We start from the raw sequence: 144,179 nt of genomic DNA, 5'->3' as shown, positions 1-144,179 counted from the left end.
GATTAGTTTATTGTTGATTAGATCACTGCCTGGTGGACGTGTAGAAGCTAAAGGTTGGTTGACGGTTAGTGTGTTAGTGGATTGGTTGGTTTGTTAGTTTGTAGATGATGTAGTTGATAGGTTAGTGAGTGACGCAGTTGATTGATTGGTTTATTTTTATTTCTGATGTGTCTTTTACCAGGTGGATGTGGAGAAGCCAGAGGAGGTGAGGCTGATAGATTTGGATGAGAGTCACAGCGGAGAACACACCGTCTTCATCATGCCACCTGAGGAACCCCAGGAACCTGATGGCTCTGAGAGTCCTGCCAACTACAGGTAAAGCGTGCGCACACACACACACACACACACATTCTTTCAGACACACATACTTGTTTGGCCCACACACAATGAAGAGTAAGAATCACACTCTTGAATTGAATTGAAGAATGAAGAGCATCTTGGGAGAGAGATCCCTCCTCTGTTGCTCTCCCTGAGGGTTCTTCCTATTTTTTCTCCCTGTTAAAGGTTTTTTTAGGGACTTGTTCCTTAGCCGATGCAAGGGTCTAAGGACAGGATGTTGTATTGCTGTAAAGCCCCTTGAGGCAAATTTGTAATTTATGATATTGGGCTGTACAAATAAAACCGACTTGACTTGACTTGACTTGACTTGACTCTGAAATGGGTAGTCACAAAAGAAGTGACTCCTGTCTTCACAAGATACTGGCTGACATAAACATTGAATAAATCAGGAATGTCTTTTAAATCACTCAGTATCTCTACTTGTTATTTAGTAATATTCTAATCCCTCAACGCTAGCATCAGTGTTATTCATATTATTACTGTTTTCTATATTGGTCACTGGAGGAATTTGCTTTTTGAAAAACTACAATTTTAGAGAATTTGATCATATTTTTTTTCTATAAAATTATGAACTTTTTGCTTCACTGAAAAACAAGATGAAAGTCAGAAATGTCATCATTTCCCTTAAGATATAGTGAGCGTTTTAACTTGAGATATCTTTTAAATTATGTTTTAGATTATTATTTTGAGATTATTTGACTGTCTTTCAGTCTCATGACTCGCATTACTGTTGTACTGTTTTCCGCACAGTTATGAGACCTTCCCTATTTTGAGGACGGAGCTCTTCGACCGGCCCCAGGATCAGCTCCGCGTCCCAGCCAAGGGAAGTGCCCCCAGTAGCCCTGCACCCCGTCGCACCAAACAGGTACCGCATAACACCCGCTGCTCCTGGGTCAGACTCCAGAGCAGAAATGGAGGCAATACTTATTCAGTTAGAACAGTGGTGTTCAAAAGGCGGGTCGTAGTGGAGGACCAGACGGGTCGTGGCATTTTGTTTTTGTGATCAGATATCTGCTTTTTATTCAGATGAAATGAAATAAAACACTCTACTTTCATACTGTTTGAATCAATACAAACAATGCAATGATTTGAGTGTGTTCCAAAGCAGCACTGAGATGATATTTAATGTTGACATGCCTCTGTTTTATTTGATCAGTAGTTGGCGATGATCGCAAACTATAAAGGGGAATACTGCATTAATGAGCAATATGGAGATGATTGTTAATTTATCTTGCCTTCTGATGGGAAATGAGGATTCATTGCTTATTTTACTGTAAAAAAATATTTGCTGGGTCCTGGGCCAAAATTAATCAGCTGGGTCACAGCATTAAAAAGATTGGGGGGTGTCTGGGTAGCGTAGCGGTCTATTCTGCCCCTACCAACACGGGGCTCGCCAGTTCGAATCCCCGTGTTACCGCCGACTTGTTCAGGCGTCCCTACAGACACTATTGGCCGTGTCTGCAGGTTGCTAGCTGGATGTGGGTATGTGTCCTGGTCACTGCACTAGCACCTCCTCTGGTTGGTGGTAGTCTGCAGCCCTCCCCAGATCGGCAGAGGGGGTGGAGCAGTGACCGGGACGGCTCTGAAGAGTTGGGTAATTGGCCGGATACAATAAGGGAAAAAAAGGGGGAACTAAAAATAACATTGGGAACACCTGATTTAGAAAAAATGCTCCAAGATTTGATCATGGATTAGAATCATCATCATCATGATAAATTATAGAAATTGGAAATTAAGCTATTCCAACCCTGTTACTCAGGGTTAGAGCTTAGTTTTGCCTCTGAATTATTTGCAGGCACAGGATTTGTGACGAAGAATCGTTTGTAAATGCAGCCCCACAGTTAAAGTCTATTCACTTTTAAGACTATATTACATAAATAAAAACGCAAGCAAAATGGAGAGAAAGAGAGCTACTCAACCAAAAATTCTACACATTTCTCCATTGTACTTAATGCACAAATAAAACCAGATACCAAAATATCACAGCACAAAGTATTCTAATGAGAGACTGGCGGGACTTCTCTCTGAGCCGCCGACTGTACATTCTGACCCAGTTTCCCTCAGCAGGAAAAAAAAGCAAGTTGAAGGCTGGCGCCCGTAGTACTGTACCATTTTAATTGAATGATTATTAATATTTTAATGTTTATCTAATATTCAGAAGCCCCAGACACAGCTTTTTTTCAGCTCACTAACAGAAAATAGTACGATCCCCAGCTGGTTGTAGTTTTAAATGATGTTACGTAACTTCAATTTCTGGTTGAGATGAGAATACTCTACCAGACATGACCCTCTAATCATCTTATCTAAGGTTATTTCTCCCAAAAAAAAAAGAGATAATCTGTTAAACAAGTTTGAACTTCTGATTCCCCTTCCTGTTCTATCTGTCTATTCATGTGCCTCCCTGTTTGTGCGCACATGTGTATGTCTGTCTGTCTATCTGTCTACTGTATGTCTTGTCTGTGTGTACAAACTGTGTCTAGGAGATCAAGTTGGCCCAGAAGCGAGCCCAGAAGTACTCGGCGGTAGCAGACATGTGGTCCAAGTGCCTCCTGGGGCATTGCTATGGCCTCTGGTTCATCTACCTGCCCACCTTTGTCCGGGCCGAGAGCGCCAAGGTTCGCGCCCTGCACACCGCCTATGACGTTCTCAAACACATGGAGAACCGCAAGGTGGTGCTGCCAGATGAGGTAAGGCAACGCCGCATATTCAGCTTTCTGGAGAATCGAAGGTGTGGGCTGGTGCATGGGCCGTCCTACGCCACTGTGTGGTCCTTTTGGCTACTGAGCTGAAATTTTATCATCAATAAGTAAAAGAAAAAGTAGAATTATTTAAATGTGTCTGTGTAACACAATATAGTTGACAATGAATATTTGTTTTATTAGTTGTAGTTCAACTTTGTTTGATCAAGAAATCAGGCTTAGAATCTCTACAGGCTGAGCATTCGGGTAGCGTAGCAGTCTGTTCCGTTGCCTACCAACACAGAGATCGTCAGTTCGAATCCCCGTGTTACCTCTGGCTTGGTCGGGTGTCCCTACAGACACAATTGGCCGTGTCTGCGGGTGGGAAACTCTATGTGTCCTGGTTGCTGCCCTAGCGTCTCCTCTGGTCAGTCGGGGTAACTGTTCAGGGGGGCGGGGGAATAGCATGATCCTCCCACGTGCTACGTCCCCCTGGTGAAACTCCTCACTGTCAGGTGAAAAGAAGTGGCTGGCGACTCTACATGTATCGGAGGAGGCATGTGGTAGTCTGCAGCCCTCCCTGGATCGGCAGAGGGGGTGGAGCAGCAACCGGGATGGCTCGGAAGAGTGGGGTAATTTGCTGGATACAATTGGGGAGAAAAGGGGAGAAAGGTTCCACAAATATAAAAGAATCTCTACACAGAGATGTGGTGAAATAAATAAGTAATAGAAAAAAACAGTAGTTCTTGTTAAACATGACTGTTATGTAGGCAGGATGAGCACATCATTTGGCATTTGCCAGTTCACCCTGTAGCAGGAGAGCTGATGAGGTTTTGCCAGTTGCCCACGCAGTGCGTACGGCTGGTATGGGCCTATTGGTGAAGCTAGGACTGCAACTGAAAAGATACTAGGAACTAGTGACTGGCTGACTAGCTGATCTGGATAACTGGTCTGCTGCGCCCCACTGTGGCGTGGTAAAAATCTCCCTTTCAAGGCAGACCAGGCCAAAGAATGAGTTTCCATAACAAACAAACAAAATTTCAAAAACAAACAATATTAAAATATTGCATTGCACATTAAAAATGAATACACAAAATGAAACATGGCAAAACATTCAGCATTAGGAGGTGGTCCGCTCAGTTATCATCAGTGACTCATGAATCAGTTTAATAAGGAATGAATTCAGGTCAGCCCAGGAGCATAACGTTCTGTCCAAGAAATGGTAAATCTCATGTCATATCACTGCAATATAATATTAAGCCACTTCATAGCTGTCCACCGCACCTTTACTGCATTTTTACCGATGATGTTTCTGCACCTCGTAAGTTGTTTTTTATATTGTTAACTGTAATGTAGTTTATACCTTATACTGCTTATATTTTGTATTTCTACTGTTTAGACTGTACTTCTTATTGCTGATATTTTATATTTCTTGTCTCTTTTATGTATGCATCATTTTGAGGTTGACACACCTGCAATTTCATTGTGCTTGGCACAATGACAATAAAGTTCTTCTTGAATCATCTTCTTGAATCTTGAAACATCAGTCAGGCAAAACATCCCATCGGGAGTACAAATAGCACAATAAGATATCACTCATGTGTGTGTGTGTGTGTGTGTGTGTGTGTGTGTGTGTATATGCAAAATGTACAAAGTTTTAATACTGAAATAAGACCCTTTATTTTGTGATTAAAAAATAAGCCAGTACCTGTATATAGTGGTGTTATAATCAGTCCATTCCTGGCCTTGTGTCCAGGTCTGTTATCGGATCCTCATGCAGCTGTGTGGTCAATATGGCCAGCCAGTTTTGGCGGTTCGGGTTCTGCTGGAGATGAAGAAGGCTGGAATCACCCCCAACACCATCACCTACGGATACTATAACAAGGTCAAAAGACACAGAAGACCACACACACACACACATACACACACACACACACACACACACACACATATATATATATATATATATATATATATATATGCCCGCACTTACTAATATTCAATATTTTTTAGTAAATCTGCTGGGGACCGATTTCAGAGCCCCTCAAGGTTCCCAGGAAAGGGTTTATTTTGATTCTATGTTTGTATCTTATCCTTTTTAACAGTCAGTAGATACCTGATTTTATCCTTGGCATCGAACGTATGAGGTTAAATTTGAACATATGTAGAACTGAATGGAAAATTTCCACCTGCAGCTCAATATTGGCAGTAGCTGGTAAATTTGTCTTCCCGAGCAGACAGTTTGGCAGGTAACCAGACATCATTTGGAGGCTGCTTTTTCCTCCCCATATAAAGCTTGGCTGTGAAATGGTGAACGCCGCTGGTGGTTTTTGGAGTATGCCAGCCACTGCTGCACAGCTCAGCCATATATACCCTCCTCTCTGTCTTTTTTTTTTCTATTTTGTGCGGAAAGTTACGAGAAAAATAAGTGGATAATGGAAAAGGAAGGAAGGAGAAATGGGTAGATGGATAGGTAATCTATGTACATAGAAATGTAAGCAGATGGAGAGGGACAAGTAAAAAAGTAAGTGAATATATACTGCACATGTACATTAGAAAGAGAAAAATCTGAGTAAGTAGATCAATTAAATGGACAATGGTGAATTTACTGATACTGCCTCAGCAGAATAAATTGTGACGTGAATGACTGTAGGCGTGTGTGTGTGCTTGTGTGTGTGTGTGTGTGTGCGTGCGTGCACTCTGACATAACCAGATCTTATCCATCTTCAGGCAGTGCTGGAGAGCAAGTGGCCCTCCACCAATCAGGGAGGGCGCCTGCGCTGGGCCAAGCTACGGAACGTCCTATTGGCTGTAGCCCAGTTCAGACAGCCAATCAAACAGCGACAGAAGAGCAACTCAGTGGGCTCGCGGACAGGTGAGGATGATGTCATCACAGAATGTCGGCGACAGAAGTGTCTCATGATGCGATGCCGTGTTTGTGTGTAATTGTAATTTATCAGCGTTGCGCCCGGAACACACTAGAAGACTTTTTAAGAGTGGCTAAACCCTAGATCAGTGGTTCTCAAACTTTTTACATTCTGATATGTACACATCACTGAATATGAAGACCAGCTTGGCATGTTTTTAACCTTTACATGGTTTTTAACCTGTAGATGTCAGTAAACTCACTGAAATTGTCGGGGGTTTAGTTACTCTTTAAAGTCCTCATTGATTGGGAAATGACTCTGCGTCACATATTTAAGAGCCGACTTTTGCCGATTCCGGTCATAAACTGGTTAGAACTAAGTCATACCCCGGCACAAGATCAGATTGGTCCAGATTCCAGTCATAAAACTCAAACGTGTTTGATATTGTCCTAATGGCTCCAACTGGTCACAGGCTCAATTGGGTGGTGAGTGATTTGAACCTTAAACCCCTGCTCACTACAAGACGGCATGTGTCAACTGTCCAAGGTGACCTGCCCTATTTGGCACAGACCACTGCAGACTCTCCATGATATTGAAACTCAGTCATCCTGGCCAAATCTGGGTTATAATCAGCCTTGTTGTGTTTTCTTGGCTTTAGGGATGTGCTTTTTTTTTTTAAAAAATTATTTCATTTCCTTAACATTCATACACTGCCAGACATTCACTGCGTGACTGTTTGCACAGTAGGGGTTGACTGTCTGGCGCTAAGGCATCTCAACATTACTTGTTGGGGGTGGAGGGAGTGAAAGTATTACTGTTATTCCAGGAATTTCTGAGAAAATTCTGGGACTTGCAAGGCCAATGTTATGATCCCAGGAGAGCATTTTTAATCTTTAGGTGATCACTGCTCTTTCTTTTTTCTTTTGGCAGGACTGTCTCATTTAGTTATTTTGGAAGTCCAAAGACCTTCAGTGAACTGTCTCAAAAAATGGTGTACTACCCTGTGTAATTTTATATTTTGACTAACCTATCAAATAAAAGGCATGTGTTTGAAGAGACATCTTTACCTTTTTTTTTTTCCTTGTCAAAGATGTCATGATGGACTCACACCAAAGGCCAAGCCCCCACTCGAGTTTGATACGCCAGTCCAGTTGGAGTGGGTTGAGCGAGAGCTACAGCCATGAATCACTGACCAGTGCTCTGGTCAAGAGCAGCAGCCTGAACAGTATGAAGGCCTCTGCTGAGAGTAAGTCACAGACCAACTCCCCTCTTTACTTCTCTCCCTTATCTCCTCCCCTGTCCTCTCTCCTACCTTTCCTTTCTGTCAAAAAGTTAAAATACAGAATGTGAGTTCAGCTGACTAAAGGGATTTGACCTCTTTATCGCCAAACATCCTCGCCCTCTTCCTCCCAAAGAAATAAAGCCCTCCAGGAAGACCGTCCTCCATAGTGCAGTGACAAACAGCTGTGGTGATGCTGCTTCCCGGAAGCCCCCCGTTGGCCCGCGGGACACTTCCACCCCGCCTCCTGTGACTCCTGGTCGCGGCCTCGTGCGACGCAGCGAGGTCTGCCTGTCCACCTTCTATAAGGAATGTGCAGAGATGGGTGACTCAGAACTTGACTGTAGCTGCCAACCTGGGGACAGAGATGGGAGGTGAGAAGGGGAGGGGGACTTATTAGAAATTTATAGTGAAGGATTCATGAACTTGAAATAGACAGTAAATTTCATTAAGGTCACACATAACAAAAAAAAAAATTTTGAACTGAAAAAAAATATTGAGAAATTGTGAACATAGCAAGAAAATTGATTTAGCGCCATGTTAAAGTATGATTTTAATTTGTAAAATAATTCATGTTCAGATGTGTCTGTGCTCAACAGGATTGCTAACTGTATTTCATTTTATGTTGTGATATGGTTTTCATTGCATGGATATATGCCGGGAAATATACTTAGAAGTCGGGCGGCATGGTGGCACAGTGGTTAGCACGGTCGCCTCACAGCAAGAAGGTCCTGGGTTCGATCCCTGGGGTAGTCCAACCTTGGTGGGTCATCCCGGGTCATCCTCTGTGTGGAGTTTGCATGTTCTCCTTGTGTCTGCGTGGGTTTCCTCCGGGGCTCCGGTTTCCTACAACAGTCCAAAGACATATAAGTCAGGTGAATTGGCTGTACTAAATTGTCCCTAGGTATGAATGGGTGTATGTGTGTGTGTGTGTGTGTGTGTGTGTGTATCTGTGTGTGTGTGTGTGTGTGTGTGTGTGTGTGATGGCCTGGCAGCCTGTCCAGGGTGTCTTCTCACCTGCTGCCCAATGACTGCTGGAATAGGCTCCAGCATTCCCGCGACCCTGAGAGCAGGATAAGCGGTGCAGATAACGGAAGTCCAAAATTATTCATTTTGGATTTTTAGGATATTTGACTTAATGTCATTGTGATTATGTTGCAACATCCACCATTTATAGTTGTAGCCTTACAGTATGAATACACATATTGGCTGTGGGTGAAGCCCCTAACCCTGGCTTTGTTTTTCAAGTTTAAAATTTGCTTGTCATTTGCAGCAGTTACACAGTGCTTCCGTTGCAATGAGGAAATAAGAAAAATTGAAATGGAAATTTAAGGCGAAAGGTAAATTTTAGCGACAAAATATAAAGAATTAAAACTATCAATGTTACTGTGCTATATAACATGTCTACCGTCGTAGACCCCCCCCACAAACACACACACACACACACACACACTGGGGCAGCATGGTGGCCCTGTGGTTAGCATTGTTGCCTCACAGCAAGAAGGTCCTGGGTTCGAACCCCAGGCCATCCCATCCTTCTTTTTTGGAGTTTGCATGTTCTCCTCATGTCTGCGTGGGTTTCCTCCGGGTGCTCCGGTTTCCTCCTGCCATCAAAAAGACATGCATGTTAGGGGTCTGTGCCCCTGACCAAGGCACTGGAAAGAAGAACTGGAGTTGGTCCCGGGCGCTGCACTGTGGCTGCCCACTTCTCCTATACCACAGGATGGGTTAAATGCAGAGGATGACTTTCATTGTATGCTTGCTTACAATGACAAATAAAGCGTCTTTCTTTCTAACGTACACAAATACGCACATACGCCTCCCAGTCCCCTTTTTTTTAACTGTGAACTTTGACCCGCAGACCTCAGGGTTCACGTGACACGATTAGTCGAAACAAGAAGGTGGATGAGAACTACAACACCGTCTCCTCCCCTAACCGAGGAGGCCTGGCGGGAAAACTTCAACAGCTCCTCACCCCCACCCGACACCGTTCCTCTGTCCGACGGGCTGCCAGCATGGACGACCGGCGCCCAGGTGGAGGAGGGGGCAGTGGTGGGCTGACGGTCCGCAGGGTGTCGGAGCAGAGGCAGTCCCGGAAAGCCCCGGTGGCTGAAACGCTGAAGGCCAGGGAAAGGCTGGTTAACGCTACCTCTGAGGTCAGTATCAGGAGATGAATAGATAGATATGTGGATCAATGGATAAATTAATGGATGAATGCAGGGATGGATAAATGGGTGGATGAACGGTTGAAATGATGAGGAGGGAAGGAAAGATTATTTTTGTTGTATTTTGGAAGCCTTTTTGGAACATTCTGAGTTGGTTGACAAAGAAAATGACGTCCTTTATTTAGGACGCCAGAGTGGCTTACTCTGTCATATGTATTATCTGCTGTGTATTAACTATACAATTTAGCTGTAGTTTTATTTTGTTATACTGCTCTCAGTCCATAACAGAAAATATCATTTTCAAAATATCATTCTCATCGACACATGTTATACTTATCAAAGTGTAATTAATTGATTAGCAATAAAATATGTCTACATTGATGAACTCATAATCTCTAGGGTTTTTTGGTTTTGGCAAAAAAAAGTTTCATAGTTATTGATCAGCTCTTTTATAGGCAGTAGAAAAAGCATGTACCAAAAGCTAACTGGTATTGCCCTGTAACTGAGCGTCGCTGTGGGTAAACATATCTCTTACTAATGTAAAATGTTGTCTCCTGCCAGAGTTCATTGTCTGTTGGGAGTGACATCGATTTGGCTGACACGCCGAGTCTGGCCTATCCCCTGCGCAGGTCATGGGATGCCAATCAAGAGGGGGCGGGGCTAGAGGTAAGCTTGACACATGGGGAAAAATAGAAAGGTGGAAAAGACTGTTTATTTGCACAAGTCCTGCTGCAGGTTGTGTATTTGGGTAGTTAGGTATTTAGGTATATGGTGAAGTAGATTTCATGGTCAGTTTTTTAGGTATATGGTGAAGTAAATTTTGTGGTCAGTTTTTTTATGTTGCTTTTGTTCATTATTTATCATCGTGTATAATGTTGGGATAGAGCTGCAGTGAGTGAGATATGAATGAATGCTTTAATCTTGTTTGTCATGGTGTTTCCTCCCAGGGAGAAAAAGAGATTTTTCTTCTGAATTCAGAATTGAAACCTGGATACCACTACCTTCCTACTAACCCCTTTCACTTTTACTAACACCCCCACCCCCAGCCCCTCCCCATTCCCATAATGCCTCACACTTCCACTAAATCTTCCCATTTTCTGTCTAGTTGTACAGCCAATGAAGCTCAAGCCACGTTTGCTCAAGCTGAAGCACAAAGTCCTTGATTTCAAGTCCCCTTTTGTCTCTATCCTGTATTTCCTGTCACTCTCCTCCTTACCCAGTTGAGGCAAAAATGCGAAAGAGAAAAGATCTTTGATGTTACCGCTGACCCATCCTTCATCCATGCGCAGGTTCTCATGTCCAGCTGCTCCCTGTGCCGGAGCTGCAACTCCTTAGTGTACGATGAGGAGATCATGGCCGGCTGGACGTCGGATGACTCCAACCTCAACTCCTCCTGTCCCTTCTGCGCCTCCTCTTTTGTCCCTTTCCTCAGCGCAGAGATCTGTGACCTGGGCCCTGTTAGCAGGTATGCGTTAGGTTCCTTCTTTTTCTGGACTCGAGCTCATTGCGGAGCACTGTTGAGGCTGGTAAACAAATTTGTCCATCTTTTGATTTCAGAAGTCCATGAGTCGTGCCAAAAAAAAGTTGCGGTATCTTGCAAATGAAAAAGTTAATTCAGTATCACTTTTTTGCTTCTTTTAGCTCAACTTTATGGACATACCCTTATATAATGATTTTTCCCCTCTTTTTACTCTATTTCTGTTCATTGCATTTTTTGTTTTTGCACAGATTGTGTGTGTGTGTGTGTGTGTGTGTGTGTGTGTGTGTGTGTGTGTGTGTGTGTGTGTGCTTGTTTTTCTATCCCAGTGGGGACCAAGTGTCTCCATTGGGATAGCAAAACCAGAAACCACCTACCTTGTGAGGACATTTTATGGGTCCCCATGAGGAAAAGGGTCTATTTTAGGGTGAGGACTTGGGTTTAAGGTTTAGGATTAGAATAAGGATTAGGTTAAGGTAAGGGTTAAGGTTAGGCATGAAGTTATGATCGTTAAGGTTAGGGTTAAGAGTGTGTGTGTGTGTGTGTGTGAGAGAGAGAGAGAGAGAGAGAGAGAGAGAGAGAGAGAGAGAGAGAGAGAGAGAGAGAGAGAGAGAGAGAGAGAGAGAGAGAGAGAGAGAGAGAGAGAGAGAGAGAGAGAGAGAGAGAGAGAGAGAGAGAGAGAGAGAGAGAGAGAGAGAGAGAGAGGGTCAATGGGTGATTCTTCAATTTGGGACGCTTTTGAAATTTTGAAAAATAAATTTCTTTAAAATCTGGGTTTTTTTTCTTCTCTTTCAAATGCTTTATTAAGTGGTCTGGAACAAATATCTTAGCATAGCGTTGATCATCCTGCAAAATAAGTGTGATATTATGATGCTTTTTTCAAAGTTGGAACAGCAAAATGTGATGGTAATGACTCGTGATGGTAATGACAATTTTCCATTTTTGGAGAAAAAGTTGGCTGAGTCTTAGACTTGCTAACCTAACTTGTTAGCTAGCATACAATGTACAGTGAATATACGTGAATAAAGGGACATTTCTTATTTCTAAACTAAAATACTCAATTAGTAACTTGTTTGGTAATGACGCATAATAAACATACTCTCAGATCAGGACATATAAATCTTCACATTACTTACATTTGTGGACATGAAAAAGTCATGCGCCTCTGGCGCCTCTCATTTCCATGGCAACCACGTTGTTGTTTGAAGAAACGTTATTGCTCTAAAATGTTCGGTGTGATGGTAATGACAGGTGAATGAGGGACGTTATTTAACTATAAAAATGTGCAAATTGCACATATATAAACCATAGGAATTTGAAATATGTCTTTTTAAATTATTATGAGAAAATGCAAAGTAAAGCTTCATGAATTTAACAATTTTTATTACTTTATTATAGAGGGGAAGTTAAAAAGTCTGGGTTGGGGACAAGCCCAAAACCATGAAATTCTGGCACATTTGAATTTTCAGCATACTGAAAAAGTATTAAAATTTCATCATTAAGACAAATCTTTTTTTCATAGCTAACACAACCTAACTCTAACAAATACAATAATGGTTTTTTCACCAAAAAAAAAAAGTTTTTTTTCTTGAAAATCTACCCTGGGGACAGAAAAACTCCCTTGGTTGAAGAATTACCTGTATGTTCATGTGCATGAGTACTGGGTGTGTGTTGAAGCAGGATACTGATCCAGTTATATTACGGGAAGGATGGAGGCTGTATGATTTGACCCTGGTTAGACATACACAGTGATGCGATGTAATAGTTTCTGTTGAAAATATTGGTACAGAAGACGAGTACTTTTTTTCAAATTAATTTCAATTTTTCATTTTCATGTAATAGTCATTGTAAAGGCAACGCTAATTTTGGTAACCATACCCATTTGCTTTAATGAGGCAATAAATTAAATCTCGTTTTAAATCTATTAAAACAGTAGCCACTAAACATCTATCCTACCATTCAGTTTTGTTATTTTCCCTCCTCAGTGCAGAGCGCAGTAACTGGAATGCAGAGGATGAGGTGCAGAATGCAGTGAGGCCCCCTAGTGTCCAGGAGGTCTTCCTGCAACACCACTGTAATGGCGTGAATGAAGACACCAGCTCTGAAACCAGCAGTTATTCAGAGAACATTGGCATCATAGTGGTAACTCACACACGCGCGCGCGCACACACACACACACATATCTAAGCCTTAAATGCAATACACACGCACACTTTCTATTAGTATTACCCCATAGCAGTAAACTATAGCTAGTGGTGTATCCCTAATAATCAACTCCAGACAGGTTTTATTGTTGGCAGGGTAAGTTATTATATACAAGGAATATGAATTGTTGTGAGTCTCAAAGGCTGTCACTAGGGGAGGGGTTAGCATTAAAGGGCAACAATTCCAATGTAAAATAATACAGCCATAAGCTTTATGGCAATTGATCATGGGACCCTCATGCAAATCTTTGTCAAATTTAAGTGTAGGTGTCTCAAGGGCACAGCCCCAAGGGGCATCCTGGTGGATGAACAACATCAGGGCTCAAATCTTTCCCTTGTCTTTTGACTGCATGTTCCACCACTCCTCCCATCACCCTCCTGCAACTCTCCTTTGTTCTGTTTAATAAATGCAACAACAAAAAAAATCAAACAATACGTCTGTTAAAATTCAATTCAATTCAAAACTTTATTGCAGACTCAGGGTCCATAACAGATAAAAGACAAAGAAAGGCACAGTACATAATTTCACTGTTAAACTCTCCAACAAGTCTTTTTTGATTCCCTGAAGTCTTCTCTCTTTTATATGACTGTCTCCTTCACCATGCAGGGTTCATCTGCGGGTGAGTCTCCCCAGGTGTCAGTGGCCTACTTGAGCCCCCTGGTGCTGCGAAAGGAGTTGGAGAGCCTACTGGAGAACGAGGGAGAGGCGGTTCTGGCTCAAGCCCAGTTCCTGGACAGCCACTCCATCATTTTCTGGAACCTGGTTTGGTATTTCCAGCGCCTGGGTCTCCCCTGCAACCTGCTGCAACTGGTCCGCTCCTCCCCACTGGTCAGCCAGCTCACCCAGGTGTCTGAACCCATCTAATGCACTGCATCTCCTGCACACAACATGCCATTAGCTACACGGTGTAGAAGTAGTGATTATTATATAATAGCAAATGTGATAAATAGGCATAATTCAAGCAGTTTTTAAACAATTCAAATGTTACTTAATAGTTCAAATTGTAAGTCGTAAAACTAGTTATGATATCAAATCACAGCTTTAATCAAATTGTCTTTGGACTTATCAAATCACTTGACAACATCACTCAGTGATATGTTTTACATCTATTTTCTCTCTTACTTTCAAATTGCCACCATCTACTTTCATCCCTTTAATTATTGTTTCTTCCACATCTCATAGTAACCCACCTATCCCCAGAGCTGATAACCGAGAGTCTTTATCTGGGCTTTTGTTTGACATTTGCTGTCTCCCCTGCCTCTAGACAGAGAACTCAGCAGTGAGAGTCAGGTTACTCTGGGACACCCTCACTCCAGACACGGACCAATGGCCCCCCCTATACATCCTCTGGAGGATCCACAGTAAGACACGCTGTGCTCAAATCAGCTGGACATGACACACAGATGTCAATTCACTTAATACGACATTTCATTTATCCCCAAGAGGGAAATATTAAGTTTGTCTAGTTTTAGTTTTTGTTAGTTTTTTCGTATCACTTGCCCCTCTCCATTGGGAAGTCATGGTTTAGAGATGGATCAGTTTCCTTCCTTCAGCTGGGACAGATTCAGTGCCTCGGTTGATAGCGTGTCTGTTAGGGTTGTAATTTAATATTGAACTGTCCTCTTGCTCCAACTCTGCATTAGGTGGTGTTCCTATGCGAAGTTACAGCTGGCGGAGGCACAACCACCCATTCACACTTTCCTTCCTGGAGGAAGTGCTGCGCTGGGTGGGCATGAACGAAGTTCATAAAGCCGTCACCGTCTTCCTGGATACTCTAGCCAAACAGCCGGGCTCGCCACGGCTACAGAGGTGGGTGGGAGCAACTCTTGCCCTGATGTTGTTGTATGGTCTACTTGACCCTATTTATACCTGATGTACACATACGTCATGTAATCTGTATCTGGATAATGTTGTCGAGGTAATGAAGAATCAAATCATACCCTTTGCGTTTATATCTGATACAAGCATTCTCATTGTCTGCATTATATCCACCTTGTGATCGGATGCTTATTTTTTGTGTGCGCTGTACTAAGAAAGAAAATGAGGGGCGTCCGGGTAGCATGGCTGTCTGTTCCGTTGCCTACCAACACGGGAATTGGCAGTTCAAATCCCCATGTTGCCTCCGGCTTGGTTGGGCATCCCTACAGACACAATTGGCCGTGTCTGCGGGTTGGAAGCCGGATGTGGGTATGTGTCCTGGTCGCTACACTAGCGCCTCCTCTGGTCGGTCGGGGTGCCTGTTCACAGGGGAGTGGGAACTGGGGGGGAATAGCGTGATCATCCCACGCGCTATGTCCCCCTGGTGAAACTCCTCACTGTCAGGTGAAAAGAAGCGGCTGGCGACTCCACATGTATTGGAGGAGGCATGTGGTAGTCTGCAGCCCTCCTGGGATTGGCAGAGGGGGTAGAGCAGCAAACGGGATAGCTTGGAAGAGTGGGGTAATTGGCCGGATACAATTGGAGAGAAAAAAAAAGGGGGGTTAAAAATGATTGGGTGGGAAGATGGAAACGTGATTGTAAAAAAAAAAAGTAAATTGGATTAGGCTTGGATGGGTGGAGTTTGCTTTTTAAATTAAATAACATTTCACCCTTACTTGTATTTTGCATTCTTGTCCCTTTTGGTGACCCTTATGTACATGTGATACATAATGCCTAATATATTTATTATATCTAATCCATTTTATGAGTATGTATTTTAGAAATAAAAATGACTATCTAGCAGCTGTATTATTGATTTCATGTCTGGCCTTTCGAGTGAGGTGATATCACAGCATGATGGTGACGCTATTGTGGTGTTTCGTCTTAAACAGGAGTTTGTACAGAGAGATCCTTTTCCTCACGCTGGCTGCTATGGGCAAAGACCATGTTGGTAAGACTGACACACTGTTTCCTTGTGGTTATAGTGCCTATGGGACCAAATGACGTGGGGGGGGGGAAATAAACTTGGAGACATGTTTTAGAGGCAGAGGCGTTCCCACTTTTATTTAACTGCAATGTCTTCCAGCTACTTGAAAGCACTCGGTTAAGCTCTCTGACCGCTTCAGAAAGTGTTGTTTTTCTTTTTAACTCTGTCCAGGGGTGCCAAGAAGAACTCTGGGCCCTGTGACAAGATGTGATACATGGTCCCAGGCCACAATGTATCAAATTTAATACACTATCATGATGCTTGTCTAAAGGGTCTTTTAATGTTCGGGCCCCTTTCTCCCCCATTTACCATCTTAGCAATTCCACTACCTCTGACCCTCACAAACAGACTTGCTGGAAATTAGACTTAAATAGTTTAAAGGTTAATGCCATCAAACTCCAGGCATGTCTTTGGAGGTAATGGCAGATCTCTAAAATAGGTTTAGAAATGTTAAGCATGCCATCTGATTTCTGATGCTAAACTGTTGGGACTGTATTCAGAGGGTCTAAAATAAGTTACAAATTGCATCATCTGCAAACTACTCTGCCTCATTAAAGTAGCTAGTTAAACGAAAAAAGAGGCACTACAGGTTATTATGATGCCAATCTTTAATAGATTTCACCATTACCCGCATGCTTTTTTGTATCTGAAGTTTACCTCTTTCTCGCTCTCTCGCTCTCACTCTCTCTCACACAGCTGCATTTGATAAGAAGTACAAAGCGGCATACTCCAGGCTCACAGGGACCTTGGGTCGTGAGGAGCTGCGTAAGAAGCGAGCTCAGCCTCCCAGCCCAAAGGCTATTGACTGCAGGCGCAGTTTCCACCCACCCCTCGAGTGCTGATTGGCCATCCGGGAATTAGGAAGCGGGGGGGGTCCTTGATTCCGCCTCCTTTGATGGCTCCACACCTGTCCACATCAAGAAGAGGAGAATCTGTAGAGCCAGGTTTCTGCTGCCTTACCGCTTCCATTCTTTGCCTCTCTGCTGCCTCTAAGTGGGCACCAGGGCTACATCCTCTACTACACCACCTAGTGGGCACCCGGGGCAGTACGTGCTCTCCTCCACTTCCTTTGGCCTTGTTGGTGTCAAGTTCTCGTGTGCGGTCACCACAGCAGCTGTTGCAATCCAATTACTTCTCATTTCAAAGATATGCAGGGTTGATGCCACTGTAAAACATGTTGAAAGTTTGTGGCTGTTTAGGCATGAACATACCAGCAGCAACAGACTGAAATGTTTACTTGGGAGAGAGTTTACGAACACTGCCTCCACTTCCAAGTATCTGTTTATTCAAGCTTATGCCTTGCAACATAAAGGGTGTATGTAACGTACAGTAATCTATGCATTCAAGGGGGACTCGTCATTCATTCGTGAATTGTCTCAACGCAGAAAAGGTTTCTATAATGAGGAAAGGTCAGTTTAGGATCTTAGCGCACGACCACCAGGATAGGATGTCTCCGTGTCCCTCGAGCTGAAGCAGTGACACTCAGTGCATGCCTGAAACCCTTTCAGTTGACTCCGTCAATGTTTCCCAGCCTGCAAACACAAGCTCAAACCAGCGGAGGCCTCGCGCTCCCTGAACCTCTGCTCTTCTCACCCTCACTTCCTTTGGATCCTTCCAAGGAACCGACACTTGGAAATTTTCTTTTTTGGGCTTATAGTAATATAAAGGTGTGGAGTCTGACATCGCTGGCCTTGGGTAGAAGATTTTTCTGCCTTTGTCATGTGACCGATAATGACTGCTGTGTTTTGAAAGAGGTTGAGTTCCTCTTTGCCAGGGTACTGCAATCAGAGTTTATTCTTTTGAGATGGTAGACCTTTTTTAAAAAGAGGGTGTTGACTCTGGTCAGTGAAAAGGGGTTTAAGAAATTTCTGTCATTATTTGAATGGGGCCTATTTTGCTAGAATAACAAGGCGGTCCACAACTATGGTAAACAAGCAGAACAGTCAGTCTGGTAGGAGGATTTCCGGTGAGATTTATAGAAGGATTTTTATTTTTTTAGTTCCTGTTTTCCTCCCTGTGTTGAGTTGTCTCTGTTAAGAAGGGGGTTGGTTTGGCCATTTACTTATTTCAACTACAAGAAGGGAGTTTCAGACCTGTGACGGTAGAAAGAATTTATCGACAGGAAAAGGAGACACACACACACAAGAACAATCTCAAAAAGCAGGCGTATCTTCAAGTGTGGAAGGACACAACGCTAGGCTTCTTCAGGCCACCACCTGTGTTCAAAGTACACATTCTGACACACCATGCTGTCAACTTGTCATTGATATGTGTCATGTTTAAAGAATGATATGCGCTCTCCCAAACCTTACATCTTTATTAGGGTCAACGGTGTCGTCTCGTGTGCTCCTCTCTACCCAATGATGCTTATTTCTGTTATGTCAGCCGCCTATTGGTCAGCTTCGTGTTTGTACTGTTGTCTGTGTCTCCGAGAGGAGTCTGTTCTCTAAGATCTGTTAGGCATGCCTTGTCAGTGTGTTTTTATTTTTACTTTTATTTATTGAGGGAAGTTTTTTGTTTCGCAGTGTGTGCATGTTTGTCAACGCCGCCTTGTGTCCCTTTCATCCACTTTCCATGTAACTGACCTTCTCCAGTCGGCTACTGAACAGCTTCGCTAGAGCAGTCGGGGTTCTTGTGCCTTGCTCAAGGGCAATACGTGATAAATTTCGACAGAACGTGCAAGTAAAACTCTAGTGTTCCTGTGGGATGGTGAAAGAAAAAAAAACTGTTGGTTTAGCGTAAATTAAAATGAATGGTGGTTTCATTGTAGAGGTAGTTTGCTGTTCTCATACTAGACTCAGTAAGACTATGGTACAGTGTCAACACAATGCAAAGCGCTACTGCTGGCCTTCTCCTGCCTTTTAATGGGTATTACATAGTGAGCCATAGCAAACCAAAGATTTTTTTTCTAGCCGGTTGGAAACATTAGGGCTGTTTTAAAAAAAGATTTTTTTTTAATATGTAATCAGTGCTTGCAAGCCAAAGTTTGGTTCAATAAAAGTTCATCTTGAGGCACATATTATTGTAAACCAAGTATGATGCCACATATAAATGTGAAACTGCCTCCAGTCTCACAATTTCCCTTGTGGCCCAAATTATCTTTAGACCTCTTTAAAAAAAAAAAAGAAAAAAAAAAGACTAGGAAGCCAATAAATGCGTTTTTTTTAATTATTTTTTTTATCCAATGTATGTTTAAAAGCAGGGTTGGCACGGTAACGCAGTGGTTAGCATGGTCGCCTCACAGCAAGAAGGTCCTGGGTTCGAGCCCCGGGCTAGTCCAACCTTGGGGGTCGTCCCAGGTCGTCCTCTGTGTGGCATTTGCATGTTCTCCCCGTGTCTGTGTGGGTTTCCTCCGGGTGCTCTGGTTTCCTCCCACAGTCCAAAGACATGTAGGTCAGGTAAATCGGCCGTACAAATTGTCCCTAGGTGTGAATGTATATGTGTGTGTGTGTCAGCCCTGTGATGGCCTGGCGGCCTGTCCAGGGTGTCTCCCCGCCTGCTGCCCAATGACTGCTGGGATAGGCTCCAGCATCCCCGTGACCCAGGGAGCAGGATAAGTGTTTTGGATAATGGATGGATGGATGTTTAAAAGCTATCCATATTCAATAATTTCCTTAATGATAGTCAATGAAACAGCCCCTTGAACAGTAACAAATCAAACATATATAGACTGTCCATGGTTCCTACACATGGCTGTCTAATTAACACCTTCAGAAACTAAGTCCCCATGCTCGGTGATTTCATGTCTTGCATATCTTTCAACGTACTGACACTTCATATGTGTTACCTCTCATTATGGAGAACAAATCTAAGCTCTAGAGAGAGACGGCTAATTTGAGAACCCGAGAAAGACACGAGTGTACCTGAAAAGTCCCGTGTCTGATCTTGTAACCATCATTCAACCTTGAGCAAGGTATTAAATCCCTCATTGTAGAATATGTTGTATTAGAGCGTGGGTTCAAATCCTGAGAATGCCTGATTTCTTTTATGAGGGTTTGTCATTTTTGAAATGGAATTTAGAAGCGAAGTCATGTAAAGTCCAGCATCTAAAAAAAGTCTTAGGAACCTGTAACCTGAACATAAAACAAGCTTTGGGTCTGTGTGTGTACATGTGTGTGCACGTGTGCATGTTTGCACAAGTGTGTATGTGTATGTATGTGCCCGTGTGTGTGTGCGCAACAATGTGTGTGTGTGTCCAGGCCTTAGACTGTGAGTAAGGAACACTTTATCACTGCAGGACTGTGAAGATTGTTAACTCTTGTGTGTTTCCCCCCTCAGCTAGGAGTTAAACTGCTGATATCATTTAAGTGTTTCCCCCCTAAACACCACTGTCTGTTTCAATGCACTGGACTGCAAGAGAATATAAGGGAATATGACCTTGTTTTTCAGATTCATTTATCATTGGGATGAGTTATAAGAAGAGCAGAGTGGGAAAATGTATTTAAGATAGATAGATCATTGTGTTTGCTGTTGTAATTTAAAAATGGCTGTGAATTCAGTTTTAAATGTTTTGGTTTTTATAAAAAAAAAATAATAGACTGATTTCCCCAGCTGTGCGTTTTCATGTGATTTCATTATGTTTGTGACGCTCCACTGACAAATGTAATAGTTTCCTTCACATTCACAGCAGTGCTGTCTTGCAGCACTTGCACCGGGTCGACACAGCCAAACCTCTGAACCTAACATTTTGCCCATCTGTTGGTAGCTGACTGGATCTGGGATAGTTAAATCTGAGCGTCCTACCCATCCCTTCATTCCATTTACATCAAAAGATTTTAGCAATCAGATATCGTCCATCACTTTCACTGAGAAGCAGATGAAGTAATAGAATTCCTGTATGTGGGCAGTTAAAATAGCAGGCTGCCGGTAGATGTTAAGGAAACCATTTAGTTTCCCAAGTCAGTCCTTTACCTCTGTGTGCCATAGAAAACATAAAACATCTCATGTTGCAGCACAGTTAGATGGAGGCCATGTCCAGCATGTGCTGGTGTCTATACCCTGACCACCCCATCTTAATTGTTTGAACACACTGCTGCTGTTAATGCCACCCATTTTCTTCAGTGCAAGAGACCTGATATTAAAGCCACTTTATTTTATCATTGTATTCTTACAATGAATTGTATTCTTACAACGAATTTGTTCTCTGCATTTAACCCATCCTATTGTATAGGAGAAGTGGGCAGCCACTGTGCAGCACCCGGAGACCAACTCCAATTATTTCTTCCTATTGCCTTGGTCAGCGGCACAGGCAGGAGTATTAACCCTAACATGCATGTCTATTTGATGGGGGGGACTGGAGCACCCGGAGGAAACCCATGCAGACATAGGGAGAACATGCAAACTCCACACAGAAAGGACCTGGGATGGGCTGGGGTTTGAACCCAGAACCTTCTTGCTGTGAGGCAACAGTGCTAACCACTGGGCCACTGGGCCGCCAATGATATGACCTATTTACAAGTCATATGACATCTTCCTCTATTTATCATAGGTGAAAAGGTGACAAACTGCAGGGAAGAAAAACTGCAACAAAAGGACGGTGGTTTAGGTCAGTGGTAGTGCTGAGCAAAATTGAAAATGTCACAATATGGGGAATTTTACATATCTGCTTACATATACAAAAAAATACCATATTTATGAATCAAATTAATGTTCATAACATTGAACTGTTTGGTAATGTAGAGTACATCAAACCAAAACCATGTTTATACTGGTTTCAATTGAAACCCAGGACTACGCCTGCTGATTTCACTCATAAAACACCTTAAACCAGACAGTGGATGAGTAATCAGTGAAATCAGCTGGTAATGTTGGATAAGAGAGAGAGAGAAAACGTATACACACACGGCCCCTCATGGCACATGATGGAGTACCACTGGTTTGACCATCACTGGTTTGATCATCACTGGCTTGACCATCACTGGTGTTACTATCACTGGCTTGACTGCCACTGGTTGGACTATCACTGGCTTGACCATCACTGGTTGGACTATCACTGGTTTGACTATCACTGGTTTGACTGTCACTGGTTTGATCATCACTGGTTTGACTGTCAATGGTTTGATCATCACTGGTCTGACCATCACTGATGTTACTATCACTGGTTTGACCACCACTGGTGTTACTATCACTGGTTTGACCATCACTGGTGTTACTATCACTGGTTTGACCGCCACTGGTTGGACTATCACTGCTGCCACATCAGCCGCCAGCCTCCTGGCGTGCAGTCGGTGTCATGTCGTGGGTGTGCACATACGCGCGTCCCCGCTTCCAAACCGTGACACCGCACCTATTTGACACAACCTCATAGCCCCGGTACAACCAGCACCACCCGGTATGACAGCGGAGCATCTCCACAACAACGACGCAGCCCAGCTAGCCTAGTCTAACCGGTGTCTGCCATTAGAACTGTTAGCTGTACCAGAGGGACGCCGGAGGAGCGGCGCTATCCGACGGCGGGGACGGACAAGGTAGGAAACGAACGGCATCTTATACGTTAACGTAATGTATTTAAACGGTAGTTACGCTAGCTGCGGTACATGTCTCTTAAGTACCAACGAGGAGAATAGCCCAACATGTTTTCAGGTTGCGTTATATAAGTTGTGCATCGAGGACCAGAAGATACCGCTGTTTATGCTTAACGTATCGGTCGTGCATTATACAGCCACATCAATAGGCATGAGCTGAGCCATATCAGGTCATCTGCTCGGGGCAAATGACCTGATATGGACCTAATTATTTGCCGCCATTGTTGGGTCGTACTCGGAGTTCGCCTACCAGCGGTGTTTGTTGTCTCGTTCAACGGGGTTGTGTATTTTACTGTACGAGCCGCCGGGGAGGGGAGGGGCGGGGCGGGGTGGACGCTGTCCGGCGACGCGGTGCTGAAAGCGTCCGAACACTCTCGGCAGTGCCGAGAAAACAACCGTGTAACCGGGAAAACTACATTACACGGTTGTATTGCTGACCTCTGCCCGGGGGGGGGGGGGTTGAGCATAACACGACCAAATCGATTATCCTCTCTCTCTTTTAATTTCCTGTTTCATCATCTACGTTTTGACCTCCTCCCCGCTGTGAGCGCTGTTGCCCATCGATGTGTTTTCTAATTATTGCCACTTTTTTTTTTTAACTTTGTCGCGTTGAATAGGACACTTCAGCTGAGCGTGTCTCTTTCAGTTGCGGGGTTTCCTGACATCCATATACAAATAACAAGCTGGTGCCCCCCCCCCAAAAAAAAATTTTCGTTGAGTCAAAGCTGTCCGGATCCTGCGCAGTGCCCATATAAAAACGCCTGGTAGATTTAACATATTGCACAAATAAACATGGTCCTCGTCCCCAGCAATTAAAATAACCAGTGAATTCCAGGGTGCCCAACTGTCCCGTATTAGCCGGGATGTCACTTATATCGGGCCAAATTGATTTGTCCCATACGGGACCTCCCCCTTGTCTCGTTTTTGACTGCTACTCTACCCTAACCACTAGAGGGCACTCTCACTGTTGTATCAAATCTGATACAACAGCAGTAGCAAGCAGCAGGTGCTGATCACGGCGGGTGATCACCTGTCATCATCCAATCACAGGCCCCCTCACGCGCATCAGTTGTACATGTACAGTAAATGCGCCAATTCCTTCAAAAACAGAAAAAGTTCCGGCAATGTCTGGTGCCGTTCAGTCGGTTGGCCATGTGGAAATATGGATTAACCTACAAATGTGGATAAACCTGCGAAAAAGAAAAGACTGTGCAGCTACAATAAACAATGGGAAGTAAAACAAAAAAGAGACGTGGGTTAAGCCCGTCAGCGGTAACTCAACGAAAGCCTTCTGTACTTTATGTCGCAGGGAATTGTCAGTTGGGCATGGAGGTGAGAATGACCTGACTCAGCATGCTCCCTCAGAAATGCACAAGAAGGCCACACTAGCTAACGGTGCAAGCAATATCGGTGCACTCTTCGTGGCATCTACTGTGGAAAATGACACGCGAAGGCTGTCTCTAAATCCAGCTGTTGGTCGTCTCCTGCAGAGCTGGCCAGCTCTCACCTCATACTTCAGGTCCCTTGGGGAGACCTGTCCTGCAGCACCTAAGAGGATTTTTGAGGACGAAGAAAAAGCCGGAGCTGCTGAGATTTATCTGTGCTTTTTCCACAATGTGTTTTTGACACACTCGTTGGAAAGCTGGAGGAAACAATGCTCTGCATCACAGAAGTTTGCGAGGAGGTGGGAAAATTCAAAGTGAAGATGCTTCAGTGGAAACAAGACAGCGTTTTGGATACCGGACCAAGCAGCTGATCGACAAACAAGTGTCAGCACAAAGAGCGAAGCAGCAACAAGACTTTCTGACTTTCTTTTTCTAGGACTCCGTCATTGCATGTATTGAGAAGTGGTTTGATTTCTCATCAGAAAATGTAATGATGAAACTGAAATCGATCGGCCTGCATGAGGCGCTCTCCTTCACTGACCTGGAGCAGGTGGTGGCTGCCCTCAAAATGACAGACAGTGAGTATGGATCAACTCTATTTAGAGTTTTGTGCGAGCAGGGAGGAAATACAGAAAGCCAGACAGGATACCACAAAATCCACCAATGAGAAGTGGGTGGCAGTTTTCCAAAACATAGGGAAAGCCAACTTGATCAACAGGTTCAGGATCATCTCATTTGTCCTCAGTGTGCCAGACTCAAATGCCTTCATAGAGAGGATTTTCTCTCTGATGACCATTAAATGGTCAGACTCAAGAAACACATGCAGCACAGAGCTGATCAGAAATGAACTACAAATATCTGTGAACTGTGACTTGTCATGTAAGGACTTTTCTCTGGCTGCACAAAAGGACAAAAGACTGCTTTAATCGATCAAGAGCAGCAAAAAATAGCAATGGAAAAAGTAGACTTGGTGAGCAGAGGCATACCCCTCTTTTTTCCATTTGCATTTAAATGTTGTTTTTGTTGTTGTTGTTGCTGTGAGGGTCCAAGTTGTGATTTCCATCTTATATATAGTTTTAGTGAATAAGCATATGAAGCATTCATTCCCCACCACTGTTTGTGTGCAGAGGGTGCATCTTCTGTGAGTCTCTGCTGTTTGATTCCTCTGCAAAACTACAGCATACAGCAGCTATTGTTACTTCTAGTTTGCTACTTGTAGGATTAACAAGAAGGGGATAACGTTTTCTAACCTACAGTGCAAGAGTCACAAGTCCTTTGACTTAGACTAATAGTAAAGGTAATAGGTAATGGTTCAAATAAAGGACTGTGTTAAAGGTACCTGCTGTAAATTAACAAACTATTATTAAACATACCGTATGTTGCCAAGGCATGAGAGTTGTGTATTGATCTTTAATTTGACTGTAAGAAATTAGCTATCATTATGACAAATGGCTTAAAACAATAACTGTATATTCACACAACACCATACTACCCACACTGCCATGGCACGCCACCTTTTGTCCCTTATTTGGTAGTGTAAAAGTTGGCAACCCTACATATAACTCATATCTGAAAAGCACGAGTCATGAATTATAACTAGTTTGTGAACTGTCCAAGCTGTCCGAGGACCATCAATCTATACCCTAGTCTAATGAGGGATTAAAGAAGTAATATGATGAAGGCCTTACACAGGTTAGCCTAATTGTAAAAATTTGCAAACTGTTTAATGGAATAAATGAAACAAAGCACTCATTGTCTTTAATCTCTGTTCCAGGTTAAGGAGTGGCTGCTTCAGCTAAAGGGGTGGGGGAGTCATGATGAGGGAGAGCGCTCCTCTTCTTCTCTCTTTGGTGCTTCAGATTGTGGAAGGTCAGAAAATATTCCAGTTTGAAGGAGCTATGAGGTGCTGCCTTTTCTATGAGATGGTGTGTGTGTGTGTGTGTGTGTGTGTGTGTGTGTGTGTGTGTGTGTGTGTGTGTGTGTGTGTGCGCGCGCACGTGTGTGTGTGCGTGCGTGTCTGTGTACTCGTGCACTGCTCTTAATTTGTGAAGCATCCTGCGCCTCTCAGTTTTGGACCACCTGCGTCCCTGCACCTGTTTGTAAGGATCTCTTGTAGCAAACAAAATTAAATTTGCGTGAAGAATTGGTTGGTTTTTCTTCTCTCCGTCAGAGACCCTTGTCTCTCTCTGAGGACAGATGATGAACTCAGCATATTTACACATGTCTGTGAAGCCAACCGCCTCTGTTAAAGTGAATGTGTGGCAGCTGTAATTAAGCGTGGGTTTTGAGATGGCCAAAAGGCAACTGTGAGTGCTGATTTAGTTTTATTTTTAGTTGCGTTTGAATATGAATGAATAGATTAGAAATGTTGAGCTAATTCCACTCTAGTGCATCGCCAAGCACCTGGGCATTTGTGTCGGGCAGTTGTGATGAGTTGATTATGTTTGAAAGATACACTATAGAGTTTAGCAATGTATGTCAGTTTTTCCTCTGTATAACATAGTTCTTTAATAATTTTAACGATGTGCTTGTACACCGATCAACCAAAACATTAAAACCACCTGCCTAATATTGTGTAGGTCCCCCTCGTGCCGCCAAAACAGCCCTGACCCATTGAGGCATGGGCTCCACGAGACCTCTGAAGGTGTCCTCTGGTATCTGGCACCAAGACGTTAGCAGCAGAGCCTTTAAGTCCTGTAAGTTGCGAGGCGGGGCCTCCATGGATCTGACTTGTTTTTCCAGCACATCCCAGAGATGCTCGATCAGATTGAGATCTGAGGAATTTGGAGGCTGAGGCAACACCTTGAACTCTTCCATGTTCCTTAAACCATTCCTGAACAATTTTTGCAGTGTGGCAGGGCACATTATCCTGCTGAAAGAGGCTACTGCCATCAGGGAATACTTTTGCCTTGAAGGGGTCTACCTGGTCTTGAGGTAGGTGACACATGTCAAAGTAACATCCACATGAATGCCAGGACCCAAGGTTTCCCAGCAGAACATTGCCCAGAGCATCACATTGTTTCTGCCTCCACCGGCTTATCTTCTTCCCATAGTGCATCCTGGTGCCATTTCTTCCCCTGGTAAATGACGCCATGCACCCAGCCGTCCACATGATGGAAAAGAAAATGTGATTTATCAGACCAGACCACCTTCTTCCATTGCGCCACGGTCCAGTATGTGCCCATTATAGGCACTTTCGGCAGTGGATAGGGGTCACCATGGGCACTCTGACCGGTCTGTGGCTATGCAGCCCGACACACAGCAAGCTGTGATGCACTGTGTGTTCTGACACCTGTCTATCATAGCCAGCATCAACTTTTCCAGCAATTTGAGCTACAGTAGCTCTTCTGTGTGATTGGACCAGACGGGCTAGCCTTCACTCCCCATGCATATCAATGAGCCTTGAGCGCCCATGACCCTGTTGCCGGTTCACCGATTGTCCTTCCTTGGACCACTTTTGGTAGGTACTGACCACTGCATACTAGGAACACCCTACAAGACCTGTCGTTTTGGAGATGCTCTGACCCAGTCTTCTAGCCATCACAATTTGGCCCTTGTCAAAGTCGCTCAGATCCTTATGCTTGCCTATTTTTCCTGCTTCCAGCACACCAACTTCAAGAACTGACTGTTCACTTGCTGCCTAATATATCCACCCCTTGACACATGCTATTGTAATGAAATAATCAGTGCTATTCACTTACCTGCCAGTGGTTTTAATGTTTTGGCTGAGCGATGTATGTCATGACAATATAATGTAACACCAATGTAATGTGTTTGCCACACCGATGTAATGAAAGGCCATTTTCCCAGACCTCTCCCTTTGCAGTCAACAGTGTGTGTCTAATGTGTAAAATAGAGCTGATGCAATTTGAATGCTTAAGTTGTGATTTATTACCTGGCAGTTTTTGCTTGTGCTCACATATTGTGTGTCAATAGATGTTATTTTCCCAACTTGTTTTTGGCCAAGGCTTTAAAAAGGATATCTGTGGGCGTTCGGGTAGCGTGGTGGTCTATTCCGTTGCCTACCGACACGGGGATCACCGGATTGAATCCCCGTGGCGAAACTCCTCACTGTCAGGTGAAAAGAAGCGGCTGGCGACTCCACATGTATCGGAGGAGGCATGTGGTAGTCTGCAGCCCTCCCCGGATCGGCAGAGGGGGGTGGAGCAGTGATCCGGATGGCTCAGATGAGTGGGGTAATTGGCTAGATACAATTGGGGAGAAAAAGGGGAAAAATCCATAAAAAAAGAAATGGATATTTGTTAAAATAAATGGGGATAGACAGAAATGTTGGGTTTATGCTGCTTCCTCTACCAAGGACAAGAAGCAGTCTGTATCTAATAGTCAGACCTGAGTGGCCTCTGAGAGGTGCTGATGGCATGGCCATCTGGTTGTCAGGATGCTGTTTGCTGGCTCGCGTCACTCATCTATAAAACTGGATATTACAAGCTGGAACAGAGAAAGTTAGACATCTATTTAGACTGAAAGTGCACATTAAGCTCAGGATTTAAATTCAAGGCATTTTGCCAGCAGCCTTCTCCAGGGTGGCAAAAGGCGACTAGACAGGTAAATGGTTTAATTGCTGTGACCTTTCAGATGCAGACGTCTTGCTGACTGAACTGTCATCCAGATGTCAGGTCTTGTTTGCCATTTCTTCACAGTGATAAAAAGTAGTCCAATGATTTCCCCCCCGTTTCTTGAAAGAGTGGGTATAATTATCGGGGGGGGGGGGGGTTCATAATATTGTTTCCTTGCAGGGATCAGTTAAAGGTGACTCAAAGTGAATTAAATCTTAATTTAATGTACATAATCTAATCCAGTCTAGCTCAGTCTAGTTTCCTCTAATTCAATCTAAATGTTCTATTCTTTTTCATTCTATTCTAAATGCATCTAGTCTAATCAAGTGTGATCTAATCTATACTGATTTATTATAATGTCGTCTCATAGTGACAGGCTTGAAGTAATGGCTCATTAGTTGTATATTTGAATTTGTGTGAAGTGCCACATATATGAGGAACCAGAAGACCAGTGTGCTGTGTAAATATGTACTGTATTAGTCCATGGGCCAGAGCCCAAAATTTCCTATTTCGGTACACTCAAGGTGGCAAAACTTACTTATAATTTTTGGAAGGATCCATGTCTGTAGATGATATTTTGGTATGATAACCATTCCTGAGTGGCAGCTGTATCACAGTTATCAGCTCATGAAGTTAACCACCCCCTAAAGTAAATTGCATTTTAGACGCTGGTGCATATCCTGGTTTAGCCTCATGGTCAGGACATTTTTCAATGTTCTATAATATTGTCTTTGGTATCATTTTAAAGGGGACCTTCTTAGCTTTCATTCAAGCCCTGTTGTGGATATTTCTCACAAATATAGAGGTCACTTGAGCTCTTCAACCCGTCAATAACACACATCTTTCTGCAATGTTCGCCTAAACTATATACTTTCTTTTAGCCCTGTGGCATCTAGGAATATCAGGGACACAAAACACAAAAACTGGAATACTCACAGGACTGTAAAGATTCAGGAAATGTATAATATACCCATACTATTTCATTGTGTGAGGTGATTGTGAACCTTAAATTAGAAGGGCATTATTACTAAGAAACTAACTAGACCAAAGCCAGTTAGTCCATGGGTCAGACCAGATATCGATATCACCCAAGGTGACACAACTTCACTGGTGCCATTTTATTTGGTACACTAACAGAAGTAAAATAATACATGATAACCTTTCCAAATGAGCAGCTATTTCATTTTTCTTTCAGGAAGCCTGTTTCTGTGCCTCTCACGATTGTGTATTTGCCCAGATTTTTACAAATATAGCATTTCAACACCCCTGGTACTGATTAGCCTAGCTTAAACTCTGGGACAGTTCTTAGTTGGCCAACAACCAAGGATAACCAGTACTGTGTACTTCCATTCATTGTGCTAAGCTAGGCTAACGTGCAGCCAGATAGCTTTCTACTAAACACATATAGAGGAAACTGGTATCTATCTTCTTGTCTCACTCTGGAGAAGATTGTAAGCTAATTTCCCATAATGTTAGCATGTTCTTTTAATGTATATGTTAATATGATTAGTTAAAGTGGCTACGAGGAACTTTCATCTTGTGTTGATTTTAGCGGCCTCATGTGGACAAAATACAGCTGTTGCATAGCAACTAGGTAATGTATCTATTTGTGGCTATGTAAGATAAATAATGGTAATATGACGCTGGTGAAGCAAAGTAAACTTTGTTTTAGTAGTGTTCAAGTTACATGTATTTGTTTGTATGTGGCAGGTGAAAACTGACTGAATATGGCCACTGGTGAACAAGCAAGTTTTTACCCAATACCAAAGTGCCCACGGGTGGAGTGCATTATCCACTGTTCTGATGATACAGATAAGCTGGTTTCACTACAAAGTGTCGACTCATGGAGAACTCTGCTCAGGGCAGCTCAGATACGAAATCATGCACCAGTTTTGAAACTGGCAAAAGACATTCCTGAGGGACAGATTCCAGCAATCTACTACCACAGAAAGTGTCGCAGTATCTTCACTATGAAGCAAATTCTTGATGGCCTCCTTGCAAAAGAAAAGAAAAGTTGTGTCTCTGCTGAAGAGAAACAATCTAAGAGAGTAGCTCGACATGCTCCAAGTACATCTAGGACTTATGATGCAGAGTGCATATTTTGTCAGAAAAACAGCAAATATTCCAAGAGACAGAATACGAGAGAAGTACTGGTGCAGTGTCGAGAACTGCGAGCTGATGCAAAGATCAGGAGTGCAGCCACAAAGAAAAGGGACAGCAGAATCCTTGCCATTGTGAGTAGAGACCTTGTAGCAGCTGAAGGGCACTACCACAGGTCATGCTATAGACTTTACACCAAAGAAGAGGTTTCCAAAGGAGAGGTTGCCAGCAATGAAGAGGATGATGCTGCAGCCCAGTATGAAGCTGCTGTGAATAAGGCATACAATGAGCTGTTCCTCTTCATCAGGATGGAGCTTTTTGGCAATCCTCAAGTGATGACAATGACTGATCTCTCTTCTAGACTGGTAGCTTCAATGAACTCCCAAGGCATTGCCCAAGTCAAGGAATCAACCAAGAAGCACATAAGGCGAAACCTGGAGAGTGAGTTTGCTGGAGCCTTGCAGATATTCCCTGATGAGAAAGGAAAATTCCTCCTCTATCCCGATAACTTGTCCATGAGGGAACTTGCCAAAGAAAATCAGTCTCTCAAAAGGGAGCTGCAGACCCTGAAAAGTGTCAGTGCACAAGATGTTATAGCCAAAGCAGCCATCAAATTGAGAGCAGACATTAAAAGTCAAGATGTTCCTCAAACCTGGCCGCCTGAAGTCAAACCAGAAGCAGAATGTCCTACCATTCCAGAGTTGCTCATTATCTTCCTGTACTCTCTACTCACAGGCTCAAATGATCCTGATCATGCATCCCAGAGAGTGCAGTGCCTTCTGCAGTCATTTGGCCATGACATAGTATATGCAGTGACATGTGGAAATACCAAGCCTTCCAATCACATTGTTCTGCCATTCAGTGTCAAATCGTTGACAGGAAATGTAGAGTTGATAAACATCCTCAACCGACTTGGTCACAGTGTGTCCTATTCACAGATGGAAGAGATCAACACTGTCCTGTGTCTCCAGAAACTCTCATCATCAGGGAGTGGCATTGCCCTTCCAGCTAACATCCATCCTGGCATATTCACAACTTTAGCCTGGGACAATATCGACCGTCTTGAAGAAACTGTCAGTGGTGAGGGAACATCTCACAGAGTCAATGGGATTGCTGTGCAAGCAAAGCCAGTCAACCCACTTCCTGTCCAACCCATGCCCACTGTTCCCAAAACAAAGAAGAGAAGCATTGATGGACCCCCACCAATGTTACCAACTTACGACGCTGGACAACGGGTAGGGCCATCACAAAGCAAAAAGTCAGATGCCGATACTGCAGCCAATACTAAGCTTGCCAGAGAGAAAAACCTTCTTTGGGTCCTAGCACGCATGTCACAACAAGAAGAACAGTCAGTCAGCAGCTGGACAGGCTTCAACATCCTGACTCGAGGAGAGATGACGGTCATCCCCGACAATATAGGCTATCTGCCTACCATCAATGCTCCAGCGACACAAATGTCTACTGTCAACGAGGTGCTTAACCAGTCACTGAGCACCATGCAGTGCTTAGGCCTGAGGAAGATTGTCTGTGTCTTTGACCAAGCCCTGTATGCGAAGGCTGTCGAGATCACATGGAAAGACCATGACAAGTTCCATGATATCATCGTTAGGCTTGGGGTATTCCACACCATCTGCACACTGCTGGCAATAATAGGAAAGCGTTTCCAAGATGCTGGACTCAAAGACCTCTGCATTGAGTCTGGCATGATTGCAGAAGGCTCAATTGCTGGTGTTATGGATGGCCGCAAGTACAACAGGGCAGTGCGACTACACAAGCTCCTGTATGAGGCTCTCGTGCGACTGACCTTGAATGGTTTCCTGTCCTGGTTGGAAGAAACTCACAGGAATGACATGGTTCACCTGAATGAGACACTGAAGACCATTGACAGCCTTGGGAAAGAAGTCTCACAACATGCTTTGAAGGAGGTCCTCGAACAGCTCTTGTACACGCATCATGGATCTATTTGAAGTCTACCGTGAGTTCCTTAGAGGTGGAAACGGCAGCCTCTCGAACTTCTGGATGTCCTATTTGGACATGGTTGAAATCTTGTTGGGGCTCATCCGAGCATCCAGAGAGGGAGACTGGATGCTACACTTGGCTAGCATTCGAGCAATGATCCCATGGTGCTTTGCTTATGACAGGATGAATTATGCACGCTACCTCCCCTACTACTACGCCCAGATGTCTGAGCTGCCCATCACACACCCAGATGTGTACACAGAATTCATGGAAGGAGGCTTCTCAGTCCAACTGGGCTCCACCAATCCCTTTGGCCGAATCCCTGTTGACCAAGCTATAGAAGAAACGGTGAACAAAGACACCCAAACAGCTGGAGGGACAAAGGGATTCAGCTTGAAGCCAGGAGCTGTGACCAAATATTATCTCACAGCTGAGTATAGAAGCATGTACCTCAGACAGCTGAGAGACCTGACAGGTCAAGGCAGGTGCAAATGGTCTCATCCAGATCTACAGAGTCCAAGGATCAAGAGAGATGAAGCAGATGTCCAGTCTCTCATGGACCTTATGGAGAATAACTGGCTCAATCCTATGTCCCCTGATGAGATTGATTTGGTTAGCCTCTCCACTGGCAACATGGCTCCACCTGATGTGACCATAGATCTCTTGAGAGCTCTTGAGAAAGGAGAAGAGGCCTACCAAGCATTCCAGCAAACAAGGTTAGATGCAGACCCACCACCTGTGAAATTCCACGACAAGATGACCAAGCAAAGTCTGAAAACATTCTCCAATGTCCGCACAAAACAAGCTCATGGAAAGAAAGCACAGGATGTGGTTCTGAAGGCAGATAGAAACCTTTTCAGTCACATGATCCTGGTGGCTGAAAGCAGGAAGGTGAATCTGAAGGATGTCCTTGCCTGCCCATTGGGCCCACTACCATGGGCACTGGCAAATGCTGATGGGTCCTTACGAAAAACAAACAAGGCTGCACTTGCCAGAGAGCTTGAAAAGAATGTATCTCCTGCAGAAGACATCCCAATCCCATCTACTTCCATCATTGATGGGATGAGCCTGGTCCAAAAAATGAATGGCAACAACAAAACCTTTGCACAGGTGGCAGAGTCAGCCTTGACCCAGGTCCTCCATGAGGGAGCACAGAGTGGGAGGATTGATGTTGTTTTTGATGTCTATCACCAGACTTCGATCAAAGATGCTGAATGACTGAACCGGGGTGGAGACATCACTCTCCAGTACAAGAATCTTGCAGGGGGACACCACGTCCAGCAGTGGAGAACATTTCTGTGCAGTTCCTCCAACAAGACCAGTCTCATCAAGTTTCTGGTGGAAGAGTGGAAACTCCCACGATACAGAGCTATGCTGCATGGCAAGGTGTTGTACATGACCTGTGAGGAAACCTGCTACAAGTTGACAGAAGATGGGTGTGAGGAAGCAGCAGAACTGCACTCCACACATGAAGAAGCTGACACCCGTCTGCTCCTGCATGCATTGCATGCAGCAAATGCGGGCTCAAAGTCAGTTATCATCACAGCTGAGGGCACTGATGTCATGGTGCTTTGTCTTGGCTTCCAGAAGGACATCACCTGTCCCATCTACCAGAAGTGTGGGACTCAGAACCGCACACGGTTTGTCGACATCACCAAACTGGCAAGTTCACTTGGAGACAGCATCTGTGACAGCCTAATTGGCTTACATGCCTTCACAGGCTGCGACACTGTCAGTGCATTCGCTGGTCGAGGGAAGCTGAATGCCCTGAAGATAGTGAGAAAGCACACTTCCTGCCAAGAGACTTTTAGTCAACTGGGACAGACATGGAATGTGAGTGATGAGCTGTTCCAGAAAATTGAGCAGTTCACCTGTCGGATGTATGTTGCTAATAGCAGCACTGCTGAGGTGAACAAACTGCGTTACCAGCTCTTCTGCACCAAAAGGGGAGAGGTTGAGTCCAGCCAGCTGCCACCATGTAGAGACTGTCTCTTTATGCATGTTCAACGAGCCAACTATCAGGCAGCAATATGGAAGTGCTGTCTGCAGGCTAACCCTGTGGTGCCAAGCCCTACTGAGTATGGATGGACAGACGATGAAGGCAAGCTGGCCATTTACTGGATGCGCTTCCCACCTGCACCAGATGTGGTCTTGGAAATGCTAACATGCAAGTGTGTGCATTCATGCAAAATGCCAAGCTGCATGTGCCTGTCAAATGGACTTCCATGCACAGACATGTGCAGGTTACAGACCTGCAGTAACCAAAAACAGCAGGATGGTCCAGAACTCGACTTTGAACTTGGGGAGTCAGATGATGAGAGAAACGAGCAGTTTGATGAATGACAGTGTGATGATTCTGATGGTATTACTGTGGTAGTAGTCTATTGATGCACAGGATGTTGATTCTGGACTTGGTTACCCAGAGCTTGATAACAATAATGTAACCATATTCACATATACCCATTACCCTACCCATTACCATTACATATACCCACTAATGATATGGGATTACATGTATCATTGACTAAGTATATGTAAATGTCAATGTTGTTTAAAATATTGAAATAGTTCATTACCTCACTATGGTATTCCTTTTTATCATGTATTTTGATTGTGTATTTAAACAAATGTATAGAGACCAGTTTGTGACCTAACTGGCTTTGGTCTAGTTCTCATTTAAGGCTCACAGTCACCTCACACAATGAAATAGTATGGGTATATTATACATTTCCTGAATCTTTACAGTCCTGTGAGTATTCCAGTTTTTGTGTTTTGTGTCCCTGATATTCCTAGATGCCACAGGGCTAAAAGAAAGTATATAGTTTAGGCGAACATTGCAGAAAGATGTGTGTTATTGACGGGTTGAAGAGCTCAAGTGACCTCTATATTTGTGAGAAATATCCACAACAGGGCTTGAATGAAAGCTAAGAAGGTCCCCTTTAAAATGATACCAAAGACAATATTATAGAACATTGAAAAATGTCCTGACCATGAGGCTAAACCAGGATATGCACCAGCGTCTAAAATGCAATTTAGTTTAGCGGGTGGTTAACTTCATGAGCTGATAACTGTGATACAGCTGCCACTCAGGAATGGTTATCATACCAAAATATCATCTACAGACATGGATCCTTTCAAAAATTATAAGTAAGTTTTGCCACCTTGAGTGTACCGAAATATCGTCTGGCCCATGGACTATATATTTTATAAACTGGTGATGATCTTTAGTGGCCTCAAGTCTTTTTCTAGTATAGGAAGACCTGAGGAACTGGTATTTACTGGATCTGGACTCTGTTCTTGGTCACTATGTAAGCAAGGCACTGACACTGCCTGGATTAGGGCCTCCATTTACTCCACCAATGTGAAAAATTTACACTTGATATAATGAATGTACAGTTAGGCAAGGTAGCCTTTGGATTAGTAAGACTGTTCCAAGTTGAAAGGTCACAGGTTTGATCCTGACACCAACAGCGCGTCCTGTACAAATTCCTACCTGCTGCTAGCACTGTAGACCTGTTAAATATAATGACAATAATAAAAGCTAATAGTAATAGTGCCATATGTTCTTTTCCAGCTGCAGGACTGTCTCAGTGCTGGCAGGGGGCGAAACTCCCTGAGGCAGTAGTTTCCCCGATAGTGCAGAGCAGCAATATCCTGCGGGTGCCCAGTGCAACATCTTTGGCGCAGTGCGTGGCCGCCTGCTGCGACATGCCAGACTGCGACCTCGCCTGGATGTTTGAGCGCCACTGTTATATCTTGAGCTGTCAGCAGAGGGAGAACTGCCGGCCCAGAGAAAGACCTGGGTCGGACTCCTACCTGGCTTTCCTGTGGCGCACGCCACCCCAGACTCTAGTCCTGCAGTCTCTGGTCAGGGGGGAGCCCCTGGCCCAGTCATCTGAGGCTCCAGGGGATGTGGAGGCCTTGAAAGACCTAGCCCTGTTTAATAGGGCCCAACAGGATTTAGGTGACCCGGGCATGATGGATCCAGAATACCTTGAGGGAAGCCCAGAGGAGCGAGGCATGGCCGGTGGAGGAGGCGGTGGTGGCTCGGAGGCGGAGCTGCCTCCCAGTTGGAGAGACAAATCCAGTGAATCTGAGAGCAAGGATGGTCTAGGGGAGCTGCCGACAGAGACCAGCCTGTCTCAGAATAGTACCCCCTCAGAGGGGAACACAAGCCAGGAAGCCCAGTACAGAGACACGACTTCAAATCCTACTCCTCAACAGAAAGAAGTGAGCATTGGTAGATGTCAAAATGAATTGTGAATAAAGTAAATGATAGTTATTCATAATTATATGTTGCCCACACGACACAAACATTGGATCTATGTGAGCAGAGCTGTTGGCTGTCAGAAAACACTACCATACAGTACATAGTATATGTTAGTTTGAATAGAGATTTCCTTTTCTTATAAAACAAAATCTTTAGAAATTCTTTAGAAAACTCCTGGTTTTCAGCAAAAATTCTTTTAATTGATCCAATCCCTTGAAGATGATTATCACCTGTGTGTGTGTGTGTGTGTGTGTGTGTGTGTGTGTGTGTGTGTGTGTGTGTGTGTGTTTGCATATGTGCATGTGAGTAAAATTCAATTTTGCTTATTTCTCAAGAAACATTCATAGCATAGTTCTCTCTCTTTCTCTCTCATACAGACTCACATGAGAGAGAGAGAGAGAGAGAGAGAGAGAGAGAGAGAGAGAGAGAGAGAGAGAGAGAGAGAGAGAGAGAGAGAGAGAGAGAGAGAGAGAGAGGGGATGATGAATAGATTACCTGTTCTGTTTTTCTAATTAGAATTCTCCTCAATTTTTATTCAGGATGGTGAAGTCCACAGCAAATCAGAGGCCAGCACTGATACCATATCAATCACGCCATCGCCACAGAAACCCACTCCTGATGCCACCCAACAAAACCTTATAAGGACCTCAAGCCCCACCCAGGCCACGCCCCATCCCCCCAGTGCCCTGCCCGTGGCCACACCCACAGGGCCCGGTAAAGCTAGAGAAATAGTGGCTGTTATGGAAAGTCGTGTATTTAAAGCAGCCTCTGTGCTCAGCCTCTTCCTCGATGAAAGCAAAAAAAACCAACAAAAAAAAGACAAAAATAAGTTACACACTAAAGGTAACCCGGATATAGTTCTGCAGAGTTGTGATTTAATTATTGCGTACTTTTTCTGGACTAGTGGCAAAAATTGAGGCGCAACGCAAATATTTTCTGATTTGTCATCTTCTTTTGTTTTCTGTTAAACTGCCTTATAAATGAATATTTGAGAATAGAGTCTGATCTGATGTGATTTTTTTTTTTTTATGGAGTGGGCCAGATGTGTTGGAGGGGTTATTTTTTCCCCTGTCACTTCCTCACTAGTTGGAAGAGGCTTTTGCCATTCCAATTCCACCTCAAATTTGTCACCTTCCATCCTTCCTTCCTGCCTTTCTTCCTTCCTTTTTCACCTCTTCAGCTCGAACTTTGAATGTTTCCCTGGGAGACCCCGTTCTGCTGACATTGCCCATGGATACGGTTGAACTTGAAGCATCTGTCCACCCAGAACCCCCATCTGGTACCACACACACACACACACACACACACACACACACACACACACACACACACACACACACACACACACACACACACACACACACATTCTGTATTTCTATCTTGGTGAGGCCCCCTCATTGACTACATTCATTCCCTAGCACCTAACCCAGAACTACATGCCTAACCTTAACCTTTACCCTAACTTTAACCCAATCCTAATGCTAACCTTAAACCTAAATCTTAACCCTTAAATAAACCCTTAAAGAAGCGAGGATGACCTGAATGTTCTCACTTTGCAAAAATGTCTTCTCTTTGATTGTTAAAAACCCAAATCGGTCTTCACAAAGATAGAAGTTCAAGGACACACATGCACACACACACACACACACACACACACACACACGCAGGCACATGCATGCGTGCACGCACACACACACATACATTCACATAAAAGCATGCATAGCTACACTTGCACACATCAGGCTCGGGTGTGATAATGGCAGTGTGTGGTTTTTACTGTATGTTTTCTAACCTGCTAAGTGTGTGGGTTTACTCTGAATGAAATGTGTATCTGAAGGTCATTTTGTTGTACTTTCCCTTACCTGACAACTTAATCAGTCCTTGTGCTTAAAACGTGACCCACTTTGCACTCCAAGCGGATTAATACAGACACCACAAAAAAGTTATTTTTTTTAAATTGCGAATAGCATTTCACATAATTTGACTGAAATCAAACAAGATACTATATTACTCACTAACTCCCCTAACTGTTTGCAGAGTCATTCTACAACTATGACTGGTATTTGATGAGCTCCACCGATGGCCACGTAGAAGCGATAGAGGGCGAGCACAACCATTCAGTCACACTCAGCAGAGTGAGTGCTGCTTTATGTTGTAACTTGAAGGATTAAGTTATTTAAGTGAGACAATGATGTGAAAAACTAATAGTGTCTAACTAATGCAATAATAATCTAATATAATAATATGTAATACTAATGATAATATAATTTCTAATCTAAATGCAGAGGAAGATACATTTTATTTATTTAATTTTACAATGCAACACGATGACTGTGTGTTTATGTTCTTAATGTAGACTTAAACTATGTAAACCGTCTAGTATAAGTGTAAATATGAAAGTCATGTTGACTATAGAGTGTATTACCGTGTGTACTTTGGTTTCAGCTCTCCGCGGGCCTTTACGTGGTGACAGTGTCTGTGTCGGGCCAAGGTGCCAATGGAGAAGGAGCAGTCAACATCACAGTGAGGGAAGGTAATGGGAAATAAGTCATTTCATGGTCAGATCAAATAACCACTGTCAAGATGTCATCTTCTCGACATAACTTGTGCCAATGTGTATTTTAACTATAACCTCATCAATTCTCTCCTCTCTGTAGATTGTTTTAAACTTGAATAGCAGTAGACAATGTCTACCTGACATTAAATGTATTGTACATGTCCAACTAGAGCTTGTAGCTAAATGGGGAAAAGGAGCCTTTCTATTGTGCTCTATATTAAGTTATCCAATGGAAAAGAATAATGATGCATTATTCTATTCTATTCTCTACTGAATTCACATCTTTTACTTGTTTGCCCCATGAAACACATCGCAATTCTGTTTCACTGAATGCTCAATAAATACATTTTTCATTTTGCTTTTTTACTTGATACATTAGTGATAATTATTGGCCTGATATACATTTATATACACTCACTGGCCACTTTATTAGGTACACCTTGCTAGTACCGGGTCGGACCCCCTTTTGCCTTCAGAACTGCCTTAATCCTTCGTGGCATAGATTCAACAAGGTACTGGAAACATTCCTCAGAGAGTTTGGTCCATATTGACATGATAGCATCACGCAGTTGCTGCAGATTTGTCGGCTGCACATCCATGATGCGAATCTCCCAGTCCACCACATCCCAAAGGTGCTCTATTGGATTGCTTTGCTTTCATGTTGTTGACGCCAAATTCTGACCCTACCATCCGAATGTCGCAGCAGAAATCAAGACTCATCAGACCAGGCAACGTTTTTCCAATCTTCTATTGTCCAATTTTGGTGAGCCTGTGCGAATTGTAGCCTCAGTTTCCTGTTCTTAGCTGACAGGAGTGGCACCCGGTGTGGTCTTCTGCTGCTGTAGCCCATCTGCCTCAAGGTTCGACGTGTTGTGCGTTCAGAGATGCTCTTCTGCATACCTCGGTTGTAATGAGTGGTTATTTGAGTTACTGTTGCCTTTCTATCAGCTCGAACCAGTCTGGCCATTCTCCTCTGACCTCTGGCATCAACAAGGCATTTTCGCCCACAGAACTGCCGCTCACTGGATATTTTCTCTTTTTCGGACCATTCTCTGTAAACCCTAGAGATGGTTGTGCGTGAAAATCCCAGTAGATCAGCAGTTTCTGAAATAGTCAGACCAGCCCGTCTGGCACCAACAACCATGCCACGTTCAAAGTCACTTAAATCACCTTTCTTCCCCATTCTGATTCTCGGTTTGAACTGCAGCAGATCGTCTTGACCATGCCTAAATGCATTGAGTTGCTGCCATGTGATTGGCTGATTAGAAATTTGCATTAACGAGCAGTTGGACAGATGTGCCTAATAAAGTGGCCGGTGAGTGTATACCCAAACCTACTTATATGCTCTTATGTCATTTATTTATTGCTCTAACGTCTAATCCATTTGGTCCAACATCTTTTTTTATTGCAACTCCTGATTCCTTATTCTGTAAAGGGATCTTTCCATTTCTAAAATTTCCGGTATTGTTGCTTTCCAGTTTTGAATTGATGGTAATGTGAGTTTTCGCCAATTCCTGGTCTCCTGGTTCATGGCTGCAACTAAATATTCTATATAAACATTTATCTGTTTCTTGGTTTAATTCTGGTGGTGATATTCCTAAAATGATGTATTTGGGATTCGCTGTTCGACTTGAAAAGTGCTAATAACAGATAATTGATCATTGATTGCCAGAAGGGTTTTTTCGTGCTGGGCAGCAAAAGAAAATGTCAATGGTTGGCATTCGTTTTGCCACATTTTCTCCAACAGTCGGGTTTGATTGACGTGTTTGAAGTTTTATTGCAGTTTTGGTGTGTCTGGACTGTCTACCAGAGTTGGATGTACACTCCTTGGTTATGGGGCGAAGCCTTCTCCAGTCGTCTATTAGTCCTGTTGAGTCTAGTTTATGATTGGGAGGTGGCGAGTATTGGGCCAGATGTCCTACTTGCCAAAAGGAATGCAGAGCAGTGCGGTGGCCTCTTGCTTCCTGGTGTAGTGATCGCTGTGGGTCCATCAGGACCTTAGCATATGGCTGCTCCTATGCAGATGTGTCCGCAGCAGCACTTTCTCATGGTACCTCCTGTTTTCACCAAGTCTGCTGCAGGGGTGGCCAGGTTCCCGGCAGTATAACCGGGTGGGTTGATTGGACTCATTAGCCTTGGTTGGCAGCCAGTCTAGGAGAAGGACAACTCTGATTTCATACCCGGGTAGATGAAGCTCGTTAGCCTTGTCAGGCAGTTCATCTAGGAGAAGGAAAACTCTGATTTAAAACCTCCACTGCCTTGCGGGTATACTCGTATACGGGAAAGGCTTCGGGAAGAAACCCTGAGGAAAAATCTGCATCCGTCTCCATTGCCAGTCGTCTTGCTTAGTCTTGCCACTGGTAGTTGGTGGTCTCAGACGAGAGAGTGGGGCTGATGATGCGCAACTCTTCCTCACTTTAATCATTGCGCAAGTCATCTTTCATCCATCACAGGATGACTAGATGGTCCTTGTCACTGCGATGGATGAATAAACAAAACAAAAACAAGAGTTTATGATTAAGGGTAAGATCTAAGTCTCCACCCATTATAACCATTCATTTATGGTGTGTTATTATTAAGTCTATAATTTGAGACATTAATACAGGCCCTTTATCTGGGTAAACCCTCATAAAAGATATTTCAATTATTTTTGTTCTGCTCGCCACCAAAGCAAACCTTACTTCTCTTTCTGATATGCAGTTTGTCTTCTCTAATACTATACACCATCCCATCCATCCATCCATTATCTGAACCACTTATCCTGCTCTCAGGGTCAAATCAAAATCAAGTCGATTTTATTTGTATAGCCCAATATCACAAATTACAAATTTGCCTCAGTGGGCTTAACAGCAACACAACATCCTGTCCTTAGACCCTCTCATCGGATAAGGAACAACTCCCTAAAATAAAAACCCCTTTAAGGGTCGTTAGAGCCTATTCCAGCAGTCATTGGGCAGCAGGCGGGGAGACACCCTGGAGAGGCCGCCAGGCCATCACAGGACCCGCCCACACACACACACACACACACACACACACACACACACACACACACACACCTAGGGACAATTTAGTATGGCCAATTCTTTGAACTGTGGGAGGAAATCGGAGACCCCAGAGGAAACCCACGCAGACACAGGGAGAACATGCAAACTCTACACAGAGGCCAACCCGGGATGGCCCCCAAGGTTGGACTTCCCTGGGGCTCGAACCCAGGACTTTCTTGCTGTGAGGTAACCATGCTAACCACTGTGCCACCGTGCCGCCTAATACTATACACTCCCTTCCCAATCTGCCCCACACGCACCTTACAAACAAAACAAAGATGTCATACTGTAGTGACCGGGGGAGGCAGATTGCTCTGATTGTCGGCAGTTCTGCACTGGGGGAGCACCATGGCTGATGGGAGTGTTAGATTTAAAATAGTGTTTTAAGGATGTGGTGTTTGTGTTGTGGTTATTCTTGTGTTGTAGTTTTGGGGGTTCGACTCAGACTAAGTAGGAGACCGTTTACTGACTAACTGACTCTAGTACCATGACTGGACTGATGTCACCACTTGGGACATGGGGGCTGGGGGGCTCTTACGTTGTTGTCAGTTCTGGTCCGTTCTGGCCGGTGTGAATAAAAGACTACTCCCGGGGTCGTGCGGTGTATGGGGCACGGGAGTTGCAATTAAACAGAGATCTCTGCCTCTTGAGTCATTCCTCCACACCGGATCTTCACAATTAGCAGTCCCCCTCCTTAAAATATCTTCCCGCGTGCCTGAATACTATGTAGTATTTTATATTTGTGTCGCTGCCCTTCCTCTATGAAGTAAACGTTCAAAGTAAAATGTATGACTTTTGAGTCAACTTGACTTCACAATTCAAACCCCAATTTGAATTTGTTTATAGGATGCAATGTTGTCGGGTGCTGTGCTGAACTGTCTCTGCCTCTTGCAATGTCTGGAATTATTGATTTATACATACAAATTGTGCGTACCGCATTGCTGTAATTGTTTCTTGTAGTACACTGGCTGGAGAATGCCACTTTTCAAGCCCTCGGAGGGTTTTTAGGCAATTCTCATTCACATTCTTTTTCAAATTATATATTGCTTCTTTTTAAAAAAATATATGTAAGTAAAAAAAACAAACCAAACCATAACTCAAGTTCTACTTCATAACTATCATGCTGAAAAGTTAACACTGTGGCACTTTATACTGCTGCCATCAATAAGAACCCTGCAGCACTGATCAGATTTAGAAATACAATTCTACATAAATATTTTTTGGTGGTAATTTATTGAGGAAGGTTTTTTGAGGGAAGCAATGGATGCACTGGAGTCAAAGTTGAAAGAGGGCCCCATCAGGTCAGTCTCCCCCCTTTTTTTCCTCTCCTTTTTCTCCAGTTTCTTTCTCTTCTCATCCTTGATTTTTTCCCTCTCTTCCCTGGCTAACTTCTTTTTCTCCTTCCTCTTCCTCATCCCCTCCCTTATTCTGGCCAGGAAAGCGGGGAATGGTGATCGAGCCACCGTCCTTTCCCTCTGCAGAGTTGTCAACTTCATCTTTGCCACTTTGCTATCCATTTGCACCTGGCAGAGATGCTGCTGTTCCACCAGCAGATCCTGTTCAGCCTGCTATTTGGCCTTGATGAGACGGGCTTTCTCTTCCTGCCACTGGCAAAGCTGATTCGCCAGCTTTTGGTCAGCCTGACTCAGGGAAGCTTCGGTGTTTTCTAAACTGTCCTTGAGCTGATTGAGCTTGATGAGGAGTTTGTAGCTCCTCTGCTTTGGGAGCTTGGTTTGCGGGGACCTCTTTGTCCCACTGCAGCCTCTCTAGCTCCTGGAGGAGTTTCTCCTTCTCCTCTGCCCAGTTCCTCAGATTCAGAGCCGGCAGCTTTTTAGCCTCATCTTGAGCCTTCTTAGCATCTGAGACCTTGGCCTCGCTCTCCATCACCTGTAGCTTCAGGTCCACGATGGTCACCTTGTTCTTTAGTGATGCCAGCTCATTTGTGGCATATTCTTTTTTGAGGGCTTTCTGCAGCTCCTCCTTCTCTCTTTGAAGGGCCGTCTTCTCCACCATGCAAGCATAGAGATGGGCACTCTCCAGTTCCAACTACACCTCCAACTGTCCTGACAGGGCCAGCTCCTTTTTCAATGTGTCACCCTGGCATCCAAGCTCACCTGGGGTATTGGTCACCCTTTTCTTCAGCTGGGCAGTGTCTTTGTGGTTTTGTTGGGGAAAATCCTTCATCTTGTAGCAAGCTTTCATAAAAAGAAAAGTTTTAAGACGAGATTTAAAAGAAGCTGGAGACTTGGTTTGTCTTAGTTCAATAGGAAGAGAGTTCCATATTGTGGGGGCTCTAACAGCAAAAGCCCGATCACCCTTTGTAACAAACCGAGACCTGGGGAATAACCAACGGAACTCCATCTGCAGATCTTAATGGTCGAGGGGGCATAAAGCAGGTCAATAAATGAAAAATGTATATAAGAACAAGAGTATTTCAAGCCTTAAAAGTGAGCAACACAATTTTGAAATCACTTCGAGATATAACGGAGCCAATTTACAAGGCAAGCACAGGAGTCATATGGTCATGCCATTGAGGAGGTGTGTGCGAAATTCCAGCAAGTATTTGCTTTACCAGTCGGAGTGGACATGGAGATAACTGATTTGCAAAATGACATCGAGTTGAAAGCAAGCTCAAGAGACAGTGACTTTAGGGGCCTTGTAAACACTGAAAAGTTTCCCCTCCTTTCGTCTTCCACACTTAAGGTGAAGGCCTACTTTGGATCAACATATCTCTGTGAGATGGCCTTTTCCCAGATGAAAATACTCACGTCAAAGAACAGGTCTTGTCTAACTAACAGACATCTCACAGACAGTGCCAGACTACAGAGCACTTGCTGATAGTGTGCAATCACAGCCATCACATTGAATGTGTGTGTGTGTGTGGGGGGGGGGGGGGGTCTCATCCACAGCCATCCGAGTGAGTTTGAAATATGATCTGTTGTAGACTCTTGTTTACAAAAGGATATGATCTGTGTTGTATGCTGTTTAAAAGGGAAAGTGAAACAGTACTGCACATGATTGGCTTAGGCCTGCAGCTGACTGATTGTTGAGGTTATTATGAATGGTGGATGAGTGATAGGCCTGTGGAAATATTGAACATTTTTAATATGACTGTTGTCATAAACTTTTGAATGATAGTTGCACTTACTTCTGATTATACTATTTGTATGATTAAATTAATACTTTCCCTGCCCAAGCCCACAAATACATTGTGGGCTTGTTTTTTTTTTTCATAATTTTTTGCAAGTGGTAGATTGTGGTTTACATTTTGATTTGCGATGTGATCTTAGGCTTGAAAAGGTTGGTGACCACTGCTCTACTACTACTAATGCTACTTTCTGGTGCTCCCGTTAGGGGTCGCCACAGTGGATCATCCGTTTCCATTTCTTCCTGTCCTCTGCATCTTCCACTGTCACACCAACCACCTGTATGTCCTCCCTCACCACATCCCTAAACCTCCTCTTTGGCCTTCCTCTTTTCCTCTTCCCTGGCAGCTCCATATTCAGCATCCTTCTCCCAATATACCCAGCATCTCTCCTCCACACATGTCCAAGCCATTTCAATCTTGCCTCTCTTGTTTTGCCTCCAAACCGTCCAACCTGAGCTGTCCCTCTAATATACTCGTTCCTAATCCTGTCCTTCTTCATCACTCCAAATTAAAATCTTAGCATCTTCAACTCTTCCACCTCCAGCTCCACCTCCTGTCTTCGTCAGTGCCGCTGTGTCCAAACCACATAACATAGCTGGTCTCACAACCATCTTGTAAACCTTCCCTTTAACTCTTGCTGGTACCCCTCTGTCGCAAATCACTCCTAACACCCTTCTCCACCCACTCCACCCTGCTTGCACTCTCTTCTTCACCTCTCTTCTGCACTCCCCGTTACTTTGAACAGTTGACCCCAAGCATTCAAATTCATACACCTTTGTCACCTCTACTCCTTGCATCCTCACCATTCCACTGTCCTCCCTCTCATTCACGCATAGGTATTCTGTCTTGCTCCTACTGACTTTCATTCCTCTTCTCTCCAGTGCATACCTCCACCTCTCCAGGCTCTCCTCAACCTGAACTCTACTCTCGCTACAGATCACAATGTCATCTGCAAACATCATAGTCCATGGAGACTCCTGCCTGATCTCGTCCGTCAACTTGTCCATCACCATTGCAAACAAGAAAGGGCTCAGAGCCGATCCTTGATGTAATCCCACCTCCACCTTGAGCCCATCTGTCATTCCAACCTATTCTTTTCTATTCTATTCTATTCTTCTATATCTATTCTATTCTATTCTGCTTTTGTTTTTATCTCTTCATTTTTTGCCTTTCTCATTTTTTCATTCTTTTACCCTCTTTTCTATTATTTTATTCCCCTCTCTTCTTTTCTTTCTTTTAATTCTTTTTCTCTTTTATTTTTCTTTCCAGCTCCAAGGTTAACCCCACACCCCAAAGCTTTGGTGTTCCCCTCAACCCAGGTCCTGTCTCCCCCAGCCGGCAATGTCATCATCAATGCCAGCAGTACGTATCCTTACGCCAGCGTTATGTGTCTCTTCATCAGTATATGTATCCCTTCGCCAGTGTGATGTCTCGCTACACCAGCCGTGCATATTCCTATGCTAGCCAAATGTGCCACTATGCCATCCATGTAGCACTAAACGTTGCTGGTGATGTGGAGACTGAAGTTTATTCTACTCCGGTGCTCACTGGTGTAAATGTTTCAGCTGCATGGTGAAAACAAAGGAGGCAGTATCAAACACATGCTGTAACCAAGAGAGAAATAAGTCTCGTTGTTTGTCGCGGAGATACCCATTTCTGATTAGCCGGACGGTGTGTGTTAAAACCAAACCATGCGCATGTAGTTTGGCTAAAGTTAAATCATTGTTCTGAATCCCTGCACTGGCCGAGGTTTTGCTAATGTAACCATAGCAACACACCGGTTCTGTAGTAAGCGCACTGAACATCCAAAGTTAGCTCAGTAGCTAACTGTTGCTTCATAACGTTTTAATCTTGAGTCCAAAATGTTGGAAAAAAAACCCAAAAAAACAAGTGAATGCTTTTATTTTAATTTGTTGGTACTGTGGTATAAGTGGGATAATCCACTCCAAGGTGTGCGTTAAATGATTTTTAACCGCCCATAGAACCACCCTCATATTCACGTTGTATGGTTCTTTGCCTCCACATTGTGCATTAAAACCCTTCGATGCACACCTTGGAGTGGGTTATCCCTTACATGAACATTGTGAAGATCAAAATCATAATTAGGTAACTTTTCATATCCAGGGAATTCAGACTGGGGTGACTGGTTTAAATAGAGCACACTAAATGTAACAACAAAAAAAGAAAATACATGAACTTGTTTTATAAAAGGTTGATGTAAAAAAGGGAAATCAAAAAAACTGAAATTAGGAAACTAAAACAGTGAGTCGATGCACACTGTTACTATTTCTGTTACAGCTTGATTGATGGCTGTTTATATGAAAATACATTTTTAAAAAGTATTAGTGGACGGGAAAAATATCAATGGAGTGAAAATAGAAAAAAGAAAAAAAAGGAAAGTATGTCTTCTACATAGCATGCATTAAGTCTCTGCAAAGGTGTAAGTGAGAATGACAACAGAAGTGATGGAGGCTTCAGAAAGATGGAAAACGTAATAGATATACTGTGTTTTCCCTCACAGAGAGTAAGATGGCGGTCAGCTGTGGCTGGGAACAGATGAGCGGATCTCCGGTGCACCTGGGAGATTCTACAAACAGGTGGATTCTAAACCTGTCCAACCTGGACCCGGGAAACTACACATTTAGGTATCGCAACTTTGAGAGTTTTCAAGCAAATATCTCATTCAAATTTAAAGTAGGAAAACCGAAATGTGTATAGAAAGTCGAGAAACCTTATTCTGCCTAGTTGTGTTACGTGCTGTTCTGTGTACCTATGATTGTACTTGTGTTTTGTCTCTTGTTCCTTTGTTGATCCTGTTGTCTTGTTCCTACCTGACTGTGGTTATTTCTATGGCTTTCTATTGTTTCTTTTGAATAACTAAATTGATCTTTAGTTAAAAGTGTATTATTATCATTATTATTTTATTAAGCTTTTTGGACTTAGCAGGAGCCACTTGGCCCTTTTTCATATGTTATTTACTTAATTATATTACCTGTCTATCTATATACACATATATAGCGGTGTTACGTTCCCCATTAAAAGGTCCAGGGGATGAGGGGAAGTAACAAAGAAAATAAAAGTATCCCGGGGGAATAAGAAAGGTGGGAGGCGGAACCAGGTGTACAAACAGATTTATTAACAAAAAGAACTCTTAGTCAAACTACAGAATAAACAGGCAACTAAAGATGCTGGCTCTTAACCAGGCTTTAACCAAAACTCACATCAAACCAAACCAAAACAAGAACACTAATAAGTTTCATCCTCCTTCTCAAGGAGTCTAGACACAAGCACTTGCTCTCTGGTTGGCAACAATGGCCCACTGGCCGTCTCTGTCCACACACTGCTATCAACAATGACCCAGTGGCACTGTTGGGTGTCTCTCTCCAAGTTATATACCCAGCTGATGAGGAATTGGGGTCACCTGGGCTCAATCAGCAGCTCCACAGGAGGCGGGGCATCACCTGGAGAGGGAAAACTACAGACACACGGCACTAGGGCGGTAACATGGGGGCTTGTCCGGGATTTGACGGCCACGGGTGTGTCCGTATAGTTTTGTGTTGCCTCCTGTATCTAACTCTGACTCTACATTCAGGTATCCCCCAGGTGCTCCTCATCACCTAATCAACCGGTCAATGAATCCAATCTTCATCAGCTGTTCAGTCTCCCATTTAAACCCCCACATGTCTTCAGTTCAACGGCCAGCTGGTTTAGTTTGTGTGTTGTAACTACTTTGTGTTTGTAATGTCTGGCTCGTTTTTGGTTGAGTTTGCATTTTGACTGTTTTGAGTTATGTTCAGTTGTTTTGCTCTTTTGGGCAAGGGGATCAAGGTAAGATGCCTATGGGCAAACACCCCATCATGTAGCTTACCTCTGTTAGACACACTAGGTTAGCAGCAGTTGCCACTTTTTGTCTTTAGATTTGGTGCTTTTCAGCACTGTCAAGGGTGGGTTACTTTTGTTAATAGTTTGTTTTGGCAACCGTTCGGTTCCCTTGTCCTATCATTGTGTTAATAAATATTAATATTTTATTATAGTTAAACATTTATGTCTCAGTGTTGCACCTTCACCTCAGTACACTAATTGTTGTACTCTCTCCAGACTGAGGGTCGTAACACTTTTGAATAACTGTAAATTGATCTTTAGTTAAAAATGTATTATTATTATTATTATTTTATTAAGCTTTTTGGACTTAGCAGGAGCCACTTGGCCCTTTTTCATATGTTATTTACTTAACTATATTACCTGTCTATCTATCCATCTATATACACACACACATATATATATATAGCGGGTTTTTTTTCCAGAAACCATCAATGGTGTTGATAAAAGTGCTGAACAAATGAGGAGCGGAATACATCTATCTTGCGATATATATATATATATATATATCGCAAGATAAATGTAGGAGATAGTCCGCTCCTTATATATATATATATATAAATTACTTTGTTAAAAGAAACGCTCAATGGTAGGGAAAGTGTTCAACAAATAAGGAGCAAAATAATCCGGTGAGTCAAGTAAATTCTCTATGAGACAGTACAAGCCTGTTTCATGCTATACGCAATCATGATTGTGTGTGTGTGTGTGTGTGTGTGTATATATATATATATATATATAAACTTGGCACAAAAAGTAAGGAAATTTGTGTTTGGTAGATTATTTCTTTGTTGTAACAATGCTTCTTGGCAATAAATCTTATATCCGGCACCTGGGTACCAGAAGCTCAAAACAAGTCAATAGCAACAGCAAAATAAGCTATTTGGCATTGGCAGAGAAGATTTGGCAAATGTTTCATGGGCGTAACCCACATACTCAGCTCTGCTGCTCATCCCACAAATGCATGTTCCTTACAAATCTGGCACCATTTAAAAGGGAAATAAACAGGCTTTCCAACGGTATAGGATTTATTGCCAAGAAGCATTGTTACAACAAAGAAATAATCTACCAAACACACTTAACACCAAAAGTAAGGACGTGTGTGTGTGTATATATATATATAACATAATATATGAAAAGTGTATGTATCTAGTTATTCTATTCAATCTATCTGTTCTATCTATATAATTGTCTTGTCCAGGCTGATGGTGACTGATGCCTTTGGTGCATCAGACTCCACTACAGCAACAGTGATGGTTCTTCAGGCCCAGCCCAGCATTGGCCCCATCAACCATCAGGAACCCCCTTTGGCGAAGACCACAACCTCTGACCCAGCGGTGACCTCTCCCCTGCCCACAACCCCCCCACCCTTCGTCCGTCCCTCTGTTACTGCTCCTGACAGATCAGGTCAACGTGATACTATAACTACATTTAAATGTCCTTTTCAACCAGGAGCTATATGAAAGCAGTTATGAACATAAGAAAAAGCCCTGATGCTCTGAGATGTCATTTTGCCATGCTATGAGGTGTGGAAGTAATCCAAATACATTTTAACAATAGTAAAGAATAAAAAAAAATGGCACTACTGATTTAATAATATTATTTGAAATAATAACAAAACTGTATTTTAATCAAATGATAAGATAAATTATATGTAATATATGACATATGATGTGATTTTATTATAATATCACCATGAATAATAAACTAATTCCAGACTAAATTAATCCCAGATCTGAAAGAGATGTCATATAAAGAGAGGTTAAGAAGTTTACAACTACCAACTCTGGTAAACAGGAGACATAAAGGAGATATGATTGAAGTCTATAAGCTTGTACACAAAATATATGATTTCACAGCTGAGCCTGTGACCTATTTTTGGAATAATAGGTATGAGTTAAGAGGGAACTCTTTAAAATTATTCCCATTAAAGTGTCACTCTGAAAAGAGAAAAAAGCTTCTTTACAATTTGTGCTGTAAGAGCGTAGAAGGAACTTCCAGAGGATGTGGTGCAGGCTCCTTCAGTTAATTATTTTTAAAATAGATTAGATACATTTTGGTCAACAAAGGACTTTTAATACAATTATAAAGCTGAGTTGTGATCATTGAGTATTGTGTGACTATGATTATTTGTGAGACTAATGTATTTGAGAGACTATTGTATTTATGTGATTTGTGATTATTTGTGAGATTACTGTGATTTTAATAACTATATTGTGGTTCTTTTTTGTATGGTTGTTTGTTTTAATTTGTTGAGTCCGGTGTACAGGATTTGTATCCTGTGCCAGAAAATTTTTATTAAATAATGATAATGATACAAAATAGAAATAATGAAATTAAAAAGCAACCATGTTCTGCAGCTGTAGTTCTTCACATGGATGATATTGTGGGATGGCTCAGAAGCAGATCACCTCCATTATTTCTGTCTGTTGACTGACTGAGTTTCATTCTTGCTGTATTGCTTTGACCTCTCTCACCGGCACAGTACTGTTGATCCTAACCTCTCCTCTTCTTTCCTATTCCTCTTTCTTCACCTCGCTCTCTTCACCTCTTTTCTCTCCTTTGACTCCTCTCTTCTCCATTTTCTCTTCTTCTCTTTCCCTCTTTTATCTTCTATACTTTTCTCTAATTTTTCTGCCCTTTTCCTCTTGCTGTCTCTCCTCTTCTGTTCTGTAGGAGACAGGCCAGTCTCCATAGTGGAGGTGGGGGGGTCAAACCACGGCCCGGTGGCTGTGGTGGGTACCGACAGGAAGCTGGTCCTGCCTGTGAGCAGAGTGGTTCTGGATGGTAGCGGCAGCACAGATGACCATGCCATTGTCAGCTACCGCTGGGACCCCATCAGGTGTGACTACCAATTGGAATCTCTTGAATCTATCCCACCTTTGGGATTTATATTTAGAAATGCAGTAATACAAAGTGCTGGAGTCAAAAACCAGACAGGGTTTAAAGTTACAACCTTTAGACCCACTGAGAAACATTATAGTGCTAGAGGTGCTATTGTTCAGTTGTAAATCGTATCAGCTTTAATCTTGTACTTTTTTCCAATAATAATTGGACTAATGTGTTTACATAGAGAGATTTATCAATTAGTCAATTAAAATTTTAGCCAGTCAATTAAAACTTGATATATATCATATTTCATACATAAAATATACATAGAATAAGAAAGACTGTCCTCGGGTGTCCGGGTAACGTAGCGGTCTATTCCGTTGCCTACCAACACGGGGCTGTCCGGTTCGAATCCCCGTGTTACCTCCGGCTTGGTGGGGCGTCCCTACAGACACAATTGGCCGTGTCTGCAGGTGGGAAGCTGGATATGGGTATGTCCTGGTCACTGCACTAGCGCCTCCTCTGGTTGGTCGGGGCGTCTGTTCGGGGGGGGGGACTGGGGGGAATAGCATGATCCTCCCACGTGCTATGTCCCCCTGGCGAAACTCCTCACTGTCAGGTGAAAAGAAGCGGCTGACGACTCCACATGTATTAGAGGAGGCATGTGGTAGTCTGCAGCCCTCCCCGGATCAGCAGAAGGGTTGGAGTAGCAACCAGGATGGCTCGGAAGAGTGGGGTAATTGGTCAAGTACAATTGGGGAGAAAAAAGGAGGGGGAAATTCCCCCTCCCAAAAAAGAGGACTCTCCTGTAAATAATTGTTATATGTATATATATATATATGTGTGTGTGTGTGTGACAAATTAAAGGACAATCTCTGAATGCTTGACTCCCACAGTGAGGGGGGTCCAGGGGCTCTGTTATGCTGTGGGGGGCATTTTCCTGGCATGGTTTGGGTCCACTTGTCCCCTTAGAGGGAAGGGTCACTGCAAATCAATACAAAGTTATTCTGAGTGATCACCTTTATTCTTGATGAAACATTTCTATCCTGATCAGATAGGTCTCTTCCAAGATGACAATGCCCCATCCACAGGGCATGAGGGGTCACGAGGGGTGTGATGAGGATGAAAAGGATGTAAATCATATGCTATGGCCTTTACAGTCACCAGATCTCAACCCAACTGAACACCTATGGGAGATTTTGCACCAGCATGTTAGACAGCGCTCTCTACCACTATCATCAAAACACACCAAATGAGGGAATACCTTTTGGTAGAATAGTGTTCATCCTTCCAGTAGAGTTCAGAGACCTTTATAATTTATGACAAGGAGCACTGAAGCTGTCCTGGAGGCTCATGGTGGCCCAACACCTTACTAAGACACTTTATGTTGGGTTTTCCTTTCATTTGTCACCTGTCTGTATACATATACATGATATTATATATTAATACTTATCACTAAGCACTAAAAACTATGATAAATTGCTTCCTAGTTAGGTAAATACATACTTTTTTCCCCCCCAGTGGGCCCCCTGGGTTAAAGATGGAGGGAGCGGACAAGGCGATAGCCACGGCAACAGGCCTGCGGGTGGGGCGCTATACCTTTAGTCTGACCGTCAGTGACCAGGAGGGGGAAACAGATACGGCTACACTGACTGTCAGAGTCCTGGAGGGTGAGCAACTTTGTGCATAGAAGGATAAAAAAATAAATTCTTTCTTTTTTTTTTTGGAGGGGGGGGGGTTCCCCTCTTTTCCCCCCAGTTGTATCCGGCCAATTACCCCACTCTTCCAAGCTGTCCCAATTGCTGCTCCACCCCCCTCTGCCAATCCAGGGAGGGCTGCAGACTACCATATGCCTCCTCCGATACATGTGGAGTCGGCAGCCGCTTCTTTTCGCCTGACAGTGAGGAGTTTCGCCAGGGGGGGCATAGCGCGTGGGAGGATCACGCTGTTCCCCCTCCTCCCTGAACAGGCGCCTCGATGGACCAGAGGAGGCTCTAGTGCAGCGACCAGGACAGATCCCCAGATCTGGCTTCCCACCCGCAGACACAGCCAATTGTGTCTGTAGGGACACCCAACCAAGCCGGAGGTAACATGGGGATTTGATCTGGCGATCCTCATGTTGGTAGGCAATGGAATAGACTGCCACGTTACCTGGACACCCCTAAATTATTTATTTCTGAACACATAAAATATATCTAGTACACAGTTCAATAACTAGTAAATATAGAGAATCGAGACTGTACAACTTTAAAAAATTGTCTGTAAAGAACTTGGGATTCCTTTTTAAAAATATTCAGATTTGCTTAGCCTGTCACACAACAGGTTGCTCTTATCATCTGATTGGACAAATACTCATCTTATTTAGAAAGCAAGCACCTTATCTGATGTTTTTCACATTAACAAAACATCCGTTTACATCTCTTCCAGCCAGAATACTTCATCCTATGGCACATGCCAGTGGCAGTCACACCTTAACCCTGCCCAACAACTCACTGGTGCTGCGTGGCTCGGTGACAGATGGCGACCAGGCAGAAGTGCAGTACCTCTGGGTGCGGGACAACCAGAGTCCTGCAGCTGGGGTGAGCAGCTTTTTCCAAAGTGCTTTACAGTTAGTGCCGCACATATTTTACCCCCCCCCCCCCACACACACACACACACACACACTCATACACCGACGGGATTGTCAATCATGTAAGGTAACAACCAGCTCATCGGGAAAAGTTAGGAGTTAGGCTCAGGGACATCTCAACTTTTTTTTGCAAGGAAGAGCCCAGGATCAAACCAGCAACCCTCCAGTTAGCGAACAACCTGCTCTACCTCCTGAGCTACTGCCACCCATTGTTGTTCTCTATGGAGAGGTTGCTCTTTCAGTCCTCTTGACCCAACGCAGGGACCTGACCTCTTTTTAAAGCTTAGTGCCTTGAGTGTTCCACCTCTTTCCAAAGTTGAAGCAATTTCAGCTTTTGCTGAAGCGGACAGCTCGTCGATGTGACTTCCACTTCCACCAACGAATACTGAATGCTAGAGGGGTGGTACCAAAGAAATGAAATTTAGATTTACTTTTTTTCAAAGCAGAGAGGAGAAATGAAAACAGAAAAGTGAAAATGGATCAGTAACTAGTTTTGAAAACAGAAAACCCTTTTAATTGACCTTTATGTTTTGTATGGGAAATATCACAACAGGAACAAAGAGAAAGTTGGAGGAATACGTATTTACTGTGCATCTCCTCCCAGTGCTCGCGTCCTGCTTTTCACACAGGACTATCAAGGAACTCAACTCCAGTGCAGTGTTTCTTTGAAAAAAGTCCCCGGTGGATACATGGTCTTATTCCACATGAGCTCAGAGGGTTATAAAGGCAGATTTCACTACAGAGCTGACGCTCATGGTAGGAGAAAAAAAAAGATGTGATCCATTTGAGGAGGACTCGCAGGGGGCTGGCTGTACACGGAGTTCATTTTTAGGTTGTACTTGAAATTATTATTATTTGTAATTTTTCAAACATCTCATGCCTCGTTGAATGCCCCTTAATTTTGGAGCCCTGCTCTCAATTTTTGGTTTCTTTAACCCCTCCCTGTAAAAATGAACTAGCTAATCCTCATGAGAATGAATGAGTCGCTTCTTTTTCAGGTCCACGAGGTACTTTACATCCTAAGAAGTTATGTAAATAGAAAGACATGCAGATAGACCGGCAGATCTTTAGTTATTTCTGGCAGAAGGATCCCAAATTGTGAACAAAATCTTTGTAATTTTTCCCTTAAAAATAATCTTGGGTATATCTTAGATGGTACAATTTCTCATTTGGGTAATTATCTTCCCAAGAACTCTTAATTATTGGCTTGATTAAAAGTAGAGAAAACCTAAAGGCGGATGTTAGCGGGTGTTGGCGGGTTTTTTGGCCAGCATGAAAGGGGCTATAGTGGTAATGTTAGGGTGTTGTGTTCCCAGGATGTGCTGTATGGCTCCAAGACGCAGGCATCTCTGTACCTGGCCAACCTGGTGGAAGGGACCTACCTGTTCCAGCTGAGGGTGACTGATGCCCAGGGGCAGACCAGTACTGCCACTGCCACCGTGGAAGTCCGCCCAGGTAGTGAGGGGAAATGGGGTGGAAAATTACATGCAGCCAAACAGCAGTAATTTAAGGACGTGGTTTGTAGGTCAGTGTGCTGCTAGAGGAACTTGACCAGTCATCATTTGTGTGTTGTTTTTTTGTTTTTTTGAGCACAAAATAAAGGGTCTTATTTTGGTATAAAAACTTTGTACATTTTGCACATATATATCAGCGATGTCTTATTGTGCTATTTGTACTCCCGATGGGATATGTTGCCTGACTGACATTTGTCTACATATTATATTGCAGTGATGTGGCATGTGATTTACCGACACTAATAATAGAGTGGATTTGTGTGTGTGTGTGTGTCAGAGCCAGGGGGTGGTGAGGAAGTAGAGGTGGAGATGTTGGTGGCAGTTTCCCAGGTCAGCGTGGCTCAGAGAGACACGGTGCTCAGACAGCTGGCAGCCCTGCTTCATGTCCTGGAAAATGACATCCATCTCACTGTACTACAGGGACACTCCCATCTCAGGTACAGACACACGGATTGACAGACAGACTCAAAGACAGACAGATGGAGAAGGGAGACAGAGACAAAGAGGAAGAGACTGAGAGACAGACATAGACTCTTAAAGTAGAGAGACAAACAAGAAGTCAGACAACGAATTACAGGCAGATTGAAACTGAGACAGAAGGGGAGAAAGAGATGGATAAACACAGTGATAGATTGAAAGACGAATATATATATAATCAATCCAGTGGTTCAAGTACATTCTTTATGGGACAATGTAAGCCTGTTCCATGCCATAAGCAACCATCAGCTGATGATTGCTTATGGCATGAACTTGTATTTTACACACACACACACACACACACACACACACACATGTAATGTCTTTCTTGCATATAAGTACACAAACATGTTTGAGTATGTGTAAACTGTGTGTTTGTGTGTCTGTGTGATATATCCAGCACGGTACTAAGATTCTCAGTGCGTGGCCCTGAGGGGCCGGTCCCTGGTTCTAACTTGGCCCGAGTTCTACGGAACCAGCTGCTTAAGGAAAAGACGGACTACCTGCTGTTCAGGGTGGTTCGGGTCGATACAGTCTGTAAGTACCTCTTTACGACAATCACTGCCTCGCTTTTTAAATTACTGACAAATAGGTATCATGTTTACTTGGTTAATCACTAGTGTACCAGGGCATAGATGGGCTGAATGAGGCTATTATCAAATGTTATGTTATGTTACATTGTTATATTATACTGTTTTATATTATACTTTTCTATACGTAGTGTATCATGGAAACAATACACAAAAACAGTAAGTTGAGGGGAGTGATGCAAAAGAACTGTACCTGTCTTTTGGCATGAAGCAAGAAAGAGGGAAACGTACTTGAGTCACTGCAGTACAAGCCTAAAACCTACAGCAAGATCCGAGGGAATAGTGCTATTCGTTTATTCTAAATATCTACATAAACAACCACATCACATCGCAGCCTACAAACTCCATTTACAGCAGATTTTCTTTTGTTTTTTTGGTCTCAGATAGTTGATTGATATTGTGTTTGGTTAAATATAGATAGATAGATGGATGGATGTACTTTATTGTCCACAAAGGAAATTCATTTTGCTCAGTTCAGTACATACAATAAGTAAAATAAATAAATAACACCACAATAAAAGCAGGAAAGATTTTTAAAAGAAAAGCAATGTTCTACTCAGTCTGAGAATGTGTGTGTGCGTGCACATGGGGGGTGTTGGCAAAACAGATCTAGTTCTTCCAGGTGGAGGGGCAAGGGAGTTCCATGAGGTCCTGTTTGTTAAGGAGCCTAATAATAGGGGGCGATTAAACTAGCCTTGCTGCTGTTTGTTTTGAATACAGGGGGATCATATGTATCTCCTGCCAGAGGACATGATCTGAAAGCAGGTGCTGAGGTTTATGAGTTGAGTCCCTCGTGAGCTTACTTGCTTTCTTCACTGCCCTCTGGTCATAGAGCCACTGGAGGGTTAAGACTGCACTGAGCTTAGACCCCAAGGTGATCACTCTCCGTAGCTTGGCCTTGTTGGTCTCTGGGAGCCCCTCATACCAAGCCAGAAAAGAGAAGGTGAGGCGGCTCTCTACATGGCAGATGTAAAAGCTGCTGCTGTTTGTTTTGAATACAGGGGGATCATATGTACAGTGCATCCGGAAAGCATTCACACCCCTTCACTTTCCCCACATTTTGTTATGTTACAGCCTTATTCCAAAATGGATTGAATTCCTTTTCTTCCCTCATCAATCTACACACAATACCCCATAATGACAAAGTGAAAAAAGGTTTTGTAGAAATTTTTGCAAATTTATTAAAAATAAAAAACTGAAATATTGCATGTACATAAGTATTCACACCCTTTACTCAGGACTTGGTTGAGGCACCCTTGGCAGCGATTATAGCTCAAGTCGTCTTGGGTATGAAGCTACAAGCTTGGCACACCTATATTTGGGGTATTTCTCCCATTCTTCTCTGCAGATCCTCTCGAGCTCTGTAAGGTTAGATGGGGAGCGTCGCTGCACAGCTATTTTAGGTCTTTCCAGAGATGTTCAATGGGGTTCAAGTCTGGGCTCTGGCTGGGCCACTCAAGGACATTCACAGACTTGTTCCGAAGCCACTCCTTCGTTGTCTTGGCTGTGTGCTTAGGGTCGTTGTCGTGTTGAAAGGTAATCCTTCGCCCCAGTCTGAGGTCCTGAACACTCTGGAGCAGGTTTTCATCAAGGATCTCTCTGTATTTTGCTCCATTCATCTTTCCCTCGATTCTTACTAGTCTCCCAGTTCCTGCCGCTGAAAAACATCCCCACAGCATGATGCTGCCACCATCATGCTTCACTGTAGGGATGGTATTAGCAAGGTGATGAGAGGTGCCTGGTTTCCTCCAGACGTGACATTTGGCATTCAGGCCAAAGAGTTCAATCTTGGTTTCATCAGACCAGAGAATTTTGTTTCTCATGGTCTGAGAGTCCTTTAGGTGCTTTCTGGCAAACTCCAAGCGGGCTGTCGTATGCCTTTTACTGAGCAGAGGCTTCCGTCTGGCCACTCTACCATAAAGGCCTGTTTGGTGGAGTGCTGCAGAGATGGTTGTCCTTCTGGAAGGTTCTCCCATCTCCACAGAGGAACGCTGGAGCTCTGTCAGAGTGACCATCGGGTTCTTGGTCACCTCCCTGACCAAGGCCCTTCTCCCCCGCTTGCTCAGTTTGGCTGGGTGGCCAGCTCTAGGAAGAGTCCTGGTGGATCCAAACTTCTTCCATTTACGAATGATGGAGACCACTGTGCTCTTCGGGACCTTCAAAGCTGTAGAAATTTTTTTGTACCCTTCCCCAGATCTGTGCCTTGATACAATCCTGTCTCGGAGGTCCACAGACAATTCCTTTGACTTCATGGCTTGGTTTCTGCTCTGACATGCACTGTCAACAGTGGGACCTAATATAGACAGGTGTGTGCCTTTCCAAATCATGTCCAATCAATTGAATTTATTACAGGTGGACTCCAATCAAGATGTAGAAACATCTCAAGGATGATCAGTGGAAACAGGATGAACCTGAGCTCAATTTTGAGTGTCATAGCAAAGGGTGTGAATACTTCTGTACATGCAATATTTCCGTTTTTTATTTTTAATAAATTTGCAAAAATTTCTACAAAATCTTCTTCACTTTGTCATTATGGGGTATTGTATGTAGATTGATGAGGGAAAAATGGAATTTAATCCATTTTGGAATAAGGCTGTAACATAACAAAATGTGGGGAAAGTGAAGGGGTGTGAATACTTTCTGGATGCACTGTATCTCCTGCCAGAGGGCATGATCTGAAAGCAGGTGCCGAGGTTTATGAGTTGAGTTCCTCGCGAGCTTACTTGCTTTCTTCACTGCCCTCTGGTCATAGAGCTGCTGGAGGGTTAAGACTGCATTGAGCTTAGACCCCAAGGTGATCACTCTCTGCAGCTTGGCCTTGTTGGTCTCTAAGAGCCCCTCATACCAAGCCAGAAAAGAGAAGGTGAGGAGGCTCTCTACATGGCAGATATAAAAGCTACGGAGGATGGGAGGGGGAACATCCAGATGCCTCAGCCTCCTTAGGAGGTAGAGCTGCTGCTGGCACTTGTTGGAGATGGTTTGTGTGTTGTCGTTGAAGGTCAGCCAGCTGTCGATGATGGTCCCGAGGTACTTTTAACTGCTAGCCCTCTCTACCACTTTTCTAACTGACTGTAGGTGGTATGCAAAACAGTCATCACCACACACTCCACTGAGCAGTTTTGCCTGTAGGCAGACTGCAGCGTATCAAGGGTGGGGCTGGCTTGTGAGAGGAGGTGGGGTAGCACTAATATCTCCAGGCACTTTACCAAGGTGTGAGTGCCACAGGTCAGTAGTTTTTCAGCTCTACAGGGCGGTTGGTCTTGGGGATAGGCCTTATCTCGAAACACTTCAGCAGTGTAGGGATGGGGTTCTCCCAGAGAGAGTGGCTAAAGAGATGACAGAGAACACTGGCTAGCTTATCTGAGCATTCCTTCACCACCATCCCGTTAATGAGATCAGGCCTCAGGGCCTTGGACGGATTGAACCTCCTCAGGCCCTGGCTCACCTCCTCCTCTGTGAGGGCGATTGACTGACCCCGCCCCTCCATGATCTCATGCTGGAGTTCATTCCTCAGCCTCTCTGTTGTTTCACTGAAGTCCTGAGTGTCAAACTGACAGAAGAAGAAATTGAGGTCATTGACAAATATGCCCTCTTCTTTATTCCCTCCTTTCTGTGGTTCTCTTCGTTGAGGACGGAGAGACCTTGCCAGGCCTGCCTCAGATTGCCACTTTGAAACATGGCTTCCACTCATTCCTGGTGATGTTCTTTGGCCTGGGCCATCTCCCTCTTTTTTCTCCCGAATTGTATCTGGCCAATTACCCCACTCTTCTGAGTCTTCCCGGTCACTGCTCCACCCCCTCTGCAATCTGGGAAGGGCTACAGACTATATCACATACCTCCTCTGATGTGGGGGGTACTGCGGGAGTATGGGGTACCGGGGCAGTTGCTACAAGCCATCCGGTCCTTGTACAACCAAAGTGAGAGCTGTGTCCGCATTCTTGGCACAAAGTCAAGCACGTTTTCGGTGGGTGTCGGACTCCGCCAAGGTTGTCCCTTGTCTCCGATTCTGTTTGTGCTATTCATGGACAGGATCTCAAGGCGCAGCCAAGGTGAGGAGTGTGCCTGTTTTGGGAACCTCAGAATTGCATCTCTGCTCTTCGCAGATGATGTGGTTTTGTTGGCTTCATCAGAACGCGACCTCCAGTGCGCACTGGGGTGGTTTGCAGCTGAGTGTGAAATGACTGGGATGAGAGTCAGCACCTCCAAGTCTTAGGCCATGGTTCTTGTAGATAAATGTAATGGTGTGATGTTTAATAATGATTTACAATGTATTAATTGGAATAAGGGATATAAGGATATATTAATCATTGGGAAAGCATATGCATGAGGAACAGGGCTTGTTACAAGGACATGAGGGGCTATAGTGGCAGTGGAAAAGTACTGAGTATGTTAGCAGACAGAGGAATGCAGAGTAAATTATAGGAAGAGAAGTGGGGGGCAATAAAAGGATAAGATGTCCCAAGAAGGAGAGTGTATCTATCTCCATGGAAGGAGTGAGGGTCGCTGACCTAAGATAAGGTTAGCGGCTCTGAATAGGAAAGGGAACAATAAGGGTGTTGTGGTCAAGGGGGAGTAGAGACGAGATGTGCTGTGATTTGTGGTTTCAGAGATAGGAACAGGATTTTACGACGGCAGCTGCAACAAGGAGGTCACAGCAGATGGAGAAGAAGATTACCTGGAGTCCGGATATCAGTGAGGCGGAAACGGAGTCAGATGAACGGACCAATCAGAAAGAAGACCACACATCCATATTCAGTCAACACTTTGTATAGTATAAAGACTGGGTCAGGGAAAGGAGAGACAGTCAGACTTCGTGAACTGACACAATCTGTTGTTTGTCAGGGATAGGAAGATCTAGACCCAGAGCTCTGTATGCTTTATCCATTTACTGCTAAATAAAACGGATGGTTCTGAGACCGAACATCTTCTCCTATTGCTTTATCAACAAACACGCAGGACTACGCTCTCACATAGATGAAGATGAGTTGGTAGAGTGAGCTGCAGTCCAACATTCTCTACCGGAAATGGTGGATTGCTCCCTCTGGGTTGGGGATGAGTTGTTGCCTCAAGTGAAGGAGTTCAATTATCTCGGGGCCTTGTTCACGAGTGAGGGTAGGATGGAGCGGGAGATTGACAGGCGGATTGGTGCAGCATCAGCAGTAATGCGGATGTTGTACCGGACCATTGTGGCGAAGAAGGAGCTGACCCGGAATGCAAAGCTCTCAATTTACCAGTCAATCTTTGTTCTAATCCTCACCTATGGTCATGAGCTTTGGGTAGTGACTGAAAGGGTGAGATCACGGATACAAGCAGCTGAAATGAGCCCAGACACCCTTCAGGTGAGGAGCTCGGACATCCGGAGAGAGCTTGGAGTAGAGACGCTGCTCCTTCGCATGGATAGGAACCAGTTGAGATGGTTCGGGCATCTGATTAGGATGGCCCCTGGGCGCTTTCCTTTGGAGGTTTACCAGGCACTGCCAACTGGGAGGAGACCCTGGGGTAGATCCAGAACTTGCTGGAGGGACTACATGTCCAATCTGGCGTGGGAATGCCTTGGGATCCCCCAGGTAGAGCTGGAGGCTGTTGCTGGGGAGAGGGACACCTGGAGTGCCCTACTTAGCTTGCTGCCACCGCAATCCGACCCCGGAAAAGCGGCTGAAGATGAGATGAGATGATAAATAAAAAAAATAAGGCATGTAGCACCAAGTTTGATCCAGAAACAAAATTGTTGTGGCTAACAAGCAAATGACAAGACAGGCTTGTAGAAATGTTACAAAATCATGCTACAAAATCCAAAGCTAAACTCTTCAGTTTTATATATATATATATATATATATATATATATATATATATATATATATATATAGTGTTTTTTTCCGAAACTGTCAATGGTGTGAGTGCTCCACAAATGAGCGGAATATCAACACAGATACAGGAAACAGATTAGCAGCTGATGAGCGCAAGATGCATGAAACAGGCCTGTACTGCAATGTATTAAAATATTTTTTCCTGTATCCGTGTTGAGATATATATATATATATATATATATTTTTTTGGTGGTGACAAAGGTGCTGAGAAACAACATCACTCAGCGTTTGATTTCAAATGGGTTACTTGGAATCTGGAGTTGAACACTATTGCAAATATCCATATCACCATAAGTGTCAATAAGTTAAAAACAATGATCTTCAGGATAATAACTCTAAAACTGGTTGTTTTGCCAAGTTAGTTTGCTGGCAAAGGGAACACACCCTCCTTTTTTAGACCAGAATGAGATGTGACTGTTTTTACTCAGTTGTAATAAACAGACAAGAGACTACATTGAGTTTCTTAATTTGTCCTCGCCAGCAATGGTTGCCATGTGGTTTCTGACATAAAGGCATAGGCTCTATGTTCATAATTTGATTGCAATACTGTGTAATTTCAGTGTGTTTGCTGCACTGTTCGGGGCGAGGCCAGTGTGATCCAATCACCAAGGAGTGTGTCTGTGACCCCTTTTGGACAGAGAACCTTATTCGCCGGTTATTTGGTGATGGAGAGAGCAACTGTGGTAAGCTGTTTTTTTTCTCCCCTTAGCTAAGAGGACAACTTGAGTGGAATTGTTCAGAAAATAAAACATAATTTCCAAGTCATCAGATATAGACCTTTTGTCTTTCCACATGTCGTGGTATTACCTTGAATGTAGCATCATGTTCAGCTACAGAGTGACTCTGGTTGACAGCCAAATTGTGATATTAGTTTGACATTGTCAGAATCATGTTTATTGGCCATGTAGATTTGCACATACATGTTATTTGATTCTGGTTTCATGGCTCTCTCTGTGTACTTAACATAGAATAACAACACTACACCACAACAATCTTCAGATATATACACAAGGATTGACTTTATACAGGCTAAATAAGAGGTGACAAAGTGCAATGGTGCAGAGAATATATCAGAGATGCTGAAATAGATGTTAGCAGGTTACTTACATACATGCCTGAGTGAGATGGACATGACGGAGCATGCCCGTGTACAGTACAGTATATACAAAATGGTTAACTTTGACAGTGTTAAATGTTCATTTGAATGACAGCCTGCGGAAAGAAACTGTTTTTATATCTGGTTGTTTTGGGGTACAGTGCTTTGTAGCACCTGCCAGAGGGGAGGAGTTGGAACAGGTTGTGACCAGGGTGTAATGGGTCTGCAGTGATGTTGCCTGCCCGTTTCCTGACTCTGTACTATAAGTCCTGAATGGAGGGCCGGTTGGCACCAATGATTTTCTCTGCAGACTTAACTGTCCATTGTAGTATGTCCCTGTCCTGTTTGGGGGCCGAACCAAACCAGACAGTGATGGATGTGCAGAGGACAGACTGGATTATTGCAGTGTAGAACTAAGTCAGCAGTTCCTGAGGCAGGTTGAAACTCTTGAGCTGGCAGAAAAACTATATCCTCTGCTGGGCCTTTTTGATGATTGTGTCTATATTGGATGCCCACCTTAGGTCTGGGGAGATTGTGGAACCCAGAATTCTGCTGGTTTTCACCATAGACATCATGCTGTTGAATATGGTGAGGTGGGGCAGTGTTGGGGAACTCATCCTTAAGTCCTCTGTCATGGCCACAGTTTTGAGCATGTTCAGCTCCAGGTTGTTATGGCCGCACCAGAGGGCCAGCTGTAGTTGAAAGTTGTAACAGTCTGAAGGAACTACTGAGTCACACACATTTGTCAATACACAAGAAACCAAGGCAATTTTATCCACTGTTGATCATACCAGCACTATCCTTGTTCCTGAGGTAGTCTGTTGGCAAAATTCCTTGTAAAATTGTAAATTTCTCCGTACTAGGCCAATGACATGCTCCACATGCAATTTTTCTTGTTGCCTCAATTTCTAAAGGACCAAGCTGCTTTTCACCTTTTGTAAAAGCAGGTATCTTAACTTCTGCATGATACCAATTTTTCAACTGTAAGATCTTCCCGACTTATCTTCGATATCCATTTTCTTCTTTCCTCTGACAACCTTCAAGTTTCTTTTCCTTGATGGCTGATTATCTTTGGAAAGTGTTAGTAGGACTTGTTCCGCTCTCTGTCAGCTCGATTGGAACAACCCAAAACAGTGCAGAAATTAACCACTGTAAAATATCAAACCACGATGGCTATTCTGTATGAATCAAACCTAGAAACAAATTCTGTCCACTTTGACTGTTTAGAAAACATTTAGCATCGTGCAGTGAGAGCAACACAGTACGGATTAGAGCTGTTGTCCTCCAACATGGCGAATGTGTTGCCGTCACGTGATATGTGACGTAATATGAGAATAACCCATAATTAAATTAAAAAAACGAACCTAAAGGAAATGTTATACCTGTAAAGCATAGAAGGCCTATGCAATTATTCGAAGAAGAAAAAAAATTCCATAATATTATTACTCAAGTTGTAGAAAAGGGTAAAATGGGATTGAATTTCAATTATAAATTTGATCAATATTCTAAAGTAATGGTTTACTCTAAATGAAGCTTTTCCATGTCGGAGCTCTTCACTAGGTCAACATAAGGGATTATACCCTTAAAAACCATAAAAATCAACTCAGCACAGCCTAAAGATGATTCATGACTTCAATAGCAACCCATTACTTGCTTTACTTAAATTACACTGGTCACTTTATAAATCGTCTTTGTGATGAAGCTCACTGATGTTCTGTGGTGTCTCCCCAGAGTGGAGAGTGCTGTATGTCATTCTGTCCAGCTTCGTGGTCATCATCTTCGTTCTGTCTGTCAGCTGGACCTTCATCTGCTGCTGCAAGAGGTGAATTCATGACTACTCCTACAAGACTGGTTTAAGAAAAGCAAAGACTTAAGATTTGTGAGATGGTAAGGAGGTTAGTAATGTTGTCTCACGTCTGAAAGGTCATGGGTTCAATCCCACCCTTTCTGTGAGGATGAGCCTCCCATTTTGTGTAAGTCTCGTCTGGGTATTCCGGTTTCCTCCCACAGTCCAAAGATTCAGGAAGTTTAATGGGAGATTCTAAATGGCCCATAGGCACGAATGATTTGGGACTAGTTGTGTATGTGGATTCTGCTATGGACTGGTGAGCTGTCGTCTGGAGTTTCTTCCTGCCTTCCACTTAATTGGCTGCTGGGAAGACTCTAGCCCGCTTCTTGGACAGGGGGAATGGACAGACAGGAATACAGAATGAATTTATTTGTATGTGATTGTTTTAATTAAAGTTTACAAGCAGAGTAGGCATAATACATATCTACTACTCCTACTCAGTATCCCAACAAGGTGGAGCATGAATTATCTTATCTTATCCTTTGTTATGTTTCAGTAAATACATTTACATGTGCAAGGCTGTTGGCTTCGCTTACAGTTTAAGATCTGTTCTGGCTAAGATATTTATGATTGTGTTTCCTTTCTAAAACTCATCCATAAATAAAATGAATTTTGAGATTTTTTTTGTTGTTTTTGTTTAGAAGGAGGAGGACCAAAGTAAGGAAGAAAACCAAGTACACCATCCTGGACAACATGGATGACCAGGAGAGAGTGGAGCTCCGTCCCAAATACAGTGAGTTAGCTGCTGCAGCACCACTGAGTGGCCACCTTATTTTTTTACCTTTTTATTGCAGTTAAAAAAAAAAAGGTTAGGGGATTCATATAGAAGACCAATCACTACGTATGTCTCAAAATTGGATGAGAATAACTTTAAAAGTGCCAGTGAGCTTTCTATTGGATGTCTGATAGTTTTAAGAATGTTATAGTTTTTGTTTTTAATATTGCATAAAATGGTGTTTTATTTTATTGAGAAAATCGGGAATCGGGAACAATTTATTGTCATCTCATTCATGTACTTGTGTACACAAAAGAGACGAAATTTCGTTTCTCCCAGCCCACTGCAGTGCAACACAAAAGATAAGAGCTCACATCCAAACCTCCCAAAAACGACACCATCGAAAACATACAAAACCAGAGAACAAAGCAAAAAAACACAAACAGTCAACAACACAGTCCATTCAGTAAATTTGCAACACAATTAATAATAATTAATTAATACTGATGTCTCTTATGAGGCTCTCACATTGAACCTGACCTGTGCTGAGCTTTTGGCTTTGTCTCAGATGCTCCTCACTCACTGTGTGACCGTATCATAATAAGTTGGCACTTTCAAAAGCCAAAACAAGTAAGCCATGTTTTTGTCTACAAAACACAATCACCACATGAACTGTTTTCATGTAAGGCCGTTAATATTTTGAGAGAAACATATCATCAGTGTAGAGGCAAATTAAGTTAACATCCATTTGTCCTATTTCTCCGATCAGCATTTTTCAACACACTTGATATGCCCGCTTCATTGGAAATATGCTCATAACTGCTTGCTCCAAGTCTCTCTACAGCATTATTGTTGTGCCATAGAGTTCAGGAAATTCTGAGATAAACTCAAATGTTGCTCAAGTTTTCTTTGTTTCTCACCTGCCCCTCATTTCTATTGGATGCATGGCAGTTACATCACAACCTTTGCCACAGAAGTAAAACTAAATTAAAAATGGTTTAAGTGTGGTGCAGGCCATAGGAAATAATGGGAGCACAATGGTGCCACTGTTGTTCGACAAATATATCTGTGGTTTGACTGATATATTTCTGGATGAAATGGAGAGAAGGGTTTCCTGAAGCACAGGAAATATTGGTTTCAAATGTTTACTGCAGCTATATGAATCAAGACAGTTATTGGCTTTATTTGAGGACTGCTGGTTAAAATTATCACCATGATGATGTAAACACAAATATCCAAGGTTTTTTTTTTTTTTTTTTAACCTGCCAAGACAACCAGTCTGAACACAAAGTTCAAGTTTCATCTTTATGTTGGACAGGTAGACGTTACAATGTTTTAATAATGTTGGAGGTATCACCTCTCCACTAACTAAAACCTGAAAACGATGAATTCATTTAAATTTCAATTATCTCTCCATTGATCTAATCTCAAGTCATATCAACACAGACATGTTGTCCACTAATCCATCTCAGGTATCAAACACCGCAGCACAGAGCACAACTCCAGCCTGATGATGTCAGAGTCTGAGATGGACAGCGACTACGACACCATCTTCAGCCGGGACCGACCCGTCCGCAGCAGAAACAGGGCCCATGCCAACACTGTTCGCAACGGCAATGCTTTTGGCTGATTGGAGGTGGAGGGTGGGCACACTTTGGATAACTGGTCTTTCAGAAGAAGACGGAGATGTAGAGGAGGGTTGTCTTTTGGCATTGCGGCTTAGGAGGCAAACTTCAGGGAATTAAAATGGAAGTAATTCTGGACAGACTCAGGAAATGGCGAGGGATTTCTCCGAATGTGAAACCTGAGAAGTTTCATTTCATACTGGCCAGTAAAATGAAAAGATGATTTTTTTTTTTGGACTTAGTAAGAGGTCAGTCTTTATTCTCTTATCCCTGTCTGACCAACAACAGTGAACCAAACCCTTGTACAGGCATTAGCTTGGTATTGCCAGACTGAAGAGTAAATCTTTGATGACGGTGGACTTTGGCCATTGGAAATTATTAGCAAAAGTGTAAATAAGTGATGTCAGTTAAACTGCAAGTGATTATCTATGTCTCCCGATTTATCAAGCATCCCAGAGCAGGGGCAGCCCTCTTTAAATCTCAAAAATGTTCTCTCTCTCTTTAGCTAGCAACGCTAACCAAATGCTTGTGCCAAGTGCTTGATGTGACGGTGCAATCAACAAGATTTAAAACCTGTTTGAAGCCCAATGCTTTAGTTTTATTAATTTACACTATAGCACTGTTTATTCAGCTTTGATTTGACGGGGTAAATGAATATGCACTTTTGATACCCGTCATTGTATTATGCACACCAAATCACATCAAAGTACAAATAGTGCTTTACTAGAGCTGGAGGACTATCAGTCATCTCGCTTTGTATACATTTCATGATCAATTGATCTGTATACATTTCTAGTTATTGACAGTTTTTGCTCTGTAAAAGTCTTGCTGAACTTACGGGGCAAAACTCTTTAAAATATGTTGATTGGCGGGAGACGTTAAACTAAATAATATTCCTAACATCAGAAATTTCTGAAGTTTAATTGAATGTACACTTCATTATGTCTGTCTGCAGGTTCACAGAGCAATTATTGGTTTTGAGTTTCTTGCAGCATGCACCAACGGCAACATTACCTGACGCGTTGCTGCAAGGAAAGTTAGTGTGATTATGACATTGTTTCTGTATTTCAGCCCTGTCTTTATGAAGAAAAGTACTCTGATGATTGTTCGCTGCTCTTGGGTAAGAACTGGACATTATTTCATTTAGAGCAGAACTTAGTTGAGCTATTGTGTGAAGCATACCTATAGCAGGAGGGTAAAGGTGTAAGGCTGCATATCATCTTCGAAAATTTTTTGAAATTATGTTTACACAACAAAATCTTCTTAATGGAGGATCAAACTGTCATTTTGCACACACGTTGTGAGCACATGAACGCACAGAAAGTGGAACCAGTTCATCTGGAGACAACACTGTGTCCAGATGAACTGATTCAACTTTCTGGGATTTCCTTACCAGGATTATTGAGCATGCATCAAGACGAGCACATTAATGACATTCATATTTAGACAATAAAAGATTTGTTAACATTAGTAGTGTCTGTAAAAGCTTTGGTAAAGACCTTGCCAGCTACAACTCATTGTGAAAGTTTGAAATACATGTCGTGTGTAAAGAAATGAATAAAAAAATGTCCCCTACACGAATCCACATCATAGTGTCAAATAAAGTTGGGGTTGAGAGTCAGTTTCAAACTGGTAAAACCTTTTGTTTTAAATATCTGTGGTCCGTTTCTACAAAGCTGAGTTGGGATGATACAGTGACATCTTTGCTTAAAATTTTTTTTTAAAAAATCATCTGAAGATCTTTCTACCACTGGTGTGAATGTTTCTGTTGCCACCTTCTATAGAGAAATAAGAGACGCCCCCCAAGCTCCCCGCTGCAAGTCCTACATCTTCTCCCCCCTAGTGATTTGGGAATCTAATACGCCGATATACACGGTTTGAAGTGCTTGCAAGACAAAATAACAAAAGCACTGAGAAATACAAGTGTAATAAAAATATTTGTATTATACGTTAGATTTGTAACACTGATGGGTTTGGCACAAACAAGACTGAAGCATCACACACAACACTGTGTCCATCCCAAACAAATAGAAACCATCAGTAACTGCAAGCATTCCCTAGCAGCCTATAGAAAAGAAATACATTAAAAATAAATTAAAACTAGAAGAGTGCACCCAGGAGAGTGCAGATCTCCGCCAAGCGTACCTCCTCTTCTCTGATACCCCCTATTCTCCGATGCTCAGAGAAGAAGGGGTGTGTGTGACAAACCAACTGCGGAGTTAGCACGCAATTGCTGTACAAAAGGTTTTAAATCACCACAACCATGAGAGGTCCTTGATCATAATCATAACTGTGCACAAACATTATTAGGCTGACAGGCCCAGTAGTATGTGAGATTAGCAGTGGACAGATACATGTACACACCAGCAGAAAAACAAGTGTTTTTCCTGCCATTATAAGACTTAAGCGCAGCGCCCAATTCAATGGAACGGAAAAGTTGTTAATACGCAGCGCTCAAGCTAAAAAAATCGACCCAATGAAAATGTTTTGCCGGCGTCCGGATAGTGTAGTGGTCTATTCCATTGCCTACCAACACGGGGATCCCAGTTCGAATCCCCGTGTTGCCTCCGGCTTGGCCGGGCTTCCCTACAGACACAATGGGCCATGTCTGCGGGTGGGAAGCCGGATGTGGGTATGTGTCCTGGTCGCTGCACTAGCGTCTCCTCTGGTCAGTCGGGGGATCGCCCGCACGACCGGCGACTACGTCAACCAGTCGACAAAAGGGTGCGACTGCGACCCATTAGTCAACCGGCTAGTGAGTCTACTCGTTCATGCTCGTTACACTACCCCCCTCCTTCGGGAAGCGAGTTGCCGCGCTTCAGCATACCGGCTCCCCTCACGCCTCCGGGCGCACGATGGCCTCACGGTCTCACCATCCCACTTCTGACACCAATGTAGCGAATTCGGAGGGCAGTTGGGACGCGAATCCGGATCTACGTTAACCAAGTCGACTAAAGGGCCCGACCCATTAGCCAACCGGCTAGCGAGTCTACTCATTCATGCTTGTTACACTAACCCCCCTTCGGGAAGCACGTCCCCACAGCCTCAGCTAGCTAGCGATGAAAACGTTAGCCTGAAAGTCTTTAGCTCCAGCAGCGACACACTGCCTTTGCTAGGGGTACAAGATAGGGAAAACGACAAAAACGGGAGAAGAAACGGACAAAGATGGGGATGACCAAACCGTGGAAAGTAACGTTACTTCAAGCTCGTTTGCAGTGGCAGGTCCCATCATTTGTGAAGACCCTGCATTATGGGGTCGATTACAGAGAAGGTTCAGGAGGAAATTCTGAGGAAATTGCCCATCACTACGAGGGCAATTTGCTGACTCTGAGACATCTGCCCGGGCTGTCACGGGTGTGACACAGACCTACCAGTACGAGACTCACCGCATGAGTAAATGAGCCTTCGATGATGATGCAGTCAACAACGAAGTCGTCTCACTGGGAGTAACAAGTTCCAAGCTGAGACATTTAGTGTGATGGTTGACAGTTTGATCTCAGGACTGAACAAACCGCTGGATGCATACAGAGACATAAATGGTCGCTTTGGTATCCTATTTGACATGGACTGTGATGACACTGATCTCCACAAACAGGCTGATGCTCTCTCCTCTTCATATCCAAATGACTTGGACAAGGCCTTAGCTGATGAGCTGAGCCAGTTTAGGCATTTTGTCAGCACCTAGCAAGACTCCTGCAAACTGTTGCAAGCTGTGCTGTGCTGAGGAATGGACTCCAGACAACCTTGCGTTTTCTCACACTGCCTGTATCCAACTGTGAGGGAAAGAGGACATTTTCACAACTGAAACGGATAAAAAATGAACTCAAAACAACCATGGGTCTGAAAAAGGCTTTCAGCACTCTCTTTGATGGCCATCGAATCTGAGCTTGTGAGGGAGCTGGATTTTGAGGACTTGATCAAAGAGTTTGCAAAGGAAAAAAGTCAAGAAAGAATAACTTCCAAAGGTAAGAACCATTTATGTTGTCTGTGCATTGAGCAGTATTATCTTTTGTGATTGTGTGTTGCTGTACATTTTGTGGATGACTTTATTTGATATGCTGTTTGCATAACGTGTATTGCATCGCTGTGGTGTGATGCTGCTATATTGTATTGGAGTCAGTTTGTCAAGTTCATTATATGTTGGTTTTTGCAGTTCTGTGTGAAGTTGCCTAGCTCACTTAGTGAGCCTTATTTTGAAACCTGCATTCAGCTGTGCTGTGCGATTACCTTAGGATGACATTGCTGTAAGCCTATTCCTAGTCGGTCACATTATTATGTATCAGTAATAACTGGTGTGCTGTCTGCTTGGGTGGTTTTCCATGAACACAAATATTGCTACAGTCTAGAGTCACACACTGCCTTGGGATGATTTAATCCAGTTTCCCTGTCTTGTGACTTGTGAGTGAAATGTCAGTACTTGGTCTATTGAAATGTATAGGCACATCTGCTCAGTTGGACTGGTTATTCAGCCTTTGACCAACAGGTGTGTGATTATGGTCTGGTGGATTTGACATGTCAGCTTGACTGGAAGCTCAAAATAATTAAGGTGGGGTTTAATGGCTGGGTCGTGGGCGTGGTGTGTTCATGCGTGTGTGTGTGGGTGGGGGTATGAGCTTCAGTTCCCAGGAGCGCCTGGGGGTATTAATCCAGCCTTGGTCTGAATGTCGAATATAAAACCAAATTCACTGCAGTCAGACAGCAAGAGACATGTCGCCTGTGGGTGCATAACCCCGCTAAAGAGGTAAATATTAAATACTAATTATAAAAACTATAAAAGCCAAACAGAACTAGACTTAAAGTTTTAAAATTGCATTGAATTTTTGTTCCGGTGCTTATTTATTTATTTCATTGTCTACTTATACATTTATTCATAAAATGCAAACTGAGCGATGATTCTTTTTTTAAGTGTGCTTAATGTCTTGTGACTCTCCTGTCTTTATCTGGTTCTGGCAGGCTTTTCCTCTGGCAGAAACCACAAAACCACCAAGACACCCACGCCCTTTAAGCCAGTTTGGTGAAGTTGCACCCAAGCCCCGCCTTCATATGCTGCTGCTGCGAGTAAACACGCTGATCACAAGGAGCGCAGGTACACCGGTCCGTTTAACATTTGAAGAGAAAAGACACATGGCTGATTCCACCTCAGATCCTTTGGTCAGTTTCGAGGGGGATCTGGACAAAATGTCAAGCCAACCCGGTGAACAAATGGACGAGAAACGCAAAAGTGACCAAGCAGGCATATGCGCCCGGCACAGCCAGACCCTGAACATGTTTTGCAGCCAGGATGAAGAGACAATCTGCCACAGCTGCTGGGAGAGCGACCACACAGACCACCCCATCAAACCCCTGAGAAGAGCCCGGGAGGATCTGGAGAGAGAGGCGGCCTCGGCCCTCGACCTCCTAAGGGAAGAGCTCGGTCAGGTGGAGAGCCTGCGGGCGAGGCAGAACGAAGTGACCACCTCAAACCGATTGAGGAACATCAAGCTCCGGGCGAAGATCGGCTCCCAGTTTGAGGAACTCCGAGAAGAGCTGAGGCAAAAGGAGGAGCTGGCCATGATGGAGATCGACTGGTTGAACAAGGAGGCGCAGACCACGCTGGCTGCCTTCGACAGGGTGCTGTTTGAGGGCAGGGAGAGGGAGGCCGCGCTGCAGGCCAGCCTGGACATCACCGGGTTTGAGGACTTTCTGAGATGGTGGAAGGAGGCGGGCTGCGGCCACAAGAAGACCAGGAGCTCCCTGACAGGATGCTGTCCGGGCCTGAGTCCTCTGCTCCCCCAATACCAGAGCTCCCTTTACAGTTTTAGTTCCACTTTGGGAAACCAAGCAGAATCGTCTGAAAGCCTTTTGAATTTTGTAAACTTTGTTGGTATTGAAAAAAACATCCGGATGACAATAAACCCGCAGAGTCAAAACACCTTAATCCAGGAAGGCTTTCACTTCACACAAGTCTTTGGCCAGTCCAACACCGGATTTGGAGCACCTTCATTTACAGGTTTCAGTTTTGGAAACTAAAATGACACATGCAGAGAAGCTTTGGTTGGAGAAAAAAAGTAGGTCTATTGTATGTTTGCTTTTCAAATCATATTCCTCTTGTTTAAGCTCATGATGATACGGCCATTATTATCATTCTTATTCAGACTTCAGATTTGTATTCTTAATTGTCATTTAACTATTAAAGAGCATACTTCATTGATAGTTATGGGCAGGTTAGTTGACATGGGATATTGTTTTACCCTTATGTAAAGGACATCACTGCTATCCTTGCACACACTACACTATGTTCAGCATGTTAAGTATTTGCTTTGTCATTTTTTACGGCACCACTTTGAGTCAGCTAGCTGCTTCTCAACTTATCTACGAGGATTGTTTTACGTTTTTTTGTCTTGTCTTCACTTTCAATCATTCAGGCCATGCGTCATATTGAGTTACCTTGCTTACCTTTGTGCATCGCTGTGATTGGACTGCGGTGACCATTTCTGTTGTGGCTGCCATCAGAATGGGATATCATCCAGGAAGTTTGCAACATCCACCAGTACAGTTTGAAACATAACCTAGGTTGAGGATGCTCTGTTGTCAGCCATGCTACAGAGGTGCTGGTGTGAACAGGAACAGCAGTTCAAACAACAATGTGTATACTGCACTTGAACTTCCTCAGTCTCATTCCATACTTCAAATATTAAACTATCATCCATCCATCCATCTATCAATTCATTGTCTATACCCAACTGATCAAATTCAGGGTTGAAGGATGCTGGAGAATGTCCCATTGTACATTGGACAGATGAGATCTGCATCTCATTAGGGGAGGATACCAGACAAAACCTTTTTGCACTACGTAGCTGTACACTAGTTACCCAAATCATTCTACATGGACTACTCTTCTAGTGTACGAGAGAGAGAGTAGGTTTTTTTTTTGGTTATACAAAGCTTATTTTGTCATGTGACACTGATCACAGCATGCATCTTGAGACAGTAGCACAATTAGTACCTTTAATTTTTGCAAGTGCCCCATTAATATTTACAGTAGTTAGAAATACAATTTTGCATCACAATTATTTCATATTAACAATGACCAAAATGACCACACAGCAATTATAGGATTAAGACTGCTGCTCTACAAACTCAGAGCACAAACAGTTTGAGCAATGAAAAAAAAAAAAACATTAAAAATGTATCTGCCCGCACAAAAGGTATGAAACTAAACCTGAGTGGGCATCTAGGTGGGGCAATAACATGAGTGTGCACCACCTGGGCTCCAGCCTGATCACCAAGTCCTAAGTCTGAATCCAGCTCTGGACCTTACATTTCCATCCTCTTTTAGGTATATATCATATTGTTTCATAATATTTACAAAACCAAATCATAGCGATGACCTCTGATTCTGCAATTTGCCACTGTATTGCGGTATAGGGCAGCATTGCATGGCACTTGTGGGACAACATTGGCATAAACTATGTTTCAACACACGTTTAGCCATACAGACCGAGACAGCAGCCTGTGGCTAACCTTGCCTATCTCGATGTCTGGTTTTCTGTATCTATGGCAGCGTTATATAAACCTATTCTGATGTAAAACACCATACTCGTGAATAAATGTTAAGGTCAATTAAAAAAAAAAAATCTTAACATTTAATTTGGACTATTCAATATTTTCAACTTATATTGAAAATATTAATATTTTGAAATATTAAAGAAATATCACATTGACAATACAACTCTATTGTTACTCATTTCCACGACAGAGTAATTCATATACATAACATGAAATAGATATATTTAAATAACAGGTCATGTGCTGAAATATCTTGTAAATGGAGGAATCAAAAACTTTGAAAATAAGTTTTGTGACCTTTATTAAAAAAAAACTTAATCACAGCTGTAGATCTGCCATCATGTGCACATCTCTAACTCAACATGGAAAAACCAGCAAAATTGTGCTTTTTAGATTTTTCTAAGTTTTGATCTTTGCATGAAGACCTTTAAAATTGTATAACGCATGGCAGGAGTGCAAACAGCTCAGATTATTATCCATCTTTATCTAAAAAGACATTTTAGTCAAACTTGTTCTGACGTAGAGTGGTTCTATGAAGTCAAAGCCTGTCTTTAAATACGTCTGGCCCGAGTTTTAATAATTGTCGACAGTGGCTCGGGTCAAAACTCAAACCAGCAAGGTTAGACAGAGAAAACACCGTCCTCTGAAACCTGCTGCCTTTTGCTATCGGACATTTGTTAGCTGGTTATCTGAAAACTCTAAAATATAGTAAAATAAAAGAATTTTGAGTGTGGCGAGGGATGTGTTTTTAAGTGTGTGCGATTAAGTTTAGGTTTCAGTTTTCTGTTGTGAGTCATTCTGAAAGAGCAGCGTCCATTTTGTCCAAGTGCAAGAGAGCTCATTTTGGAAACAAACTCCGCATTTCAACAAGTCATTTTCACATTTTAACACCGGCACATAAGACGAGAATATAAAAGATTACCATTTATCGAATGTTCTGCATAATTTTCCTTCACATTCACACATATTTTCACACTTTAAAAAATTATTTTCCAAAAAAAAAAAAGTTTCCATTTCAAGAACATGAAAAAAGATGCACGTTAATGGTAAAACTGGCCATATTTGATAGCGCGAGAGCAAAAAGGGTGGACAGTGGGAGATGCCCAGGGGCAAACATTAAGACAAAAAAATCTCTTCAGTGCATTTTTTTTTTGTCTTGTGGTAATAAACACCATTCGTTTTATCAGCAACTTTCTGTGTGGTTCAGGAAATGATCAGAGAGGAGACCTGTAGAGGTTAAAAAAAATCTACTTTCAAAGCTAAAATCTGGTATTTTTCTCCCCTTATTCGATTTCACTTTATTCATCTGGACCATGAGTCTAGTAACATAATACTAACTGGTAGCTTTACCATGCTTTGAGATGCTGTCCGTATACCACTGTTGAATTATGACTGGGTGGGATGAACACTGGTGCAGCAGCAAACACCGTCCTACTCAAACAGGAAGGAAAAAAGGGACTACATGTGATGATGATGTGGCAACGCTTCTGTTGGACAGCTAATCCACTAATTCCACAATCAGTATTACAGTAGAATAGTGTTCTCATATAGTGTGATGTAGTTTTGTAGTACATTAGATTGCACGTGTTAGCTTTGGTACAAGGATCCCATTTTTACAAGGGTGGGAACTGATTACTGCCGAGCTGGTGGCACACAAGCAACAATAGCTGCTACGTCTTGTTTGTAGTTCTTACCGACAGAATGACAGATGGATCGAGAAATCACGGATTTCATTTTTAAAACTAACGTGACTGCATAAACGCTACATAAGGAGAGCCAGATCATCTCTCTTTGTGTGGCCAGGTAATTATATTTGATATCTGCACTATCGAGGCAATTTTGCCTGTTTGAAATACATGAATACTGGAAACTGGGGGGGGTTGGAGCTACTAGCTGGCAGCCACTGTAATTCCAGTGGACAAGCAGGTTTTGGACACGGACCAGTTGGACTGTACTTAAATTTATTTTTTTTCAAGTTAACAAACACGGCTTTGCCTAAAACATTACAAGTCCGATACCAAGTCAGACACAAACCATTGTCATACCTGCACTTCATGTAGTGTGACTGGGGTAGGGGGGAGGGAGAGAGAGAGAGAGACTCTGTCCGTCTGCCCCATCTCAAGGGGTCAATCCGCCGAAGCACATGTACTTTATGTCCAGGTACTCCTTGATGCCGTACTTGGAGCCCTCGCTTCCCAGGCCCGACTGTTTGACCCCGCCGAAGCAGGATTCCACGGTGGACAGGAGACCCTCATTGACGCCAACCATGCCCACCTCCAGTGCCTCAGCCACGCGCCAGATCTGACTTATGTCCTGGGAGAAGAAGTAGCCTGAGGGCAGGGCGACAAAGACCGGGGGCTCAAAACCTGTCACGATATGTAGATTTTCGAGGCGGTTCCCTCCATGTCATAGGACAGGGAACCCGACTTGCTCTGACACTCATAAAAAAAAAGCATTGGTGGTAAAAGCATCAATATAATTCAACTTTTTCATCATTGCACAACGCACAGTTACATCAAGCACAAGTTTAACGAGAGGGGAGCTTGGGCCTATAAGGGTGTGAGGTAGAAAAAGGGAACATTGAAAATGCTTACAAAACACCAGCAACATAACTCGATAGCATTGTCTCCAGAGTCATAATGCCCCCCGGGCCTCTGCACGCTGCCAAGTTGTTGTTTTTTTTTATCCAAATACCTGTGAATGTGTTTGTATTCGCGAGTGTTGAGAAGATAAGGGAGTAAAAGGATTTGGTAAAAATACTTCATGACTGTTTCATGTCATGTACTAAAGGTCAGTTTTATGAACATCAAGTTTGATGTTAATCATTTTTTCCCCAATTGATTTTCAAAAACAAAGGTCAGATTCAATTATGGAAAAACACAAGTACTGGTTATAAAGGAATAAAAGAATGGTTACAGGCTGTTTCATTAGTGTCTATAATAGTGCGTTTATACTGTATGTACTTGTGTGTAGGGTAATGCATTTTAAACCAATGTTGTTTTTAAAACACTCATCCAGGTCAACCTATCCTGTTTTATGTAGTCATTCATTCATTATATTTGTGCAGATTGCCTCTAACTGTAGAAAATGCTGTTTTATATAAATATTACTTGTGACTGCTTGTTTGTACCCTGCAAAACAGTCTAATTCTTAACTTGCTAACTAAGATAATAGACATTTAGCTTATCTCAGCAGAGCTGAACCAATTGGCCATGATGTGCTGTGTAGGCTTGTGGACACAGCGGACACGCTGTTGTCAATTTGGAGGCCATGATGACGCTTACGTGTAGCTAGCTATGAAGAAGCATGTTTCAGCGCAAGGAGTGTTGGGGGGGATTTACAGGTTTTCCCCAAGAGCAACAGAAGCCAGAGATATACTAACCTGCCAACCCCATGTGACACGCGTTAGCGATGGCCAGGGCCTCTTCCTCTGTGTTGAACCTAAAAAACAGGAAGAGAGAGCAGTTGGTATTCTAGCACAGTTTCAGCAGCTGTTCTTCTCTTAAACACAGGAAGTGCACAGTCATAAAGCGAAAACATTCAGTGTACGCTCACGCCGATAACTAAACTTCTCACTCCCAATAACCAAGTCTCACTTGCCGCCATAAATTTTAGTTTCTTAAAAAGAATTCGATACATATGGTTCCAAAATTAAACACCAAAATAAAAAGTGCTATAATTTAGGCTTTGCATAGTCCTTAAGTCACTCTACATAACCCTGTGGGGGGGGGGGGGGGAACGACACATGTACCACAGTTTTAAAATGGTGGAAACGGATCATGACATTAGTGTTGGGTAATTAGCTTCAGAATGTGCATGAGAAAGATTGTTAGCATTAGCATGAGATTCACTCTGAGCACAGACCTGATGACCGGTACGAGGGGGCCGAATGTTTCCTCCTGGGTGCACAGCATGTCTGTGGTGACGTCGGCCAGCAGGGTGGGCTGCATGAATGACCCCTCAAGCCGCTTACCCCCCCTCAGCACCTTTGCCCCCTGGGACACAGCATCCGAAATCTGATGCATCACCTGAAGATGAACAAATATATACGGATAAAAAAAAAACCCAATTGCTATGACTTAGCAGGAAAACGATTCAATAAAAATTGCAACCTTAAGAGGATATTAATATTGCATCATTTCCCCTCAATCGCAATGTTTAGGCACGATACACAGATGCTGTGAAGAGGTTTGATGCAATGATTTCTACATATCTGAATGTCTGATTTTGAATTGTTTGAATGTTTACCCAGGGAAGCATACTCATGTTTTAGGCTTTTGTAACACATGGGGCTTAAATGCATTTTGTTGTCTATTTTCTTTGAACTATCGTCGTTTTCACATTTTACTGCAGATAAGAGTGGATCGAGCCTTAAAAAATCTTCATACTGAATCACAACATTAATTATACTGTAATATTTGGAAAAATCACAATATGCATCAAAGTTAAACAAAAATATCCTCATGTTGCGTTGGGAGGTACCATCCGATTCCCACCCCTACTATTCATTAATTACATTTTGGTGTAAACAGCAGAAGTCCTGAGATGGAATTAAAATTGGGACATCAAGATGAGCTAAATGACAGAAAATATGGGATAAACAGGGGAACAGCAACAAAAGGTCTTGGACTGGATTCGAACCCAGTACATTGTACATAGGCTTCAGCCAATTAGGCATGCAATCAAAGAGTTGAGCCACCAGCTACGTTTTACAGTTTTACTGTGTCTGATCTTTAGATAGCCGATGTTCAGTTTACTGGCAGAGAGGCTGGTAATCTAGCAGTAAAATCCCACCCTGCAGCTCATTAGGATAGGTTTTGTGACAGCGTTACCTTCTTAGCAGCGTTTACGTTGATAAGCGGACCCTGGGTGGTGGTGGGCTCTGAGCCGTGGCCCAAACGGAGCTCGGCGTCCATGGCCTGGCCCAGCTTCTCTGTGAAACGGTCGTAGATTCCACTCTGGACCAGGAACCGATTGGCACACACGCACGTCTGCCAGAAGCAGAGAGAACGTGTTATGGGTGTAGTCACTGCTGCGCATTAATATCTAGAATCAGAAGCCAATTTATTTGACAAGTTACAATCCTGTAGATGGTGATTTCTGTTTGACTTCCTGACAGCTATATTGATACTGAATTAATACTGCTATTGTTACATGTTATTACTAAAGCTGTTTCTACTCTTTTGGCCATATCTATTGAGAGAGAAAGATCCTGGATGATTTGAAGGTTAAATCTAGATCTGATCAATATACATTGGCCAGTTTTTGTTCTTGTCACCCAATTTGTGTTTATAATTTGAGAATTAATCTTTAACATGATGTTATCCATCCATCCATTATCCAAGCTGCTTATCCAAATTCGGGTTGCGGGATGCTGGAGCCTATCCCAGCAGTCATTGGGCGGCAGATGGGGAGACACACTGGACAGGCTGCCAGTCCATCACAGGGCCGACACATTCACACCTAGGCACAATTTACTATGGCCGATTCACCTGACCTACATGTCTTTGGACTGTGGGAGGAAACCGGAGCACCCAGAGGAAACCCACGCAGACACGGGGAGAACATGCAAACTCCACACAGAGGACGACCTGGGATGACCCCCACCATTGGACAACCCTGGGGTTCGAACCCAGGACCTTCTTGCTGTGAGACGACCACGCTAACCACTGCGCCACCGTGCCGCCACATGATATGTATATTAACATTTCAAGGCATTTAAATGATAGCTATCTTGAAGGACTTACAGTAAGTGCAGTAGTGCAATAAGCTTTTATCCCTAGATAAGCAACATTAAAACAGCCAAGGTTATATTTTTAATCTATTTCATATCTTTTTGATGACTCAGGAGCCTTTTCAACTGGCAAGTAGGTACAACTTTTAAGTGCATAATTTCAAATTCAAGCCAGACTCAATGAAAAGAAGTGTAATTTTTGTTTGTTTGACTTCTTGGTTATTTTACTGGAGTATGTTTTATTTGCATGAAGATATTTTAACAGCTATGGTGGTACTGGAATCAAAACTGGACCTTCCTCACAAACTAGGCCACCCTGTCTTCGGGTGGCCTAGTTTGCAGTGGGTTATGGTGCCGTCCCGTTCAGAGATCACAGCACCTGGCCTGAGTTCCGAAACTTGGAGTTCATCGCGCCTGCCACTGCCTTGTCCACATCGGCGCTGTCAAACACGATGAAAGGAGCGTTGCCACCCAGCTCCATTGAAACCCTCTTCACAGTGCCTGCAGCATGCTTCAGGAGGATCTGAACAGAGATGGGCAAAATTCAGAAACAGTGTCAACCCAACCCCAGCTACAGCACCCAGCATTTTTATATACTCAACAAAAAATAAGATGCCTCACACAGCCACACTGAGAGAGAAAATATTTGCTCCTTCTTTCTTCCAGGGGGAGAAAAAACCCCACACATTATGATCAAAGATACCAAGACCTGTATTATGTAGGCAACACACGTGGGGTCACTGCAAGTTAGACCGATGAGCTGAGTAGAAAGGTGACATACTGGCGTTGGCCAACTAAACTCTGTGTACTAGATCTGTGAGAGCTGACAAGAGGTTTTCTACTACAACACTGCCACCCTCAGTCCAACCCAGAGGTCTTCAGCGTTTTTCAGGCCAAGGACCCCTTGGCTGATAGAGACACGGTGGTGGGACCCCCCATTACATCCATCCACTATCCAAACCGCTTATCCTGCTGTCAGGGTTGCGGGGATGCTAGAGCCTATCCCAGCAGTCATTGGGCAGCAGGCAGGGAGACACCATGGACAGGCTGCCGGGCCATCATCATAGGGCTGACACACTTCTTGTCAAAAATATTATTTAGGGGCTTGCTTTCATCTTTTTCAGCTGTACTTGTGGTTTGGCTCTTTACAAGTTGTAGAGTAACTCAGCAGCTTCTGTTTGTATCTAATTAGGGCTAACATGGATTCCTGCTTCCATATAAAAATCTTGGTTTGGTAAATGTCCATCCTTTCCCTGTGTCACAGTTTTTGTGTTTTCATAAAAATTAAGTTGACATGGAATGTGTCTCCTATTACATATCGTATAAAATTGTGTTGCTTATTAAACCGTGCCAACAATAATGTGTACGGCGGCCTATAGTGCCATGTATAAAAGCACTAAGTAATGGTGTATACAATGCTAAGCCATTAAAATAATTATTGACAGATTCATATATTTATCCACGAGTTCCCTGGGGGGGGGGGGGGTGAGTGGGGAAACGATTATGGGTAATACTTCCGGTCTTTGGCGAAAGCAGTATCACAGACCGGTGGCATATTTGGCTGAAGAAGTGTTAGCTATTGCTGTTCGTGTCTAGATCTTCATGAATGAATGAGACGCCATACAAATCGCTCTAAGAAATATAGTTAGCGTACTGTTACCATGGAAAACGGCGGTTCTGGTTCAGTGACAGGACGAGCTGGAAGTTGCACCCATAATTCATGCAAGGTATCATGGGGGCTAGGAATAAGGTGGATAGAACATGTTTTTTTGTAATTATTTTTCTATTTAGGAAAATCAAGAATGCACAGTGACTTACATTACTTGTACAGAAGTGAACTGAATAAGTGGAAGATAAAAAAACATAAATTATATATATATATATATATATATATATATATATATATACACACACACACACACACACACACACACATACCTATACTCCCATAAACATATGTATATATAAACAGAACTATACGTACATTATCTATAATAGTGGGGTGCTTTATAGAACATGTTTTAATTCTATATTGATATGTTTTACATTTACAATTTTAATGGGGGAGGGGCAATGAAGCATTAAGCCTAACTTTATGTGTGGATGGCACAGCTCCTACCTTAGTGAGAGGTCTGACCCTGGTGAGTGGCACACAGCTTGTCTATTCTAGGGCAGATGGAGGTTGTCAGGCAGAGGGCCATATCAGCCTCAGGCTGCAGTCTTGACCTGTACTTGCTTTTCAGGTAGGTAAGGGAGGAAAATCCAGTCTTGCAAAGCAAAATTCATTGCAAAAGGTAAAAGGCTCCTCATTGCTTTTGCTGTCAATTGTGGTAAGTCTTTCTGGCAAGAGATCCAGAACTGGATGAGTGGTCTTGTCTCATACATGTTTCTGTATGTACTGCCAGTGGAATAGTTCGATGAGCTGATCCTCCTCTGTCACTGTCAAGCTTGAGCCATCTGTTGCATTATCTTTGAATGGAAAATGTATCCATGTCTTGTCCCTGCGCCAGGAGTCAGCCTCAGAAAAGTATTTCCCAAATTGACCCTTGAGTGCCTCCAAGTGTGCAAGAACTGTGCATGTTACGTGAGGCGAAAGCACTGCACAATCTCCCAACTCATCCACTGATGGAAACATGGAAAAAGTGCCCTCCCTGACTCGCTCCCTCCATCTTTTGATTTTCTTCAGAAAGCCTTCCATTCGGTCATACAGCTGGATGGTATGTGTCCTGCGGCCTTGCAAATAACTGTTGAGTTTGTTCAGCTCAGTAAACGTCTGCAAGAAATGCAAGTTTAGCAACCCAGACAACGTCACTGAAATTTGCAGCCAGCTCTGTGCAGTTTTGGCAAAGTAAAAACTCCTGAATAGACGTACATAGCTCGATTACACATGACAGCACTGCTCCACGTGAGAGCAATCGAACCCCAGAATGGTAAAGTAGCACAGTGTGTTCTTCTGCTGCAGCAGCACAGAGAGAGGAAAAGAGACGCGTTCGCAAAGCACTCTTCTTGACAACACTGACAGCTTTCACGAGAATCCATGACGTCTGACAATTCAGCACTCATTTCTTTAGCAACGAGACTCCTCTATGTAGCATGCAATGCGTCCACGTGACTTGGGGAGCCACATCTTTGACAAGCGCTATCAGTCCACTTTTTAAACCAGCCATGGCTCTTGCACCATCAGTGCACATCGCAACACAGTTTGCCCAGGGTATATAATTTTCTCTGAAAAAAACATCGATCACAATCAAACTTGTTTTGCGTTCAGGCAGCTGCTTACAACACAACACATTAGATTACATTACATTACAGCCATTTAGCCGACGCTTTTATCCAAAGCGACTTACAATAAGTGCATTTAACGTCGGAAATCAGGAGAGGTCAGAGGTCATAAGTGCATCTAAACAAGCATGTAAGAGCAAAACCAGTGCTAAAGTAAAAGTGCAAGAAAGAGGTTTTTTTTTTATAATGAGTGAATACAATAAGTGCTAAGAACAAGTAACAGGGTAGTAGTTCTTAAAGAGGTGAGTGTTTAACCTGCGCCGAAAGATGGGCAGCAACTCCGCTGTCCTGACATCAGTGGGGAGTTCATTCCACCACTGTGGGGCCAGGACAGAAAAGAGTCGTGACCGGGTTGATCGGCAGCAGGGGCCTCTGAGCGACGGTGCAACCAGGCGTCCCGAGGCAGCAGAGCGAAGTGGTCGGGCGGGGGTGTAGGGCTTGACCATGGCCTGGAGATAGGAAGGAGCCTTTCCTTTCACTGCCCTGTAGGCTAGCACCAGAGTCTTAAACTGGATGCGAGCAGCTACTGGGAGCCAGTGTAGGGACATGAGAAGGGGAGTTGTGTGGGAGAACTTAAGGTGGTTGAACACCAGACGAGCTGCACCTTTCTGAACAAGCTCCAGAGGTCTGATGGCTGACGCCGGGGTGCCAGCAAGGAGGGAGTTGCCGTAGTCCAGCCGGGAGATGACCAGAGCCTGGATGAGCACCTGTGCCATCTCGTCGGTGAGAAATGGGCGAATCCTCCTGATGTTATAGAGGAGAAATCTGCAGGAGCGAGCAACCGATACAACGTTTTCAGCAAACGACAGTTGGTCATCCAGGATCACACCCAGATTCCTCAGTCCAAGTTGGCGTCACCATGGTGTTGTCAATGGTGCGGGCAACCTTTCCCCGGGAGGAACATCAGCTCTGTCTTGTCCAGATTGAGCTTCAGGTGGTGTGTCGCCATCCACTCCGAGATGTCAGTCAAGCACGCAGCAATGCGTGTCTCTACTTGTGTCAGAGGGAGGAAAGGACAAGATCAGCTGGGTGTCATCGGCATAACACAAAAATTTCTCCTGCATTTCATTTTGGTCAACAAACCACAAAAACGCCAAAAGCTGAGCGTCGTTTGACACGTCCGTGGATTCATCCAATTGTAATACAAAAGCCTCTGCCAACCTCAGTTTCTCTACTAGTTGCATCCTCACATCAGATGCCATGTCATCAATATGGTGAACAATGGTTGTGTCTGACAACGGAATGCTTTTCAGTTTATTAACATACTCATCATCCCCAAACATTGTTTTGCACATATCACTGGCTGCAGGCAATACTAAATCCTCTGCAATTATGTATGGCTTTTTGTTCTGAGCGATCCGAAGAGCAACTTGATAAGAGGCTTTCAAAGCTCACCAACTTTAACTGATTGTCTCATCAATGTCTGTTGGCCTTTGATAGATCTGAGATGGGCCTGAACGTATTCCACTGGTTTTTCTTTCAAGTGAGTATGGTTTGTCTCCAAGTGACGCTGCAGCTTTGATGGCTTCATACTTTCGTTTGACAGCATGGCAGAGCAGATGACACACACTGGTAATTCAACGCCCTCAGTCTCTTTAAAGGTAAATCCAAACTTGAGATAATTCTCTGAATATTTTTGGGTCTTCTCTCATTTGTGCTTAGCAGCAGTTGTAGCATGGCTGTTAGCAAGTGCATTAGTCTCATCATCTGAACTTTTGCCAGTGGTTTGTGATGAAGTGCAGGGTCTGTCAGAATTTCTCGGTCGAGAAGTTACAGTGATCCATTTTAGATCACATTAACGTAAGAATGGCTGTATACTTAGGCTAATAATATGTACCTATTTGGCTAATATGGCATGCAATTAGTGATGGATTTTGTACACCAAATATCTAATTGGAGTCTTCCTCGTTTTGGTCTTTCGCGTGCTCTTTCATGCAAAAGACAGCACATACCATGTCTGTGTGAAAGCCCGATAATGAAGACCAAAGGAGCTGGTAGGTCGGATGGTTATGGGCGGTCACACCAGCTAAAATGGTATTATCAACGGGTTGTAACAGTGGAGCAAAATTAGGCAGCAGTGACTGCCTCCCACAACCAAAAACCACAGAACAGAAACGCAAATCTGAGATGTCAACGAAAATTAAAATCCAGCAGCTCTTAGCGCAACTATTTCTCTCTGCTTTCAGCTGTTCAGACTGTCAGACAGACAGGCTGGCAGAGATACAGTAGTAATATGCACTTCTGATGTCATATTTAGTTCTCTTTGGTGGAAAGTTTTGCCTGTGGCAGAGCAGATTTTATACTGAACATTGAGAGAGACTGATCTGTCCTACCTTGCCAGTAGCTGTGGAGCCAGTGAAGGAGACTTTTTGCACCAGGGGGTCCGTGCAGAGGACCTCCCCTACTGAAGGAGTCTTCTCCCTGGAGCATGGCACTACATTAAAAACTCCTGCTGGAATCCCCGCCTCGGCTGATAGCTACAGTCACACACAATAACAATCACACACACATAAATAGACAATAATCACACACATGCCACGTAGACACAACGCAGAACAAAAACACACAGAATCAAGATCACACAAGAATCACTGTAACTTACAAGAGGTGAAAGAATAAGCCATCACGTGGGCACCCCCCTTTGCATACGATTTGTTAAATAAGGCTCAAAGATGCCCTCAGAATTCATCAAGCATTAGGTTTTTCATCCACTATCAAAGAACATGAGTTGGGTTTAGACCATCATCATTTGTTGTAGCAATGGTAATGCTGGGAGGAAGATCTCCCACAGCCACCTTCTTGACCTTATTTTGGCACTGATTAGATCTCCATCACCAACGGTTTACTATCATGACACTGTAACTACAAACAACCTGATTCAAGACAGCATTTAGGTTGCCTCTGTTTAAGTATAACAACAACAACAATAACAACAACAACGTAATATTTAGTGATCCCATAGGGGAAAATTTGTCAGTGAATAAGACAAAAATAATTCATGCCACCACAACAACACATACTCATTATGCTAGCACGGAGTTCATATTGGCTGGGTATAATTCACGACATGTTGATCATGTACCGACCTCTGCCAGTGCCAGGGCGGACAGTGGTGTGTCTTCGGCTGGTTTGACCACCACAGTGCAGCCAGCGGCCAGAGCAGCTCCCACCTTCCTGGTGATCATGGCGCTGGGGAAGTTCCACTGTGGACCCACATGACACCACATACAAATCATTAACGCAGCACCCGCACAACAAGGTTTACATGATCTGAAATAATGCCATTTCTTTCATGCACAGGTATACATGGAATCTTTTCATGATCAGTCTAAGGTCTTCGTATTGTTCAAATTGAGTCTGGTGACTGTTCACATGCAGTTTCAAAGAATCAAAGGAAATCTGACAAAACTGTTTACATGCACTAGTAAATCCATGGGTCTCAATAGCGGTTTTATACTCTCTCTCAGATCTGACCATACCCCAATAATCAGATAACCGCAGACATGGCCAATTGTGTCTGTAGGGACACCTGACCACGCCGGAGGTAACACGGGAATTTGAACCGGCAAGTCCCATGTTGGTAGGTAACGGAATAGACTGCTACGCTACCCGGACGCCCCTGTAAGTGGATTTAAAAACCTGGGTCTCCTAATCACTTCCAACACCCTCTTACCGCTAGGCTTTACCTTCTTATTGAGGAAAATAATCAGGGAACTGGAACGGCACAGTGACTTGGTGATAGCACTGTCCTGGGTTCAATCCCAGCCCTTCTGTTAGGAGTTTGCATGTTTTTTACCTGGTTCACAAGTAGAGCTCGGTATCATTTGCATTTTATCAGTTAATCCTATTCCATTTCCAATTATTGAATCCTGGAGCCGAAACAAAACGTACTTCCACAATCAAGAATTTACGACATTTGTTAAAAAAAAATTTTTTTAAAAAAAAGTTAAGAATTGGTAAAAAAAACAAAACATTAAATGTATATATGATTCTCCATCTTGCCATGTTAACATTTGGATGTCTGTTCTTTGTGTGTTTTTACCAACCCGGTATCACGCCAAAGCGTGTAATACACCCGCTGGTCCACCGTGTCAGTGTCACGGTTTGCCTCCACTCAAGCGTGAGAAGTACACGCATGTATGAAGGTGCAGTGCCAGTAGGGGGTGATGATTAAGAGGTGAAGGCAGGTTAGGGTTAGGGTTATGGTTAGGGGAGGGTGTATTCCACGCTTTGGTGTGATACTGGGCTGGTTTTTACACAAGTGTGAGGCACTGCAAACAGTACTAATACTCACTGAATGTAGGACGTTATGAGTAGGAGAGAACGACAATACCACATTCTTTTGTGTTAAAACCCTGCTGCAGTACATGCTTCACCTTAATGGGGGTGCTTTCTCTTTTGTATGAAATTATCATATTGCTATATCACTGCTTTCTTTAGCATTTAACCTGGTGCTGTGGTAAACAGTCAACATGTTAAGCTGACGCAGCATAACAAGTGATGACACTTGATCAGCAGGTCCTGGCAGTACACTGAAACACTTTATAGACTTTTTAATGCTCAATGCATCTGTTAGAGCCAATTTGCTTGTTTAGTGCCATATTTCATATTTCATTTATTTTGCTTGCATTTCTCTATTGTTATGCAATATGCCTCTGTGTGAAACTGGGTTCTTGATGGCAGTTCCCTTTATTGCCCAGTAGGTGGCTCTACCTGTCAGAGCGGAAATGCATTGCCTGTCTATATAATGTGTATGGTCCTGACGACATGCAGGTGTGTTTGTTACCGGCGAGGGCAAACAGGTTTTTGACCGTCACATCATGTCGTTCGTTGTGCACTTGTCAAGGTATTGCCGTTTGCTTTATATCTTTCATGCAATTGTGCATCGGATATTTTTGTGGCGTAAATAAATAATTGTGGAGTATTATTGCAACGGACCTTGTGGAAATTCAGTCATTGATTTGACAAGTGGCCTACTTCAACACGGACGCGTCAATTAGTAAGTTCTAGCCGGTTTCAGCCTCCTCATGGCTTGTAGGTTTATTGTTTTTGTCACAAGTAATTCAAGCCATTACACAAAAAAGTCAAAAATTTTGCTCGGTGAGAACGTCGCTGGATGGTTTTCACGTTTGATCTGCGCTTTTGATCTGATCAATTGAGGACGGCGTGGGATTTGTTTGTGCATCGCTTTCATGTGTGGATGTAAACGCGGACGCACGGAGAACGCCGACCGTCAGATCAGCGCAACGGAGCTCCAACGGTACCCAGCGCCAGCTGCCAACTTCTTCAGTAGGCCTTGAGCCGAGATATGTGGTAGCTACCCATTAATGGCCATTTAATTGTGTGCACACAACTTTGCGTTTGCTAGCGTAAATTCCAAAGCATTGGTAGCTGAATGGCTGGGCGTTCTAGCCTATCGTTGACTTTGGATTGAACCAACTTGCGCGCATAAAGTTATTGCTGATTGTCAACATGGACGGTTCTGAGGACAGTAATGTTGACAAACCCGTGGGGGCCGAGGCGGCTGCGGACAGTGTTGCCACAATGAGAAAAGGGAAATTAAACCGACCTATAAGGTTTTATGTGAAAGGTTGGGAAAGTTGCAAAATGAAAGATCAGAGAAACTAAACAAAGCTAAAAAGCTGAGGCAAATGATTGAGGTATTTATGCAGGCTACTGATGTGAAAGGGGTGCAAGGTGTATTTGATGAACATGGTAGGCTGTGCGAGACAGCCAAAGGTCTGCATAATGATGTCATGTCTGTGTTACCTATGCCCCTGGATGAAATTGAAAAACAAAACGCCTGGTTTGGGTAAAGAATGGCAATTGAGGGGAGTTTCCATGTTCAAGTTGAACAATGGTTGGCGCAAAATATTGGTAATGTGAGCAATGTGGTTGACGTGCACCCAGACGATGCGCAACCAGATAATGTGCTCTCTCACAATGTGGATGATGATGTGAAACCAGGTGACAGCGCATCAAATGTTGAATGTAGACACTCTCAAACCAGTAGACAGAGTGTCTGTGAATGTTCTCATTCATCCAGGTCATGGTTATCCAAAGGAGTTGAATCAAGTGCAACTGGACTGGTATATATCCGTGAAGACGTTTCGCCTCTCATCCAAGAGGCTTCCTCAGTTCGTGCCTTTCTGACTAGACCAAGCTAGTCTGACTGGCTGGTAATGAGACTCAGAATTTATCCTCTAGGATATATCCTCGGACGACTCTTAGAAGATAAATTCTGAGTCTCCTCACCAGCCAGTCAGACTAGCTTGGTCTAGTCAGAAAGGCACGAACTGAGGAAGCCTCTTGGATGAGAGGCGAAACGTCTTCACGGATATATACCAGTCCAGTTGCACTTGATTCAACTCCTTTGGATAGCAGACCGAGTGGTAAAAATACAGCCTCTGAACGTATCAAAGCAGAGGCTGAGAGAGCTGCACTGCAGGTGAAAGCAGCATCTTTGAAGGAGAGACAAGCTCTGGAGGCTCAGGAGGAAGAGTTAATTAAGGAGGAGGAAGGAAGAGTTAAGGAGGAAAAAGCAGCAGCTGGAAATTGATGCTGAATTGGCTGCATCCGCTGCTAAACTGGCTGTTCTGGACAATGCGTAACAGAGTGGGAGACGGTCACGAACCTCTAATGCAGGGGTCGGGAACCTTTTTGACTGGGAGAGCCATAAAAGCCAAATATTTCTAAATATATTTCATTGAGAGCCATATAGTATTTTTAACGTATAATAAATTAAATATGTCTTACTTTTAATGCGACTTCTGGTGCTGCATGGTTTTGCTGATGGCCTTGTAGTCTGGTTCATACGTGGTGAGGTTGAGCTTCATGCAGGCGTTGAGGCTTCCATCAGTTAAACGTGAGCGTAGGTTGGTCTTAATGTTCCTCATATGCGAGAAAGACTGTTCACATGCATATGTAGAGCCAAACATGGTCAATACGGCAATACTCACACGCTGCATTGTGTGGTATGTCACAGGAAGCTCGTTCCAAGTTTTAAGAATCAGCTGGTCTTCAGGTTGAAGATTTTTAATTTCTGTCCACTTGTGTTCCCTCGCCAGCTCTGCTCGCTGTCGCGCAAGACTTTCCAACTCTCCATTAAGTGACTTGAACTTACTCATCCATATGTCTGATGCCTTCAGGTCAGCAACTTCCAGCTCAAAGTCTCCGATAGAGACCCCGGGGATGCATGTCAGGTCGATTTTGTCCACTGCACACTCATATGGATGAGTGATGAACTTGAAAAGACCAGTGCGCGCACGAAATTCTCCAAAACGTGCTTTGAATGACTGCAGGAGATTGAACGTAAAGCCAGCTAGCTGCTGGATATCCAGATGTTGAGTGGAGTCACTTGCTAAGCATGCATCTCTAAATTGTTGCAGTCTTTCAAAGTGCAGAAGACGACCTGTTTCAATGTCCCTGAGAAAGACTTCCAGCTTGCTTTCAAATGCAAACACTGCTTGTTGAAGGGATGAGATTGTATTTCCAATACCTTGCATTTTCACATTGAGCTGGTTCAGATGGCCAGTTATGTCCACGAGATAGTGAAACTGCAGGAGCCAGTCAGTGTTGTCTAGCTCAGGATGCTTGACGCCTTTCATTTCAAGAAAAGTCCGGATTTCCCTCAGGCAAGCTGCAAAACGGCTGAGCACCTTCCCCCTTGACAACCAACGCACGTTGCTGTGTAAAAGCAGACCGGAATAATGATTCCCAACTTCTTCTAACAGAGCTTTAAACTGGCGATCATTTAAAGCTCGGGCAACAATAAAGTTGACCACTCGAATGACCAGAGACATCACCTCGCCAAGCTCCTGGCCACACGTCTGAGCGCAAAGCGCCTCCTGGTGCAGGATGCAATGAAAACTTAGGATGGCTCTCTTTTCATGTTCACGGAGAAGCGCTACAAATCCTTTGTTCTTCCCCAACATACAGGGTGCACCATCAGTACAGACAGAAATAAGTTTATCCATCGCTAGTTTTTTTTCTTTAGCAAACTCCATGAAAGACGTGAATAAATCCTCTCCTCTTGTTGTCCCTTTCATTGGCAAAACAGCCAAGCTTTCCTCACGCAGTGTGTCACCTGCAGCATACCTGGCAATGATACTGCACTGAGATAGATGGCTAACGTCTGTTGACTCATCTAACGCGAGAGAAAAGTATGTCCCGGCGTTTATGTCCTTAATTTGTGTTTCCTCGACTTGATTTGCCATCATGATGCTACGATCGTGCACAGTTCTTGCTGACAGGGGCATGTCTTTTATTCGTTTGATTATCTTGTCTTTATTTGGGAAGTCATCAAACAGTTCATTGGCCACATCAAGCATGAATGTTTTGGCATACTCGCCATCTGTGAATGACTTTCCATTCCTTACTATTGCCAAAGCCCCCGCAAAGCTAGCGGAATTCCCGTCACCTTGCTTGGTCCACACACGTAGTTGCTGCTGACTCGTTTGCACTCTCCGCTGTAGCTCCTCGCATGCCCTTTTCCTGCTGTCCCCCGCTGGATATTTCGATGCAAATGAAGCATGGTGCGTATCGAAGTGCCGCTTTATATTTGACCGTTTCATCGATGCAATTTTATCATTGCATATTAGACATACCGCAGATCCTGCTCTCTCCACAAATGCAAATTCCTCTGTCCACGCAGCCTGGAATGCACGGTAATCATCGTCTTTTTTTCTTTTCGCCATCTTTTCCGTTACAAGGGTTGAAGCGGATAAACTAGTTGGCTATCTGATAAAATTGATTTCTTCACCTTTACAATGACCCGGACATGCTCGCGAGCCATTGGTTCCCGACCCGACCCACGGGTGACCCGTGAAATTTATCTTCAAAACTAATTTCTGTTTACTTTAAAATGACACAGTATTATTAAGAAATATCACAAGTATTTTAAAATCAGTTCCAAACTGATTTTTTTGAAAAAAAAATAATTTTCAACTCAAAATTGTCTGGGAGCCATATGCCGTCACCGGAAGAGCCATATATGGCTCGCGAGCCATAGGTTCCCGACCGCTGCTCTAATGGAAGGATCTCGCATGTGGAAAATCACACTGGACCTCCTCAACCAATCTCTACTGTGCTAAATCCAGCAGCAAAGCCATTCAATCTTCCTATGCAAGAGCCCGTTGTCAAACCAAAGACAAAACCAACTGTTTCAATCCAACAGCCCAATGGCAAACCAAAGTCAGTCACTGTTTCACTGCAACAGCCTGACTCCAGTGTCAAACTAAAGGCTAAAATGTATGGAGCTGCTGCACAACCGCAGCCCTCCCAAATGCCACCACAAGGCGGAGCTGCTGCAAAACTTCATGTTATGCCTGCTCTTACTGGGCCTCATGCACCATTGTATCAAACCTCCCCAATGCCACCACAACGTGGAGCTGTTGCACAACCACAATTTTATTCTATGCCAGCTCATACTGGGTCACCTGGACCATTGTATCAACCTTCTCAAATGCCACCACAAGGAGACTTGAGCACAATCATGCAACGGCAGAACGAAATCACAGATGCCCTTGTGCAACAACGGCTCTCAATGTCTCTACCATCCAGAGATATCCCTGCATTTGATGGCGATCCGCTTCAATATAGGAGCTTTATAAGAGCATTTTGAGCATAACATTTAATCAAAGGCTAACAAAGCAGATTGCTTATATTTTTTGGAACAATTCACAAAAGGACAACCATGAGAGCTGGTAAGGAGTTGTCAGCACATGATGCCTGATCGTGGTTACGACATGGCAAAGAATCTCCTGCATGAACATTTCGGGAATGAGTTTAAGATTGCTACATCTCACATTGAGATGGCTTTGGCTTGGCCCACAGTTAAATCTGAGGATGTAAAGGCACTACAGGCCTATTCTCTGTTCCTGCACAACTGTTGCAAAGTGATGACAGAGCTGCAACACATGCAAGAGCTCGACATGCCTACCAACATGCGCATGATCATGACCAAGCTGCCCTACAGATTTAGGGAAAGCTGGAAGACAACAGCTCATGAGCTACTGGAGCGACGACATAGCAGAGCTGTTTTCAACGATCTCGTCACATTCATGGAACGCCAAGTTAGGATCCTTTCTGACCCGATTTTTGGCGACATCCAGGACCGACCAGTTGGCAAATAAGTATTGAGCAACAGAAGCAAGGCCCAGCCTCAGTCCAAGTACAGCAGAGCTAAAGGCAACAGCTTTGCTACAACTGTGACACGTCTGGACTCCAGAGAACCAGACTCAGGCTCTGTCCAGAAGGGGCATGATGCCAAAGTGGAGAAAACTGATCTTGTGTGTGCTGCTTTCGGAGTCACTCTCTGGTGGAGTGCCCGCGGCTGAAAAGTAAGAAGCACAAGGATAAAATTCTCTTTCTGAAGCAAAAGGGGATTTGTTTTGGATGTTTGTGTTCCAGTCACATGAGTGGTGATTGCGACAAGCGCCTAACCTGCAAGGTTTGCGGAAAAAATCATCCACCCATGCTTCATATTGACAGGCCTTATCCCAGCACAGACCAGCAGCCTAAGGAATCTGCGAGTGTCACTTCTGCTGTCAATCCAGTTGTCACTACAGCTTCAACGCAAACTTGTGATCTTACTGGGGCCAGTGGAGGCGATTGTAAGCTGTCCATTTTGCCAGTCCAAGTCAAGTCCACAAAGGGAGACAAGATACTGCAAACGTATGCCTTTCTCGACCCTGGCAGTTCTGCAACATTTTGTTCTGACCACCTAATGCATGCGTTGAATGTGACTGGACGACAGACCAACTTCCTTCTGCGCACTTTGGGACAAGAGAAGGTGGTCCCAAGTACCTCACTGAAAGGTTTGGAGGTGTCTGGTCTCAGTGGTGACACCTTCTATAGCCTCCCAGAAGTCTTTTTGCAAAGGAAAATGCCTGTGACCAGTGACAATATTGCCACCCAGGAAGATTTGGTGAAGTGGCCTTAGCTGTCTGATGTCCAAATCCCCATCATTAAGGCAAATGTTGACTTATTGATTGGTACCAATGCACCCAGGTTATTGGAACCTTGGGAGGTGGTCAACAGCCATGGAAATGGTCCGTATGCTGTGAGAACTGTTCTGGGTTGGGTGGTCAACGGGCCCCTTCAGCAGATAATGGTTCTGAAAATGGGCTTCCAGTGGCCAATGTCAATAGAATTTCCGTGAGCAGATTGGAAGAGATGCTGAGCAACCAATATAACCATGATTTCAACGAAAGGAATTCAGAAGAAAAGATAATGTCAAGAGAAGATGTTCGATTTCTGAAAATCATGGATGAATCAGCACAGCTCATGGATGGACACTATAGGGTGAAGATGCCCTTCAGAAGGGACCAGCTTGCTCTTCCCAACAACCTCTGTGTGGTCAAGCAATGACTACTTGGATTACATAGGAGGTTCACGAAAGATGAAACGTTTCACAAGGAACACACCAGCTTTTTCACTGACGTTATCAGGAATGGATATGCTGAGGAAGTGCCTCAGCATCAGCTGGATCGTGGAGTTGGGCAAGTCTGGTATGTTCCCCACCATGGTGTGCATCATCCAAGAAAGGGCAACTTAAGGGTGGTGTTCGACTGCGGTGCTGAATACCAGGGAACTTCACTGAACAGTGAACTGTTACAAGGCCCTAATCTCACCAGTTCGCTGCTTGGTGTTCTTGTAAGATTCAGACAGGAGCCAGTAGCGTTCATGGGAGACATAAAGTCAATATTTTACCAGGTCAAAGTTCCTGAAGAACACAGAGATTTTCTCCGCTTTCTCTGGTGGCCTGAGGGCAATACAAGTCGGGAAGTTGTGGAACACCGAATGACGGTGCACCTGTTCGGGGCAGTTTCCTCCCCAAGTTGTGCGAGCTATGCACTAAGAAGACGGCTGAAGACAATCGCAATCACTTTGTTGCTGATGTTGTTGACACGGTCAAGCGAAACTTTTATGTTGACGATTGTCTAAAGAGCCTACCTACAGAGGAGGAAGCAGTGGCCATGTTCCAAGCTCTTTCAGAGATTTGTCAGAGAGGCGGCTTCACATTGACCAAGTGGACCGGCAACAGCCGGTCAGTGCTGCAGTCAGTTGCAGAAGAGCACCGGGCAAGGGACTCGAAAGAGCTGAATCTGGACAGAAATGAGCTTCCAATGGAGCGAGCCCTAGGGCTACTGTGATGTGTGGAAACAGACTCCTTTAAATTCAAGATGGTGAAGAAGGAGCAACCGCATACCAGGCGAGGTATGCTATCCATCGTGAGTTCAGTGTACGATCCCCTGGGCTTCCTTAGCCCAGTTACACTGCCTGCCAAGTTCATGCTGCAGGAGCTGTGTAGAAGAGGGTGCAGCTGGGATGATGACATTCCCAAAGATATTGCACACCAATGAACAAGATAGCTGGAGGAACTGAAAAAAATGACGTCATTCAAAGTCAACAGATGCGTTAAGCCTAAAGACTTTGGACGCCCCACTCGTGCAGAATTCCATAATTTTTCTGACGCTAGTGAACATGGATTTGGCACCGTTACCTACCTTAGGCTGCAGAACAGCAGGAACAGTATCCATGTTTCACTCCTCCTGGGGAAAGTGAGAGCCACAGCTCTGAATCAGGAACGGTTGAGGGGAGCCTTGCTCCAAGATGGAATTCACTGGAGTTTCAACCCACCAGGAGCATCGCACCACGGAGGCGTGCGGCAGCAAGTTATCCACATGGTGAAGAAGGTTCTTGCATCTGTTTTGCATTTGCAAACTCTGGATGACGATGGTTTGCACACTGTCTTGTGCGAAGTGGAGGCAATATTAAACGACCACCCCATCACCAAACTTTCCGACGATCCTAACGATCTTGAACAGCTCACTCCCAACCATATTCTCCTGATGAAAGGCAAGCCAGTCTTACCGCCTGGGCTCTTTGTGAAGGAGGATTTGTATGTGAAGAGGAGGTGGAGGCAAGCTCAGTATATTTCTGGACTTTTCTGGAAAAGATGGGTACAAGAGTACCTCCCTCTCCTTCAAGAACGGCAAAAGGGGAGACAGACTTGAGACTGTTAACACAATATGGTTCCCTATGGCCCACTTTGGCTCTTTGGTTGCATTTACATGGTGTAATTGTTACGCCTGTCAACATGTAACAATTAGGGGCCGGCGTGTTAGAGCCAATTTGCTTGTTTAGTGCCATATTTCATATTTCATTTATTTTGCTTGCATTTCTCTATTATGCAATATGCCTCTGTGTGAAACTGGGTTCTTGATGGCAGTTCCCTTTATTGCCCAGTAGGTGGCTCTACCTGTCAGAGTGGAAATGCATTGCCTGTCTACACTCACCGGCCACTTTATTAGGCACACCTGTCCAACTGCTCGTTAACGCAAATTTCTAATCAGCCAATCACATGGCAGCAACTCAATGCATTTAGGCATGTAGACATGGTCAAGACGATCTGCTGCAGTTCAAACCGAGCATCAGAATGGGGAAGAAAGGTGATTTAAGTGACTTTGAACATGGCATGGTTGTTGGTGCCAGACGGGCTGGTCTGAGTATTTCAGAAACTGCTGATCTACTGGGATTTTCACGCACAACCATCTCTAGGGTTTACAGAGAGTGGTCCGAAAAAGAGAAAATATCCAGTGAGCGGCAGTTCTGTGGGCGAAAATGCCTTGTTGATGCCAGAGGTCAGAGGAGAATGGCCAGACTGGTTCGAGCTGACAGAAAGGCAACAGTAACTCAAATAACCACTCATTACAACCGAGGTATGCAGAAGAGCATCTCTGAACGCACAACACGTCGAACCTTGAGGCAGATGGGCTACAGCAGCAGAAGACCACACCGGGTGCCACTCCTGTCAGCTAAGAACAGGAAACTGAGGCTACAATTTGCACAGGCTCACCAAAATTGGACAATAGAAGATTGGAAAAACGTTGCCTGGTCTGATGAGTCTCGATTTCTGCTGCGACATTCGGATGGTAGGGTCAGAATTTGGCATCAACAACATGAAAGCATGGATCCATCCTGCCTTGTATCAACGGTTCAGGCTGGTGGTGTTGGTGTAATGGTGTGGGGGATATTTTCTTGGCACACTTTGGGCCCCTTAGTACCAATTGAGCATCGTGTCAACGCCACAGCCTACCTGAGTATTGTTGCTGACCATGTCCATCCCTTTATGACCAGTGTTCCCATCTTCTGATGGCTACTTCCAGCAGGATAACGCGCCATGTCATAAAGCTCGAATCATCTCAGACTGGTTTCTTGAACATGACAACGAGTTCACTGTACTCAAATGGCCTCCACAGTCACCAGATCTCAATCCAATAGAGCACCTTTGGGATGTGGTGGACCGGGAGATTCGCATCATGGATGTGCAGCCGACAAATCTGCAGCAACTGCGTGATGCTATCATGTCAATATGGACCAAACTCTCTGAGGAATGTTTCCAGTACCTTGTTGAATCTATGCCACGAAGGATTAAGGCAGTTCTGAAGGCAAAAGGGGGTCCAACCCGGTACTAGCAAGGTGTACCTAATAAAGTGGCCAGTGAGTGTATATAATGTGGATGGTCCCGATGACATGCAGGTGTGTTTGTTACCGGCGAGGGCCAACAAGTTTTTGACCGTCACGTCATGTCGTTCGTTGTGCACTTGTCAAGGTAGTGCCGTTTGCTTTATATCTTTCATGCAATTGTGCATCGGATATTTTTGTAGTGTACATAAATAATTGTGGAGTATTATTGCAACGGACCTTGTGGAAATTCAGTCATTGATCTGATAAGTGGCCTACTTTAACACGGACGCGTCAATTAGTAAGTTCTAGCCGGTTTCAGCCTCCTCATGGCTTGTAGGTTTATTGTTTTTTGTCACAAGTAATTCAAGCCATTACAGCATCTGACTTGTTTTGTGCACCAGACTGAAGCTATGCTTTCAGTTTTTAGTAAGAGGCTTCAAAACTATATTTCTTAATGCCCAGAACCCTCAAGGCCAGAGCACACCAGTGCTGGTCGATGCACATGAAGAAGGATGCTTCTTTTAATTTCAGTATAAATCCTTCCACGTGCAGTGTCTAGCTTTGCATCAATCACGACCGCTCAAAGCAGTGTTTAATTATCCAATGTCAATGCTCCTACATACAGATATTTTCCTCAATAAGAGTAGTACTAAAAAGAGAGCTTTTTGGGGGCGTCCGGGTGGCATGGCGGTCTATTCCGCTGTCTACCAACACGGGGATTGCCAGTTCGAATCCCTGTGTTACTTCCGGCTTGGTTGGGCATCCCTACAGACACAATTGGCCGTGTCTGCGGGTGGGAAGCTGGATGTGGGTTTGTGTCCTGGCCGCTGCACTAGGCGCCTCCTCTGGTCGGTCGGGGCGCCTGTTCAGGGGGGAGGGGAAACTGGGGGGAATAATGTGATCCTCCCACACGCTACGTCCCCCTGGCGAAACTTCTCACTGTCAGGTGAAAAGAAGCGGCTGGCGACGCCACATGGATCGGAGGAGGCATGTGGTTGTCTGCAGCCCTCCCTGGATCGGCAGAGGGGGTGGAGCAGAGATCAAGACAGCTCGGAAGAGTGGGGTAATTGGGAAGAAAAAGGGGGTAAAAATCCAAACCCCCCCCCCAAACAGCTTTTCATATTGAACTTGACAGACTGCTTCTATGCAGTCTGCCCTTGTGTTCGTCTTGAATCGGATTAACTGGGTATAGAGAATGACTCAATCAGGCATTAACTTAGGGAAGGGGGTCCAATCTCCAAAAAGGGGCACTAGCTGACCCATTTCCCTTCCACTTGATGGCTCACCGGGGTGATGATGGAGGCCACACCGACAGGCTGTTTGAGCAGGAGGATCTTTCGGTCTTTGGCAGGAGACGGTACGATGTCGCCGTACATTCGACGAGCCTCCTCAGAGAACCACTCAACAAATGCAGCTGAGTACCCAATTTCTCCCAAAGACTCTCTCATAGGTTTCCCCTGGGGGGGAAAAAAAACACCCACAAAAATAAGCTTAAGCTGTAAATGATTTAATTGAATATTTTAAATTCCAATAAAACACACAGGATTCATTATAGAGCAGAAGTTCAGTATGGTTTGAGAACACCAAAGCTTACTCCTTATGGTAAGTGATTGCACTGGTAATAAGAGAAACATTTTAAACGCATGTAAAAAAAAAAAAACACCAACAAACATACATGAACAGAAACAGACATACAAATCCTTACACCAATGATTTGCCATCTGAACAGTACCAGAATATATATATTTTCTTTGTGTCTGGAAATCATGAAGTTGGTGTTATTCCTATTTTGCTGGTCTTTAAAATAAATGACCAAATCGAACAATTCAGTCTGAATTTGGTCCCAGATTCTATAACACATCTGCACCCATGTGAAACCTCACTTTTCTCCAAATGGCCTTCTGAATAAGGCATGGCTCAGTTCTCGATTTGCGGCAAAAATCTGGCGGTCACGCGTCACTCACTGGTCAGGCTTCCAACCAGGAGGGTGAATGCTAAATGTGTGTGTGTGTATGTGTGTGTGTGTGTGCGTGTGTGTGTATGTGGGGGGTGGGGCTGAACTACACCCACAAAAAATGGGCTGTTAAGTTTGAAAGGCGCTGGATAATCAATTTGTAAAATTTGATTTAGATTTTTGTTGAAAAAAAAATACAACCTTCTGCAAAATGATGCATACGCCACTGGGAATCACCAAACTGTTGAAAACTGTTAAAATATAGGAACTTTTAAAAGAGAGACTCACACTCTCAAAGGTGATCAGCTTGGCCAGGTCTTCTTTGTGAAGCGTCATCAGGTCAAACCACTTCCTCAAGAGGGCACTCCTCTCCTGGAGATGAGAAGGTGAGACGCACAAGCAAAGAGAGTTGGTTTTCTGCATAAGCACAGCTGAGATTACAACTTCACACGTGCTTTTCCACATTATTTAACAAACTTCATATGTTGCAACAGATTGGACATCACACATCTTGTCAAAGTGAGCAAGATAAGTTAAAGGTTGGAGTTTTGTGCGTTTCGTTTTCCTGAGGAATTCATTTTGCTGTGAAACAGAATAGGTTTGTACCAGAATTAGGCACATCAGCTGACACAAACTAAACCCTCAAGGAGGAGCTGGACTGTAAGCGTCAAAAGGTAGGCTTATGTGCCTTCAAACACACCAGTTCTTTTCAGCGGCCTAGTGCGCACACACAGGATCTACTATCGTGCCAAACCATCTCAAAGCATCTGCCTCACACTTGGTTAAAGAGTGTAACAAAGGGCATAACCTTCAGTAATTATTGACCAACACTGAGGCAAAATGATGAGATGAAGGTTTGAAATCTGAGTGATCATGTTGAAAATAGAACTACAGGGGGTCCAAAACATCCCAAAAAAGTGGAGGAAGGGGGCTCCGTCCCTTTCAGTGGTAGAAAACTGAACACTGAAGTACAGCCGCAGTGGCTGGTAAGCACCGTAATTCGGTCACTTTCACTATTTTACCAGCCAACTAAAAAGAGTAGGAGAATAGGAACTCTAGGGGAGGGCTGGTTAGCTGTCCAAAGGACTTGGACGGTAAATAAACTAAACACTCCGGTGATAATTCACAGTCATGATTAACACATATTTTTCATTTCATCTTCTATCCCTACCTTCCTTTTTTTAATCTGTAAACTTTCACTTGGTGTGTTAAGCATATTGGACTGCATTTAAATGTACAAAAGATGACACACTGAAAAGGTGGCATGGTGGCTCAGTGGTTAGGACTGTTGCCTCATAGAAGGCCCTGGATTCAAACCCGACTGGTCCTTTCTGTGTGGAGTTTGCATGTTCTATCCCATGTTCCTGTGGTTTTTCCACACACGAAAAGACAATGAATGATCGTGCCATTGTCCTTGACCAAGGTACTGGCCTTAAACCTGGAGCCAGCCCACACCATGCAGGGAGCTGCACGGTGAGCTGGCCACTGCTCCTCCATAGTTGGGACGGGTCAAATGCAGGGAACTACTTTCATCCAGGATCAATAGAATAATTCAACAAAAAGTGCTTTATAAATAAAGTCTTACTGATTGCTCGAGTTGTTCATGCAGTCTTCAACTCTTCAGCGGGGAGAAGGGGTTGTCATAATTGTGAAGCTTGATTCTTTGACAGATTTGGGAGCATTAACTTGGTGGTTTTATGAACTGTAGGGTTAGCAAATGTTGCCAAAGCTGGAATTTCCTGTTCATCAAAATATGTGTCTGTGTGTTGGTTGACTTCATCTGAGAAGAGTTATCCTTTTACCCCAGGGGAGGTTTGTTTAAAATTGTTAGAGATGTTGTTCTGGTGTGGTACGAGTCCCACCGGTGGTACAGAGCTCCTCTACATGGTACGCCAGATGAAACTGGCAACACCTCATCAAAACCATTAAAATATTTGAAAAGTCCAAATGTAAGATTTACTTAGCCAGTATAATAATAATCATATAGGTTGCCGTCAGTTGGAGGTGTGTGTGCGCTTGTGTGTTGTCATACTAGTCATTGAAGGTTTTCCTGTGGCTTATTACTGAATTGGTGGCTTGTATAGGTGCCACTTGATCAGGTGGTAGTGGGTCCAATCTTTTTATTAAAAAAAAATCCACTGCACTAGGCTATGCATACACTGAAAATCTGTCCGTTTCTATATACCTATAGGAGCCGTCGCCATTCTTAAGAGATACGTCTGAATTCTTAAAATGGACAGGTCTTCCCTTTTAAGCCAGAGTTTAACAATCTGTGCAGTGTTATTGGGACAGATCTTGCAGTAGTAGTGTGTAGTGCATGCATTTTCAAACTGCGTTAGCCCACTAAATACAGAATAAATGTCACTTTACTGAGGGAGGGCACTGCTGCGTCAGTCCGCGTTGAATTAGCCATCAGTTTACCCTCGCTTCATTAATAAATCATCTACAGCCGGCTTGCATGGCAGGGGGGGGTGTTCGGGGCTCATACCTTAGCTGTGTACCGTTTCCATATGTAAAAGGCTTTGTACGCCGCGTCCACAGCTAGCTTCGCCTCCGTCGGCCCGCAGTCGGCGACCTTAGCCAGCTCCTCCCCGGTCGCCGGGTCCGACACGGGAAACGTGGAGGCGGCGGAGATCCAGCGGCCGTCCACGAACCCCTCCGTCCGCAGGAGTCGTGCGGAAACGTCGAGGCTGTACGTGCGCTCCATGGCGGTGTACGGGCCGAGCAAAACCTGACGGAGCACACAGCGGGTCCTCGTCAGCATGCAGAAGCTGCCCATGGTGGCAAAAAACGAGACCGTTTTACTTGTTATCCCCTCGTTGTTACTGCTGCGTCTACACGGAGGCTGCAGATGAGCGGGACTGCGAGAAGGTGTCGCGTCGATTTGACGCGGTTCAGTTTTTCTGCGTTTCAAGACGGGTTTCAGCCGGTCTAAAGGTTGCATTAAACACGTGATCATGCACAATACAACATCGTTATTAACCATTACTGTCTACTATCGAGTAAAAAAAAACAAAACAAAAATATTAAACATGACTGTTTGCATCGATTTCAGAAAATAGAAGTGGAAACATTGTGATATTGGCTTTCCTACATGACACTGAGATCTAATACAAACCCTTTAATGAAATCCCCTCGGCGATGGTATTGCGCTCCCCGGACTCTATACGGTGAAACAACTGAATGCACAGCACTTCGATGTTGGAGGCTAAAGACTGAAAAGGGAGAAATCCTGCCCTAAATATAACCCAGACCATTCGGTCACAGTCCGGCGGTGGGCCACTTCAGTTATCCAACAGCATCCAGCCAAGTTTCAGCCATATGTATATGTATGTGTGTAGGCAAGTGAACCTAATCACCCATCCATCCATCCATCACCCAACCCGCTTATCCTGCTCAGGGTCGCGAGGATAGGCGACCCTGAGCAGTCATGTCTCAAGAAATTTGTAAGGCTAGAAATATTCACTGTTTTAATAAACTCAAAATGACAAGTAATAACTTCATTTATATAGCACTTTTCTAAAAGTGTGATGACTTTTTTTAAGTTTGAGAGAATGGGGCAAATTGGTGGCTGTCACAAGGCAGCTTCCAAAAGTCGTGTTAAGAACAACAAAAAAAAGGGGGGGACAATACCCTCATCAAAACATAAGTCTGCTTTAACCTTAAGAAGTTAAACTATGGCTGGTTAGACCGTGGCCCGTCCGTAAATCCTGCTTCACTTGGCACTGAGCATTTCGGCTACGCATGCGCCTCGCCCTCAGATTTCTGCAAATGGATGTTGGTTCGAGTTTCAATACATCACACATTTTGAGATTACACAAGGTCTCCATCGCAGCCCCACACTTAGCCAGAGTTATTGCATAAATGCACAATGGGCATTAGATTTAGGTTGATTGTTTCTGCGCCCTCTCTTCAAAGTTTAATAAATGGTGGGCGGTTCGATTCCTGTTTGAATTCGTTTCCGTACATCTCAACGAGTACATTCTGGTTCATGCAGTGCATTGTTTTGTTTTAGAGGGCTCGCATGCTCGTTCAGTGTTAGATTGACAGACTGGATATTCAGACAGCTTATGTTGATAATGTGAGTGTGCAGTGACTTTCATTAGTTATAAAAAACTATTGTAGCTTTATTTTAGATTGATTGTATCGTTTCCTTATTCTTAGATCTTTTCTTGTCTTTCAGTCATTAGATTGAATGCCACCTAGCATTTCACCACAATGCTGCACTAGAATAACTATGTATGTGACAAAATTATTGTAAAAATGTTTGTCAAAACAGTTTCTTTAGACTTTTTCAAGCAAGTGAATAATAAAACCAGGATGTCCATCGGCACTGAACAGTCCTAGTTTTTTCCAAACTTCAGCTTCTGTAAATTCATCATCCATGTTTTTCCAGACTTGACCCTGCACTGCAGTTTGGCATAAGATAATGCAAGTACAAAAAAAACGGTTTTGTTTTGGGGGTTTTTTTTTTATCAAAAAAGTCAACTTTAATCTGCAGGTTAACTATTTAGCGCAACCTTAGCCATATCTTTGAAAAATTAACACTGAGTAAAACATCCAACTTTTTACCAATTAAACCCAAGACAAAAGAAAACCCTTCTGCTTGAACAAATGGGCCAAAAAATGATTGGCTGAAACAGGTGTCAATCAAAAATAATAAAAAATTTCAAAAACTCATATACAAATTAAAAGCAGAAAAAAAAAGAATTATGAAGGCAACCAAAGCCATTGAAAACAGAGTTGGTGGACACTATAAAAGATCAAATATGTATAAAAAAAATCCCAACCTACACCGTGACCTTCAAAATGTTGAGCTCATTTTAGTTCAGTGTTTACATCCTTAAATCATGGATTCAAATACCTTCATTAGTTAAGACTCATGCAAGTGCCAAAAAAACAAAAATTAAACAAAACTGACCTGGGTTGAAAAAAAAATTTTTTTCAGTCTGTTGACCAATACTTAACTGAGAACTGTGATATACTGAAACATAGCAGACCAGATGATTAAGGCCACATTATAAAGTTTTTTTGACTTGTCCTAGATCACATAGTGCTATTTCCCAGGAGCATGGTTAAAAGAAAAAAAGAGGAAAAAAAAAGGAAAAGTATACATCAAACCTACAGAAGTGAGAGGCAAGTTTAAAAATTTAAAACTTGGCAGAAAGTTGTAGGAAATATTACCTACTGATTTGTAGTTTTCTTATTCTTTTAATAAATCAAAACTTTGCCTTGGATTTGGTCATGACTGAAGAATTTGTGCATAAAGAACCTTAAACCGGTCTTGGAAAGCCAATCGTCTGTCACTGACCCGCTGAATAAACTGTAGGAGAGCAGTGAGTTCATTTAACAAATTATTCAGTTAGTGAATTACACCTAAACACAAAAAAAAGACAAAACATTAACAAAATGCTCATCTGACAGGATGAGGCAACGTGAAATCAACACAGGCAAAAACAACTTGTTAATCAGTGACGTAGCTTCAAAATGTTCACCGATTCATCCTCTTCAAATATTGACATTCAATCCCTGCTCAGCTGCTGTCACACTTCGCTGCATCCTCAGGTGATTAACTATAGAGAAGAACAGAAAAAAATAAAAACAAGACTTCATATCAAAGCTCATAACTTTAAATAGCTATAAAAAACTGTGTACACTTAAAAAATATGTATTTGGGAGATTTTACGATAAATCAAGCCCCAATATGTGTGCTTCTCCCCTCCCTCATATTTGAAAAATGCTCAGAAAAAGAACATTTAGGTGGTGAGACACAGGGAGTGGTGGGTTGGATCAGTCTGTCTCTGTGATCAGACGAGGCATTAAAATTCATAATATTTCTGCATGGTGACATGTTTGTGACAAAAGTACGTGTACATGTAAGCACTGACTTACACAACTATGACTACACAACTATGGCAGAGGTCAACCAACAAGGGCACAATTTTGGCAAATTTATTATGAGAAATGTGTATATTATATCTGCACAGAAATGTTGAGATTTCATCCAGGACTTATGTACTTCATTGTAACAAAGTTACATTTCCAGGGAAGGGAAAAACTCACTCTAGAATTAATGTAATCTTACAGCCACTGAAGTAATGTAAGGAGAATATCAGTTCAGGGTACTGTTTGACAGTGAGCCAAGAGGGCGCGTGAGCCCTTATTACCATAGTTGATACACAATGAATGCATTTACCATGTCCTGGTATGTCAACCTTCTTAAAGATATGTTACAATGGAAATGTGTGTGCTGCACCCTTAATGTCCATAGCTGCCTCAAGCTTCAGCCAGCTCCAGCTCTACTTGCATCTCACACCTGCCTCAATCTGCTTTACCAGCAGTCCCTCATTCTCCCCTACTTCTCTCATTCTGAAATGGAACCAGACAATGAACATTCAATTCACATAACAGAGTTAAAGTTAAGTACCAGAGACTGAACAACGTGTCAGTGGTGAAGACTACCTCCCTGATGGATGACCATGTTCTGCAGGTGACTGCAGATGACATGAGAAAGACCCTCTCCGGAGTCAAGCCACGCAAAGCTGCGAGTCCACAGAATTCCAGGCCGAGCCATCAGGAGCTGTGCTGAGAAGCTGGCTGATGTCCTCGCTGGCATCTTCAACATCTCGCTGTCCCAAGCAGTGTTCCCCCACGTGTTTCAAGTCTACTACTGTCATACCAGTGCCAAAGAAGTCCCCCGTGTCCTGCCACAACGACTACCGCCCCATTGCACTGACTCCCATCATCATGAAGTGCTTCGAGGCTGGTCTTGAAGTACGACAAGTCCAGCCTCCCCCTCCACTCTGGAACCCCTCCAGTTTGTATACCATGGTAACTGCTTCACAGAAGATGCCATAACCTCTGCCCTTCACCCAGCCCTGTCCCACCTGGAGAGAAAGAACAGCTCTGTGAGGATGTTGTTCTTAAGACTTCAGCTCACCTTTCAACACAATTATACCTCAACATTTGATCGGAAAGCTGAGCCAGCTGGGCCTTAACACCTCACTCTGCAACTGGGTGCCAGACTTACTCATGGGGAGGCCACAGTCAGTCCAAATCAGCAAGATCACCTTCAGGACCATTACAATGGGCACCGGGACTCCACAGGACTTTGCTCAGTCTGCTCCTGTTCACCCTGCTGACTCACGGCTGCACAGCATCATCCATCTCCAACCTCATCATAAAGTTTGCTGATGACACTAGTATAGTGGTAGGCCTCATCAGCAACAATGATGAATAACCATAACAGAGCGGAGGTGGACCAATTGGCAGCATGGTGCAAAATCAACAACCTACCTCTCCCTAAACATAAGGAAAACTAAGGAGGTAATCATCAACTTTAGAAAGACCAGCATCCACTATACCTCCCTGACCATCGATGGTACAGACGTGGAGAGAGTCAGCAGCGCTAAGTTCCTGGGGGTGCACATCGCAGACGACATCTCCTGGTCCTCACATGTCACTGCGCTCTCCAAGAATTACCAGCAGCATCACTACTTCCTGCTGCATTTGAAGACGTCAAGTCTCCCCCCACCAATCCTCACCACATTCTACAGAGGCACCATAGAGAGCATACTGACCAGCTGTATCACTGTCTGGCATGGGAACTGCAAGGCCTCTGAACGCAAGTCCTTACAGTGGATAGTGAAGACAGCTGGAAAGACCATAGGAACTGCTCTCCCATCCATCCAGGCCATCTACGATTACTGGTGCACCTGGAAGTTCCTCAGCAACGTGAAGGACCCTACCCGCTCTTCCCACACCCACTTCACCCTCCTAACCTCTGGCAGGAGGTACCTGAGCATCTGTGCTGCCTCCACCAGACTATGCAACAGTTCCATAACTCAGAATGTGAGGTTCCTCAACAGCCTAAAAACTCAGACCTTCCACACAATGACTTTTTGACGTTATTCCTTTTGCACAATTCACTGTATTGTAACTCTAAACATCATACTTACCTGCACAACTATCGCTGCCAGAAACTCAATGTCCATGTCAGGTGTCCTTGTGATGTTTAGGTTTGTGAAGTACGTTTTGTATTGCACATTGTTTTTATGTGGCACTGTGGTCCATGTGAAACGCAATCTCATTCTCTGTAGACATGCATAAAAGGCACCCTAAAGTCTAAATTATCACAAACATTGCCAACCATCTTGCATTTATTCACACAAATTTGTCATTTTAGTACTACTACTTTTGGCTGCTCCTGTTAGGGGTTGCCACAGCGGATCATCCGTTTCCATTTCTTCCTGTCTCTGCATCTTCCTCTGTCACACCAGCCATCTGCATGTCCTTCCTCACCGCATCCATAAACCACCTCTTTGGCCTTCCTCTTTTCCTCTTCCCTGGCAGCTCCATATTCAGCATCCTTCTCCCAATTTACCCAGCATCTCTCCTCCACACATGTCCAAGCCATCTCAATCTTGCCTCTCTTGCTTTGTCTCCAAACCGTCCAACCTAAGCTGTCCCCCTAATATAATTGTTCCTAATCCTGTTCTACTTCGTCACTCCCAATGAAAATCTTAGCATCTTAAGCTCTGCCACCTCCAGCTCTGCCTCCTGCCCAAACCAAATAACATAGCTTGTCTCACAACCATCTTGTAAACCTTCCCTTTAACTCTTGCTGGTACCCTTGTTGCAAATCACTCCTGACACTCTTCTCCACCCACGCCATCCTGCCTGCACTCTCTTCACCTCTCTTCTACACTCCCTGTTACTTTGGACAGTTGACCCCAAGTATACGCCTTCTTCACCTCTACTCCTTTTATCCTCACCATTCCACTGTCGTCCCTCTCATTCACGCATAGGTATTCCGTCTTGCTCCTACTGACTTTCATTCCTCTTCTCTCCAGTGCATACCTCCACTTCTCCAGGCTCTGCACCTTACTCTTGCTACAGATTGCAATGTCATTCACAAACATCATAGTCCACAAATTTTTCATTTTGACATTGCTATACAAACAGGTGTGTGTGTGTGGGGGGTGGTGGTAAAAATTGTCGTTTTTGCTCTTTACAGGTATTGCAACACTGGTCAAAAAAACAAAACAAAACAGGGCTTAGATATGACATTTATAAATTGATTTCACAACCAGTACAACCAAAAGGAAAACTGTGACAAGGTAATTTCAATTCAGCCTCTGTTGTTTTGAGTAAGCTTGGCATTTACTCCATTCTCAAGCGAGATAAGCCTTGCGTTAACTACATCATGAGAAATGTAGGTCAATTTTAGATAAATGCCTACACCGTCTCATGAATTAGTCTCATGTTCCAAAAAAAAATCCAAAAGCAAACTGTTTAAGTCATGGTTATAACAGTATTAGCCTTGCTAATATCTAAGCATAAAGAAAGTGGAACCATCATCAGGGGCCAACATTAACGTCAAGTTGGCACTTGAGTTCAACCTATGTTGTTGGCAAAATGGCAACGTTAGTAATGTTAAACGAGTAGTCCTAACATCAGTAACATTTGGAATAACAAGTATGCTAGCAAATTTTAGACTCCATAGAAATAACGATAAAAACCTAATGTTATATCCAAATTGCGATGGCTAGCATTCGCCATACAAAAACAACTCAACCATGATCAGGCTACTTAACAGCCCCAAGCTTGACACATCGTCATATAAGCCAATTTAAGGTTATCCTAATGATACTGTAAAGGATTCTAACCTTAAGACATGTAGGCTGTTAAAAACTGACCTCCAAGAGATGGCCCTGTGTTATACGTGCTAAGCAGAGGTGGCAAAAGTACACACATTCTTTACTCAAGTAGAAGTACAGATTCTTGTGTAAAAATAGACTCTGGTAAAAGTAGAAGTACTGACTCAACTTCTTTACTCAAGTTGAAAGTAAAAAGTACAGGCTCTGAAATGTACTCAGTATAAAAGTAAAAATTACAGGCTTGGCCATTTCACCATGTCACCTTTATTTTCAGTCAAAGTTACATTATCATTGTGTTTTCATTTAGTTGAAGGCACAGATTAATTTGAAGTCTAGCCCGAAAATAGTCCTTGGTGAAAAGATCGTTTTATGGATTCAAACATCCATGACTTCCATCAAGGCACCGAGAATATTAGCCAGAGAAGTAGATAATTTTATGATAGGTCTATCCCCTGAAAATATGAAGAAAACAAAAACATGTGACAACACCGGTATAGTCCTTTTTTCCCCAAATCGTTCAGCTTTACTATAATCTTAATCATTCCAACTTCAAATAAAATTACGTCCGTCTGGTATCGCGAGACCAACTGAGATTATCTCCACTAAGCATTTACAGACTCACTTATGAGTCTACAGGGTTATAATGTTAATAATCGATAATTCCCCCTGAATGCATTGAAACTAAAGTAACGAGCCTGTAAGTAAAGTACAGATACCTGAAAAATCTACTTAAGTACAGTACTTCCCACCTCTGGTGCTAAGCCAGGAGCTTTTTTTTTCTTCAGCTCAGAAGGCATCATTCTCGTTTCCTTCCCCGTGATTCTGTCCTCGCAGAACCCCCCCACCCCATTTTAAAAACTTATCATATCTACACAAATGGCCTATTCTGGATTCAAAACGGCAATTTTTGCTGAAAGACAAAAACATGTTTGCACCCCTGTATTTCAGTTATTTTAAAAAAAAAAGAGGAAAAAAAGTGCAGTTCCCACTTGGGACCAAACACGAGAGTCAAAAATTAGCCAGAGGGCTCAGACTGTCAGCTGAAATCCTTTTTCACACCGAAAAGCTTGAAAAAACATCAAACTTAACTATCAACTGCTACTATGTTTATTCTAGAAAAGACATCAAATAAATAAAGCTAATTTCCAAAGAAATTCAAAGCTAGCTGGTAAAAGAACTGATCCAAGAGTTGTATTTAAAAAAAAAACACTAGCAATTAATTCTCCAACTATAAATTATTACTCAGTCTATTTTTCATCAACCAAGTGAGATTGTATTTACAAAAGTATATGATTTGGCAGAATGGTAACATAAAACAGGATGTGATGATACATTTCAAAATACAATATCCAAGTTCAGTGATTTATTTTAAAACTGCTTTTATTAAAGTGGCTGTAAAACTTTAATTTCACTTTTAGCTGAAATCATACTGGTATTTCCCTTGGTTGGTAAAACTGATTGCCCTCAGGTGATAAATACAACAAGCACATGAGACCCCATCACTCTTAATTTCAAACCCCCCACCCCCCCCTTTTTCAAAACCGGAGTCGTCAAAGACAGGCAAAGACAAGTGTTCAATAACTCTTTAAAGATTAATTTCAAAGTGCTTTAAGTGGTCCTTCAAAGTAAAACAGACAAAAGAAAAGGGAATGCATGAAAAGCATTTTGGGTAAGGCAATGAAAGGCCAAATTAGCAGCTGACAGAATAAAAGAATGCCTTCCTGTCAAATGTTCTCAAGCTTTATTTTTTCAAAGAGCGTCTGGAGCTCCCAATCCATTAAAAATTTGCCCAGTTTTTCCTATTAGTAGGTACATGTCCCACCTTCTTTCTATCTCATATGGTACAGATCTGAATTTGGAGTAAAACTTTTAGATCCTACCATCTCCTGGTATATATAGAGGGGTGAAGAAGGGACACTTACTGACTTTTTTTGGACCCCCCCCCCTTTCTCCCCAATTGTATCCAGCCAATTACCCCACTCTTCCGAGCCGTCCCGGTCGCTGCTCCACCCTCTGCTGAGCTGGGGAGGGCTGCAGACTACCACATGCCTCCTTCAATACATGTCAATACATGTTGCCAGCCGCTTCTTTTCACTTGACAGTGAGGAGTTTTGCCAGGGGGATGTAGCGTGTCGGAGGATTATGCTATTCCCCCCAGTTCCCCCTCCCCCTTGAACAGGCGCCCCAACCAACCAGAGGAGGTACTAGTGCAGCAACCAGGACACATACCCACACCCAGCTTCCCACCTGCAGACACAGCTAATTCTACCTGTAGGGACACCCAACCAAGCCGGAGGTAACACCAGGATTTGAACCAGCGATCCCCATGTTGGTAGGCAATGGAATAGGACCGCTACGCCACCCATACACCGACACTTACTGATTTGACTGTCTGTTTGATGTAGTCCTTCCTGCTGGTGAGGTCGTGCTCTGGGTATGTGTCATATACCTGGAACACAGAGATCGGCAGTCAGTGCTTGTGTGTTCACATATGTTTGTGGGTACAGATTAGAGCCTATGTATTCAGGGGTTTTAATTTATCGGTTATTTTATTGAATAATTTTTCCCCATACTGTGTCAACTGGAGATACAAACAATCCAAGTATTCAAGTAATTAAGTGATTTTTTTTCTGTCCTAATTTATATTTTATATTTGAGTTAACAGAGCAATATGATCCCTGCCCCAGTTCGGGATATTAGTCAGTACCGCCTGGCAAATTTGTTTCACGTGGTTATTATTACATATATGTAGGGCACGTGCTTATGGGTAAAAAGGGTATAGGTATAGTAGTAGGTACCTTCTGGCAGATCTGTTTCATGGTCATCTCCTCCAAGTTGGCTTCCTTCAGGAGGCTCTGCACAGTCTCCTTCAGCTGCTCATCAGACGGGTCCTTCTTTATCATCTTAATGAGCGGCTCATCGTCGTCCGAGCTGTCCTCCGTTACTAGTGTACACAGAGAAGGAACAGGAAGAGGCAGAATAAACCAGGAAGTACAGTCAAGATGATCAGGTTATTTCTGACATTTACTATCAGGGCACTGTGGCTCTGACAATTAACCTCCCAACTATTCCAATCCAATTATTGCTTTTTCCACACCAACCAAGCCCAACATACAACACTTCAAAGCACAAAGTGAAGTGAAGGTTTTATATCCTATTGACCTATTATTATCCTATCATTCTTGAGTCTATTTTCTGGTGTGTGCACTCATTGATTCCCATAAAATGACAATCAAAATACACCATAAACCAGGGGTTCCCAAACTTTTTCACAACACAAGTCATCTGTGAAGATACTTTTTGACCTGAGACCCATCAAATATTTTGTGCATTCAGTCTTCACTCAATCTGTGGGTCTAAAACAAGTCAAATTTAAGACCTTGTTAATACCACTTAGAATGTAATTCAATACCTATTTCACAGCCATAACGGCAAAAATATGAAGCATATGAAGAGAAATCGGTATGTATAGGTCCTAAAATTACTTATTAATACTCACTGCAATGTAACAATTGTAATGTATAATAATAATATATAATTTTATAATTCATTCCCATTATGCCTAGGTTGAATATTTTCTCACAAATGCAGCTGAAGGCTTCATACCGATTTCCCTCAATTGGCTTCAACCATGTACTAAACCTGCTGTTCTCCATAGTTGTCTCTGAAGTTACACTTCCCTGCGTTACCCGCCACAGCAGAGATCAAAGTTGACTTGAAGGGGACCTATTATGCAAAACTCACTTTTTCAGTGTTTTTGCATATCTGAATCTCTGATGGGCCTACTAACACACAAAACAACCCAGTCATTTTGTTGTGGGCAGCCAAATTGAAAACTTTTGAAAAAAGTTCAGACCCAGCAAACCGTTCAAATATCCTTCTGCCCTTTACGTCACGGAAGGAAAATCATTATAATAATCCTGCCTTCAGTTGAATATCTCCACCCACCTGCCTTACATGGCTATAAAGGTCGACATTTTTTGTAGGTACCGCTAGCTAGCGTAATGTCTTCGCACGGAATGGCTATATACACAATGACTGAGATGTTATTTTTTACACTCAAAGAAGATCCTCAAGTATCCGTCAACTCGGTGGAGTGGATTGAAGAGGTTCTGTTTACATCTCGTTCTCACCTGGGAATGACATCACGGAGTGGGGCGTGGGGTGCAGCAGCTCATTTGCATCAAATTAGCATATGCTCAATCCGAGTAATCTGAACAGGAGGTCAACAGAGGGGTATAGAAGCATGCTAGAACACTTAATTTGAGTGGTATTTTCAGCAAAAATACTCAAAGACTTATATTAAATTGTTGAAAAATAGCATAATAGGTCCCCTTTAAGAAATCAAGTGGTATATATCAAAGGCATGCTAGCTACAATGCCTTGCAAGTATTCAACCCCCTCAACAGTCATCACTAATTTCTGGATTATAAAAGATACTCACATCTGTTCCTGAACAATATTATTTTTGTGAAACCCATAAGCTCTAACAGCATGTTCCCAAAGCCAAAATAAGTTATGTTTCACTGACTTTTTTTAAAATAAATTAAAAACTAAAATATAGTACTTGCATAAGTATTAAACCCCCACATATCAATACTTCGTAGAGTACCCTTTTGCAGCAATAACAGCCATGATTCTTTGGGGTAAGCATGTACAAGCTTTGCACATTCTTCTGGAGTAATTTTTGCCCATTCTTCTTGGCAGAATTTGTACAGGTCTTACAGGTTGGTGGAATGGCGCCTCTGGACTGTGATTTTCAGTCTGTGCCACAGATTTTCAATGGGGTTGAGGTCCAGACTTTGACTTGGCCACTCCAAAACGTTCATCTTTTTGTTGCTGAACCATGCTGTTATTGCTTTAGCCTTGTGCTTAGGATCATTGTCCTGCTGGAACCTTCTCCCAAGCTTTACTTTTATGGCAGACTGCAACATGTTTTCTTCCAATATTTCCCTGTATTTAGCGCCATCCATTCTTCCCTCAATTTGAACAAGGTTCCCAGGGCCTGCAGATAAAAAGCAACCCCATAGCATTATGCTGCCGCCGCCATGCTTCATTGTAGGGAGAGTGTTTTTTAAGGCACAAGAAGTGTTAGGTTTGTGTCACACATAACACTTTGAGTTTTGGCCAAAAAGCTCAACTTTCATCTCATCTGACCACAAAATATTTACCCACATCCTAACTGGATGTCTCTCATGCTTGGTAGCAAACTCCAAGTGTGCTTTTAAATGGATAGTTTTGAGCAACGGCTTCTTTCTTGCCACCCTCCCATACAGGCCAGATTTATGGAGAGCCTGTAATATGATTGACTCATGCACATTTACTCCAGTTTCAGCCACTGACCTCTGGAGCTCCTTCAAAGTGATTGCAGGATCATCTGTGGTTTTCCTCACCAGTTCACGTCTTGCTTGGACACTTAGCTTAGAGGGACGGCCAGTCCTACAAAGCGTCTGGGTGGTGTGATACAGCTTCCACTTTCTGACAGTGGATCCAACAGTGTTCCGTGGGACATCCAAAAACTTGGATATTGCTTTGTATCCCTTTCCCGACTTCTGCATTTTAATCACTTTGTCTCTTACTTCAGTATCATGCTCCTTTGTCTTAATTTTCTGATGGAGTTCACAGAGTGATTTTTTATACCCATAAACAAGACCATTACTTTAATATCTTAAAGGTGCACACTAATTATGTCCCATTGTGTTTACCTGAGTTTGTTTTAAGAATAATTTGTCATTTGTGTAAACTTGGAGCTTTCGGAGCACAAGGGGTTGAATAATTATGCAAGCACTATATTTTAGATTTTAATTTATTAATAAAAAGTAAATGAAACATAACTTATTTTGGCTTTGGGAACATGCTATTTGAGCTTATGGGTTCACAAAAATAATATTGTTCAGGAACAGATGTGAGTATCTTTTACAATCCAGAAATTAGTGATGACTGTCAAGGGGGTTGAATACTTTGGCAAGACACTGTATGTGTTAGATGAATGTGCTCAAATAAATCCCCTCCCACCTTTTTCTCCCCAACTGAATTTGGCCAACTACCCCACTCTTCTGAGCCGTCCCAGTCGCTGCTCCACCTCCCTCTGCTGAGAGGAGATAACACAGGGATTCGAACCGGCAATCCCCGTGTTGGTAGCAACGAAATAGATTGCCGCACCACCTGGACGCCCATTCAGATAAATTCTGACTGGGCTGCAAAGATTGTGGCTCCATTCGGCAAACAAAAAAAACAAAACCAACAAACTGATCTAGCAATTATTTGCATCTTGATGTTATTGTAACATTATAAAGGGAACATCACCATCCAGTAAATTTTTTAAGACCTAATAAAATCGTTTTTAAGACAATTTCAGACCTTTTTGGGCCTAGAATTCAGATAATTGAATTTAACACTTTTTAAAACATTTTACAGACCGACGGAAACCCTGCTCATGCCCTACTAATGATCAAATGAAACAAACAGGGTGTATATTCACTGAACCTTATTCTAGTGATATTTAGGAATACAATTACATCATTGGATTGTTTGCATAGACACAAAAGTATTTCTGAGACAATGCACTTGCATGCATATTTTTCTCTTTCTACAAACAAATTATGTTTATTGTGATATCTCGAAGTCTCCCTGGCTCCCTACTGAAACCCACTTGTGGGTCACTACCCAGTTCAAACACGTTTTCGGTGGGTGTTGGACTCCACCAATGTTGTCCCTTGTCTCCAATTCTGTTTGTGATATTCACAGACAAGATCTCAAGGCACAGCCATGATGAGGGTGTGTCTGTTTTGGGAACCTCAGAATTGCATCTCTGCTCTTCGCAGATGATGTGGTTTCGTTGGCTTCATCAGAACGTGACCTCCAGCATGCAGCTGAGTGTGAAATGGCTGGGATGAGAGTTAGCACCTCCAAATCTGAGGCCATGGTTCTCTACTGGAAAATGGTGGATTGTTCCCTCCGGGTTGGGGATGAGTTGTTGCATCAAGTGAAGGAGTTCAAGTATCTCATGGTCTTGTTCATGAGTGAGAGTAGGATGGAGCGGGAGATTGACAGGCGGATTGCTCCAGCACCAGCCATAATGCAGACGTTGTACCGGACCATTGTGGTGAAGAGGGAGCTGAGCTGAAAGGCAAAGCTCTCAATTTACCAGTCAATCTTCGTTCCAACCTTCACCTATGGTCATGAGCTTTGGGTGGTGACCGAACTGGTGAGATTGCGGATACAAGCGGCTGAAATGAGTTTCCTCTGTAGGGTGTCTGGGCTCAGCCTTAGAGAGAGGGTGAGGAGCTCGGGGTAGAGCCGCTGCTCCTTCACGTGGAAAGGAGCCTGTTGAGGTGGTTCGGGCATCTGATTAGGATGCCTCCTGGGTGCCTTCCTTTGGAAGTTTTCTGGGAACATCCAACATCTGAGACCCTGGGGTAGATCCAGAACTTGCTGGAGGGACTACATGTCCAATCTGGCCTGTGAATGCCTTGGGATCCCCCAGGAGGAGCTGGAGGGACAACATGTTCAATCTGGTCTGGGAACACCTTGGGTTTTCCCCCAGTAGGAGCTGGAGGGTGTTGCTGGGGAGAAGGATGTCTGGAGTGCCCTGCTTAGCTTGCTGCCACCGCGACCCAACCCCGGAGAATCGGCTGATGATGAGATGAAATTCAGATAACACTGAGATGCTGGTCGTTGGCCCTGCTAGACAGACACCAATTTGAGCAAGTAACATTAATAATTGACAACTCTGATTTCACAGTGTGGTAGTCAAAAATCTTGGTGTTATGTTTGATCCCATTCTTTCCTTTGATAATTACATTAAAGAAATCCCCAAGACTGCCTTTTTTCACTTACGTAACATAGCTAAAATTTGGTTTTTCCTGTCTATGGTTGACACAGAGACTAATACATGCATTTGTTCCATCCAGACTTGATATGTTTTCATTCTGTTTTAATGTTCTGTTTTCAGGTCTGCCACATGCTAGTACTAAAAGCCTTCAGATGGTGCAGAATGCTGCAGCTAGAATCCTAACTAAAATTAGAAAATTTGACCATATTACGCCAATTCTTGCCTCCCTTCATTGGCTTCCTATCCATGTTAGATCAGACTTTAAGGTGCTTCTGCTGACTTATAAAATCCTAAACGGGCTTGCCCCATCTTACCTGTCTGATCTCCTTAAACCGTACATTCCATCTCGAGCTCTTCACTCTCAAAATACAGGGCTCTTGTGTGTACCCCAAGTTAAAAAGAAGTCAGCTGGTGGCAGGGCCTTTTCCTATCGGGCCCTATTCTTTTGGAATAACCTGTCTGCTGCTGTCAGACAATCAAGAGTCTGTTGAGTCGTTTAAATCCAAACTTAAAACTAATCTTTTTGACTTAGCCTACATTTAGCTGCCTTTAAGTTGAGTGCTTCACAACCTATTTGCTTCTACCTGCTTGGTCATCAAATCCACAATAGTAATGACTGTTTATCAAAAATCTCTTGTATGTAAATATTTTATGAAAGCACCAAATCATCCCTAAAATATCATCACAATATCGATGGAGGTATTTGATCAAAGATATTAGATTTTGTGTATATATATATATATCGCCTAGCCTTAGTCTTACCTTTGCTTGCAGTCTTTTTGCTGTTACTGCTGCTATCTGCTTTCTTGGTCTTGGCAGCTGGCTTGGCTGGCGGTCCTCTCCTTGCTGTTGCCTTCTTTTTGGGCTATGTGGACATCAGAGTAGTCATAAACATTTCTAACAGCAGTCAGAGCCCTAACTGAGCAAAGTAAAGAGAAAGAACAAACTACTGAGAATTGTGACTTTTAGTGTTATACAGCAATCTTCCCAACAGACAGGGCATGTCATAAAATAGCTATAATTCCATTAAACAGAAGTGGGATGCCTCTGTAGCCAAATGGTTACAGCGCATACCACATAGCCGCAACTTCGCCGGTTCGAATCTAGCCAGCAACCTTTGTTACAAGTACAGCCCCTCTTCTCTCTCCATTTCCTGTCTGCCTCCAATGTCGCGATCCAACAAAGGTGTGTGTGTGTGTGTATATATATATATATATATATATAAACATACACACACTCAGAAGTACTGGGACCTTCTACTGTGCCATTTGTTGGCATGAATGGGTAACTACTCAACGACAGATGGTTTGCCAAGCAAGTCACTGGAGGCAGTCAAATGTCTGTTATAGTCTACGCTCTTCATGTCAAATTATATGTATATTTCACTGAGGGATATACTTTTGACCGTGTAATTTTCGGTTGTTCCTGAACTTGTACTTTATGTAATCTACTTCTACTTTCAGCTGCTCCCGTTAGGGGCTGCCACAGCGGATCATCCGTTTCCATTTCTTCCTGTCTTCTGCATTTTATTCTGCATCTTATCTCTATGTGCAATTTAGAGCAAATAGAGTACTTTATGTACTCTATGTGCTCTAAATTTTATGTACTCTAAAACTCAGTAAGTTATCAAACATACCAATATCAGTGTCACCACAGATCTATGTTTACTATAGTTGCAAATCGGACCAACTGCGAATGAGACTTATTCAGCATCTAGTTAATTCCTAGTTAACTAGTTAATCCCCAGCGTCTCACCTTTTCCTCAGGCTCACTGTCGCTGTCGGCATCAGATTCTGACTGGTCTGATGCCTCTTTCCGCACTCTCTTCTTGGGTGGAGCCGTCTTATTCCCTGGTGGCCTTGGTCTTTTGACTGGTGTGGATTTCTTGGATGCAGCCTTGCCTTTGCTTGGTTTTGACTTGGGAGACTGATGATAAAGTATCTGGGGTTCAATGCCAAATGACTGGCAATTTAGCTGGTTTTTGCTGTAAAAGACCAACTATTTTCTATACAGAAAATTAACAATGTATCTAGCTGGACTGAGGTGTAAAGGAATGAAGAGCTTTTAATCTGAAATCCTTCTCGGTTTTGGAAAATATCGGGTTGATACAAGGCTTCATTCAACTTACTCAACCAAGGACTAAATTTAGAGTCTTGTGGGCAATCAATGTTTTCTTTCAAAATGGTATGGCTTTGATTCGGTTCAGATTTATATACTGTGCGTGTTAATCAATGCTTCAAAAAAATTCTAATTTTCAAAGACTGTGGAACGCTAACATCAGTTATTACTGACAAATTTAGTTAAAACCCCAGTTAGTTAAAAAAAACTGTCAAAGTACTTAGTGGATTTTGTGATGTACTGTACTGAACATTTTATTTATCATCCTCACTTCAATTAAGGCAACTTCACCTGTTCATCTTCCTCCTGATCTGCAGAATCCTCAGACTGCTCCTCTTCTTTGTTGGACAGTTTCTCCTCATTATCAGAGCCATCATCTTCCACAACCCCTGACCTGTCCTCCTCTTCCTCCTCCTCCTCATCATCATCATCACTGCTGGAGTCCATGACAATGGCTTTGGACTTGCTTCCTGCTTTGGACTTCTTGGGGCTGGTCGACGTTCTCTTGGGCTTGGGTTTGCTCTTCTTTTTCGTTTTGGTCTTTGAGTCGCTACCCGACAGGTTCTTCTTTGACCTTTTCTTCTTCTTTGAAAGCAGAGGCTGTGGAAGGAACAGCAGATCAGGAGTGGAGTTAGTACTTGGCCTGGTGGACTCTCTGTTTGTAGTGGCTTACTTGGGAGCCTTTTGAGTTGTGCTATGGTCCCAACTCTGATACTGGTTAAGAGGAGGCTTGTGCTAAAAGAATGCTGGGTCAAATCCCTCACCAGTTGGGGCAATATGGTGAGGACAAAGTGTGATTGGTGCTCCTCTCTAAAACAACTGCTATGAAAGCACCCTCAATCAAGGCACTTAACTGCTCCAGAGAAGCTGAAAAGTGCTGTGTTAAATAGTAGAAGGCACTGGTTTTACTGGGCAGATCCCAGTGGCCAACAGTTCAATAATGTGGCTGCTCTGGGCAGCATTTGGATGATATTAAATGGGACTATGTGAATGTGTAGTATAGCTGGTCTTTGAAAAGAGCATGCCCAGTAAACTTAAAAAAAGAAAAACTGTAAACATGATAAAGTCACTGATGTGTGTTTGAGAGTTGAAATGAGTTAAATCATCCTGATATGTAGATTTTGTCTCTTTTGGGTACAGTAGTGTTTTTTTCTTTGGTGGACCATCACTGCTGACTGGATAGAACTGAAACATCAAGATCAAACTTTGACAGCCAGGATTCAAATTCTGCCAATCATTCGGGTAATTGATTGAGCACCAAGGTTGCAGTTAATACATTCTCAGTTGGTCGCACATACGACCATTTTGTGAGTGTGAAGTTAAAATTTCACATGGTCGCATTCATGCGAGTGGCACAAATGCGCAAATGCCAGACTGGGCACCATTTAGAAGGTGGTGCAGCTCACAATGCCCCTGCTGTTTTGCTGCCAGGGGCAGAGATCGGTTGGCGCTTTTATTTATTTCATATCAAATAAAAGTCGAAAAACCACCGGCTGACAGCACACAGGCTAGCAATCCCCCCACTATGCAAATTAAGACAACTATTCATATAAGCATGCAAGTTAAGTGGGGGGGGAAAAAGGTGCGATCAAATCATGTGCTGGTGCAATCAACTAAGAAAGTTGGTAGCACTGGAAAAGTTAGTCTGGAGCCCTGCTACCGTTTCATTGATTGGTGACAGAATTGGACATACTTTTTAATCTGAAAGTTTTCAGTATTTGGAATTCAAGATTCTTTCTAGCTTGATAGAACAGATAATAAATACTATGTAAGCCCTCCTTCAATACACATATAAATGGTACTATAGGTTAAGAGGATAAACAAGAAAAATACTAAGTTTAAAGGCCCTAAAAGCTCTCTACAAAGCAGTGAAAATGGTTTTACAGATTATGAAATTCCTATCATTACAATTCAGTAAGATAAACAATAAAAATACAAGGCATCTTACCCTCCCACTGTTTTTGGGAGCAATGAGAAAGGTCAGTATCCTGTCGATCAGATCAGACTGGGTTCCTTTCTTCTCCAAATCCAACACCTTACAGATAACTCTCAGCTTGGAGTTGGTGAATGACGACGTCCTACAGAGACAAACAAATGATCCCTAATTGAAAGGTTACCATTGGGCATACAAGTAGCTAAGTCCTCAGAGGGGTTAACTTTGGGATGTCATTGCACTCATATTTGTATTGTTTAACCGTTATCTTTCCCATTACTATACAATTTTTACTTGGTGTCGCTACTTTTCAATGCCATTGACAACTGTTTTTACTACTTTATGCCACTAGAGGGGGATGTTGGCCTTCCTTACTGAACAGAGCAAATCGTCCAACGTCAATCACATTGCAATATGACTGCTGCATGCTTCAAACAAAGCGCTGTTGGATAGAATTGGGAGGGTTGGCACACGAACTTTCTACCAAAATAGACATTGTGAAGTAAGCCCATGCCCACTTCCTGGGCAGCCGTGCTTAGGTGTGAAAATAGGCAGGGGTTCAAGTGGTCTGCCAATTCTATTTGTTCATTCTTCAAACCACTCCTTCACACTCACCATGAAGCTTCAAGGACAAACAGAGCGCTTGTCTTTATCCACATTAAGATGGATGAAGAAAACAGATGTTAATATATCATCTTATGTGCATTTATTCTTTTATTGGAAACACATAACCAAGGCATAACCCCAAGACTCGGCTAAACAATCAATGTTAAACGGAAAGAAGCCAACTTTCTGTCACTGCCAACTGTCTGCGAGGCTGTTTAAACGTGGTATTAACATCCATCTTGGGTGATCCAATCACAAGTGGACAGCTCTAGTACGTCAAGTCTCAAGTACGTCAGTTCACACCTGGCATTAGAATGAAGAGAATGCATCTCCACATGCGTCTCGAGTGACCCCTTGTGATCAGCTCTCACTTCCCCGCTCTACATGCAAATAAACACGTACATAACTGTGGTGGGGTGGTTTAGCTTCGGCTGCAAGCGGAGAGCTCGCCCGTGCAAGTGAACGAATTAAAGACAATGTAGGGGTGGGGGAAAAAAATCGATTCACCTAAGAATCGCGATTCTGGTCTTCTGCGATTCTGAACAGATTCACAAATTCCAAAAATCTATTTTTAAAAACTTTTTTTTTCAGTCTTAAGTAGCCTCCTTGCTGCTGGCAATGTTGACTTGCTGTGCACCTGTTCCGGAAAACATGACTGGCTAGTCAGTCGTTGCTAACGTTAGCTCTTGGTAGCCTTTCTAAAAATGGAGCAGCAACAAATTCAGCTAGTCCCATCATCATTGAAGGCAAGCGTTTGAGCGCATTTTGGATGTTACAATCTCCCGGGGAAGGAGGAGCTTGACATGACCTATTCAATATACAAGATTTGCAAAACAAAGGTTAAGTATTTCGGGAACACTACAAATCTCACATCATATGCCATCACACAGAGTTGAAAGAAGTGGAACAACGACCTCCTGTAACATTAACAAACAACCAACGCACACTGCACCACTTTACCAAACTCCCAGCAAATTCTGAAAGGGGAAAAAAAAAGAGATTCATCGCCTGTTTAATTTAAAAAAATCTGCGCCCCTACAGCGTAGTCATCAATGAAGGCTTTAGGTCCAGACAACTGAGCCAAAGTACGACACACCATTGCGTCAGTTTTTTACCGAGAAAGGTTAAGTTTGCCTTTGTGTGTTCACATTATTGCAAAACCCCATAATCTTATACACAATTTAGTCTGCTTCATGCCATAATTTACCACACGACCTTTCTTAGTGCACAGCGGACTGGAGTAGATCCTGAAATTAGCACCACCTATGTACCAAATCTAGAATCGATTTTGAATAAGGAATCCTTTTGAATCGAAAATCGATTTTGAATCGAATCGTGACCCCAAGATTCAAAACCGAATTGAATCGTAAGATTTTCACCCCTAAAAGACATTAAATAAAGCCTTTGTTAATCAGCTAAAACCACGTCCACCTTCCTCTCAAACCCTTCCCACATGTCAGTGACATAAATAAACACGTAAACACAGAAACACGAGTAGAAAGGAGCCGAAGCAACAGGCATTTAAAATGAGACATCCTTGCTCACTCAATCCTCATTTTCATGTGTCATCAATTAGTATGACATACACTATATGGACGAAAGTACTGGGACACACGTCTTAATCACTGAATTCAGGTGTTCATTCAAACTCATTGCCACAGGTGTAAAAAATCCACAAGACTTAGCGTTTTTGGTTTTTACCGATTTTCACTGAAAAATACCCAGATTTTTAAACTGATTTTATGTTTCCATGGATCCAAAAGTTGTTGCTGTTCATGTGAGGTTATGTAACAGTGTCCTCTTGTAGCGAAATTTGGCATGCTGGATGGCTTTGAAAAATAAAAACCGAAAACGCTGAGCCTTGAAAATCCAGCAGCTAGCCATACAGTCTGCATTTACAAACATTTGTGAAAGAATGGGTTGTTCTGAAGAGCTCAGTGAATTCAAGTGTGGTACTGTCATAGGAGGCCACTTTTGCAATAAGTCAGTTTGTGAAATTTCTTCCCTGCTAGATATTCCACTGTCAACTGTAAGTGGTATTATTGAAAAGTGGAAGCGTTTAGGAACAGCAACTCAGCCACAAAGTGGCAGACCACGTGAAGTCACACAGTGGGGTCAACGACTGCTGAGGCGAATAGTGCGTAAAAGTCGCCAACGCTGTGTTGACTCAATAACTGCAGAGTTCCAAACTTCCTTTGGCATTAACATCAGCATAAAAACTGCACCGGTAGCTTCATGGAATGGGTTTCCATGGCCGAGCAGCTGCATGCAAGCCTTACATCACCAAGCACAATGCCAAGCGTCAGATGGAGTGGTGTAAAGCACACTGCCACTGGACTCTGGAGCAGTGGAAACGTGTTCTGTGGAGTGACGAATCACGCTTCTCTGTCTGGCAATCTGATGGATGAGTCTGGGTTTGGTGGCTGCCAGGAGAACGTTACCTGCCTGACTGCATTGTGCCAATTGTAAAGTTTAGTGGAGGAGGGATAATGGTATGGGGTTGTTTTTCAGGGGTTGGGCTAGGCCCCTTAGTTCCAGTGAAGGGAAATCTTAATGCTTCAACATACCAAGACATTTTGGACAATTCTATGCTTCCAACTTTGTGGGTACAGTTTGGGGAGGGCCCTTTTCTGTTCCAGTATGGCTGTGCCCCAGTGCACAAAGCAAGGTCCATTAAGACATGGTTGGGTGAGTTTGGTGTGGAAGAACCTGACTGGCCCGCACAGAGCCCCGACCTCAACCCCATCGAACACCTTTGGGATGAACTAGAACGGAGATTGCGAGCCAGGTCTTCTCGACCAACATCAGTGCCTGACCTCACAAATGCTCTTCTGGATGAATGGGCAAAAATTCCCACAGACACACTCCAAAATCTTGTGGAAAGCCTTCCCAGAAGAGTGGAAGCTGTTATAGCTGCAATCGGGAAACCAACTCCATATCAATGCCTATGGATTTAGAATGGGATGTCATAAAAGCTCCTGTAGGTGTAATGGCCAAGTGTCCTAATACTTTTGTCCATATAGTGCATTTCACATTTGTAAGTTATTACTGTCAATTATACCAAATTATGTTGTTATAAAAAAATTTGAAGTACTCTTAAAGAAATAAAATAAATCATCCCATATCCCAACTGCACTTCTTTTATTTCCAATCCACTTTGCTGTGAAGCGTGACAGGTTTTTAAAAAGTGCTGTGTAAATAGACGCTATTCTGATGATGTATAGATCTGTCTGAAAGCCTTCAGCCCAACCTGATATAGCCTATCGCATTTAAGAAATAGTCTATTGTGAATAAATAGTTTCACATTATTACGATAGCATGGACGCAGCAATTGCATGAGAAAAATTAACTGAGTGAATTAGGAGCGCCAGCCTCCGATTATTTGTCTTCTTTCATTTTGTGATCAAAATATGCAGCAAATGTTGAAACTCATTCGTAGAACTGGTGATGTGGGAAAATGTAAATGTCTGAACACCAGTTTGTAATATTCAACCCAAACCCTGTCAGGCTCAACCCGATCAAGTCGGTTCAGGCTCAGCTTATTCAATTATTCCAGCAGGTTTGAAAGCGTCAGGCTCTGTACTGTGGTGGATAAATGAAGTTGAACTTGAATGTGCAAGCGAGCGGGGGCTCTTCCACAGATGTGGGTCTGACGTGTCAGAAATTACACACAAGGTTAAAAATACAATAAAAGAAAAAGAAAAAATAAACCTAACTTTCAACCAAGAGGAGCCTTTGATAACCACCACCTAGTCAACAGACATCCTGACTAGGCGGTCCTTCAATGTGACCTGCAACAATGTGCGTTTACATTTCAAATGCGATGTGAACAAATGCATTCAAGGCCAGCTCCGAATGTGGTCTGAGCAATCGGATCTCAAGACACATTCACACCTGCACCTAGGTCCATTTCGCACCTGTACTTAGAGCTTTCCACTTGTGATTGGATCACCCTAGACGCATGTTAATGCCAGGTGTATTCAGCCTCTGATCAGCAAGGGTCACAATGGTAACAGCCTGTGAATTACTATAAGGCCCTGTTTAGATCTGGTAATAACATGCAATCTTGGGTGATATGATCACAAGTGGATGCCTCTAAGTATGTCAGTTCACGCCTGGCATTAGAATGCGTTGCCATATACTTGTGATCATGCAAATAAACACATCACTGTGGTAGGGGTGTGTGGTTTAACCTCGGCTGTAAGCGGAGAGAGGAAGCATGGCTCACAGGAGAGCAGATGCCATAGGGAAGCTGATTAGTGATCAGCCTCAGGTGTGTCAAACTAACAACCTGTCCCTTATATACACGCAGTGAAGCAGGGTCCTGGCCTGACTGACTGACACACGACAGAGACACAGGCGAAACACAGGGCTGAAGGGAGACGGAGAAAAGGGGAGCCACACACTCTGAAAGGAGAGAGCGAGGAAACGGCTCCCGCACCAGAGTGCACCAGCCTGTGCAAGTGAGCGAATGAAAGACATTATTAAATAAAGCCAGTGTTAATCGCCTAAAACCATGTCCACCTTCATCTTGAACCCTCCCCATAGCATAGACGTGTCACAATCACGTATATAAACACATAAACGTACAGAGAAACCACGAGAAGAGTCGAAGCTCTATCAGGGGTGGGCAATCTTATCTAGAAAGGGCCAGTGTGGGTGAAGGTTTTTGTTCCAACCAACCAACTGCACACCTGTGTCTCCTAATCAAGTTTCTCAGCAAATACTCTACGGGTTGATTAGTGGGATCAGGTGTGTAACTGCTTGGTTGGAACAAAAACCTTCACGCACACTGGCCCTTTCTGGATAAGACTGCCCACCCCTGCATCCCATTTTAATGGACTGTCAATTAGTATGATGCATTTTGCAACTAAGTTATTACTGTCAATTATACCAAATTATGTTGGCATACAAAATCTAAAGTGTTCTTAAAGAAATACAATAAATCCTCCCATAACTACACTTTTCTTTTATTTCCATTCCCATTTTTTGTGAATCACAACAGGTATGGGGGCCATTATTGTAGCAGAATCATTTGCAAATGTGTGTGGAGCGTAGTTTAACTGTATCTCAATCCATGTGTGCGTAATCCGATTTGTAAATGTGTAAAAGAATCTCTGAATGCATACTGAGATTTGTGAATGTGTAAAGGGAGTCCACAAATGTGTATTCAGCATCCGTGTGACTGAATAGTCTATGTTTTGCTCCAAGAGCTGGAAATACAAACAAGTAATCAATTACAACTCAGGCAGGCCTCTTAATAGGCAGTCTTTTTTACACATGATTTTTGCTACACTTCTGCCATGTCAGATCTACATGTGTGTGGCGATCTGCAAATGTGTGTGGCGATATCACCAGTCGGAGGTAGCACTGAGTGATTTTAAGTGTGACATTGCTGGGCTGGGCCTATGCAAGGCAGACTATACTGCGCAGAGCTGACAGAAAAGAGGACATCAAAACAGTCTAGTCTATGATGGAATCTCGATTGCTCGCTGTAAATACATGTTCATGTTTTTGCATTAGTTGCCATAAGTAGTATTGCTGAGATTTATAACAATAAAATGTTATCGGTATCTGTGAACAAGTTATGTCTGGTTCAGTTTATGCGTCACCAAGCAAACTCATAAATCAAGTGGCAGTAGCAAGCTAACTGGACCAATTAACTTGGCTGACAATGTCATTGGCGTCACAGGAGGGTATCTAGCTGGAAGCCAACAAATTAGCAGTCCTCCATCGTTGAGATGGATACGGCTAAAACTCAACAGTATAATCTCACCACAACTTAACATGAAGCCAAAGTGTTTGGCTCTTATTGAAGATAATAGACTTTTTTCACAGCAGCCATTTGGATGTGAAATAGGGTAAACAGGTATTACCAATGATACCAATTAAGGTTCCGTTCCATTCAGGTCAACGGAGTCAGGGTGCTGCTGTTGTGCATGTTGGCTCACTAAAAAAGGTTCTGTTACACTAAATGGCACCTTAATTCATTTCTTAATTAAACCTGTTATTTCATGTCAATATGGCTGTCATGAAAAGGGTGTTTGAATTAGTTCTGAACCTGCACAGCTTTGGCTCATCATATAGCCGCTGCAGGGCAAATGCGAAGAAAACACTAGTGTCTGGAGCAACACCAAGGAATTAGCTCAAACTATCCATCCATCCATTATCCAAACTGCTTATCAACTAATTCCTTCAAACTATCTAGCTAGTTACCAGACTTTATTTTACATTTGAGGGAATGCAAAGGCAGGCTGCAAAAATTTTAAATGTGGTAATTTAAGATCAACAGGTTGCCTTTGGCATTTCGATCAATTTTTCTTACTTACAAACGGAATTTACAAGTGTTTGTATGAGCCATGTACAGACAGTCTTCCTTTTTCCGAGTGAATTTTTCTGAATTAACGAGGAGTTTAAATGTGTCACAGAAATAAACAAAAATTAGCAACAAATGGGTGTTTATAAAGTACAAATGATGCTGTAAATATTCTGTTTACATCAGCCCAGCCACAAAAGGCCCAACAACACCTGTGCATTTCATTCTGTGACAAGCCAAAATGTATATTGTGAAAAAGGCCTATAACGCAGAGGGGAGCCTTATATTATACTAATGACTGGTTGTCATATACGCAGACATACTCTTGTACAGGTGGCAGTCATCAGGTTGAAGCACATGATTCTACATAAACCTCAAAAGAAAAAAGTAAGAGGTTTAGGATAACAATACGAAAATGGTCTTACCCGAGGCCCACTTTCAGATAAAATGAGTTTGTCATAATCAACAGTAAATTGACAATCAATGTTTACCATGTTACTGTCTTTCTGTAGATATCTGAAATACTTAACCATGAATACCCTACACTCCAGACCCTGAAGGGCTTCTGGATGTTTTGCAAGGCTTCAGGTAACCACACATTTTAGTTATGTATTTTTAGACTTTGAGATCAATCTGTCATACTGTGGTGCATTGCTGTTGTTGGCATCAGAACCTGAATACACATAAAGTTTGTACCAGTATAAAGTGTTGGAGAACTTGGCATTAATATTTTGTAATTTCCAAGCACTTTTTGTGCTGCCATTGGTAGAATTTATTCTTGTTGCAATTATTCTTGTCATCAGCAAACGCTTGTTCAGTGCTGACTGAAATTTTTACGTTTCAGGAGGAAGTGGACGAAGGCGGCTGACAATTGTAAGCCCCCAAGTGGAAGGCTACATCAACTCACAACTGAGGAAGACATCAAACAGTGGAAAAAACAAGCTGTACATAGCCCCATCACAGGGTGAATTAGATGTTACCCCCCTCATCTGTGAAAACTGTCATGAGACTATTCCATTACATCTTTTGGCCCACCATGTTGGCAGTTGCACAAACAATGTCAAACTGTGCAGTAGTCTTCTTACATCTCATTTGGTCTTCAAGATAACATTTAGTAACTTAATTTGTATGACCAGGGCCAGGACCCGACTCAGATGTTGAATGTGTCTCTGTGTATAACTCATCAACTGATGACACTGACGCTGTCACATCCCCAAAATCCACATCCACCAAAGATTTAAGTATATCTCATCCCCCCTTTTTTCTCCCCAATTGCACCCGGTCAGTTACCCCACTCGTCTGAGCCATCCCAATTGCTGCTCCATCCCCTCTGCCGAGCCGGGGAGGGTTGCAGACTACCACATGCCTCCTCCGATACATGTGGAGTCGCCAGCCACTTCTTTTCACCTGACTGAGGAATTTTGCCAGGGGGCCATAGCATGTGGGAGGATCACACTATTCCCCCCAGTTCCCCCTCCCCCCTGAACAGGTGCCTAACCAACCAGAGGAGGCGCTAGTGCAGCGGCCAGGGCACATACCCACATCCGGCTTCCCACTCGCAGACACGGCCAATTGTGTCTGTAGGGACGCCCGACCAAGCCGGAGGTAACAGGGATTTGAACCAGCAATCCCTGTGATGGGAGGCAACGGAATAGACCGCTATGCTAGCCGGACATGCGATGTAAGTATATTTTTATCAGTCTGCAGTCGTTGTCAATGTTCTCTGTCTCTGGGATGTATGTAGTTGCAAGATCTGTTCTTTTTCTGGCACCAGTGTTGTCATTTGACGTGTCAGTGACATAGATGGTCACAAGAAGCACAGGCAAGTTCAGCTTGGATTTCTAGTCTCTGCCTCTGGGGGCATGCTCTAGATGCCACTCAAAAACAAAACTTCTTTGTTCTCTTCGCTTGTATTGCAAACGAGCTACGTTTCCAACAGTGAAAATGGCATCCCAAAATATGAGTGCAGAAGCTCTTATGGACGAGGATACGTTTTACAGTGTTTTGGCTGACTCGGATATTTAACTGTATTTATTCAAGCCAGCGTATACGACCAATGAAATGTAGTGGAGAGAGGCTGAGGCTGCTGCTGCATTAGCTGAAAGAGGATACGACCAGTGTCGACCATCCAGAACCTCAACTGCCGAGAGCAAACAGCAACCGGTGGTGCCATTGCTCAAATTGCCCTCCGATGCGAACAGAAACTGAATCATTCTGCTGCATTGAATTTCAGCGTGGGCAGTTTTTGTTTGATGCTGTCACCGACGCCAACCCCGAAACGGACCATGTATGCATTACTATGCATGAAAGTTTTATTCCTCACTAGGGCTGTCAATGAATATTCCAAATTCGAATATATAACTGAATTGTATAAAAAAAAGACATTCGAGTGTGAAAAAAAAAAGCATTACCGCGACTTTCTGCCTCGCGAATTATCGAGAGGGCTTGGCCACTGCATGATTGACAGGAGTCACACAATGTCTCTTTCACTCTTGCTCAGCAAAGATGGAAAAATACTATCAAGTTGTTTATTTAAATCAGTATGAACCTAACCTGTATAAAAAAAATTAGGGTATCGACTAATACATCAATTACGAATCATCCATCTCACTCTGAGAGAGAGCGCGTTCTCATTTCTCACTCTAGCACAAACCACGGTAGAGAGAGAGAGAGAGAGAGCGAGAGAGAGAGAGAGAGAGAGAGAGAGAGAGAGAGAGAGAGAGAGAGAGAGAGAGAGAGAGAGAGAGAGAGAGAGAGAGAGAGAGAGAGCAAGAGGTCTATGGTCTTTAAATGAAGTTTTACGGTATAGGACATTACTTTATTTGTTTATTTTATAATGTGTAGGTGTGTAGATCTTTTAAGACATGTTTATGTTGAAATAAATATACCTATACAAGTAGTTATTTCGCTCATTGTATTGGTTTGCCCTCTTTTGGACATAATGCGCAAAAATATATTAGAATGGGTTCAAACCAAGTGTCTTTTAGAAGGAATAATCAAATGTCATTTTGGCCAATTTTGACAGCCCTATTCTTCAACTGGACAGTGGTGTGCTGGATACTTTCTTCAGGATTCCGAAGATAAACTTGAAAAGAAAACAAAGGCCGGGAGATGACCATTGCGTGAGTACGTTATGTTTTGGCCAACAAAGTAATAGCGACAGGCTAGTGTGGGGATTTATGGCAATTTTGAACAAACGGTTTTCTCAGCACATTTGCACTGATTGCATGGGAACCTCTTGTTACCTAGATAAATTCTATAGTACATTTTCCCACGTCTCACTAAATCTCCTGTTGCAAGCACATTGCCCTGTCATATTGGCCAAAAAGTTCCCCAGTGTATCATCATCCTGACGTTATTTGTTGTCTTCACGACCAAAATCAGCAGTTGCATAACAACCAAAACCAGCGATCAGTTTAATATGCATGGCAATTTGCACATGAAACCTGTGTTAGATCGCCAGTTTCAGTTATGCAACAGTGTTGTTTATAAGGATTGGGATACCCGCTGTCAGCTGAGACTGACAGTCACTTAGATGAGTGATGAAACATTTCTACCACTAAACGTTGTGTCCAGGTGAACTGATTTAATTTTCTGGGAATAGCTGCTAATGTTACAGTATCATCTACTGCAGATAATATCGTCTGGCTACTTATAATTTTTTTTCCCCAATGGGTGCTACAAGGGGAGAAACTTGGCAAAGGGAACTGCATCGTCTTGCCTGTGTCTTACGTCACATCCGAGCCAAATATCCTTCCCCCAATGGTCAGTAAAGAGGGCATGCTGAAGTGGACAAAGCAACAGACCAGCTTTGATCATGTGATATGCAAGCCCTTGTGTAATAATGTTGCTTAAATTCAATGCAGCTGACAATGGACATTTTTACCTTGAGGCTTGTTGGTACTGATCTAGACTTTGTCTTGTCAAAGTATGATGTGTAATATGCTATATATTTATTTGAAAATCCAATAACATGTTGTAACGTGTTGTTTTGAATGAAGTTGTTTCTCTCTCTCTATATGAACTGCTTATTTTCACATTGTCTATCACAAAGTTTGCTGAGGGTACACCTACGTATGTCAGATGCATGCAAAATTATACCTGTTGGCGTATGGAGAGATAATTCACTTCAGAGGCAAGATACACTGCATATTCCAATCATTACAAAACTTGCAGGATTTTTCGCAACGTTAAAGAAACCACATACATAAAAGTATTTTGCAATCGCTCAATAGGGGGCGCCACCAGTTCCAAACACATGCATGGGCCTGGTGCAAATTTGGTCATAAATCAATGACAGTTTGTCCAAACATAACCAAACGTGGTGGATATTTTTAATTAAGCTTTTGAAGCTTTTAACCACTAACAGTCTGTATTGGCTTGAACCCCTGAATCAACGCTTGCAGATATATTTGTTCTGAATATTTTTTTATTTTTTTTAATGAGGGTATTGCTGTTTAGTACTTAAATGTGCTAAGTTGTCTCCACCTTACTGCTAAGAACAGGTCTCTTGTAGCAACAACCAATTCTGGTTTATAATCCCGCCCCTCCTTATGACAGACAGCTTCTGGCCCCACATTTGACATTAGTTGTTCAGAAGTATGAATGGCTTTACTGTCCAATATGATCAGATGTCACACAAACTAGTTAATTTGAAGCATGTGGAGGCCATATAGTACGTTTGGAAGTATCTCTGTCCACACGAGACCATTTGAATTTGGACTGCAAAGTGACAGCAATCATTTACACTGTTTTTGAATCATGTTAATCACTTCGTTCAACATGTTTAACCCAGTACCCAAATATCAAAGTGTGCTTTTACTTTGTAATAACAAAATACTGATATTAATGGTATTTAAATGATCATCCTTAAAACTGACATGCAAAAAATGTCCTTTTTGGATATTCATAGATTAGTCTCAAAATGCCAATGAGAGAATCAAAAGATTCCAGGATTGTGACTTTAAAAATTTAAGAGGAATGATCTTCTTTCATCCCTAAGTTTCTTACCTGAGGAGTTTTTCCCTCTTTTTGATGTAGGGCTCACTGTCCAACTCAAATGGAAAGCCGTTAAATAAACGCATGTTCTTCCTCATAGTGGCCATCTGATACAGAGAACAAATAGTTGTTGTTTAGTTTGAGAATAAGAAGGGCCATGACAGACTCTCTTCTCCTTTGCCCTTTTTGGAACAAGTCCAGGTAGAATGGAAGGGGTTTGTGTCAACAGGACTATAGGAAGCTTAGTAACACCTATATCAGCAATATCATCCTCAATCAAGAGTACACAATCACCCAAATATATAGGAAGGATATCAAAACAACTAGAGGGCGCACACACACAAATTTAATAACACAAACATGCTGGGTTTTAAAACATGACTGCCTCTCACTTTTGGTTTGCGACAGTTATATAATAATAATAATCATAATAATAATAATACATCATTCTATATAGCTATCCCCTGAAAGCTGAATAGGTTCTTGTAATGGCAACCCTCTCATTTGGAACACAATACATTAAACCAAGCAAATTCTAGCTATGGTATGTACCATGTGTAAAACTAGTAAAAAAAGTAGCTCTTCTGGTATACGTACTTTTCCAGGTCTATCAAACAGTATGGTGTGGAGTGGTTTCAGATCCACTGGCTTCATCTTTCCAATGTGGTAGTTTGTGCGTGGTATATCTCCTAACTTATCTCCTCCACCTGCAGAGTGAAAAATAAAGAAAAGCAGTCATATCCAGGACAGCTGAAACAAACTTTTCTTAACTTATCAATAAATGAACGAATGATGTCTTTAACTTCAGTTTCAAGTCTGCCACATGCAACAGGTACACAAAGTGCAGCCAGTGCAACAAAATGCTTATCTGCAGTTCAACAGAAAGGTTAAAAATTTTTTTTAATAGTTCCCACTCTATTTAGGAAAGACACCAATCACTCAAAACATTAAAACCACTGACAGGTACATGAATAACATTGATTACCTAGTTATAATGGCACCTGTCAAGGGGTGGGATATATTAGGTAGCAAGTGAACAATCAGTTCTTGAAGTTGATGTGTTAGAAGCAGGAAAAATGGGAAAGCACAAGGATTTGAGCAACTTTGACAAATCGTGAGGGCTAGATGACTGGATCAGTGCATCTCCAAATCAGCAGGTCTTGTCGGGTGTTCCCAGTATGCAGTGGTCGGTACCTGCCAAAATTGGTCCATGGAAGGACACTGGTGAACTGGTGACAGGGTCATGGGTGCCCAAGGCTTATTGATGCGCATGGGGAGCAAAGGCTAGTCCGTCTGACCCAATCCCACAGAAGAGCTACTATAGCTCAAATTGCTGAAAAAGTTAATGCTGGCTTTGATAGACAGGTGTCACAACACACAGTGCATCACAGCTTGCTGCGTATGGGGCTGCATAGCTGCAGACTGGTCAGAGTGCCAATGATGACCCCTGTCCACTGCCAAAAGTGCCTACAATGGGCACATGAAAGTCAGAACTGGACCACAGACCAATGGAAGAAGGTGGCCTGGGTTCAAATTAAATCTCAGGAGGTACCACATTTCACCGACCTCATTAACTGCGGACAACCACATCAAGTTCACCAGGGAGGATGTGAAAAATGACATTAGCCTTCTTAGACTTTGAAATTGCAATTGGTGATGGGGGACATTTGACTGTTTACAGTAAACAAACACATACTGATCAGTACTTAAGGTACTCATCATCAACTGGAGCAAAAACTAGGAGTCTTCAGGACACTACCACCAAGCTGACAACATCCCCACGGACATAGCGGCCAGGGAAGTGGAGAAATCTCACATTAAACAGGCCCTGGTTAAGTGTGGTTATCTCAACTGGGCGTTGTGGCGAGAGTTTCGGAACAGTTGAGACGCATATTTTCCAAACACCGTGTCTCAGTTGCATTCAAACTCCAAAACATGCTGCGGCAGAAATTGGTCCACTCCCAAATCGGGTTACCTGGCACAAACAGAGCAATATAGTGTATGCTGTTAAGTGCCGGAAGGATTGCCATGACTTCTACATCAGGAAAATCAAACAGAAGCTGGCCAAGAGGATGGCACAATGCAGAAAAGCCAACGCATCAGGCCAGGACTCCATAGTCTACACCCATCTACAGGCCAGTGGCCACTCTTTCAAGGATGAGGATGTGCACATCCTTGATAGGGATGATGATGATCGTTGTTTTCGGTCGAAATGCCACTGTATTGCTTATAAGGGTGGGGATACCTGCAGTCAGTTGAGATTGAAGAGGTCACTTAGATGAGTGATGAAACGTTTTGCTCAATAAACATTGTGTCCAGATGAACTGATTCACCTTTCTATGATTCATCGGTTTCGTCATTCCACCTGACAACAATATGCATATGATGCCGCAATAGCAGCATCACTTTCTATTTGCCATGTTTACATATGTGCACCAGAGAGAACTCTGTCATCCTATTGGTCAACATCAAGGAACACATTGTAGGAGATACATGACTAGGTGGGAAAATACAAAAAATTATGACATGGTAGACTTTTCGTCAGGGTGTCCTAGACACCACATCGCTGTTCTTCGATTATGTCACAGAGTACACTGGGTAAAGACGCCCATTCATCGTTCCCGACGTTCATAATCAGGCCCAACACTGGAAATTTGTCAGCGACAACAAAGTCACGTCAAAATTGGGCTGAAATCATGTAGTCTGATCCCAACATAAAAGGAATAACGTTTAGCAACTTTCCATGAAATCAACAATATTTGCAAGACATTTGATTAATTTTATCATGAATGATAGAGATAACAACGTAAGATAAAAGTAGAACAAAAATAATAAAAAAAGGAAAATTAACAGCAGAGGGTTGCATACATAAACAATTTGACACCAACTGGCCCCCAAAACCACAGAAAAAATAAAAAAAATTCTGATGTCAAAGTCTCGGGGTTAGGGCCTGCACTTAGCACAGTGCTTTGAAATGAGCATCTGTCAAGGTTAAACTTCTTACCATCCTCAACCTTCAACTTCTCTTTTGGTTTGGAGATCTGGAAGTCTAGCCTCTCTATGGTCTTCTTTGTCCGCTTGCCCTCCAGGATTTCACCTTCAACAACGATAAGGACAATAGAGAAAAGTCAAAGTCAGACAACTATCAATGATGGGTTCATTCTGTATAACATTCTACACTTGGACCGGTCATGTTCATAGCCCATCATGATCATGTTCAACTTTTTTAGTGGGAGTACAATATGACTCTCAAATAGACAATATCTAAAGCTGAAAGCTCATTCACACTACAACTACAATTAAAAGCACAGAACAACTGTTAGCTAGACCATACCACTTTATAGATCAACACTGTTTTACACTTCCATTAATAAAGGGTACAAGAACTAACCGATAAAATGGATATCAAATGTTTTTGCTAATGAATGTTGTTTGCTATTAGTTAAATATACATGGCACATTCTGAAGTTATGTCAGTGCAAAAACGAAAACATTTAAAACATGACAACTGCTACTGTTTGAGTGGACACGCAAATGAAAGGATGTTGTCTTAATGACATGAGTAATGTTTCTTTCTCCTTGCATGGATGAATCAAGCAATAACAAACAGTGCTGACTAAATGTTAGGTGTAATATCTGCACTGTTGAATTGATGGGGTACCTGTGAAACTGAATGGTAAGCAAAAAAGAAACAAGAGCCACCAATTTGGGAATGCTAACAGACATAGAAGGAAAGGTAATGACAAGGAAGCTCCGGCTTTTGTCCCTCAGCTCAGCAACATGTGAAACACCAGCTTGACTATATCTATAGAAAACTAATCCCATATCAGGGCCCAGTGTTTTATTTTTTTGTCTTGTCAAATTTGTCCAGCTTGTCAGCCAGTGACAAGAGCTGTTAGGTTCCTCTCAATTCCTGCCTTCAACAGACAGAATAGTGACAGAAGGGGGATGCTTAACTCTTGTCATGTCTGCATGCACATGATCCACCAGACTGAAGTAACTACAAAATATCAACATATTTCAGGACGCTTTTGACCACTGTCATAAAGAGAAGAATAAATGTCATTAGAGATGCACAATATATTGGTAGCCAATATATTATCCACTTGAGAAAAAAAAAGAGACTTATTACCAAACCAAGAGTGGAATTTCAGCCAATACTTACAATTGATAAGGCACCGAAAATACATGAATAAATTAATAGCATAATAACTATCTGCTACTTCTTGTCATAACTGCAGCTTGTTTGTCATGTCAGTCTGATATGTTAAGGCATGGCTTTGTTACAAACAAAAAAGGCGCACACTCCTCTCCAGTCACTGACATTTACTCACAAACTTGTCACAGCAAATGGAGGAGTGTGCGACTTTTTTCCTCTTTGTAGGTTTTATTCCCATTAGTCAGCATCTCGTTGGGCACTATTTTTTTAGACATGGCTTTGCAAAATAAAGTCAGTCAGTTGAGACTGAGGAGGTCACTTGGATGATTAAACATTTCTCTCAATAAACATTGTGTCCAGATGAACTGATTCAACTTTCTGTGACTTCACTACATAAACTGTTATCGGCCCTGTAATTCCATATTGGTGCATCCCTAAATGTCACTGAAACTGTTGATTTTTAAAGGGTATGGATGCTGGTCGTGGGAGTAGGAAACATCTTGAGTCATGTTCCATAAGGTGTTTATACTTGCAGATAAAGAAAGATGCATCAGCCAGTCAGAATTACAATGTGGAATATCTTTGTCCATGGACAACTCATGAGTAGGGATCCACCAATATCAATTTTACACTGCCGAAATTGATTCCAAGTGTGAATCTTTAAGTATCAGCCGAAACAGAGGACCAATCCAATCCATTACACTTTTGCTGAACAGTGCATACTTAAACCAATAGTTTGGGGTCAATGGGCAAAATAATTGAGACAGAATCTTGTTTTTGTTCCCCCCAACTATTAACCAGCTTCCATATGCAAAAAAATGCAGTAAATCAAGCCATTTCTTTTGCTCTGGTAAAATCTCTGATACAGATACTACATCGGCCTGATATCCAATAAAAGTATCAGCACATCCCTACTTATGAGAGGGCCCTGCTTAGGGCCACATGATACTGGCAAAAATAATAAACAAGACATGAAAGCTGCTGCGAAGAGTATTGGATTTTTGTTGACTGCATAACCCTGTGGACAAAAGCTGTAGTGTTTTGTGGAAGAACACCATTCCATAAAAACAATGCCCCTTGTCACAAAGATCTACATTCTGCCTCAGGTAGCTAGTGCATTTGTTTGATGAGACTGTGTGGTGTTTTGCAAAACAGGCGTTTGCATGTATCACTAATCGTGGCTGTGTCCTGTCTGTGTGCTTTAAATCGTTTTGACATATTTCACAAGGAGTGCGACCCAGGAGTCAAACATTTGGAACATTGTGCAGCGATGTCTAATCTAATCACACGGAGGCATCACACTTCAAATGAGACTAATAAATAATCAGTGAAAATTTGCTCATAGCAACTTTAAAGTTGAAGGCTAAGAAGCAAAGAGTAGCCATCAGTGCATCTTTACCTTGTACTCTGAGGCGCCCCTTCTTCTCAGGCTGGTCTGTCTGCGCCCCCTTCTTTGGCTCCTCGACCTCCTCCTCTGACACAGCAGAGCTCTCAAGTAGTTCCTCCGCCAGTTCACTCATGTCTGTATTGTCAATATTTGTCCGGGTTTCAACTTATCCTGAAGGGGAAGGGGTCAGAAGGTCCACATCACCTTAGATATTCCTCCATCTCCTAGTCGCACCTAATGACGAGCGTTAATTAACGTTTAAGTAATAAGAGAACTAACTGAACCACTACTGATGACTGACAATAATATTGTAAGCTGCAATGCTGAAATATGTGCGCCGAGATCTCGTCGATATCAATATGAGGCGATAAGCATGGTTTTACGTCGACAGCGAAAGCAGAATAACGTGTCCTTTTCACATGACGTATGTATCATGCAACCAACTTGGCGCGCCGCACGCAATTCAAATCTAAGACAGCTAGCTTGAGCGTTAACTTAGCCAGCTAATGTAGACTAACCTAAGCGGTAACATCCCTACATTCGGTGTATTTACCAAATCACCAAGCGGGTAGCTGGCATCGTAACAAACTAGTAATTACTCGCTATTTCCCTGTGTAAGCTTGCACAGATCACAGAAGCGTAATTAACTAATACGTGAGGGAACAGCACTGGGCTCGATGCTAAGCTAACTGTCAGTGAGCCAGTCTGCCGTGGCGTTAAGTTGAATGCTTAATTAAAGGCAAACAGATATGCAACCTCGCGCTATCTGCAACGCGCCTACTCATCGCAAATGTCATCAAATGCCCCCCCAAAAAACTGTCACCAACCGGCGTTATCTAAGAAAACTTTAAAGTTTTACCTCCACAGCCAAATAACTGCGCGTCTGCTTTTTGTTTGTGCTTTCCAAATGGCGGTTCGTCCAGTGGGCGGTGCATGGCTTGGCGGCCACTGCGCCGATTGGAGAAAAGGCCGATGACGACTTCACAACAACAACAACAACACTAGACGGGCAGAGCGCCTGTCACCGGGCGGCTGTCTTTGCCGGAACTGTTGCGCACACAACCCGACATGGGCGACCATGGCAAATTAGTCTCACAACTGCTCCTTTCAGCTGCTCCTGTTAGGGGTCGCAACAGCGGATCATCCGTTTCCATCTCTTCCTGTGCTCAGCACATTCCTCTGTCACGCCAACCACCTGCATGTTCTCCTTCACCACATCCATAAACCCCCTCTCAGGTCTTCCTCTTTTCCTCTTGCCTGGCAGCTCCATGTTCAGCATCCCTCTCAGCATCTCTCCTCCGCACATATTCAAACCATCTAAATCTTGTCTCTCTTGCTAATTGTTTCCAAACCACCCAACCTGAGCTGTCCCTCTAATATACTCGTTCCTAATCTTGTCCTTCTTCGTCACTCCCAACGAAAATCTTAGCATCTTCAATTCTGCCACCTCCAGCTCCACCTCCTGTCTTTTGGTCAGTGCCACTGTATCCAAACCATGCAACGGTCTCACTGCTATCTTGTAAACCTTCCATTTAACTCTTGCTGGTACCCTTCTGTCGCAAATCACTCCTGACACTTTTCTCCACCCATTCCACCCTGCCTGTACTCTTCTTCACCTCTCTTCCGCACTCCCCGTTACTTTGAACAGCTGGCCCCAAGTATCCACCTTCATCACCTCTACTTCTTGCGTCCTCACCATTCCACTGTCCTCCCTCTCGTTCACGCATATGTATTCCGTCTTGCTCCTACTGACTTTCATTCCTTTTTCTCTCCGGTGCATACCTCAACCTCTCCAGGCTCTCCTCAACCTGCTCCCTACTCTCACTAAAGATCACAATGTCATCCGCGCACATCATAGTCCACCGAGACTCCTGCCTGATCTCGTCTGTCAACCTGTCCATCACAACTGCAAACAAGAAAGGGCTCAGAGCTAATCCTTGGTGTAATCCTACCTCCAACTTGAACCCATCCGTCATTCCTACCGCACATCTCACCACTGTCATAGTGCCCTCATACATATCCTGCACCACTCCTACATACTTCTCTGCCACTCCCAGCTTCCTCACACAATACCACATCTCCTCTCTTGTCACCCTGTCATATGCTTTCTCTAAATCCACACAGAATATAACTCCTTCTGAACTTCTCTATACTTTTCCATTAACATTCTCAAAGCAAACATCGCAACTATAGTGCTCTTTCCTGCATGAAACCATACTGCTGCATGCTAATCATCACCTCTCTTCTTAACCTAGATCCAACTACTCTTTCTCATGACCTCATGCTGTGGCTGATCAACTTTATACCTCCATAATTACTACAGCTCTGCACATCACCATTATTCCTGAAAATCAGTACCAGTACACTTATTCTCCACTCCTCAGACATCCTCTCACTTTCCAAGATTATGTTAAACAATCTATTAAAAAAAAAACTCCACTGCCATCTCTCCTAAACACCTCCACAGGTATGTCATCTGGACCAACTGCCTTTCCATTCTTCATCCTCTTCATAGCTGCCCTCACTTCCTCCTTGCTAATCCACTGCACTTCCTGATTCACTATCCCCACATTATCCAAAATCCTCTCTCATTTTCTTCATTCAGCAGCCCCTCAAAGTACTCCTTCCACCTTCTCAACACACTCTCCTCACTTGTCAGCACATTTCCATCTCTATCCTTCATCACCCTAACCTGCTGCACATCCTTCCCGACAACTAGCCTCACTAAATTGGCTAAATCAAATTGTTCTGTCAACACAGTATTTTCTTATTGCTCTATAAATGGGTTCACATACTGATGTAAATGGCCGAACGAATGCATTTGTAACACTTCTTATGGAGATTTGTACCGGTGTTACACCAAAATCTGTGACCCATCAGATTATGTGACCCTGCCCTTAAAACACTCTAAGATGGCCTGCCCCATCATACCTGTCTGATCTCCTTAAACTGTACATTCCACCTCGAGCTCTTTGCTCTCAAAATACAGGGCTCCTGTGTGTACCCAGAGTTAAAAAGAAGTCAGCCGGTGACAGGGCTTTTTCCTATCGGGCCCCGTTCTTGTGGAATAACCTACCTGCTGCCATCAGACAATCAGAGTCTGTTGAGTCCTTTAAATCCAAACTTAAAACTCTTTTTTTTTTGCCTTCGCCTACAAATAGTTGCCTTTAAATTGAATGCTTCACAACCTGTATGGGATGGCGGGTCAGTTTCTGTCTCAATGAATTTACCAACCACTGTTCTGCTGATGAGATTATAGCGTATATATTGACTGTTCTCTCATGTCTTTTCTCTCTCTCTCTGATTGATGTCTTCTCCTTTCCCTTTTTGTGTATGTGAATGGTATTATATGAGTCTCCCTTGTGTGTGTGTGCAGTCTGTCCTCCTCCCAGGTCTCCATGGTGACGGTGGTCACCACCTGGACACTGTCGGCATCCCCCTCGTTACATTTAAAAATAAATCTTTTTATTGATTTTTGAACCAGTAGGAGGAGTAGTAGTAGCAGTAGAACAAGTGTTGCATACAAAACATCCAATTAAACTGGTTTCATACATATATAAACAGAACCTGTTATAGTGCTGTCTACAAACAGTAGAAAAATAGCAACAAGAACAACAATCAATCCCTATTCTA

General features: G+C 43.1%; 5 protein-coding genes across 7 annotated transcripts in view; 3 read left to right on the top strand and 2 right to left on the bottom strand.

The window, feature by feature from the left end:
- The window catches only part of LOC130117507 (DENN domain-containing protein 4B-like), a 73,634-nt gene extending 54,618 nt beyond the window's left edge, over nt 1-19,016 (top strand). Inside the window, exons 14-29 of the mRNA XM_056285598.1 lie at nt 182-315; nt 1,090-1,204; nt 2,820-3,026; nt 4,774-4,902; nt 5,748-5,892; nt 6,975-7,130; nt 7,300-7,537; nt 9,025-9,319; nt 9,890-9,994; nt 10,618-10,793; nt 12,791-12,944; nt 13,617-13,856; nt 14,275-14,371; nt 14,654-14,819; nt 15,821-15,879; nt 16,612-19,016. Coding sequence (XP_056141573.1) covers nt 182-315; nt 1,090-1,204; nt 2,820-3,026; nt 4,774-4,902; nt 5,748-5,892; nt 6,975-7,130; nt 7,300-7,537; nt 9,025-9,319; nt 9,890-9,994; nt 10,618-10,793; nt 12,791-12,944; nt 13,617-13,856; nt 14,275-14,371; nt 14,654-14,819; nt 15,821-15,879; nt 16,612-16,757 — 2,562 coding nt within the window. The 3' untranslated portion in view covers nt 16,758-19,016. The remainder of the gene's footprint in view (nt 1-181; nt 316-1,089; nt 1,205-2,819; nt 3,027-4,773; nt 4,903-5,747; nt 5,893-6,974; nt 7,131-7,299; nt 7,538-9,024; nt 9,320-9,889; nt 9,995-10,617; nt 10,794-12,790; nt 12,945-13,616; nt 13,857-14,274; nt 14,372-14,653; nt 14,820-15,820; nt 15,880-16,611) is intronic.
- Nucleotides 19,017-23,765: 4,749 nt separating this feature from the next.
- On the top strand, nt 23,766-68,551 carry kiaa0319 (KIAA0319 ortholog). The gene is made up of 20 exons (XM_056286945.1): nt 23,766-23,771; nt 24,261-24,402; nt 36,035-36,690; nt 37,270-37,444; nt 37,911-38,009; nt 38,768-38,865; nt 39,176-39,263; nt 46,749-46,841; nt 48,001-48,124; nt 50,557-50,762; nt 52,032-52,197; nt 53,706-53,854; nt 54,612-54,763; nt 56,130-56,268; nt 56,605-56,764; nt 57,205-57,341; nt 63,822-63,944; nt 66,089-66,179; nt 66,848-66,939; nt 68,394-68,551. The coding sequence occupies exons 1-20, from the start codon at nt 23,766-23,768 to the stop codon at nt 68,549-68,551; spliced, it is 3,054 nt and encodes a 1,017-aa protein (XP_056142920.1).
- Nucleotides 68,552-73,178: 4,627 nt separating this feature from the next.
- LOC130118023 (uncharacterized) lies at nt 73,179-75,247 on the top strand. Its single transcript, XM_056286322.1, has 3 exons — nt 73,179-73,287; nt 73,500-74,593; nt 74,951-75,247. The coding sequence occupies exon 2, from the start codon at nt 73,590-73,592 to the stop codon at nt 74,553-74,555; it is 966 nt and encodes a 321-aa protein (XP_056142297.1). The 5' UTR covers nt 73,179-73,287; nt 73,500-73,589; the 3' UTR covers nt 74,556-74,593; nt 74,951-75,247.
- A 2,718-nt stretch (nt 75,248-77,965) lies between these two features.
- aldh5a1 (aldehyde dehydrogenase 5 family, member A1 (succinate-semialdehyde dehydrogenase)) lies at nt 77,966-104,722 on the bottom strand. Of its 2 annotated transcripts, XM_056286321.1 has the most exons (11): nt 104,655-104,722; nt 104,025-104,267; nt 101,825-101,908; nt 100,869-101,039; nt 88,197-88,313; nt 87,444-87,587; nt 82,208-82,351; nt 80,927-81,085; nt 79,959-80,122; nt 79,477-79,535; nt 77,966-78,424 (listed from the first exon to the last, which is right to left on the bottom strand). In XM_056286321.1, exons 2-11 carry the CDS (start codon nt 104,241-104,243, stop codon nt 78,213-78,215), a joined length of 1,473 nt encoding a protein of 490 aa, XP_056142296.1. In that variant the 5' UTR covers nt 104,244-104,267; nt 104,655-104,722; the 3' UTR covers nt 77,966-78,212. The 2 variants fall into 2 exon arrangements, with proteins under 2 accessions (XP_056142296.1, XP_056142295.1); XM_056286320.1 differs by lacking the exon at nt 104,655-104,722 and having other exon boundaries at nt 104,025-104,401.
- Nucleotides 104,723-106,000: 1,278 nt separating this feature from the next.
- Nucleotides 106,001-141,470, bottom strand: dek (DEK proto-oncogene). Of its 2 annotated transcripts, none has more exons than XM_056286142.1 (12): nt 141,406-141,470; nt 140,559-140,717; nt 138,005-138,097; nt 135,598-135,707; nt 135,013-135,107; nt 123,096-123,225; nt 121,439-121,747; nt 120,785-120,970; nt 119,792-119,894; nt 113,994-114,139; nt 113,576-113,644; nt 106,001-107,109 (listed from the first exon to the last, which is right to left on the bottom strand). In XM_056286142.1, exons 2-12 carry the CDS (start codon nt 140,677-140,679, stop codon nt 107,098-107,100), a joined length of 1,374 nt encoding a protein of 457 aa, XP_056142117.1. In that variant the 5' UTR covers nt 140,680-140,717; nt 141,406-141,470; the 3' UTR covers nt 106,001-107,097. The 2 variants fall into 2 exon arrangements, with proteins under 2 accessions (XP_056142117.1, XP_056142118.1); XM_056286143.1 differs by having other exon boundaries at nt 120,785-120,955.
- Nucleotides 141,471-144,179: the final 2,709 nt, after the last annotated feature.

The sequence above is a fragment of the Lampris incognitus genome, chromosome 9, assembly GCF_029633865.1.
Source record: "Lampris incognitus isolate fLamInc1 chromosome 9, fLamInc1.hap2, whole genome shotgun sequence".
In the NCBI taxonomy this organism is placed as follows: Eukaryota; Metazoa; Chordata; class Actinopteri; order Lampriformes; family Lampridae; genus Lampris; species Lampris incognitus.
This window is presented reverse-complemented; position numbering and strand designations above follow the sequence as displayed.

Coding starts and splice junctions, on each gene's coding strand:
- dek (XM_056286142.1), bottom strand. CDS start 140,679: ATGAGTGAACTGGCGGAGGAACTACTTGAGAGCTCTGCTGTGTCAGAG. Junction 135,108..135,597: donor TGTTTGATAGACCTGGAAAA/GTACGTATACCA, acceptor TCTCTGTATCAG/ATGGCCACTATGAGGAAGAA. Junction 114,140..119,791: donor CAAAAAGACTGCAAGCAAAG/GTAAGACTAAGG, acceptor TGTGTACACTAG/TAACGGAGGACAGCTCGGAC.
- kiaa0319 (XM_056286945.1), top strand. Junction 36,691..37,269: donor CTACTCCTCAACAGAAAGAA/GTGAGCATTGGT, acceptor ATTTTTATTCAG/GATGGTGAAGTCCACAGCAA. Junction 50,763..52,031: donor TACTGCTCCTGACAGATCAG/GTCAACGTGATA, acceptor TCTGTTCTGTAG/GAGACAGGCCAGTCTCCATA.
- aldh5a1 (XM_056286320.1), bottom strand. CDS start 104,315: ATGGGCAGCTTCTGCATGCTGACGAGGACCCGCTGTGTGCTCCGTCAG. Junction 101,040..101,824: donor AGCTGATCACCTTTGAGAGT/GTGAGTCTCTCT, acceptor TTTCCCCCCCAG/GGGAAACCTATGAGAGAGTC. Junction 81,086..82,207: donor AGTTTCGGAACTCAGGCCAG/GTGCTGTGATCT, acceptor TGCTTCTGGCAG/ACGTGCGTGTGTGCCAATCG.
- LOC130118023 (XM_056286322.1), top strand. CDS start 73,590: ATGCTGCTGCTGCGAGTAAACACGCTGATCACAAGGAGCGCAGGTACA.